This window comes from Dendropsophus ebraccatus, chromosome 13, assembly GCF_027789765.1.
Source record: "Dendropsophus ebraccatus isolate aDenEbr1 chromosome 13, aDenEbr1.pat, whole genome shotgun sequence".
Taxonomy (NCBI): Eukaryota; Metazoa; Chordata; class Amphibia; order Anura; family Hylidae; genus Dendropsophus; species Dendropsophus ebraccatus.
Genome location: NC_091466.1, coordinates 6246765 through 6390943, shown reverse-complemented (window position 1 = coordinate 6390943; position 144179 = coordinate 6246765). Strand labels below are relative to the sequence as shown.

At 49.7% G+C, this 144179-nt stretch overlaps 4 protein-coding genes across 7 annotated transcripts; 3 read left to right on the top strand and 1 right to left on the bottom strand.

The window, feature by feature from the left end:
* Positions 1–3388: 3388 nt before the first annotated feature.
* IL6R (interleukin 6 receptor) lies at positions 3389–24359 on the top strand. 2 transcript variants are annotated; one of them, XM_069951397.1, is made up of 11 exons: positions 3389–3566; positions 6297–6441; positions 8059–8292; positions 9434–9557; positions 9657–9829; positions 18768–18928; positions 20605–20743; positions 22383–22399; positions 22475–22535; positions 23440–23551; positions 23688–24359. In XM_069951397.1, the coding sequence occupies exons 3-11, from the start codon at positions 8184–8186 to the stop codon at positions 23848–23850; spliced, it is 1059 nt and encodes a 352-aa protein (XP_069807498.1). In that variant the 5' UTR covers positions 3389–3566; positions 6297–6441; positions 8059–8183; the 3' UTR covers positions 23851–24359. The 2 variants fall into 2 exon arrangements, with proteins under 2 accessions (XP_069807498.1, XP_069807497.1); XM_069951396.1 differs by lacking the exon at positions 6297–6441.
* A 7614-nt stretch (positions 24360–31973) lies between these two features.
* On the bottom strand, positions 31974–47666 carry SHE (Src homology 2 domain containing E). The gene is made up of 6 exons (XM_069950560.1): positions 46262–47666; positions 42597–42723; positions 38931–39224; positions 35447–35597; positions 35244–35363; positions 31974–32762 (listed from the first exon to the last, which is right to left on the bottom strand). The coding sequence occupies exons 1-6, from the start codon at positions 46685–46687 to the stop codon at positions 32579–32581; spliced, it is 1302 nt and encodes a 433-aa protein (XP_069806661.1). The 5' UTR covers positions 46688–47666; the 3' UTR covers positions 31974–32578.
* A 4669-nt stretch (positions 47667–52335) lies between these two features.
* On the top strand, positions 52336–108828 carry TDRD10 (tudor domain containing 10). Of its 2 annotated transcripts, none has more exons than XM_069950130.1 (18): positions 52336–52480; positions 59726–59767; positions 62676–62725; positions 62830–62900; positions 64443–64584; positions 64731–64782; positions 64863–64915; positions 69930–69984; positions 70462–70514; positions 72060–72130; positions 73588–73744; positions 74951–74990; positions 76438–76492; positions 77504–77651; positions 77718–77866; positions 77985–78139; positions 78223–78290; positions 108703–108828. In XM_069950130.1, the coding sequence occupies exons 1-18, from the start codon at positions 52444–52446 to the stop codon at positions 108721–108723; spliced, it is 1419 nt and encodes a 472-aa protein (XP_069806231.1). In that variant the 5' UTR covers positions 52336–52443; the 3' UTR covers positions 108724–108828. The 2 variants fall into 2 exon arrangements, with proteins under 2 accessions (XP_069806231.1, XP_069806230.1); XM_069950129.1 differs by lacking the exon at positions 108703–108828 and adding an exon at positions 82098–82170.
* A 5517-nt stretch (positions 108829–114345) lies between these two features.
* On the top strand, positions 114346–135007 carry CHRNB2 (cholinergic receptor nicotinic beta 2 subunit). 2 transcript variants are annotated; one of them, XM_069949463.1, is made up of 6 exons: positions 114346–114488; positions 130128–130273; positions 131926–131970; positions 132217–132326; positions 132554–133529; positions 134524–135007. In XM_069949463.1, exons 1-6 carry the CDS (start codon positions 114440–114442, stop codon positions 134692–134694), a joined length of 1497 nt encoding a protein of 498 aa, XP_069805564.1. In that variant the 5' UTR covers positions 114346–114439; the 3' UTR covers positions 134695–135007. The 2 variants fall into 2 exon arrangements, with proteins under 2 accessions (XP_069805564.1, XP_069805565.1); XM_069949464.1 differs by lacking the exon at positions 114346–114488 and adding an exon at positions 118381–118586.
* Positions 135008–144179: the final 9172 nt, after the last annotated feature.

The following is a 144179-nucleotide window of genomic DNA, read 5'->3' as shown; positions in this document are numbered from 1 at the left end:
TAGTGCCTCTCACCAGTGATGTATATACAGTGATATCACTGCTCTCTATATATACAGGTGTGTAGTACTGATCACTATACTAGTGCCCTCTCACCAGTGATGTATATACAGTGATATCACTGCTCTCTATATCCTGGTGTGTAGTACTGATCACTATACTAGTGCCCTCTCACCAGTGATGTATATACAGTGATATCACTGCTCTCTATATCCTGGTGTGTAGTACTGATCACTATACTAGTGCCCTCTCACCAGTGATGTATATACAGTGATATCACTGCTCTCTATATCCTGGTGTGTAGTACTGATCACTATACTAGTGCCCTCTCACCAGTGATGTATATACAGTGATATCACTGCTCTCTATATCCTGGTGTGTAGTACTGATCACTATACTAGTGCCCTCTCACCAGTGATGTATATACAGTGATATCACTGCTCTCTCTATATATACAGGTGTGTAGTACTGATCACTATACTAGTCACCTCTCACCAGTGATGTATATACAGTGATATCACTGCTCTCTATATCCTGGTGTGTAGTACTGATCACTATACTAGTGCCCTCTCACCAGTGATGTATATACAGTGATATCACTGCTCTCTATATCCTGGTGTGTAGTACTGATCACTACACTAGTGCCCTCTCACCAGTGATGTATATACAGTGATATCACTGCTCTCTATATATACAGGTGTGTAGTACTGATCACTATACTAGTGCCCTCTCACCAGTGATGTATATACAGTGATATCACTGCTATATCCTGGTGTGTAGTACTGATCACTATACTAGTGCCCTCTCACCAGTGATGTATATATACAGTGATTACTATACTAGTGCCCTCTCACCAGTGATGTATATACAGTGATATCACTGCTCTCTATATCCTGGTGTGTAGTACTGATCACTATACTAGTGCCCTCTCACCAGTGATGTATATACAGTGATATCACTGCTCTCTATATCCTGGTGATCTGGTGTTAGAGGGAAGTTCTTTGAGGAAGTCTCTGGCCTCTTCTCTGTCCTGTAGACGGAGTCCCTGTATATGCGGCAGTGATATCGCTGACATGCAGCAGTTATATTTCCCTCATATGCAGGATGAATAGGGTGATTGTTCTCTTCTGGGTTAACCCCTTCTTCCCCACCCAACTCTTCTGCTCTTCTACTGTTTCTACTATAATCTGACAGCTCAGCAGAAAAGTCGGGTCTGGGATGTAAGAATTGGCAGCCAGCACACCTCTCCCCTCAGACCCGACTCTTCTGCTGAGCAGAGAGAAGAGGAGGTGTGTGTGTGTGTATATGTGTGTGTATATGTATGTATGTGTATGTATGTGTGTGTGTGTGTGTGTGTGTGTGTATGTGTCTGTGTGTGTATGTGTGTCTCTCTATCTATATATATCTGTATTTGATCTTTCTGAAAGTATCTGGTAAGTTGTATGTGAGACGAGGGAAAGCGGTGTGTCACCCAGCTTTCCCATCCTCCTGCAGACCAGACTGGTTGTCATCCACCTTTCCCATCTTCCTGCAGACTGGACTGGTTGTCATCCACCTTTCCCATCTTCCTGCAGACTGGACTGGTTTTCACACAGCTTTCCCATTCTCCTGCAGACAGGGTTGGTTGTCAATCACCTTTCCCATTCTCCCGCAGACTGGGCTGGTTGTCACCCAGCTTTCCCATCCTCCCGCAGACTGGGCTGGTTGTCACCCAGCTTTCCCATCCTCCCGCAGACTGGGCTGGTTGTCACCCAGCTTTCCCATCCTCCCGCAGACTGGGCTGGTTGTCACCCAGCTTTCCCATTCTCCCGCAGACTGGGCTGGTTGTCACCCAGCTTTCACATCTTCCTGCAGACCAGACTGGTTGTCATTCACCTTTCCCATCTTCCTGCAGACTGGATTGGTTTTTACCCAGCTTTGCCATCCTCCTGCAGACAGGGTTGGTTGTCACCCAGCTTTCCCATTCTCCTGCAATCTGTCACCCAGCTTTCGCATCATCGTGCAGACTATGTCACCCACCTTTACCATCTACCTGCAGACCAGACTGGTTGTCACCCAACTTTCCCATCTTTCTGCAAACTATGTCACCCAGCTTTCCCATCCTCCTGCAGACAGGCTTGGTTGTCACCCAGCTTTCCCATTCTCCTGCAGACAGGCTTGGTTGTCTCCCAGCTTCCTTATCCTCCTGCAGACTATGTCACCCACCCTTACCATCTACCTGCAAACCGGACTGGTTCTCACATTACTTTCCTGTCCTCCTGCAGACTGTCATCCAGCTTTCCCATCTTCCTACAGTCCGGGCTGGTTGTCACCCGGCTTTCCCATCCTCCTGCAGACCAGGCTGGTTGTCACCCAGCTTTCCCATCCTTCTGCAGACCAGGTTGGTTGTCACCCGGCTTTCCCATCCTCATGCAGACCAGGCTGGTTGTCAACCAGCTTTCCTGTCCTCCTGCAGACTATGTCACCTAGCTTTCCCATCCTCCTGCAGACCAGGCTGGTTGTCACCCAGCTTTCCCATCCTCCTGCAGATTGGGCTGGTTGTCTCCCAGCTTTCCCATCCTCCTGCAGACCAGGCTGGTTGTCACCCAGCTTTCCTGTTCTTCTGCAGACCAGGCTGATTGTCACCCAGCTTTCCTGTCCTTCTGCAGACCGGGCTGGTTGTCACCCAGCTTTCCCATCCTCCTGCAGATTGGGCTGGTTGTCACCTAGCTTTCCCATCCTCCTGCAGATTGGGCTGGTTGTCTCCCAGCTTTCCTGTTCTTCTGCAGACCAGGCTGGTTGTCACCCAGCTTTCCTGTTCTTCTGCAGACCAGGCTGGTTGTCACCCAGCTTTCCCATCCTCCTGCAGACCAGGCTGGTTGTCACCCAGCTTTCCCATCCTCCTGCAGATTGGGCTGGTTGTCACCTAGCTTTCCCATCCTCCTGCAGACCAGGCTGGTTGTCACCTAGCTTTCCCATCCTCCTGCAGATTGGGCTGGTTGTCTCCCAGCTTTCCCATCCTCCTGCAGACCAGGCTGGTTGTCACCCAGCTTTCCTGTTCTTCTGCAGACCAGGCTGGTTGTCACCCAGCTTTCCTGTCCTTCTGCAGACCGGGCTGGTTGTCACCCAGCTTTCCCATCCTCCTGCAGTCCCGGCTGGTTGTCACCCAGCTTTCCTGTCCTCCTGCAGACCAGGCTGGTTGTCACCCAGCTTTCCTGTCCTCCTGCAGACCAGGTTGTCCCCCATACATTGGACTGGTGGCAGGGGTGGAGTCCTTGGCGGGGCCCCTGAGTGGTGACGTGTGGCCCCCAGTCTGTCCCCGCAGCACATTGCACAATCCCCGGAGACCTTCGCTTCAGCCAGAGACAGTTCCTCAAATATTTTCCTGCTCATTTGCTATTTATTCAGAAGAGAAGTGGGCGGACATGAGAGCGCAGAGGGCAGAGTGACAGGATGAGACATCACAGCCGCTCGAGGAGAGAGACTGCTGCCACCATGGTGCCCACCGGCTGCTGTCTCCTGCTCATCCTGCTCTCCTGCCCAGCAGCCAGCACCACCAGCAGAGCCGAGACCCTCTGCCCCAAGCCAGGTAACCCTCTCCCCTCACAGCATGCTGGGAGTTGTAGTCTTACCTCAGCTGACGCTGACGCTCTAGTAGTGGTGACGTCTTCACCGGCCCAAAGAGCTGACGCTCACCGAGGACACTGTTTGTAGGGATACTTTAGATACCTACCCCCTTTCTTAGATACCTGAGCGGGGATACATACCCCCTTTCTTAGATACCTGAGCGGTGATACATAGCCAGCTTACTGAGACCCCTGAATGGCAGCCTGGTGACGGCCAAGCAAGGGGGCGCTGTGAACAGGCAGTCCTATGTAGCACCACAAATATGATGCATTAGATTAGGCTGCAGTCCCATGTAACCCCACAGAGAGCCCCTATCTGAGTCTAGATGATGCCGTTGGTTTTCCTGCAGTCCCATGTAACCCCACAGAGAGCCCCTATCTGATTCCAGATGATGCCGTTGGCTTTATTGCAGTCCCATGTAACCCCACAGAGAGCCCCTATCTGAGTCCAGATGATGCCATTGGCTTTATTGCAGTCCCATGTAACCCCACAGAGAGCCCCTATCTGAGTCCAGATGATGCCGTTGGTTTTCCTGCAGTCCCATGTAACCCTACAGAGAGCCCCTGAGTCCAGATGATGCCGTTGGCTTTCCTGCAGTCCCATGTAACCCCACAGAGAGCCCCTATCTGAGTCCAGATGATGCCGTTGGCTTTATTGCAGTCCCATGTAACCCCACAGAGAGCCCCTATCTGAATCCAGATGATGCCGTTGGTTTTCCTGCAGTCCCATGTAACCCCACAGAGAGCCCCTATCTGAGTCCAGATGATGCCGTTGGCTTTCCTGCAGTCCCATGTAACCCCACAGAGAGCCCCTATCTGAGTCCAGATGATGCCATTGGTTTTCCTGCAGTCCCATGTAACCCCACAGAGAGCCCCTATCTGAGTCCAGATGATGCAGTTGGTTTTCCTGCAGTCCCATGTAACCCCACAGAGAGCCCCTATCTGAGTCCAGATGATGCCGTTGGCTTTATTGCAGTCCCATGTAACCCCACAGAGAGCCCCTATCTGAGTCCAGATGATGCCGTTGGTTTTCCTGCAGTCCCATGTAACCCCACAGAGAGCCCCTATCTGAGTCCAGATGATGCCGTTGGCTTTCCTGCAGTCCCATGTAACCCCACAGAGAGCCCCTATCTGAGTCCAGATGATGCCGTTGGTTTTCCTGCAGTCCCATGTAACCCCACAGAGAGCCCCTACCTGAGTCCAGATGATGCCGTTGGTTTTCCTGCAGAACCATGTAACCCCACAGAGAGCCCCTATCTGAGTCCAGATGATGCCGTTGGCTTTCCTGCAGTCCCATGTAACCCCACAGAGAGCCCCTATCTGAGTCCAGATGATGCCGTTGACTTTCCTGCAGTCCCATGTAACCCCACAGAGAGCCCCTATCTGAGTCCAGATGATGCCGTTGGCTTTCCTGCAGTCCCATGTAACCCCACAGAGATCAGATGTTTACAGGGGGAGGGTCTTCCAGTCAGTGTCAGTCCACAGTACAAAGTCCAGAGTGCGGTCAGTGGAGCAGAGGGAGTCAATGAGGCGTGTAGTATCCAGCAGCACTGCCGGGGGGCGCCCCCTCACCTGGTTATTATACTGTGCTATAGGGGCCCCCCGGTCTGTCACAGCAGAAGTTTGTGCTTCAGAGCTGCCATCCTCATTGGCCATCTTGAAGGATATGGAGAGAATTCATTGGTCACCCAGTCAGCCCTGGGGTAGCAGTGTCCACATGACAGCCCACATGCACAGCGCCTCTCCTGTCCTCAGTGTGGATGCGGTATTGCAGCCTAGTTCCAAAAGGAAATAGTGAAAATCTGAGGACGGGGGGGGGGGGGGGGGGGGGGGGGGGGCCACGTTGTGCTTTTTCTAACCCTGGATAACCCCTTAAATTGGAAAAATCTGCCCCGAATCTGGAGTGTGTGAACAAACCCTGAGCGGGCTGACAATGAGCGGTTTGCTGAGCGGACCCCGTGCTTATGAGCTGCCCCCTGATCAGGCCAGGACTGACAACCTGGCAGACCGGGCCAATGCCATGTGGGCCGCCCAGATTTGCTATTCGGTGCGCTGAGCCGTTCCATGTGTGTTCGGGTGCCGATACATCTTGTATGTAAATGGGCAGGAGATTTGCATAGCGCTCGGCGCGGTCCGGATGGCGTCCCGGCCGAGCTCAGCACCAGCTGCTGTGAGAAGAGAAGTTGTGGGGAGCAGCGAGCGCAGGAGGATTTCCTCTACACCAGAAGCCATTCCAGCCTGATGGTTGTGGTTTACAGCCCGGGGAGGGGGGAATCTTCCACTATTACTGGGCTGGCTGCCACCCAGCTTTTCTGAGACCCTGAACAAGCAGCTTTAGCTCGGACAGTGCTCTGCAGGGTCAGTATTCTCTGGTAGATAAGTGCTCCGGGCATGCTGGTGTGGTGACCTCCGGTGTGGAGGTGCGGCCGGTCACTTGCCAGATGGCAAAGCAGGTATGATGGCACACCTGCTTTTATTTTAAAGGGCCGGTTACACCTTGTTCCCATGTGGACAGTGTCCTGCTAGGTTTTTGCGGGGTCCCTTGGGTGCTTATCACGGTGGTTAGGAGTGGAATAGTGACCCACCCGGACTATTGGTACCGCCACCCACAGTATGGGGAAATGTCCCAAGGATTGTGTGTATACTGTGTTGGTGCGGGATGAAGATTTACAGAGTCTCTTTATCATAAATAGAATCTGGTTTACTCTGAAGATACTTGTGTGCAGCAGAACATACAGCTGTGCGTACACCCCTAAGCTGATGAAGGCCATGCTTGGCCGAAACGCGTCCTTGTACCATATGTTTGCTACACTACAATAAAGAAGCATAATCTACTTGGTGAGTGCCGGGCTCTTCCTAATATCTGGATATAATACGTTAGACTTGATAAGACTCTTGATAGTTTAGGTTCCAGACCTGTAGTGAGAGCATAGAGAGAGTGGTACAGTCATGCTGAATGAGTTGCGTGCTGAGAGATACTAAGAATCAAAAGATTAGAGAGGAGGATGTTGTGAGAGTCCCAACCCAAGTAGTACTGTGCTCTGCCAGGATTTCAGAGGTAGAAGTAGAAGAATACTTGAGAAAAGAGAGAATACTTGTGCCCGTGTTTTGACTCTTTGGTCTTTGCACTACCTATTGCCCTACCAGTGTCGGGGGACCTGTCCTAGTGGGTGAACAAGCCCCAGACCTTGTTACCTGGGATGAGTGGAATGCTAAGATTTCCCTGTCCACACCCATGCTGCGAGATAGAGTTCATAGGCTTTTAGCAACTTTGCTCTATCCGGATCAGTTCCTTACTTCTTTATGGATACTGTCCTGCACTGTGACTCTCCTAGTCCACGGCATGGGTTGAGATAATCTCTGAATTGTCCTCTCTAAGGAAGGGCTTAACACTGCATAGTAGTGGGTGGAGTTACTTGAGAAGAAAAGGTAAGCTGCATGTGCCTTGGTCTGCTTCTTGACTGAACACTGAGACTGGGGACCTGGCGGAGGGCCAGGGCCCAACTGGACCACTATAGAGAGTGTTCTGGCTTGTGACCTTCCTCTACAGAGTCCAACTACAAAATACCTCTACACTTCCTCTACCCATGTGACTTCCTATCTACAGCCCCTGTAAGGTGTGCTGTGAATGGGTGAAGAGTGCATATGTGAGAAGTAAAGAGAGAAATGATAGGATAGAAGAAAGTACTCTCATTGGTCTACAGATCCATGTGACATAGAAACAAACAATAACCCTTTCAATACTACAGCTGTGCAATAACTGAATACACATACTTACAATAGTGACATCTTGTGCGAAACTTGGCAACACTACTACAGCACCACTTACGCACAAAAAGTACAGGCTTTTACGAAGAGTGTAACTAACGGCAGGGCCGATTCTGGGGTTGCGGCCGCCCCGAGTGATGGCCGGCATCGCCCCCTACCCACCCCCCCCCCGCCCCAGCCAGCCGCTCACCTGTCCCACGCCGCAGCCGGCCCGCGCTCTCCGCTGTCTCCATATCCCGTCAGGTCCCGCAAGGTCACCCTGCAGCTATCACGGACCTCCAGGCTGTAGTGAGTGAGTGGGGTGATCGGGTCGTGCGGGGCGCCCCCCGCGCGACCCGATCACCCCAACGCGTCCCCCACCGACCCCGGGCACTCACCACAGCCTGGAGGTCCGTGACAGCTGCAGGGTGACGTTGCGTAACCTGACGGGATGTGGAGAGCGCGGGGGCGACGGGACAGGTGATACTTAACAAAAATGACAGCAGAGGGGACATAATGCCGCCCCCCTGCCGGACCGCAAAATCTGCCGCCTGAGGCGGAAGGCTCATTCCGCCTCATGGCAGAAGCTGGCCTGACTAACGGCAAAACCCGTGGTGGGATACCACACTGCAAATTGTAGTCTTGCAGTCCGTAGGTATAACGTTGCTGTAGATAATAATAGCGTCCTATACACGTTCTTCTCTCCAGTGGTTCCTGAGGACGCCATCTTGGCTACACTCCACTCCTGTGTAAACCTGACCTGCGTAGGGTGTGAAGGTTTGGTGACCTGGAGACGTCATAGCCCGCCGGGGACCCCGAGACACCTGGAAGTGATGGAGAGCGGCCATCTTGCGGTGGATTCTGTGACCTATGAGGACGAGGATGGTTACACCTGTTATAAGGACGAGGCCCCTGTGTGTTCTGTGGAGCTGAGGGTGAAAGGTGAGCAGCCACTGGGGGGCGCAGTCACATGTGTACACGCTACCAATCCACAGAGCCAACTCCGACTAGGGTCATGTGAGCTCCATGAAGAGTGTGTGGGGTATGTTGTGGTCTCCAGAGTGGCCCCCGTGGAGTATTAGGTGCCACCATGATGCCTTGTTATCTCCAAAGTGGCCCCCGTGGAGTATTAGGGGTCACCATGACGCCTTGTTATCTCCAGAGTGGCCCCCGTGGAGTATTAGGTGCCACCATGATGCCTTGTTATCTCCAGAGTGGCTGCCGTGGAGTATTAGGGGCCACCATGACGCCTTGTTATCTCCAGAGTGGCCCCCGTGGAGTATTAGGTGCCACCATGACGCCTTGTTATCTCCAGAGTGGCCGCCGTGGAGTATTAGGGGCCACCATGCTGCCTTGTTATCTCCAGAGTGGCCCCCGTGGAGTATTAGGGGCCACCATGACGCCTTGTTATCTCCAGAGTGGCCCCCGTGGAGTATTAGGTGCCACCATGATGCCTTGTTATCTCCAGAGTGGCCGCCGTGGAGTATTAGGGGCCACCATGACGCCTTGTTATCTCCAGAGTGGCCCCCGTGGAGTATTAGGGGCCACCATGACGCCTTGTTATCTCCAGAGTGGCCGCCGTGGAGTATTAGGGGCCACCATGCTGCCTTGTTATCTCCACAGTGGCCCCCGTGGAGTATTAGGGGCCACCATGATGCCTTGTTGTGGTCTCCAGAGTGGCCCCCGTGGAGTATTAGGTGCCACCATGACGCCTTGTTATCTCCAGAGTGGCCCCCGTGGAGTATTAGGGGCCACCATGACGCCTTGTTATCTCCAGAGTGGCCCCCGTGGAGTATTAGGTGCCACCATGACGCCTTGTTATCTCCAGAGTGGCCCCCGTGGAGTATTAGGGGCAACCATGACGCCTTGTTGTGGTCTCCAGAGTGGCCCCTGTGGAGTATTAGGGGCCACCATGACGCCTTGTTGTGGTCTCCAGAGTGGCCCCTGTGGAGTATTAGGGGCAACCATGACGCCTTGTTGTGGTCTCCAGAGTGGCCCCTGTGGAGTGTTAGGGGCCACCTTGTGGTGGGGAATACAGGGGGGCACTTACTTATTACTGAGGACGTATGTGTCATATTCCCAGATGAGCTACAAGAGAACCGGCGTCTCCTCTGCTACCACCGCCATCCCACCCATAACGTCACCTGCGAGTGGACACCGGAGAAACCGCTCCACCCATCCTCCAACGTCACCCTCATAGTGGTGCGGTAAGTGATAATGTATCGCATGACTTAGATACAGCAAATGGTATCCCACAGCTAGGCTTAGATACTTGGTGGTGATACGATGTCCTCTCGGTCCTGCAGAGAGTTGGAGCCCATGTACTACCCCTGCTCCTACATCAGCCCCCGCCGGCTCTTCACCTGCTTGTCGCTGTATAATGAAGGAGACTCCCGGAGACACATCTTCTACCTGTGTGTGAGCGGCCGCACCGGCAGCGCCCTGACTGCCAACCTGGAGGCCAGCGATAAAGAGCTGTGTATGTATGGGTGGTCACATGACCAGAGGGGGGGGGCATATATATGAGTATAAGTGGGAGGGGCCTACATAGTACTATCATCTTCATAGTACTGCCATCACCTCCTACATAATACCGCCATCACCTCCTACATAATACTGCCATCTACATAATACCGCCATCACCGCCTACATAGCACTGCCATCTTCATTATACTGCCATCTACATGATATAATGCCATCATTGCCTACATAGTACTGCCACTTACATCCTCCTCATCCTACTCATCCGCTCCTACTCATCCTACTCATCCGCTCCTACTCATCCTACTCATCTGCTCCTACTCATCCTCCTCATCTGCTCCTACTCATCCGCTCCTCTTCATCCTACTCATCTGCTCCTCCTCATCCTACTCATCCGCTCCTCCTCATCCTACTCATCTGCTCCTCCTCATCCTACTCATCCGCTCCTCCTCATCCTACTCATCCGCTCCTCTTCATCCTACTCATCCCCTCCTCCTCATCCTACTCATCCGCTCCTCCTCATCCTACTCATCCGCTCCTCTTCATCCTACTCATCCCCTCCTCCTCATCCTACTCATCCGCTCCTCCTTATCCTACTCATCCGCTCCTCCTCATCCTACTCATCCGCTCCTCTTCATCCTACTCATCCCCTCCTCCTCATCCTACTCATCCGCTCCTCCTCATCCTACTCATCCGCTCCTCCTCATCCTACTCATCCTACTCATCTGCTCCTCCTCATCCTACTCATCCGCTCCTCCTCATCCTACTCATCTGCTCCTCCTCATCCTACTCATCCGCTCCTCTTCATCCTACTCATCCCCTCCTCCTCATCCTACTCATCCGCTCCTCCTCATCCTACTCATCCGCTCCTCCTCATCCTACTCATCCTACTCATCTGCTCCTCCTCATCCTACTCATCCGCTCCTCCTCATCCTACTCATCTGCTCCTCCTCATCCTACTCATCCGCTCCTACTCACCCGCTCCTCCTCATCCGCTCCTCCTCATCCTACTCATCCGCTCCTACTCATCCGCTCCTCCTCATCCTACTCATCCGCTCCTACTCACCCGCTCCTCCTCATCCGCTCCTCCTCATCCTACTCATCCGCTCCTACTCACCCGCTCCTCCTCATCCGCTCCTACTCATCCTACTCATCCGCTCCTCCTCATCCTACTCATCCTACTCATCCGCTCCTCCTCATCCTACTCATCCGCTCCTACTCATCCGCTCCTCCTCATCCTACTCATCCGCTCCTCCTCATCCTACTCATCCGCTCCTCCTCATCCTACTCATCCGCTCCTACTCATCCGCTCCTCCTCATCCTACTCATCTGCTCCTACTCATCCGCTCCTCCTCATTCTACTCATCCGCTCCTCATCCTACTCATCCCCTCCTCCTCATCCTACTGATTCCCTCCTCCTCATCCTACTCATCCGCTCCTCCTCATCCTACTCATCCGCTCCTCCTCATCCTACTCATCCGCTCCTCCTCATCCGCTCCTCCTCATCCTACTCATCCGCTCCTCCTCATCCTACTCATCCCCTCCTCCTCATCCTACTCATCCGCTCCTACTCATCCTCTCCTCCTCATCCTACTCATCCGCTCCTCCTCATCCTACTCATCCGCTCCTCCTCATCCTACTCACCCGCTCCTCCTCATCCGCTCCTACTCATCCGCTCCTCATCATCCTACTCATCCGCTCCTCCTCATCCTACTCATCCTACTCATCCGCTCCTCCTCATCCTACTTATCCGCTCCTCCTCATCCTACTCATCCGCTCCTACTCATCCTACTCATCCGCTCCTCCTTATCCTTCTCATCCTCCTCATCCACTCCTCCTCATCCTACTCATCCGCTCCTCATCCTACTCATCGTACTCATCCGCTCCTCCTCATCCTACTCATCCGCTCCTCCTCATCCTACTCATCCGCTCCTCCTCATCCTACTCATCGTACTCATCCGCTCCTACTCATCCGCTCCTCCTCATCCTACTCCTCCGCTCCTCCTCATCCTACTCATCTCCTCCTACTCATCTGCTCCTCCTCATCCGCTCCTCCTCATCCTCCTCATCCGCTCCTCCTCATCCTACTCATCTGCTCCTCCACATCCTACTCATCCGCTCCTCCTCATCCTACTCATCCGCTCCTCCTCATCCTACTCATCTGTTCCTCCTCATCCTTCTCATCCTACTCATCCGCTCCTACTCATCCGCTCCTCCTCGTCCTACTCATCCTACTCATCGGCTCCTTCTCATCCTACTCATCAGTTCCTCCTTATCCTACTCGTCCGCTCCTCCTTATCCTACTCATCCGCTCCTCCTCATCCTACTCATCGGCTCCTCCTCATCGGCTCCTCATCCTACTCATCCGCTCCTACTCATCCTATTAATCCGCTCCTACTCATCCACTCCTTCTCATCCTCCTCATCCTACTCATCGGCTCCTCCTCATCCACTCCTACTCATCCGCTCCTCCTCATCCGCTCCTCCTCATCCTCCTCATCGGCTCCTCCTCATCCTACTCGTCCGCTCCTCCTCATCTGCTCCTACTCATCCTCCTCATCCTCTCCTCCTCATCCGCTCCTCCTCATCCACTCCTACTCATCCGCTCCTCCTCATCCTCCTCATCCGCTCCTCCTCATCCTCCTCATCGGCTCCTCCTCATCCTACTCGTCCGCTCCTCCTCATCTGCTCCTCCTCATCCTCCTCATCCGCTCCTCCTCATCCTCCTCATCCGCTCCTCCTCATCCTACTCATCCGCTCCTCCTCATCTGCTCCTCCTCATCCTCCTCATCCACTCCTCCTCATCCGCTCCTACTTATTTCAGAGCTTATCAATTGGTTTTGCAAAAATATTCTCTAAGCTGGAGGGGGGGGGGCTATAACCTTATCTGTAATCATGAGGGCGATGAATGGAAGACCACCTCCAACACTCGGGATGGACACTTCAAATATCTGGTGATGCCCTTCAGGCCATTAAACGTCCCAGTGATCCTCCAAGACTTCCTCAACAATATATTTCAGGACATGTTATACAAGAGTGTGTCCGTTTATCTTGAGGACACATTGGTTTACTCCTCCGATCTCAGTTCTCACCGTAACCACGTCCGCCAGGTGCTTGCGTGAGAGCCGCCTTTATGCCAAGTTGGAGAGACGCCTCTTTGAATGCTCCATCCTGCCATTCTTGGGTTACATCATCTCCAGACAAGCAGTCCACAGTCCTAAGCTGGTCACATTCTCTGGCGGTCTCTGAGCCACCCAGCACTTCAGCGGTTTTGCTCATTTCTACCACCGATTTATCCCACACTTCTCATCGCTGGTGGCTCCTATTGTGGCCATCACCAAAAGGAGCAGGAACACATGAAGCAGAGAGCGCCTTCTCTCAACTAACATCCGCTTTCTCTTCATCCAAAGTGCTCCATCGCCCGGAGGCAGAGAAACCATTCTATCTAGAGGTTGATGTCTCTGCGGTTGGGGCTGGGGAGGTCCTGTTCCAGAAAAACCACCAGGGCAGAGCTGTCACATGCTGATCCGAGAGGAGATAGAGTTATTGGCTAGTCGGCCTTAGCATATTGGAGACATCTATTGGAAGGGGTCCTCCACCCAGTGACAGTCTGTACTCATCACAAAAATCTTGTGTACCTGCAAACCACTCAGCGTCGGAGCCCCCGTCAGGCATGCTGCTTCCTCTTCTTTTCTCGATTTACTTTCAGTCTCCTTTTGCACCCAGCAGCCAAGAACATCATGGCGGACGCGCTGTCTACAGCGCTGGAAGCCACGGACTTCATACATCATTCCTCCAGAAGGCTTGGTCACATGGCACTGGTGAGACTGAGAGATCCCTCCACATATCTGCAGCCAAGCTCTAGATCCTGACCTGGGGTCCTGCCTCCCTTAGTGTCGTGCATTCGGGGGTACACAGATCCCTTGATCTCATCTCCATGCATTACTGGTAGCCACCTCTTCTGGCTCGAGATATAAAGGTTTTTGTGGCCGCTTGCTTGGACAGTGTCTGCAATAAGAACTACCACCAAAAACCTGTGGGTCTCCTGTAGCCACCACTCCTGTGCCGGAGATTCCTTGGTGACATATTGCCATGGACTTTGCCATGGATCTTGCCCTCTCCTTGGGCTGCTCTCTAATCTGGGTCGTGGTGGACTGATTTTCTAAATTGGCACCTTTCAGTCTTCGGCCTACCATCCCCAATCCAGCGGGCAGGTGAAACGGAGGAATGAGATTTTAGGCAATTATCTTCACCAATTTGTATCAGCCCATCAGGACGATTGGTCCCTCTGCTGCCATGGGTGGAGTTTGCTTATAACCCTCTAGCGGCTCCTTTGGGGATGCTCCCTTCCACATAGTCTATGGCCAGTACCTTCCACATCCTTTGTGCTTCCTATGACTTTGGAAGTTCCGGCCGTTCTCCGAACCTCCGAACATCAAAAGAAACAAGAAACGCACCCAAACTTCAGCCTGGAGGCAAAGTCTGGCTGTCTTCTAAGAATACTCACCTATGGGTCCCTAGTTTGAAGTTGGCCCTTCATTACTTAGGGCCCTTCACCATACGAAGACAAATCCATCCAGCTTCCTCCGAGCTCCGCTTACCTCCATCTCTGCGGATCCACAACTCACCTCAAGCATCTCATCCTTATCCGCTACTCTGGTAAAACCACTTCTCCTACCCCAGTGTCCGGCACTCACCATGTCTACAAGGTTAAAGAGATCTTGGATGTGAAATGTCCGGGAGGCCGAGTTTACTGTGTAGTAGATTGGAAAGGCTGTGGGCCAGAAGAGAGATCCTGGGAACCTGAAGAGAACATGACTGCCCTGCACGGGATCCCGACCTGCTGCAGGGGGCTCTGGCCTGTGTTGTGCCAATGTTGTGTATGGGGGCGATATACCAATGATGTGTATGGGGAGGGGGTATATACCAATGATGTGTATGTGTGGTGTGCCACCCCCGTGTTAGTATGGAGGTGGTATGGCTGGTCACTTGCTAGGTGGCGAAGTGTGACGCCAGCTCTATGGAGATGTAACCGGACCCAAGGGTGTCATGACGCCAGTGCCGGTTGGGCACACAGGTATGGTCTCACACCTGCTTTTATTTTAGAGGGCCGGTTACACCTTGTTCCCCTGTGGTCAGTGACCTGCCGGGCTGTTATGGGGTCCCTTGGGTTGTTATCACGGTGGTCCGAAGTGGAGTAATGACCCACCCAGACTATTGGCACTGCCACCCACAGTATGGAGAAATGTCCCAAGGAGTGTGTGTATACTGTGTTGGTGCGGGACGAAGAATCACAGAGTCTCTTTATCATAAATACTCTGTTTACTCTGAAGGTACTTGTGTGCAGCAGAACATACAGCTGTGCATTGACAGGATACTTTATACCTGTTAGGACACTTAACAGTTCAGGATCCAGATCTGTGATAGGAGTATAGCGAGAGGTACAGTCGTGCTGACTGGGTTGTGTCTTGAGAGGTAGAAGAATTTGAGGAGTAGAGAGGAGGATGTTGTGAGAGTCCCAACCCAAGTAGTACTGTGCTCTGCCGGGATGTTGGAGGATGAGGAAGAAATAGAAGAATACTTGTCAGAATGAACCATCTATTGCCCTACCAGTGTCGGGGGACCCATCCTAGAGGGTCACACAAGCCCCAGACCCTGTTACCTGGGATGAGCGGAATGCTGAGGTTTCCCTGCTGACACCCTCGTTGCGAGATAGAGTTCATAGGCTTCTAGCAACTTTGCTCTATCCGGATCAGTTCCTGGCTTTCTGCCTTTATGGATATTGTCCTGCACTGTGACTTCCTAGTCCATGGCGTGATGATCTCTGACTTGTCCTCTCCTGTAAGGGTTCTAACACTGCATAGTGCTGAGTAAGGTTACTTGAAGAGAAACTGTTAGGTGCGTCTTGTCTCTATGAAGTGTCATGACCCAAGACCTCATACGAAGGCTGGGGACCTGGCGGAGGGCCAGGGCCCAAAGGAACCACTGTAGGAAGCGTTCTAGCTTGCGTCCTTCCCCTACAACGTCCAATAGCGAAAGACCTCTACACTTCCTCTACCCAGGTGATTTCCTGTCTACAGCTCCCTGTAAGGTGCACTGTGAATGGGTGAAGAGTGCATGAAGAAGAAGTAAAGAGAGAGATGATAGGAGAGAAGAAGATACTCACATAGGTTCACAGATCCATGTGACATATAAGCAAACAATAACCCTTTCCATACTTCAGCTGTGCAGCAACTAAGTACACATACCTACAATAGCGACTTCTAGTGGTGAAACGTTATCACTACTACATCACCACTTACAATAAGTACAGACCTTTGCAAAGAGTGTAAACAGTAGTAACACCTGGGGGGGGTACATACCAATGATGTGTATGGGGGGTACATACCAATCATGTGTATGGGGGGGTACATACCAATCATGTGTATGGGGGGGTACATACCAATCATGTGTATGGGGGGGTACATACCAATCATGTGTATGGGGGGTACATACCAATGATGTGTATGGGGGGGTACATACCAATCATGTGTATGGGGGGGTACATACCAATCATGTGTATGGGGGGGTACATACCAATGATGTGTATGAGGGGGGCATATACCAATGATGTGTATGAGGGGGGCATATACCAATGATGTGTATGGGGGGGGCTATTTAGCAATGATGTGTATGGGGAGGTACATACCAATGATGTGTATGGGGGGGTTATATACCAAAGATGTGTATGGGGAGGTACATACCAATGATGTGTATGGGGGGTACATACCAATGATGTGTATGGGGGGGTACATACCAATGATGTGTATGGGGGGGTACATACCAATGATGTGTATGGGGGGGTACATACCAATGATGTGTATGGGGGGGTACATACCAATGATGTGTATGGGGGCATATACCAATGATGTGTATGGGGGGGGTATATAGCAATGATGTGTATGGGGGGGTACATACCAATGATGTGTATGGGGGGTACATACCAATGATGTGTATGGGGGGGTACATACCAATGATGTGTATGGGGGGTACATACCAATGATGTGTATGGAGGGGTACATACCAATGATGTGTATGGGGGGGGGGGTTATATACCAATGATGTGTATGGGGAGGTACATACCAATGATGTGAATGGGGGGTACATACCAATGATGTGTATGGGGGGTACATACCAATGATGTGTATGGGGGTACATACCAATGATGTGTATGGGGGGGTACATACCAATGATGTGTATGGGGGGGTACATACCAATGATGTGTATGGGGGGGTACATACCAATGATGTGTATGAGGGGGGTACATACCAATGATGTGTATGGGGGGGTTATATACCAATGATGTGTATGGGGGGGTATATACCAATGATGTGTATGGGGGGGTACATACCAATGATGTGTATGGGGGGGTACATACCAATGATGTGTATGGGGGGGTACATACCAATGATGTGTATGAGGGGGGTACATACCAATCATGTGTATGGGGGGGTACATACCAATGATGTGTATGAGGGGGGCATATAGCAATGATGTGTATGTGGGGGGTATATACAAATGATGTTTGGGGGGGTATATACCAATGATGTGTATGGGGGGGGTATACAGCAATGATGTGTATGGGGGGTACATACCAATGATGTGTATGGGGGGGTACATACCAATGATGTGTATGGGGGGTACATACCAATGATGTGTATGGGGGGTACATACCAATGATGTGTATGGGGGGGTACATACCAATGATGTGTATGGGGGGGTTATATACCAATGATGTGTATGGGGGGGTACATACCAATGATGTGTATGGGGGGGGGGGTATATACCAATGATGTGTATGGGGGGGTACATACCAATGATGTGTGTGGGGGGTACATACCAATGATGTGTATGGGGGGGTACATACCAATGATGTGTATGGGGGGGGGTACATACCAATGATGTGCATGGGGGGGTACATACCAATGATGTGTATGGGGGGTACATACCAATGATGTGTATGGGGGGGGGGTACATACCAATGATGTGTATGGGGGGCTACATACCAATGATGTGTATGGGGGGGCATATACCAATGATGTGTATGGGGGGGTACATACCAATGATGTGTATGGGGGGGTACATACCAATGATGTGTATGGGGGGGTACATACCAATGATGTGTATGGGGGGGTATAAAGCAATGATGTGTATGGGGGGGTACATACGAATGATGTGTATGAGGGGGGGTATATAGCAATGATGTGTGTGTGTGTGTGGGGGGGGGGGTTATATACCAATGATGTGTATGGGGGGTATATACCAATGATGTGTATGGGGGGTATATACCAATGATGTGTATGAGGGGTATATACCAATGATGTGTATGGGGGGGTATATACCAATGATGTGTATGGGGGGTATATACCAATGATGTGTATGGGGGGTATATACCAATGATGTGTATAGGGGGGTATATACCAATGATGTGTATGGGGGGGTATATACCAATGATGTGTATGGGGGGTACATACCAATGATGTGTATGGGGGGGTACATACCAATGATGTGTATGGGGGGGTATATAGCAATGATGTGTATGGGGGGGTACATACGAATGATGTGTATGATGGGGGGTATATAGCAATGATGTGTGTGTGTGTGGGGGGGGGGGGTTATATACCAATGATGTGTATGGGGGGTATATACCAATGATGTGTATGAGGGGTATATACCAATGATGTGTATGGGGGGTATATACCAGTGATGTGTATGGGGGGTATATACCAATGATGTGTATAGGGGGGTATATACCAATGATGTGTATGGGGGGGGGTATATACCAATGATGTGTATGGGGGGGTATATACCAATGATGTGTACGGGGGGGTATATACCAATGATGTGTCCCTATACTTGTGTGGCAGTTTCACCTCTGACCTCTCTTCTTGTCCCCAGTACACGTTGGCCCCCCACTCAATGTCCAGGTGACCCCAGTGCAGAAACAAACCAAGAGGCTGCAGGTGACCTGGAGGCGGCCGCAGTTCTGGGACACCATGTTCTATAAACTCGAGTACCAGGTCCAGTACCAGGTGGAGAACGCCGGGCACCCATCCAACGTGAGTCACCCCCCCCCCACACACACACACAGACACCCCCGCCACACACACACACACAGACACCCCCCCACACGCAGACACCCCCCCCACACACACACACACACACAGACACACACACACACAGACACCCCCCCACACACACACAGACACACACACAGACACCCCCACACACACAGACACCCCCTCACAGACACACACACACACAGACACCCCACACACACACACACACACAGACACACACACAGACACCCCCCCACACACACACACAGACACCCCCCCACACACACACACACAGACACCCCCCCACACACACACACAGACACCCCCCCCCCCCACACACACACACACAGACACACACACAGATACCCCCCCCCCCCCCCCCCACACACACACACACCCCACACACACACACACACACACCACCACCACCACCTGCTCAACTGGGGAAAGTGAAACCTTATTAGCAGGATCCACCCCCGCCATTACCGGAACCTGAGAAACAGCGTCAGCACATCCCTACAAGAAAACACCACCACTCACATCCAAAGCTGCACCCCATCATGTGCCCCATTCACCTCCAGAGCTGCACCCCGTCATGTGCTCTCGTTCTCTCTCTCACTCTCTTTCTCTCTCTCTCTCGCTCTCTCTCTCACCCTCCCTCGCTTGCTCTCCCTCTCTCTCTCGCTCTCTCTCTTTCTCTCTCACCCTCTCTCTCTCACCCTCTCTCTCTCACCCTCTCTCACCCTCCCTCGCCCGCTCTCCCTCTCTCGCTCTCACCCTCTCTCTCTTGCTCTCACCCTCTCTCTCTCGCTCTCACCCTCTCTCTTTCTGACCCTTTCTCTCTCACCCTCTCTCTCTCACACCCTCTCTCTCCCTCTCTCTTGCTCTCTCTCGCTCTCTCTCTCTCCCTCTCTTTCTCACTCTCTCTCACTTTCTCTCTCACACCCTCTCTCTCTCTCTCTCTCTCTCTCTCGCTCTCTCTCTTTTTCTCTCGCTCTCTCTCTCTCTCCCTCTCTCGCTCTCACCCTCTCTCTCTCTCTCTCTCTCTCTTTTTCTCTCGCTCTCTCTCACTCTCTTTCTCTCTCGCTCTCTCACCCTCTCTCTTTAGCTCTCTCTCTTTTTCTCGCTCTCTCACCCTCCCTCCCTCCCTCGCTCTCCCTCTCTCTCTCTCTCTCTCTCTCGCTCTCAGCCTCTCTCTCACCCTCTCTCTCTCACCCTCTCTCTCTCACCCTCTCTCTTGCTCTCTCTCTCACCCTCTCTCTCTCTCTCTCTCTCTCACGCTTTCTCTTTTTCTCTCTCTCACTCTCTCACCCTCTCTCTCTCGCTCTCTTTCTCTCTCTCTCTCTCTCTCTCTCTCTCTCGCTCTCCCTCTCGCTCTCTCTCTCGCTCTCTCTCACTCTCTCCCTCTCGCTCTCTCGCTCTCTCTCTCGCTCTCTCTCACTCTCTTTCTCTCTCGCTCTCCCTCGCTCTCTCTCACTCTCCCTCTCGCTCTCTCTCACTCTCTTTCTCTCTCTCTCTCACTCTCTTTCTCTCTCTCTCTCACTCTCTCACCCTCTCTCTCTCGCTCTCTTTCTCTCTCTCTCTCTCTCGCTCTCCCTCTCGCTCTCTCACTCTCTCACTCTCCCTCTCGCTCTCTCGCTCTCTCTCACTCTCTTTCTCTCTCGCTCTCTCACCAGTTGACCACCTGGGAGACGACCTTTGTCATAGACGACGCTGTGATGGGGAGGAAGCATCTCATCCGGGTGCGGGCCAGGGAAGAGTTCCACGACAATTGGGGTTCCTGGAGTGATGAGGTGGCTGGGACCCCCTGGTCAGGTGAGACCCCTGAAAGACTACAGCATCTACAGCCCCATAAACAGAGCTGAGCTCCCCCTAGTGGTGGAGGCAGGAGATGCAGCCAGAGGGAGCAGAGCTGTGGGATCCATATGGGGGGAGCAGAGCTGTGGGATCCATGTGCGGTGAGCTCCCCCTTGTGGTGGAGGCAGGAGATGCAGCTGGGGGGGAGCAGAGCTGTGGGATCCATGTGCGGTGAGCTCCCCCTAGTGGTGGAGGCAGGAGATGCAGCTGGGGGGCAGCAGAGCTGTGGGATCCATATGCGGTGAGCTCCCCCTTGTGGTGGAGGCAGCAGATGCAGCCAGAGGGAGCACAGCTGTAGGATCCATATGCGGTGAGCTCCCCCTTGTGGTGGAGGCAGGAGATGCAGCCAGGGGGGAGCAGAGCTGTGGGATCCATATGCGGTGAGCTCCCCCTTGTGGTGGAGGCAGGAGATGCAGCTGGCGGGGAGGGGGGGGGGGGAAGCAGAGCTGTGGGATCCATATGCGGTGAGCTCCCCCTTGTGGTGGAGGCAGGAGATGCAGCTGAGGGGGGGGGGGGGGGGAGCAGAGCTGTGGGATCCATATGCAGAGAGCTCCCCCTAGTGCTGGAGGCAGGAGATGCAGCCAGGGGGGAGCAGAGCTGTGGGATCCATATGTGGTGAGCTCCCCCTAGTGGTGGAGGCAGGAGATGCAGCTGGCGGGGAGGGGGGGGGGGAAGCAGAGCTGTGGGATCCATATGCAGAGAGCTCCCCCTAGTGGTGGAGGCAGGAGATGCAGCCAGGGGGGAGCAGAGCTGTGGGATCCATATGCAGAGAGCTCCCCCTAGTGGTGGAGGCAGGAGATGCAGCCAGGGGGGAGCAGAGCTGTGGGATCCATGTGCGGTGAGCTCCCCCTAGTGGTGGGGGCAGGAGATGCAGCTGGGGGGGGAGGGGAGCAGAGCTGTGGGATCCATGTGCGGTGAGCTCCCCCTAGTGGTGGGGGCAGGAGATGCAGCCAGGGGGGAGCAGAGCTGTGGGATCCATGTGCGGTGAGCTCCCCCTAGTGGTGGAGGCAGGAGATGCAGCCAGGGGGGAGCAGAGCTGTGGGATCCATGTGCGGTGAGCTCCCCCTTGTGGTGGAGGCAGGAGATGCAGCTGAGGGGGGGGGGGGGAGCAGAGCTGTGGGATCCATATGCAGAGAGCTCCCCCTAGTGGTGGAGGCAGGAGATGCAGCCAGGGGGGAGCAGAGCTGTGGGATCCATATGTGGTGAGCTCCCCCTAGTGGTGGAGGCAGGAGATGCAGCTGGCGGGGAGGGGGGGGGGGAAACAGAGCTGTGGGATCCATATGCAGAGAGCTCCCCCTAGTGGTGGAGGCAGGAGATGCAGCCAGGGGGGAGCAGAGCTGTGGGATCCATATGCAGAGAGCTCCCCCTAGTGGTGGAGGCAGGAGATGCAGCCAGGGGGGAGCAGAGCTGTGGGATCCATGTGCGGTGAGCTCCCCCTAGTGGTGGAGGCAGGAGATGCAGCCAGGGGGGAGCAGAGCTGTGGGATCCATGTGCGGTGAGCTCCCCCTAGTGGCGAGCACATGTACACAGTATTATTTATCACACACAGCGCCCCCTACAGGCACATGGAATAATCTGCACTTTTTTCTTCCCACAGACACCACAACTCCTCAGGTAAGTGTAAGATCTGCAGGAGGGAAAACTCCTGAATCCAAGAATCCTTCATTCACAGAAGACTTTACTGCGCAGGTACCCACCGAAAACCGCACCCCGAGATCTGAGGAGGAGGAGCCCAAACCGCGCGAGAGGGGTAATAATAAGAATAGAGCCAACAGACAGGAGAGTGACACTCGGGGTGCAGGATAGTGAGACTTGGGGTGCAGGACAGTCACACTCGGGTACAGGATCGTGACATTCGGGGTGCAGGATAGTGACAGGGGGTACAGGATAGTGACAGGGGGTACAGGATAGTGACACTCGGGGTACAGGATAGTGACACTCGGGGTGCAGGATAGTGACACTCGGGGTGCAGGATAGTGACATTCGGGGTGCAGGATAGTGACACTTGGGGTGCAGGATAGTGACACTTGGGGGGTACAGGATAGTGACACTGGGGGTGCAGGATAGTGACACTCGGGGTGCAGGACAGTCACACTCGGGTACAGGATAGTGACACTTGGGGTACAGGATAGTGACACTTGGGGTGCAGGATAGTGAGACTTGGGGTGCAGGATAGTGACACTCGGGGTGCAGGATAGTGACACTTGGGGTACAAGATGGTGACACTTGGGGTGCAGGATAGTGACACTTGGGGGGTACAGGATAGTGACACTGGGGGTGCAGGATAGTGACACTTGGGGGGTACAGAATAGTGACACTGGGGGTGCAGGATAGTGACACTCGGGGTACAGGATAGTGACACTCGGGGTGCAGGATAGTGACACTTGGGGTGCAGGATGGTGACACTTGGGGTACAGGATAGTGACACTCGGGGTGCAGGATGGTGACACTTCAGGTACAGGAGAGTGACACTTGGGGTGCAGGATAGTGACACTTGGGGTGCAGGATAGTGACACTTGGGGTGCAGAATAGTGACACTTGTGGAACAGGATAGTGACACTCGGGGTGCAGGATAGTGACACTTGGGGTGCAGGATAGTGACACTTGGGGTACAGGATAGTGAGACGCTGACACTTCCCCCTGTTCCTGTACAGGTGATCCCCCCCCGGTGCGCCCCCTTCCTGTCTCGGCTTGGAGGGTCTCCTGGATCGCTCCTTGTGTCAGCCTTGGTTTTGTCCTTTTATTCTTCTTCGGGATCTGGATAAGGTGAGACCCCAATAGTCTATATGGACCCCCAGATTCTTTGTTGCTTGTCATCCAGCTTTTCCAGGGGCGGATACAATCACTTCTTATAATGAGCCATTTAAAGGGCCGGCGTTCATTGTGTGGAAATGTTTTTCAGGTATTGGGAGATACAGATCCTAAAAGTAAAATGGGGTGCGGTGCGCTCTCTATTCCATTCCTCCTCCAAAACAGCGCAGGCGAATCCCTCCCCCCTCCTGAGGCCATCTTCTCTGCCGCCATCGCTGACCGTCACTGTTCCTCCACTGCCGGGTAAGGAGTGAAGAAACGCCGATGAACGGGAGACAGCCAGAGTGCTTATCAGGCTCAACTATGGCGGACTGGTGGGCCAATCAGCAGGCAGATGGCATAGACCAATCAGAAGGCAGACAGCATGGACCAATCAGAAGGCAGACAGCATGGAACAATCAGAAGGCAGACAGCATGTGGCCCCAGTTATGAGATGTGACTGGGCGCGGCGCCTGTATATATATATGTATACAGTTACAGGAAATGAGTGTGCAACCTGTAAATGATTCCCCTCACACAATGGAGTACCTTCTGCAGGCCAGAAGTCTTAGTATTATGGGTGGAGTGGCTCTTTAAGGTGATGTTGGACTCTATGGGAGACGCTTGTATTGAAGAGGACACGGGTCACATGACTGGGCAGCATCTTGAGGTCGCACTGGGAATTTCCGGGAGTTTCTGGCCGAGGTTACGGCCACTTACGCTGCTATTTCTGGACACTTTACTGTTATTGAATTTCCAGGAATAAAAAAAGAATTTATCACAATTGTCACAATTTTCACTAAAGCTACTGAGGGAAGGGGGCTTCGTGGGGTGGGAGGCCTGGGAACCCCCAAACTCTGAGAAGAGACTCTGTAATAAAGAGGCAGGGGGCCTCCTGGGGGGGGAGGCCTGGGGAACCCCCAAACTCTGAGAAGAGACTCTGTAATAAAGAGGCATGGGGCCTCCTGGGGGGGGGGGAGGCCTGGGGAACCCCCAAACTCTGAGAAGAGACTCTGTAATAAAGAGGCATGGGGGCTCCTGGGGTGGGGGTCCATGGAACCACCAAAATCTGAGGAGAGACTCTGTAATACAGGGGAAGGAAGCCTCCTGAGGTGGGGGGTCTGGGGAACCCCAAACTCTGAGGAGAGACTCCGTAATAAGGGGAAGGGGGCCTCCTGGGGTGGGGGCCTGGGGAACCCCAAACTCAGGAGAGACTCCGTAATAAGGGGAAGGGGGCCTCCTGGGGTGGGGGTCCAGGGAACCCCAAAACTCTGAGGAGAGACTCTGTAATACAGGGGGAGTGGGCCTCCTGGGGTGGGGGTCCAGGGAACCCCAAAACTCTGAGGAGAGACTCTGTAATATAGAGGCAGGTGGCCTCCTGGGGTGGGGGTCCAGGGAACCCCAAAACTCTGAGGAGAGACACTAATACAGGGGGGAGGGGTCCTCCTAGGGTGGGGGAGCCTGGGGAATCCTTTCAGGTGTCATTAATTGAACAATACATTGCAGTAAAAACAAGGGGAAGCTTTATCAAACATGGTGTAAAGTGAAGCTGGCTCAGTCGTCCCCGGCAACCAATCAGATTCCACCTGCCATTTCTCACAGACTTTTTGGAAAATGAAAGGTGGAATCTGATTGGTTGCCGGGGACGACTGAGCCAGCTTCACTTTACACCATGTTTGATAAATCTCCCCCGAGGTCCTCAGCAGCACAGAGAATTTCAGGAGATGAGTCTGAATTATTACATTTAGTCATCATAACCTGTTATCTCTACTCCCACCTGCTGGACACTCTGTGATATTACATCCACATCATAGTAACCTGATATCTCTACTCCCACCTGCTGGACACTCTGTGATATTACATCCACATCATAGTAACCTGTTATCTCTACTCCCACCTGCTGGATACCCTGTGATATTACATCCACATCATAGTAATCTGATATCTCTACTCCCACCTGCTGGACACCCTGTGATATTACATCCACATCATAGTAACCTGTTATCTCTACTCCCACCTGCTGGACACTCTGTGATATTACATCCACATCATAGTAACCTGTTATCTCTACTCCCACCTGCTGGACACTCTGTGATATTACATCCACATCATAGTAACCTGATATCTCTACTCCCACCTGCTGGACACTCTGTGATATTACATCTACATCATAGTAACCTGATATCTCTACTCCCACCTGCTGGATACCCTGTGATATTACATCTACATCATAGTAACCTGATATCTCTACTCCCACCTGCTGGACACTCCGTGATATTACATCTACATCATAGTAATCTGATATCTCTACTCCCACCTGCTGGACACTCTGTGATATTACATCTACATCATAGTAATCTGATATCTCTACTCCCACCACCTGCTGGACACCCTGTGATATTACATCCACATCATAGTAACCTGTTATCTCTACTCCCACCTACTTGACACTCTGTGATATTACATCTACATCATAGTAATCTTACATCTCTACTGCCACCTGCTGGACACCCTGTGATATTACATCCACATCATAGTAACCTGATATCTCTACTCCCACCTGCTGGACACTCCGTGATATTACATCCACATCATAGTAACCTGATATCTCTACTGCCACCTGCTGGACACTCTGTGATATTACATCCACATCATAGTAACCTGTTATCTCTACTGCCACCTGCTGGACACTCTGTGATATTACATCTACATCATAGTAACCTGTTATCTCTACTCCCACCTGCTGGACACTCTGTAATATTACATCCACATCATAGTAACCTTTTATCTCTACTCCCACCTGCTGGACACTCTGCGATATTACATCTTCATCATAGTAACCTGATATCTCTACTCCCACCTACTGGACACTCTGTGATATTACATCCACATCATAGTAACCTTTTATCTCTACTCCCACCTGCTGGACAATATCTAATATTTCATCCACATCATAGTAACCTGATATCTCTACTCCCACCTGCTGGACACTCTGTGATATTACATCCATATCATAGTAACCTGATATCTCTACTCCCACCTGCTGGACACTCTGTGATATTACATCCATATCATAGTAACCTGATATCTCTACTCCCACCTGCTGGACACTCTGTGATATTACATCTACATCATAGTAATCCTATATCTCTACCCCCACCTGCTGGACACTCTGTGATATTACATCCATATCATAGTAACCTGATATCTGTACTCCCACCTGCTGGACACTCTGTGATATTACATCCACATCATAGTAACCTGATATCTCTACTCCCCCCTGCTGGACACTCTGTGAAATTACTCTTGTGCAATAACTGTAAAATGTACAGTGATATCACTGCTCTCTATATCCTGGTGTGTAGTACTGATCACTATACTAGTGCCCTCTCACCAGTGATGTATATACAGTGATATCACTGCTCTCTATATATACAGGTGTGTAGTACTGATCAGTATACTAGTGCCCTCTCACCAGTGATGTATATACAGTGATATCACTGCTCTCTATATATACAGGTGTGTAGTACTGATCACTATACTAGTGCCCTCTCACCAGTGATGTATATACAGTGATATCACTGCTCTCTACATCCTGGTGTGTAGTACTGATCACTATACTAGTGCCCTCTCACCAGTGATGTATATACAGTGATATCACTGCTCTCTTTATACTGGTGTGTAGTACTGATCACTATACTAGTGCCCTCTCACCAGTGATGTATATACAGTGATATCACTGCTCTCTATATACTGGTGTGTAGTACTGATCACTATACTAGTGCCCTCTCACCAGTGATGTATATACAGTGATATCACTGCTCTCTATATACAGGTGTGTAGTACTGATCACTATACTAGTGCCCTCTCACCAGCGATGTATATACAGTGATATCACTGTATATCCTGGTGTGTAGTACTGATCACTATACTAGTGCCCTCTCACCAGTGATGTATATACAGTGATATCACTGCTCTCTTTATACTGGTGTGTAGTACTGATCACTATACTAGTGCCCTCTCACCAGTGATGTATATACAGTGATATCACTGCTCTCTTTATACTGGTGTGTAGTACTGATCACTATACTAGTGCCCTCTCACCAGTGATGTATATACAGTGATATCACTGCTCTCTATATATCCTGGTGTGTAGTACTGATCACTATACTAGTGCCCTCTCACCAGTGATGTATACAGTGATATCACTGCTCTCTATATCCTGATGTGTAGTACTGATCACTATCCTAGTGCCCTCTCACCAGTGATGTGTATACAGTGATATCACTGCTATATCCTGTTGTGTAGTACTGATCACTATACTAGTGCCCTCTCACCAGTGATGTATATACAGTGATATCACTACTCTCTATATCCTGGTGTGTAGTACTGATCACTATACTAGTGCCCTCTCACCAGTGATGTATATACAGTGATATCACTGCTCTCTATATCCTGTGTAGTACTGATCACTATACTAGTGCCCTCTCACCAGTGATGTATATACAGTGATATCACTGCTCTCTATATATACAGGTGTGTAGTACTGATACCTATACTAGTGCCCTCTCACCAGTGATGTATATACAGTGATATCACTGCTCTCTATATATACTGCTGTGTAGTACTGATCACTATACTAGTGCCCTCTCACCAGTGATGTATATAGTGATATCACTGCTCTATATATATAGGTGTATAGTACTGATCACTATACTAGTGCCCTCTCACCAGTGATGTATATACAGTGATATCACTGCTATATCCTGGTGTGTAGTACTGATCACTATACTAGTGCCCTCTCACCAGTGATGTATATACAGTGATATCACTGCTCTCTATATATCCTGGTGTGTAGTACTGATCACTATACTAGTGTCCTCTCACCAGTGATGTATATACAGTGATATCACTGCTCTCTATATACCGGTGTGTAATACTGATCACTATACTAGTGTCCTCTCACCAGTGATGTATATACAGTGATATCACTGCTCTCTATATCCTGGTGTGTAGTACTGATCACTATACTAGTGTCCTCTCACCAGTGATGTATATACAGTGATATCACTGCTCTCTATATCCTGGTGTGTAGTACTGATCACTATACTAGTGCCCTCTCACCAGTGATGTATATACAGTGATATCACTGCTCTCTATATATACAGGTGTGTAGTACTGATCAGTATACTAGTGCCCTCTCACCAGTGATGTATATACAGTGATATCACTGCTCTCTATATCCTGTGTAGTACTGATCACTATACTAGTGCCCTCTCACCAGTGATGTATATATACAGTGATATCACTGCTCTCTATATATACAGGTGTGTAGTACTGATCACTATACTAGTGACCTCTTACCAGTGATGTATATACAGTGATATCACTGCTCTCTATATACAGGGGTGTAGTACTGATCACTATACTAGTGCCCTCTCACCAGTGATGTATATACAGTGATATCACTGCTCTCTATATATACAGGTGTGTAGTACTGATCACTATACTAGTGACCTCTTACCAGTGATGTATATACAGTGATATCACTGCTCTCTATATACAGGTGTGTAGTACTGATCACTATACTAGTGCCCTCTCACCAGTGATGTATATACAGGGATATCACTGCTCTCTATATATACAGGTGTGTAGTACTGATCACTATACTAGTGCCCTCTCACCAGTGATTAATATACAGTGATATCACTGCTCTATATATATACAGGTGTGTAGTACTGATCACTATACTAGTGCCCTCTCACCAGTGATGTATATACAGTGATATCTCTGCTCTCTATATACAGGTGTGTAGTACTGATCACTATACTAGTGCCCTTTCACCAGTGATGTATATACAGTGATATCACTGCTCTCTATATATACAGGTGTGTAGTACTGATCACTATACTAGTGCCCTCTCACCAGTGATGTATATACAGTGATATCACTGCTCTCTATATATACCGGTGTGTAGTACTGATCACTATACTAGTGCCCTCTCACCAGTGATGTATATACAGTGATATCACTGCTCTCTATATCCTGGTGTGTAATACTGATCACTATACTAGTGCCCTCTCACCAGTGATGTATATACAGTGATATCACTGCTCTCTATATACAGGTGTGTAGTACTGATCACTATACTAGTGCCCTCTCACCAGTGATGTATATACAGTGATATCACTGCTCTCTATATCCTGGTGTGTAGTACTGATCACTATACTAGTGTCCTCTCACCAGTGATGTATATACAGCGATATCACTGCTCTCTATATATACAGGTGTGTAGTACTGATCACTATACTAGTGCCCTCTCACCAGTGATGTATATACAGTGATATCACTGCTATCTATATACTGGTGTGTAGTACTGATCACTATACTAGTGCCCTCTCACCAGTGATGTATATACAGTGATATCACTGCTCTCTATATATCCTGGTGTGTAGTACTGATCACTATACTAGTGACCTCTGACCAGTGATGTATATATACAGTGATATCACTGCTATATCCTGGTGTGTAGTACTGATCACTATACTAGTGCCCTCTCACCAGTGATGTATATACAGTGATATCACTGCTCTCTATATCCTGTGTAGTACTGATCACTATACTAGTGCCCTCTCACCAGTGATGTATATACAGTGATATCACTGCTCTCTATATATACAGGTGTGTAGTACTGATCACTATACTAGTGCCCTCTCACCAGTGATGTATATACAGTGATATCACTGCTCTCTATATATCCTGGTGTGTAGTACTGATCACTATACTAGTGCCCTCTCACCAGTGATGTATATACAGTGATATCACTGCCCTCTATATATACAGGTGTGTAATACTGATCACTATACTAGTGCCCTCTCACCAGTGATGTATATACAGTGATATCACTGCTCTCTATATACTGGTGATCTAGTGTGTAGTACTGATCACATGTAGAAGTGTTCCAGTGATTCTCTATGGCTTGCGGCTTCACCCGTGTCGGCACCCCTTTTTCTTTGCACAGTTACTATCATCAGTGAATATTCCAGCACCATTATCACCATCACTGACGTGACCTAAATTTATTTGGGTGTAAAAGAATTGTAAGAGTAAGGCCCAGAACTGCGCCAACTCCTCACAGACAGTGAATGTACAAACTCTTTATTAGCTATTAGTATACAGGTATAATACAAGCGGCTATAGTAGGCGGCGCCATCTGATGGTGACATAGGTGACTACACTCTTCATTTCTTCAACCTGTTACTTTGCTCTTGTTATGGTGTGTTAGAGAGGCACACGCTTACAGACACGTCCGTCCTCATGTCACAGTCACTATCACACACTTACAGACACGTCCGTCCTCATGTCACAGTCACTATCACACACTTACAGACACGTCCTGGTGTCACAGTCACTATCACACACTTACAGACACGTCCTCATGTCACAGTCACTATCACACACTTACAGACACGTCCTCATGTCACAGTCACTATCACACACTTACAGACAAGTCCTCATGTCACAGTCACTATCACACACTTACAGACACGTCCTGGTCACAGTCACTATCACACACTTACAGACACATCCGTCCTCATGTCACAGTCACTATCACACACTTACAGACACGTCCTCATGTCACAGTCACTATCACACACTTACAGACACGTCCTCATGTCACAGTCACTATCACACACTTACAGACACGTCCGTCCTTGTGTCACAGTCACTATCACACACTTACAGACACGTCCTCATGTCACAGTCACTATCACACACTTACAGACACGTCCTGGTGTTACAGTCACTATCACACACTTACAGACACGTCCGTCCTCATGTCACAGTCACTATCACACACTTACAGACACGTCCTCATGTCACAGTCACTATCACACACTTACAGACACGTCCTCATGTCACAGTCACTATCACACACTTACAGACACGTCCTGGTGTCACAGTCACTATCACACACTTACAGATACGTCCTGGTGTCACAGTCACTATCACACACTTACAGACACGTCCTCATGTCACAGTCACTATCACACACTTACAGACACGTCCTGGTGTTACAGTCACTATCACACACTTACAGACACGTCCTGGTGTCACAGTCACTATCACACACTTACAGACACGTCCTGGTGTCACAGTCACTATCACACACTTACAGACACGTCCTCATGTCACAGTCACTATCACACACTTACAGACACGTCCTCATGTCACAGTCACTATCACACACTTACAGACATGTCCGTCCTCATGTCACAGTCACTATCACACACTTACAGACACGTCCTCATGTCACAGTCACTATCACACACTTACAGACACGTCCTCATGTCACAGTCACTATCACACACTTACAGACACGTCCTGGTGTCGCAGTCACTATCACACACTTACAGATACGTCCTGGTGTCACAGTCACTATCACACACTTACAGACACGTCCTCATGTCACAGTCACTATCACACACTTACAGACACGTCCTGGTGTTACAGTCACTATCACACACTTACAGACACGTCCTGGTGTCACAGTCACTATCACACACTTACAGACACGTCCTCATGTCACAGTCACTATCACACACTTACAGACACGTCCTCATGTCACAGTCACTATCACACACTTACAGACACGTCCTCATGTCACAGTCACTATCACACACTTACAGACACGTCCTCATGTCACAGTCACTATCACACATACTATTCATTCCATTGCTCATCGCCAACTACTCCTCACATCCTCCCATCCTTCTCACACTTACTTTTCATGTCCCCCGAGCTTGGCTCACCTCTAATTTTGGACACGGAGATATACAATAAAGCAGATTGTGCTAAAAAAAGTAGGAAGTAGAAGTCCCAACATTATAAGGAGGCCGCTATCTGTACGTGGAAGCCAAGTGGATGAAGGAGGACAGAGTGGCCAGAGAGCGGAAGGGCAGATGGCGGGGCGGGTGGGTGGGGGGGGGTTTGGCACAGCGTTCACTGAACCCTCGGCACAGGGTATAACAGGCTCATGTGTTCAGCCCCCTTGAAGGGTAACTTCTGGCTGGAGTAGTAGTGGATCACCTCCGGGATACTGCAGAAGACGCCGCTTGTCTGGTTCAGGGTGAACTTGTTGTCTTTGGTTTGGGCTACAATAATATGCACGCATCCCTGGCTGGTCCTAGGGGGAAGTGGAGAAAAGTGATGAGAGAGATGATGAGGTGATGTAGTGTTATGGTATATGGAATATGGAGCAGGCTCTGGAGCTGAGCGTCCTCTATACATGGTGGGTGTCAGCTGTGTAATATGGTGATACCAGGGTGACAGATAGATGAGCTCCGCTCCATGATGTAGTGTTATGGCACAGGAATATGAAGCAGGCTCTGGAGCTGAGCGTCCTCCATACACGGTGACTGCCAGCTGTGTAATATGGTGATACCAGGGTGACAGATAGATGAGCTCCGCTCCATGATGTAGTGTTATGGTACAGGAATATGGAGCAGGCTCTGGAGCTGAGCGTCCTCCATACACGGTGACTGCCAGCTGTATATTATGATACCAGAGTGACAGATAGAAGAGCTCCGCTCCATGATGTAGTGTTATGGTACAGGAATATGGAGCAGGCTCTGGAGCTGAGTGTCCTCCATACACGGTGACTGCCAGCTGTGTAATATGGTGATACCAGGGTGACAGATAGATGAGCTCCGCTCCATTATGTAGTGTTATGGTATATGGAATATGGAGCAGGCTCTGGAGCTGAGTGTCCTCCATACACGGTGACTGCCAGCTGTGTAATATGGTGATACCAGGGTGACAGATAGATGAGCTCCGCTCCATGATGTAGTGTTATGGTATATGGAATATGGAGCAGGCTCTGGAGCTGAGCGTCCTCCATACACGGTGACTGCCAGCTGTGTAATATGGTGATACCAGGGTGACAGATAGATGAGCTCCGCTCCATGATGTAGTGTTATGGTACAGGAATATGGAGCAGGCTCTGGAGCTGAGTGTCCTCCATACATGGTGACTGCCAGCTGTGTAATATGTTGATACCAGGGTGACAGATAGATGAGCTCCGCTCCATTATGTAGTGTTATGGTATATAGAATATGGAGCAGGCTCTGGAGCTGAGTGTCCTCCATACACGGTGACTGCCAGCTGTGTAATATGGTGATACCAAGGTGACAGATAGATGAGCTCCGCTCCATGATGTAGTGTTATGGTATATAGAATATGGAGCAGGCTCTGGAGCTGAGTGTCCTCCATACACGGTGACTGCCAGCTGTGTAATATGGTGATACCAAGGTGACAGATAGATGAGCTCCGCTCCATGATGTAGTGTTATGGTACAGGAATATGGAGCAGGCTCTGGAGCTGAGCGTCCTCCATACATGGTGGGTGTCAGCTGAATAATATGGTGATACCAGGGTGACAGATAGATGAGCTCCGCTCCATGATGTAGTGCTATGGTATATGGAATATGGAGCAGGTTCTGGAGCTGAGCGTCCTCCATACACGGTGACTGCCAGCTGTGTAATATGGTGATACCAGGGTGACAGATAGATGAGCTCCGCTCCATGATGTAGTGTTATGGTATATAGAATATGGAGCAGGCTCTGGAGCTGAGCGCCCTCCATACATGGTGGGTGTCAGCTGTGTAATATGGTGATACCAGGGTGACAGATAGATGAGCTCCGCTCCATGAGGTAGTGTTATGGTATATAGAATATGGAGCAGGCTCTGGAGCTGAGCGTCCTCCATACATGGTGGGTGTCAGCTGTGTAATATGGTGATACCAGGGTGACAGATAGATGAGCTCCGCTCCATGAGGTAGTGTTATGGTATAGGGAATATGGAGCAGGCTCTGGAGCTGAGCGTCCTCCATACATGGTGGGTGTCAGCTGAATAATATGGTGATACCAGGGTGACAGATAGATGAGCTCCGCTCCATTATGTAGTGTTATGGTATATGGAATATGGAGCAGGCTCTGGAGCTGAGTGTCCTCTATACGCGGTGACTGCCAGCTGTGTAATATGATACCAGGGTGACAGATAGATGAGCTCCGCTCCATGATGTAGTGTTATGGTATATGGAATATGGAGCAGGCTCTGGAGCTGAGCGTCCTCCATACACGGTGGGTGTCAGCTGTGTAATATGGTGATACCAGGGTGACAGATAGATGAGCTCCGCTCCATGATGTAGTGTTATGGTATAGGGAATATGGAGCAGGCAGGGATCTGATCCAAGATGTTTTTCCCCTAGATACTTTAGTCATTAGAGGCATCTAGGTAGTTATAAAGGAAGAGCTCCGCACCTGCCATCTAATAGGAGCACAGCGGTCACCTCCAGAAAAAAGTTTCAGGAACTGCCCAGAGCAGGAGAGGTTTTCTATGGGGATTTGCTGCTGCTCTGTATAGTTTCTGACATGGACAGAGGTGGCAGCAGAGAGCACTGCAGAACACACAGCAGTTCCTGCAGGACATACAGCAGCTGATAAGTACTGGGAGATTTTTTAATAGAAGTAAATTACTATATCTATATAGCTTCCTGGCACCAGTTGATCTGAAACAAGAACATTTTCCCCGGAGTTCCCCTTTAAGATGTAAAACTCGTATAGTTTATCCTCACCACCTATAAAGCTTCACTCTCTATTCTACTTACTTGAGTGCAATGGAGTATTTGCTGTTCCCAGATTCGCTGTTACGCAGGAGGTAGCTCGCCTCTCGGCAGGACTGCAGCCGGCTCTCCGCCTCTGCCCGAGTCACGGCACCGTGATACCAACTGTGGCCATGAGAGAGGCACAATGTGTTATAAACCGTCTGCACAGGCCATAGAGAAGACCCCCAGGACCCTGCAGAGCTCACCTCTGCTTCTCCAGGGGCAGGGTAGGATCCACCTTGTCGATCTGATCGGACTGGGATTGCTTCAGGACTTTGGAGGTCCAGCTCTTCTGGCGCTGGTGCAGCCGCCCAGCCTCCTCCTTGGCAGGGATCCTCTCGCTGTTTTCAAACTGGACTAAAAAAGAAGCAGAAGGTGCGGAGTAAATGAGATCCAGGGGTAAGGATCACTACTAAGCATACAATGCCGACCACTACATCATCTATTACAGCACTAAGGGGCTGCTGACGCTATGCTGGGTAGTATTACATCTCAGACATAGATGTAGCCCTGTGGTCTGTCCTGATCTAACTGTTACTAGAGACAGATTTCCCCTAACAGCAGGTAGTGAACATCAGACTGCAGAGACGTGAGACACCTAGCTGCAGATCCATCCTGCCCACACTGCTGATCAGCATTGTTACCGCTGCACCGATACATTGCTACAAATCCTCTACTGAGTATAAACCATTCTTATCCACTGACAGAACGTGGAAATTCAGGAAATAAAAAGAAATGGTATACAACATGTGACTGAGGACCCCATCCAGTGACTGAGGACACCGTCCAGTGACTGAAGACCCCATCCAGTGAATCGGTGCCCCCTAAGGCCGTGTGACGTCACAAAGTAACAGTAGGCGGTGATGTGGACGCAGTATCCACCTATTCTGCATATAGGCCCCCATTGACTTCAGTGGAAAAATATCTGCCACAGCGCTGAACCCTCTGCGAATTATTCACAGATTTTGCCCAGTGAAATGTAATCCACAGGTAATGCCCCCGGGTGCCAGGCCATACTGATAAGCCACACTGACAGGCCATACTGATAGGACACACTGACAGGCCATACTGACAGGCCATACTGATAGGACACACTGACAGGCCATACTGACAGGCCATACTGATAGGACACACTGACAGGCCATACTGATAGGACACACTGACAGGCCATACTGACAAGCCATACTGATAAGACACACTGACAGGCCATACTGACAGGCCATACTGATAGGACACACTGACAGGCCATACTGATAGGACACACTGACAGGCCATACTGACAAGCCATACTGATAGGACACACTGACAGGCCATACTGATAGGACACACTGACAGGCCATACTGATAGGACACACTGACAGGCCATACTGATAGGACACACTGACAGGCCATACTGATAGGACACACTGACAGGCCATACTGATAAGCCACACTGACAGGCCATACTGATAGGACACACTGACAGGCCATACTGATAGGACACACTGACAGGCCATACTGACAGGCCATACTGACAGGCCATACTGATAGGACACACTGACAGGCCATACTGATAGGACACACTGACAGGCCATACTGATAGGACACACTGACAGGCCATACTTATAGGACACACTGACAGGCCATACTGACAGGCCATACTGACAGGCCATACTGACAGGCCATACTGATAGGACACACTGACAGGCCATACTGATAGGACACACTGACAGGCCATACTGATAGGACACACTGACAGGCCATACTGACAGGCCATACTGATAGGACACACTGACAGGCCATACTGATAGGACACACTGACAGGCCATACTGACAGGCCATACTGATAGGACACACTGACAGGCCATACTGATAGGACACACTGACAGGCCATACTGATAGGACACACTGACAGGTCATACTGATAGGACACACTGACAGGCCATACTGATAGGACACACTGACAGGCCATACTGATAGGACACACTGACAGGCCATACTGATAAGCCACACTGACAGGCCATACTGATAAGCCACACTGACAGGCCATACTGATTGGACACACTGACAGGCCATACTGATAGGACACACTGACAGGCCATACTGATAGGACACACTGACAGGCCATACTGATAGGACACACTGACAGGCCATACTGATAGGACACACTGACAGGCCATACTGATAGGACACACTGACAGGCCATACTGATAGGACACACTGACAGGCCATACTGATAGGACACACTGACAGGCCATACTGATAAGCCACACTGACAGGCCATACTGATAAGCCACACTGACAGGCCATACTGATAGGACACACTGACAGGCCATACTGATAGGACACACTGACAGGCCATACTGATAGGACACACTGACAGGCCATACTGATAGGACACACTGACAGGCCATACTGATAGGACACACTGACAGGCCATACTGATAGGACACACTGACAGGCCATACTGATAGGACACACTGACAGGCCATACTGATAGGACACACTGACAGGCCATACTGATAGGACACACTGACAGGCCATACTGATAGGACACACTGACAGGCCATACTGATAAGCCACACTGACAGGCCATACTGATAAGCCACACTGACAGGCCATACTGATAGGACACACTGACAGGCCATACTGATAGGACACACTGACAGGCCATACTGATAGGACACACTGACAGGCCATACTGATAGGACACACTGACAGGCCATACTGATAAGCCACACTGACAGGCCATACTGATAGGACACACTGACAGGCCATACTGATAGGAAACACTGACAGGTCATACTGATAGGACACACTGACAGGCCATACTGATAAGCCACACTGACAGGTCATACTGATAGGACACACTGACAGGCCATACTGATAAGCCACACTGACAGGCCATACTGATAGGACACACTGACAGGCCATACTGATAGGACACACTGACAGGCCATACTGATAAGCCACACTGACAGGCCATACTGATAGGACACACTGACAGGCCATACTGATAGGACACACTGACAGGCCATACTGATAGGACACACTGACAGGCCATACTGATAGGACACACTGACAGGCCATACTGATAAGCCACACTGACAGGCCATACTGATAAGCCACACTGACAGGCCATACTGACAGGCCATACTGATAGGACACACTGACAGGCCATACTGATAAGCCACACTGACAGGCCATACTGATAGGACACACTGACAGGCCAAGAGTGCCAGTCTATACTGACACACCACATGGGTGTCAGGCCATACTGAAAGGCTACATGAGGGCCTGAACATACTGACAGGCCACATGGATGACAGGCTATACTGACATGTCACATGAGTGCCAGGCCATATAGACAAGTGACAGGCCGTACTGACACACGACATGGGTGCCAGGCTATACTGAAAGGCTACATGAGTGCCAGGCCATATAGATAAGTGATAGGCCGTACTGACACACCACATGGGTGCCAGGCCATACTGAAAGGCTACACAAGAGCCAGGCCATATAGACAGGTGACAGGCCATACTGACACACCACATGGGTGCCAGGCCATACTGAAAGGCTACATGAGTGCCAGGCCATATAGACAGGTGACAGGCCGTACTGACACACCACATGAGTGCCAGGCTATATTGAAAGGTCACACGGGTGCCAAGGCATATTGATGATTTTCTAGCCCACAGAGCTTACACTCACCGGAGAGTGCTCTCACTATATGCTCCTTCTTCCACTCCCATGGCTGCTCGTATTCCTCGGCAGGACGCTCATCATTCTCCGGTCGGGTCCCGTCCACAGGCCGCGGTTTGGGCTCCTCCACACTCAGCTCAGATTCGGGGGGCTCGTATGGGGTGTCGTAAAGCTGGGGGGGTTTCCCCAGGAGCTCCAGCGATCCTTGCCTCTTCACCTCCGGCTTCACCTCATTCTGCGAGCTGAGTTCCATCAGGAGAAGCTCTGTGATCAGCTGATCCCTGGAGCCCTGCCGTCGGATCTCTGAAACACAAGGAGCTACAATGTTATATGAAGAAGCCTGCAAATTACACGTCCCAGCTGCTGCACAACCTCTTTCTGGCCATGTAGCATATCAAAAGTTATCAACACAGAAAGCTGCTCTGTGTTCAGCACCATGGACAACGCACTGCAACTCGTCAAATAGCTGTGCATTATAGGGAATGTTCCCAGTTGTAACGTTCTGTGTTTATGGTTTGAGTGTGTAATACCCCAAAGCAGCCTGAAGGTGGCGCTCATCATGTATATAGTGCCACCAGCCATTAGACAGACTGACTCTCCCTGGCAGTCTCCGCCCTTTCTCGTGCCCCAAGCTCTACGGATGGAGTCTGCATTGTCTTGGCGCCATGGCAACGTAGCCCATCCTGTTTGCCGCCACAGCATCCTTCCTCTTGGAGCTGAGCCGCTCACCATCGGAAGCCGTCCTGAGAGGCAGGAAGCGGCCGGGGGAAGTCACACCCAGGCCATAGAGTTTGGAAAATACCTTTAATGAAGGGCCTGGGACCAAAATACCCAGCGAGACGCCGCATACAGTATACTGCAGCATAATCAGTTATAATAAGGCGGTGATGACATCACAGAGGAGGGGTCATGTGTCCAGATATATATATCAGGCACCTGGGTACCATGGCGGACATGACTACCTCTCAGGTGCGAGGCTGATGTAAGAGATGTGAGGCACAGGCGCCCCAAACCTCATGTGCTGATCATGTGATGCTTAATAACAACCTGGATTATATATAATCATGTGTCATGTGACTATACGGGTGGTGGCACGGGGGGGCAGGAAAGTGGAGTTTCCTCCTGGATTAGTAGAAATGGAGCGGAGATTGGAGGATACATAGTCCCAACTCCAGGATGGGGTCATGAACTTCAACCTCAGCTTTAACTGTACACTGAGGAATGCACAGAAGTGTCAGCGATGAAGGGGTTAACAAACCCCCCCTCCCCACACACACACACACACACACACACACACAGAGGGGAGAGGAAAAGAGCGGTGATGTCACTGTAATATATCACTTATATGTGGGGAGCGGTGATGTCACTGCTGTAATATATCACTTATATGTGGGGAGCGGTGATGTCACTGTAATATATCACTTATATGTGGGGAGCGGTGATGTCACTGCTGTAATATATCACTTATATGTGGGAGGCAGTGATGTCACTGCTGTAATATATCACTTATATGTGGGGAGCGGTGATGTCACTGCTGTAATATATCACTTATATGTGGGGAGCGGTGATGTCACTGCTGCAATATATCACTTATATGTGGGAGGCAGTGATGTCACTGCTGTAATATATCACTTATATGTGGGGAGCGGTGATGTCACTGCTGTAATATATCACTTATATGTGGGGAGCGGTGATGTCACTGTAATATATCACTTATATGTGGGGAGCGGTGATGTCACTGTAATATATCACTTATATGTGGGGAGCGGTGATGACACTGTAATATATCACTTATATGTGGGGAGCGGTGATGTCACTGCTGTAATATATCACTTATATGTGGGGAGCGGTGATGTCACTGCTGTAATATATCACTTATATGTGGGGAGTGGTGATGTCACTGTAATATATCACTTATATGTGGGGAGCGGTGATGTCACTGTAATATATCACTTATATGTGGGGAGCGGTGATGTCACTGTAATATATCACTTATATGTGGGGAGCGGTGATGTCACTGTACTATATCACTTATATGTGGGGAGCGGTGATGTCACTGTAATATATCACTTATATGTGGGGAGCGGTGATGTCACTGTAATATATCACTTATATGTGGGGAGCGGTGATGTCACTGTAATATATCACTTATATGTGGGGAGTGGTGATGTCACTGTAATATATCACTTATATGTGGGGAGCGGTGATGTCACTGTAATATATCACTTATATGTGGGGAGCGGTGATGTCACTGTAATATATCACTTATATGTGGGGAGTGGTGATGTCACTGTAATATATCACTTATATGTGGGGAGCGGTGATGTCACTGCTGTAATATATCACTTATATGTGGGGAGCGGTGATGTCACTGCTGTAATATATCACTTATATGTGGGGAGTGGTGATGTCACTGTAATATATCACTTATATGTGGGGAGCGGTGATGTCACTGCTGTAAAATATCACTTATATGTGGGGAGCGGTGATGTCACTGCTGTAATATATCACTTATATGTGGGGAGCGGTGATGTCACTGTAATATATCACTTATATGTGGGGAGCGGTGATTTCACTGTAATATATCACTTATATGTGGGGAGCGGTGATGTCACTGCTGTAATATATCACTTATATGTGGGGAGCAGTGATGTCACTGCTGTAATATATCACTTGTATGTAGGGAGCGGTGATGTCACTGCTGTAATATATCACTTATATGTGGGGAGCAGTGATGTCACTGTAATATATCACTTATATGTAGGGAGCGGTGATGTCACTGTAATATATCACTTATATGTGGGGAGCGGTGATGTCACTGTAATATATCACTTATATGTGGGGAGCGGTGATGTCACTGCTGTAATATATCACTTATATGTGGGGAGCGGTGATGTCACTGCTGTAATATATCACTTATATGTGGGGAGCGGTGATGTCACTGCTGTAATATATCACTTATATGTGGGGAGCGGTGATGTCACTGTAATATATCACTTATATGTGGGGAGTGGTGATGTCACTGCTGTAATATATCACTTATATGTGGGGAGCGGTGATGTCACTGCTGTAATATATCACTTATATGTGGGGAGCGGTGATGTCACTGCTGTAATATATCACTTATATGTGGGGAGCAGTGATGTCACTGCCGTAATATATCACTTATATGTGGGGAGCGGTGATGTCACTGTAATATATCACTTATATGTGGGGAGCGGTGATGTCACTGCTGTAATATATCACTTATATGTGGGGAGCGGTGATGTCACTGTAATATATCACTTATATGTGGGGAGCGGTGATGTCACTGCTGTAATATATCACTTATATGTGGGGAGCGGTGATGTCACTGTAATATATCACTTATATGTGGGGAGCGGTGATGTCACTGTAATATATCACTTATATGTGGGGAGCGGTGATGTCACTGTAATATATCACTTATATGTGGGGAGCGGTGATGTCACTGTAATACATCACTTATATGTGGGGAGCGGTGATGTCACTGCTGTAATATATCACTTATATGTGGGGAGCGGTGATAACTGTTTTTTGCAGTAGGGGGGCTGCTTCTAGCAATGTTGGTGTCTGTATTGGGTTGACGCGATTAGCATGACATAAACGCAATGTTTTTATAGGGTCTCTAGTACATAATATGACATCATCACTCACCGGTTATCATCTGCTGGGCATCATATGGCTCCATATAGCCGTCATTTTCTCCAACCCTCTCGGCATCCCGCTGACCTTTAGTGCGCTTAGCGTCGTAGGGATCGGCGTAATCCTCTAATATAATGATCTGTATTGATGAGGAAGTAAAATATGTGATATAATAAACATGACGGATAATAAGGAAGTGATCAGTAAGAAACCATGTGTCTCATGCCTCAGTGATGTCATCACTACACACAAGGGTATAGGTATAAAGGGTATAGGTATATAGGGTATAGGTATACAGGATTAGGCCAGGTTCAGACTATGTAACTGTGCGGCTGTATTTGCGGCTGTAATTGTGTGGCGGTATTTTTGGTGGTTCATGCGTACGCTGGAAAGTAGAGGATATACGGCTGCACAGTGCACACTATGTATGAATCTACGGCCCGATCGTAAACGGACCCGTAAAAAAATTAACAAGACCATTGTTTGCGGCTGGACATGCGGCCGAGGATTGACAGACGGTCCGTACGGAGTACTTCAAAAATAGCCGCCAATGATGCCGAATGCCGATGCCTCTAATAGTTAATATATTAAATTAATAAAACACATTTTCTTTGTAATAAAGTCCCTTTCGTTGGTCAATAATTTAATTCTAACGAATCCATCATTGTGCAATTAAATATACTGTTAAAATAAATAGATATATAAATAAATGTATATTTATATATATATTTATTTTTTGACAGTATATTTAATTGCACAATGATGGATTCGTTAGAATTAAATTATTGAACAACGAAACTGAATTTATTTCATCGAAAATGTGTTTTATTAATTAAATATTAATTATTACAGGAAGCTCCATAAGCCGTTAATTCATATTGCCGGCAATAGAGCTTTCTGTACTAATCATCACTTTACTTTAATGAAAACATCAAATGTTTCTTCTAATTATGTTATCACAATAGCATTATTAGAAGAAACATTTAGAATTATATGTGCGCTCAGCTGATTGGCTGATCGGCTCAGCGCACATATAATGAGCCGGTCCGCAGTACAGTCACTTCATTGTGCTGCGGACCAGCGAAGAGGACACATCGGGGTGAGTATAGAGCTCTCCCCACCCCCTCCCCAGCACTGCACCCCTCCCAGCAAGGAAGGGGGGTCACTTAACCCCTTCCTTGCTGGGTTGGGTGCAGTCTGACATCAGTCTGGCCCCCAGGGGGTTACGGGGGATGCAATACATCCTCCCTTAACCCCTTGGGGGCCAGACTGTAAGCAGCGATCTGTAAAGATGCTGCATACTGTAAGGAGCACAACACCGCTCACAATGATGGGTGTTGTGCTCCTGTTTGTGTGTTTTTTGTGTGTTTCTCCCTTTTTGTTTTTCAGATATCAGTATCCTGGGGATTACGTCGGATTTCGTGGACTACGTCGATGACCAGCGTTTTTTTAATGTTTTTTTTTTAATAAAATGGTCAATGAGGGGTGTGGGGGTGTTTTTATTTGAATAAAAAATTTTTTTAACTTGTGTCTTGTCTTTATTTCTTTACTTTATAGACTTAGTAGTGGAAGCCGTCTAATAGACGGAATCCATTACTAAGTTGGGGCCTAGTGTTAGCCGGTATAAAATGGCTAACACTAACCCCCCATTATTACCCCAGTACCCAATGCCACCAGGGGTACTGGGAAGAGCCGGGTGCCAGTGGTCCCGGAGCGTCAAAATTGGCGCTCCTGGACCGGGCGGCAGCAGGCTGGTAAGATTTAGGCTGGGGAGGGCCTAAACCAATGGCTCTTCCCACCCTGGTGTTAGCAGGCTGCTGTCGTTTGGTTTTTAACCCGGCTGGTTATAAAAATAGGGGGGACCCTATGCGTTTTTTTTTTTATTATTTATTTAAAAAAAAAAAAACGCATAGGGTCCCCCCTATTTTTATAACCAGCCGGGTTAAAAACCAAACGACAGCAGCCTGGTAACACCAGGGTGGGAAGAGCCATTGGTTTAGGCCCTCCCCAGCCTAAATCTTACCAGCCTGCTGCTGCCCCAGTCCAGGAGCGCCAATTTTGATGCTCCGGGACCACTGGCACCCGGCTCTTCCCAGTACCCCTGGTGGCATTGGGTACTGGGGTAATAATGGGGGGTTAGTGTTAGCCATTTTATACCGGCTAACACTAGGCCCCAACTTAGTAATGGATTCCGTCTATTAGACGGCTTCCACTACTAAGTCTATAAAGTAAAGAAATAAAGACAAGACACAAGTTAAAATTTTTTTTATTCAAATAAAAACACCCCCACACCCCTCATTGACCATTTTATTAAAAAAAAACATTAAAAAAACGCTGGTCATCGACGTAGTCCACGGAATCCGACGTAATCCACAGGATACCGATATCTGAAAAACAAAAAGGGAGAAACACACAAAAAACACACAAACAGGAGCACAACACCCATCATTGTGAGCGGTGTTGTGCTCCTTACAGTATGCAGCATCTTTACAGATCGCTGCTTACAGTCTGGCCCCCAAGGGGTTAAGGGAGGATGTATTGCATCCCCCGTAACCCCCTGGGGGCCAGACTGATGTCAGACTGCACCCAACCCAGCCAGGAAGGGGTTAAGTGACCCCCCTTCCGTGCTGGGAGGGGTGCAGTGCTGGGGAGGGGGTGGGGAGAGCTCTATACTCACCCCGATGTGTCCTCTTCACTGGTCCGCAGCACAATGGAGTCACTGTACTGCGGACCGGCTAATTATATGTGCGCTCAGCCGAACAGCCAATCAGCTGAGCGCACATATAATTCTAAATGTTTCTTCTAATAATGCTATTGTGATAACATAATTAGAAGAAACATTTGATGTTTTCATTAAAGTAAAGTGATGATTAGTACAGAAAGCTCTATTGCCGGGAATATGAATTAACGGCTTATGGAGCTTCCTGTACTAATTAATATTTAATTAATAAAACACATTTTCGATTAAATAAATTCAGTTTCGTTGTTCAATAATTTAATTCTAACGAATCCATCATTGTGCAATTAAATATACTGTTAAAAAAAAAATATATATATATATATATATATATATATATATATAAATATACATTTATTTATATATCTATTTATTTTAACAGTATATTTAATTGCAAAATGATGGATTCGTTTAAATTTAATTATTGAACAACGAAAGGGACTTTATTACAACGAAAATGTGTTTTATTATTTTAATAGATTAACCATGAGAGACATCGGCATTACTGCAGAGGATCGCAAACCCCGGTAATAGCAATTCATGTAAACTGTTTCCCTGCTTTCCCAGATGCATCCAGAGGTGTTTCCATCACTTTCTTAAGATTTTATTTGTTATTTTTAGTTGAACCAGATTTCCAAGTAAATGACCGTATGTTTTCAGCCGCATGTCTATTTTTTCCCACGGCCAGAGTTTCATCCGCACATTTACAGTCGCATAAAAAATACAGCCGCACAGTTACATAGTGTGAACCTAGCCCCCAGGTATACAGGGGTATAGGTATAGAGAGTATATGAATATAAGGTACAGGTATACAGGCTATAGGTAAAAATGCAGGTGTTACTCTGAGATTAGAGAACCCTGCCATTTCTATACAGCATATATATATATATATATATATATATATATATAGTGAATGAAGTTGCATATACAGTATACTCACGGTTTCCTCCTTGCCACCTTTCTCCTGGTCTTGTCCAGGCTCCTCAGAGTCTTGGAGGTTCCTCCCGTCCTTCTCCTGCAGGCTGGGGTCCACCTTGATGAGGCGGTTGATGTAGGTGCTGTGTCCCTTGGGGGCCCGCAGGATTCCCACCTCATCCCTTGAGTTCTTGCGGCTTCTGCCCTGTAAGAAGCTCTGGATCCCCTCCCTGGAGAGGCGGCTGCCGTCTTTGGCCCCTTTGCCCTGTCCGTCGGATGAGGAGTTCTTACGGTTCTTCACAGAGGAGCTTTGGGGCCCCGGCGGGTCATTGCAGGAGTTCTTGCGGGAGGCTCCCACCTTGGGGAGGGTCCGGGCCCCCGGAAGGCCAGGTTTAGCTCTGTCGGAGACATTTTTCAGTGACAGAGGGAGATCCTTGAACCACTTTGCCATGACCAGGGAGACAAATGGTAGGAATATTCCTGCAACCACAGGGGCCACAGGGGCCCCAAGTCAAGGGCTTACACTATCCAGGTGTTCCCAGTATCCAGTGACTGATTTCGGCTGCCCAGGTCCCCACCGCTGCCAGGGTCTCCAAGGTTATTGCGTGTTCAGGGCCTGGTGGAGGGGGTCTTTGTCCCAGCCTGGTCTGTGCTGTGCGAGGCTGACCACAATGTCTCCTCGCACTGGCTATTTTGGTTGTTTTGGGGTCCAAGGGAAGGATGTGGTGGGCAGCAGACCTTCTCCTGGCAATGAAAGGGTCTCCTGGCAGTGAGAGGGTCTCCTGATGGTAAGAGGTTCCCCTGCCAGTGAGAGAGTCTCCTGTCAGTCAGAGATTCCCCTGGCAATGAGAGAGTCTCCTGTCAGTCAGAGGGTCCCCTGGCAGTGAGAGAGTCTCCTGTCAGTCAGAGGGTCCCCTGGCAGTGAGAGGGTCTCCTGTCAGTCAGAGGGTCCCCTGGCAGTGAGAGGGTCCCCTGGCAGTGAGAGGGTCTCATGTCAGTCAGAGGGTCCCCTGGCAGTGAGAGGGTCCCCTGGCAGTGAGAGGGTCTTCTGGTGGTGAGAGGGTCCCCTGGCAGTGAGAGGGTCTCCTGGTGGTGGTCTACAGACACCCTGCTTGTCTTTTCGTCTCTGGCATCACAGGGGGCTTGTCATGGAGCTCTGCAGCCTCCGCACAAACCAGGGGCAGGCGGGTGGTCCGGGACCCTCAGCTATGGGGACATGAACAATGACCGGGGGTAGAGGTCTGTGGGACGCTGGAAACAGATATGAGAGTGATTAGAAGTCACGTCAGAGAGCGCAGCCGAGAACAGTCTCTCCCAGGGGAAGGAAGTGCATTTCCTTCATGGTTCAATGGAAGGCGGTCTCTACTGCCGGAGAGGGCTACCAGTGGTCTCTCTCCATATACACCATATACAGCCCCCCCCCCCGTCACATCCTATAGGGGGCACCATATACAGCCCCCCCGTCACATCCTATAGGTGGGCACCATATACAGCCCCCCCGTCACATCCTATAGGGGGGCACCATATACAGCCCCCCGTCACATCCTATAGGGGGGCACCATATACAGCCCCCCTGTCACATCCTATAGGGGGCACCATATACAGCCCCCCCAGTCACATCCTATAGGGGGGCACCATATACAGCCCCCCTGTCACATCCTATAGGGGGCACCATATACAGCCCCCCCAGTCACATCCTATAGGGGGGCGCCATATACAGCCCCCCCAGTCACATCCTATAGGGGGGCACCATATACAGCCCCCCCAGTCACATCCTATAGGGGGGCGCCATATACAGCCCCCCTGTCATATCCTATAGGGGGCACACTATATACAAGACACTACCTGCACCCTATACAGCCCCCTGTCATATCCTATAGGGGGCACACTATATACAAGACACTGCCTGCACCCTATACAGCCCCCTGTCATATCCTATAGGGGGCACACTATATACAAGACACTGCCTGCACCCTATACAGCCCCCTGTCATATCCTATAGGGGGCACACTATATACAAGACACTACCTGCACCCTATACAGCCCCCTGTCATATCCTATAGGGGGCACACTATATACAAGACACTGCCTGCACCCTATACAGCCCCCTGTCATATCCTATAGGGGGCACACTATATACAAGACACTGCCTGCACCCTATACAGCCCCCTGTCATATCCTATAGGGGGCACACTATATACAAGACACAGTGCACCCTATACAGCCCCCTGTCATATCCTATAGGGGGCACACTATATACAAGACACAGTGCACCCTATACAGCCCCCCTGTCATATCCTATAGGGGGCACACTATATACAAGACACTGCCTGCACCCTATACAGCCCTCTGTCATATCCTATAGGGGGCACACTATGTACTATACTCTGTCCATACACCATACATACAAGCTGTCCATACACCACCCTATATCTTCTAAATAAATCCCCCCAATCTCTATACAACACCCCCATATCCTGCATACACCCCACATCCTCAGTATAATACCTACATATCCTCCATGCACACCTCTATATACTCCATACACCCAATTTGCTCTATATAACAGCCCTATATCCTCAATACACCCCATCTGCTCTATATAACAGCCCCATATCCTCAATACACCCCATCTGCTCTATATAACAGCCCCATATAGTTTATGACACCCACACATCCTCCATATAACACCTCATATCCTTTCTATACCACCCTATATCACCCCCATATACTCCATACACCACCACATCCTCCATATAACACCCCCATACAACCCACATCCCCCATACACCCCATGTGCTCTATATAACACCCCCACTTTCTCTATATTACACCCCATATCCTCTCTATACCACCCTATATCCTCCCTATAACACCCCCTATACTCCATACACCCCACATCCTCCCTATAACACCCCCTATATTCCATACACCCCATGTCCTCCCTATAACACCCCCCATACTCTATACACTCCACATCCTCTCTATAACACCCCCTATACTCCATACACCCCATTTCCTCCCTATAACACCCCCCTATACTCCATACACCCCACATCCTCCCAATAACACCCCCCTATACTCCATACACCCCACATCCTCCCTATAGCACCCCAACATCCTCCCTATAACCCCACATCCTCCCTATAACACCCCCTATACTCCATACACCCCACATCCTCCAAATAACACCCCCCTATACTCCATACACCCCACATCCTCCCTATAGCACCCCAACATCCTCCCTATAACCCCCCCATACACCCCACATCCTCCCTATAACCCCACATCCTCCCTATAACACCCCCCATACTCTATACACTCCACATCCTCTCTATAACACCCCCTATACTCCATACACCCCATGTCCTCCCTATAACACCCCCCTATACTCCATACACCCCACATCCTCCCAATAACACCCCCCTATACTCCATACACCCCACATCCTCCCTATAGCACCCCAACATCCTCCCTATAACCCCACATCCTCCCTATAACACCCCCTATACTCCATACACCCCACATCCTCCAAATAACACCCCCCTATACTCCATACACCCCACATCCTCCCTATAGCACCCCAACATCCTCCCTATAACCCCCCCATACACCCCACATCCTCCCTATAACCCCCCACATCCTCCCTATAACCCCCCCATACACCCCACATCCTCCCTATAACCCCCCACATCCTCCCTATAACACCCCCATACACCCCACATCCTCCCTATAACCCCCCACATCCTCCCTATAACACCCCCTATACTCCATACACCCCACATCCTCCCTATAACACCCCCTATACTCCATACACCCCACATCCTCCCTATAAAACCCCCACACACCCCACGTCCTCCCTATAACACCCCCATACACCCCACTTCTCCCTTTAACACCCCCACACATCCCCTAAACTCCATACACCCCAAATCCTCCCTATAAAACCCCATATCCTCCCTATATACACCCCACATCCTCCCTATAACACCCCCACACATCCCCTATACTCCATACACCCCACGCAATCCCTATAACACCCCCTATACTCCATACACCCCACATCCTTTCTATAACACCCCATTTCCTCCCTATAACACCCCCTATACTCTATACACCCCACTCCTCCCTATAACACCCCCACACATCCCCTATACTCCATACACCCCACATTCTCCTTATAACACCCCCCTATACTCCATACACCCCACATCCTCCCTATAACACCCCCTATACTCCATACACCCCGAATCCTCCCTATAACACCCCTGTACTCCATACACCCCACATCCTCCCTATAACACCCCCCACACCCCTATATTCCATACACCCCACATCCACCTTCTAACACCCCCATATCCTACCTATAACACCCTCCCTAACAGCCCCATATCCTCCCTATAATCCCCAACATCTTTACTATAACACCCCCATATCCTCACTATAACACCCCTTATACTCCCTATAGCACCCCACTTCCTCCCTATAACCCCCCATACACCTCTTTTCCTCCCTATAACCCCCCATCCTGACTATACCCCCCACATCCTCCCTAACAGCCCCATATCCTCATTATAACACCCCCATATCCTCACTATAACAACCCATTCACCCCACTTGTTCCCTATAACACCCCCATATCCTCCCTATATACTCCATACACCCCATATACAGTACACCCCACATCCTCTCTATAACACCCTCCCTATAACACCCGGATATACTCCCCATACACCCCACACCCTCCCTATACCCCCATACACCCCACATCCTCCCTATAACCCCTCCCCCCATATTCTCCCTATACACCCCACACCCTCCCTATACCCCTCCATACACCCCACACCCTCCCTATACCACCATACACCCCACACCCTCCCTATACCCCCCATACACCCCACACCCTCCCTATAACACCCCCATACACCCCACACCCTCCCTATACCCCCATACACCCCACACCCTCCCTATAACACCCCCATACACCCCACACCCTCCCTATACCCCCCATACACCCCACACCCTCCCTATAACACCCCCGTATACTCCCCATACCCCTCCATACACCCCACACCCTCCCTATAACACCCCCATATACTCCCCATACACCCCACACCCTCCCTATACCCCCACACCCTCCCTATAACACCCCCATATACTCCCCATACACCCTCCCTATACCCCCACACCCTCCCTATAACACCCCCATATACTCCCCATACACCCCACACCCTCCCTATAACACCCCCATATACTCCCCATACACCCCCCCATACACTCCACACCCTCCCTATAACACCCCCATATACTCCCCATACACCCCCCCCATACACCCCACACCCTCCCTATAACACCCCCATATACTCCCCATACACCCCACACCCTCCCTATAACACCCCCATATACTCCCCATACACCTCACACCCCCACACCCTCCCTATAACACCCCCATATACTCCCCATACACCCCACACCCTCCCTATAACACCCCCATACACCCCACACCCTCCCTATACCCCCACACCCTCCCTATAACACCCCCATATACTCCCCATACACCCCACACCCTCCCTATACCCCCCATACACCCCACACCCTCCCTATAACACCCCCATATACTCCCCATACACCCCACACCCTCCCTATAACACCCCCATATACTCCCCATACACCCCACACCCTCCCTATAACACCCCCATATACTCCCCCATACACCCCGCACCCTCCCTATAACACCCCCATATACTCCCCATACCCTCCCTATATCCCCACACCCTCCCTATAACCCCCAACATCTTCCATATAACACCCCTGTATCCTCCATATAACATCTTGCCCCATTACACCCTTTTCCTGTGCTAGATAAAGTCCATTCTTTTTAGTATGTCCCCAGAGTTTGCACTGTATATAGGCCGCCAGTAATAATACGTCCGGATTATCCGTGTGTGAACAGGGCCCTGTATCTACACAGGCCTATGCTTCAGTACGCAGCACCGGTGCGGTCACCATAGCAACCAGTTCCTTCCCTGCTTTCATGTCCCAACCCGACCATGAACTATGAACGCTGATTGGTTGCCACAAGCTGCACTGGATTGTACCCATAATTCCTCTGCCCTCACTAGAGTAGGCCTTGCCCCGCCCCCGCCGGTCATGTGACCCCGCCCTCTGGTTTCCCTTTTCCTCACGCGCAGACTCTTGGCGGGCAGAATGCGGCGGCGCGTGGAGTCCGCGGGGAGACAGCCAGGTACTTGTAGTCCTCCACACCGGAGTCTGAGACGTGTAGCGCTCCCTGCCGGTGGCAGCTATTATTTACTATGCCCGGTTGGAGGCCGTATGCGCCACACCTCCCTTCCCCGTCGTGGCATTGCAGAGCCTTGTAGTCCTCCTTGGAGTCCCCTGATATAGTGCAGAGGGCTTTGGTAGGCCCCACCTTGTCTGCTGAGCCTTGTAGTCCCCCAGGGGCAGGTGAGACAGCGCCCCCTGCTGTCTCTTTCTCATAGAAACCTTATTAACCCTTCCTGACCTGCTCCCCTAATGTCGGCTCTTATTATCATTCAGAAAATACCATCCAGCTGTGGCAGTGCCATAGGGGCGGGGCCTAGGGATTCGGTGCCCCTGACCTGCTACGCCAGGGCTGTGTGGTGTAATATGGGATGGAGACTAGTGCAGTGGGGTGTGGCTTATCAACATAGGGCTCCGCCTCTATGGCACCTGATTATAAAGTGATCAATATAAGAGCATGACTGCAAGTGTAGGAGATGTACCTGTACGTGTATATTACACCTGCACAGTATAGGAGGTGTACCTGTACGTGTATATTACACCTGCACAGTGTAGGAGGTATACCTGTACATGTATATTACACCTGCACAGTGTAGGAGGTATACCTGTACGTGTATATTACACCTGCACTGTGTAGGAGGTATACCTGTACGTGTATATTACACCTGCACAGTGTAGGAGGTATACCTGTACGTGTATATTACACCTGCACAGTATAGGAGGTGTACCTGTACGTGTATATTACACCTGCACAGTGTAGGAGGTGTACCTGTACATGTATATTACACCTGCACAGTGTAGGAGGTATACCTGTACGTGTATATTACACCTGCACAGTGTAGGAGGTATACCTGTACATGTATATTACACCTGCACAGTGTAGGAGGTATACCTGTACATGTATATTACACCTGCACAGTGTAGGAGGTATACCTGTACATGTATATTACACCTGCACAGTGTAGGAGGTATACCTGTACATGTATATTACACCTGCACAGTGTAGGAGATATACCTGTACATGTATATTACACCTGCACAGTGTAGGAGGTGTACCTGTACGTGTATATTACACCTGCACAGTGTAGGAGGTATACCTGTACGTGTATATTACACCTGCACAGTGTAGGAGGTATACCTGTACGTGTATATTACACCTGCACAGTGTAGGAGGTGTACCTGTACGTGTATATTACACCTGCACAGTGTAGGAGGTGTACCTGTACGTGTATATTACACCTGCACAGTGTAGGAGGTATACCTGTACGTGTATATTACACCTGCACAGTGTAGGAGGTATACCTGTACTTGTATATTACACCTGCACAGTGTAGGAGGTATACCTGTACTTGTATATTACACCTGCACAGTGTAGGAGGTATACCTGTACATGTATATTACACCTGCACAGTGTAGGAGGTATACCTGTACATGTATATTACACCTGCACAGTGTAGGAGATATACCTGTACATGTATATTACACCTGCACAGTGTAGGAGGTGTACCTGTACGTGTATATTACACCTGCACAGTGTAGGAGGTATACCTGTACGTGTATATTACACCTGCACAGTGTAGGAGGTATACCTGTACGTGTATATTACACCTGCACAGTGTAGGAGGTATACCTGTACGTGTATATTACACCTGCACAGTGTAGGAGGTATACCTGTACGTGTATATTACACCTGCACAGTGTAGGAGGTATACCTGTACGTGTATATTACACCTGCACAGTGTAGGAGGTATAACTATACGTGTATATTACACCTGCACAGTGTAGGAGGTATACCTGTACGTGTATATTACACCTGCACAGTGTAGGAGGTATACCTGTACATGTATATTACACCTGCACAGTGTAGGAGGTATACCTGTACGTGTATATTACACCTGCACAGTGTAGGAGGTATACCTGTACGTGTATATTACACCTGCACTGTGTAGGAGGTATACCTGTACGTGTATATTACACCTGCACAGTGTAGGAGGTATACCTGTACATGTATATTACACCTGCACTGTGTAGGAGGTATACCTGTACGTGTATATTACACCTGCACTGTGTAGGAGGTATACCTGTACATGTATATTACACCTGCACAGTATAGGAGGTATACCTGTACGTGTATATTACACCTGCACAGTATAGGAGGTATACCTGTACATGTATATTACACCTGCACAGTATAGGAGGTATACCTGTACGTGTATATTACACCTGCACAGTATAGGAGGTATACCTGTACATGTATATTACACCTGCACAGTATAGGAGGTATACCTGTACATGTATATTACACCTGCACAGTATAGGAGGTATACCTGTACGTGTATATTACACCTGCACAGTGTAGGAGGTATACCTGTACGTGTATATTACACCTGCACTGTGTAGGAGGTGTACCTGTACGTGTATATTACACCTGCACAGTGTAGGAGGTGTACCTGTACGTGTATATTACACCTGCACTGTGTAGGAGGTGTACCTGTACGTGTATATTACACCTGCACAGTGTAGGAGGTATACCTGTACGTGTATATTACACCTGCACAGTGTAGGAGGTGTACCTGTACATGTATACCTGCACAGTGTAGGAGGTATACCTGTACGTGTATATTACACCTGCACAGTGTAGGGTGAGGGTATAGTTGAGGTGAGAGAGTCCAGCAGCGTACAGGATAGGGCAGAACCTCTAATCCGTTATTAGATATCCCAGCATGTGAGCTATGTTTTATTATCTATTGTATGCATGAGCAGGTGAAGCGCACAGCTGAGCTCTTCTCTTAGGGTCTCTTCTCTATGGTCTTGTAGGAGACTGTCTCCTAGACTTTTATAGAAGTGCATCTCCTGCTGTGGGGAGAGAACACACTTAGCGGGTGCTTCTCCCTTTTGGTTGTATCAGTGTGGGTCTGAGCGCCCAGACCTCGATGTGATTCCTCAGAAACCTGAACGGGCGGAGTATGGATACCGGGATGTCTGCGAGCTACATAGAGCCCTGTCCTCTTGTTCTAGCGATTTAAAACTGTCCTGAATACTGGTTGCTGTGGATGTCTGCTTGTATATGCAGGGGTGTTAGAGCCAAATATCAGCTACAGAAACAAGTGACAATCGGTAGCACAGCTCCCTCTCACCAGTCCTGGCAATGTAACACCCCCAGGAGCAATCTCTATTGGTGTTGCTGCGCTTCAGATCCACCACGTGTCCTCGTGGAGGTGGTTTCTGTTGGAGCGTAATGCGCAGCCTCACTCTGGAATGCCGCTCTGTCGGTGGCACGAGAAGCTCTGTCGGTGGCACGAGAAGCTCTGTTGGTGGCAGGAGAAGCTCGGTCGGTGGCAGGAGAAGCTCGGTCGGTGGCAGGAGAAGCTCGGTCGGTGGCAGGAGAAGCTCGGTCGGTGGTGTGAAGCAAGCTTGGTCGGTGGCAGGAGAAGCTCTGTTAGTGCAATGTATACATAGTGGGGATAGCAGCTGTGGCTGGAGCAATGATGCACTTTTAAAAGTGCAGAGGGTGCAATGCAGGGCCCTGGTTGAAGCTATATCGACACATTGCCACTGAGGAAGGGGTAAACTTATAGACCCTGAAACCATTTGAACTTGCCCCCTGATTTTAGGGGTGTCACAGCTTCAACCAGGGCCCTGCATTACACATTCTGCAGTTTAAAGGGAACCTTTCACCCCGGCTGCCAGGGCAGAGCCTGCTCAACCCCCCCAGTGGAGCCCCATATACAGTGGTACCTTGGTTTAAGAATAACTTGGTTTAAGAGCGTTTTGGTTTAAGAGCTCACTGTTTTTCAAAATTGTGACTCGGTTTAAGAGCATTGCTTTGGTTTAAGAGCTCACTGTACTGGGTGGAAGCACGAGTGGGGGAGGGGCATGGTCTGCATAGCGGGGTCTACAGCCCTGTACTCTGACCCAGGAAGTCTCCCTCACCTTCCAAATCATAGCAGATCCACTTGAGGCTGGGGCTTACATCAGGGGACAGGACTGTGAGGAAATCTCTTCATAGCTGTAACCCCTCTCTCCCCGGACATAGAGTGCTGCTATACTGTGCCCACATCTGCCCTGCTCATTCCTTCCTGCTCCCTGCAGTCTCTGTCCGCCCTTGTGTTTCCCATCCTCTCCATTACTGTACAGTAACTTATAATATCACATATTCTGCTGTTTCTGAATATTTGTTTTATTTGTTTTACATGTTAGGCTAGGTTCACACTGCGTTTTCAGCATCCGTTTAGCGGATCCGTTTTTTTTAACGTCCAGAAAAATAGGGTCAGCAACGTTTTTTTGTCCATTTTGGTCCGTCAAAAAAAATGGATCCGTTTTTTTTAATAATGGAAGTCAATGGAAAAACGGATGCACACAAATGAATCCGTTTTTTGCAATCCGTTTTTCATGCGTTTTTTGCAAAAAACGGATGCGTTAAACGGATGCTGAAAACGCAGTGTGAACCTAGCCTTATTCAGAATAATAAATCATTAGTTTTGGGGTGTGGAACCAAGTGTATGCATTTCTATGATTTCTTATGGGAAAACTTGCTTTGGTTTAAGAGTGATTTGGATTACAAGCACTGTCCCGGAACCAATTATGCTCGTAATCCAAGGCACCACTGTACTATGATTTTATTCAGGATGATTCAGAGGACTATGTAATAGGGCTGGGCGATTAATCAAATTTATTCGATTAATTCGCCCAGAAAGTTAGAATCGATTAGATTTTTAGTGAAAATCGTAAATTCGATTTTCATAAAAAAATCATTGCGGGCGGAGCGGTAAAGGGACGGGCGGCGCGGTAAAGTGTCGGGTCCGGAGAGTGTCAGAACGGCGCTGTGAGGTGCAGGGCCGGCAGTCAGGAGAGATGTGGTACCGGCGGCTCCAGCCTCTCCACAGAGCCGCAACTGAGCTGTCCCCGCCCCTTACACGGCAGAGCCGCGCTGACCTGCGTCCGGTTCCCTTCCTGTCACACGTGCAGGTCCCCGGTCAGAGGAGGAGGCGGCACGGACTGCAGCAGAAGGAGATAGCGTCGCTACGGGTCCTGGAGCTGTACAGCGGGCAGTGACGCTATCTCCTGCTGCAGTCCGTGCCGCCTCCTCCTCTGACTGGGGACCTGCACGTGTGACAGAAAGGGAACCGGACGCAGGTCAGCGCGGCTCTGCCGTGTAAGGGGCGGGGCACATATTTGGGAAAACTACTTGTATGGGACACAGAGGGGGCTTGTCTACTACATGGGGGCACAGGTGGAGCACTGTTACACTGGGAAGCAATACAGTTGTTTCAAATGTTAATAAAATAGTATCTGATGCTGCAGGGAGAAAAATGTCCTGTTTATTTAGCAAAAAGAAAAAAAAATCGAGATTTAAATCGAGAATCGTCCAAAAAATTTTTAAAAATTCGAGATTTTAATTTTTGGCCATATCGCCCAGCCCTACTATGTAACATACACACACACTACATATATGTAACATACAGCCACACACTACATATATGTAACATACAGCCACACACTACATATATGTAACATACAGCCACACACTACATATATGTAACATACAGCCACACACTACATATATGTAACATACAGCCACACACTACATATATGTAACATACAGCCACACACTACATATATGTAACATACAGCCACACACTACATATATGTAACATACAGCCACACACTACATATATGTAACATACAGCCACACACTACATATATGTAACATACAGCCACACACTACATATATGTAACATACAGCCACACACTACATATATGTAACTAAATACACACACTACATATATGTAACATACAGCCACACACTACATATATGTAACATACAGCCACACACACTACATATATGTAACATACAGCCACACACTACATATATGTAACATACAGCCACACACTACATATATGTAACATACAGCCACACACACACTACATATATGTAACATACAGCCACACACACACTACATATATGTAACATACAGCCACACACTACATATATGTAACATACAGCCACACACTACATATATGTAACATACAGCCACACACTACATATATGTAACATACAGCCACACACTACATATATGTAACATACAGCCACACACTACATATATGTAACATACAGCCACACACTACATATATGTAACATACAGCCACACACTACATATATGTAACATACAGCCACACACTACATATATGTAACATACAGCCACACACTACATATATGTAACATACAGCCACACACTACATATATGTAACTAAATACACACACATACATATATGTAACTAAATACACACACATACATATATGTAACATACAGCCACACACTACATATATGTAACATACAGCCACACACTACATATATGTAACATACAGCCACACACTACATATATGTAACATACAGCCACACACTACATATATGTAACATACAGCCACACACTACATATATGTAACATACAGCCACACACTACATATATGTAACATACAGCCACACACTACATATATGTAACATACAGCCACACACTACATATATGTAACATACAGCCACACACTACATATATGTAACATACAGCCACACACTACATATATGTAACATACAGCCACACACTACATATATGTAACTAAATACACACACTACATATATGTAACATACAGCCACACACTACATATATGTAACATACAGCCACACACACTACATATATGTAACATACAGCCACACACACTACATATATGTAACATACAGCCACACACTACATATATGTAACATACAGCCACACACTACATATATGTAACATACAGCCACACACACACTACATATATGTAACATACAGCCACACACACACTACATATATGTAACATACAGCCACACACTACATATATGTAACATACAGCCACACACTACATATATGTAACATACAGCCACACACACTACATATATGTAACATACAGCCACACACACTACATATATGTAACATACAGCCACACACACTACATATATGTAACATACAGCCACACACACATACATATATGTAACATACAGCCACACACACACATACATATATGTAACATACAGCCACACACACACATACATATATGTAACATACAGCCACACACACAATACATATATGTAACTAAATACGCACACTACATATATGTAACTAAATACGCACATACATATATGTAACATATATTCCCTGTATCCTGTGTCTGCAGAGAGACGAAACATCATGGAAAACACCAGGACCTCCAGAAAGGGTTTGTATCTGTCTCTATATACTTATAAGCTGTGGGTGGGGGGGGTCTCCTCCTGATATCATTAGATATGGGGGGGGTCTCCTGATATCATTAGATATGGGGGGGGGTCTCCTGATATCATTAGATATGGGGGGGGGGTCTCCTGATATCATTAGATATGGGGGGGCTCCTGATATCATTAGATATGGGGGGGCTCCTGATATCATTAGATATGGGGGGGCTCCTGATATCATTAGATATGGGGGGGCTCCTGATATCATTAGATATGGGGGGGCTCCTGATATCATTAGATATGGGGGGGGGTCTCCTGATATCATTAGATATGGGGGGGGGGGTCTCCTGATATCATTAGATATGGGGGGGCTCCTGATATCATTAGATATGGGGGGGCTCCTGATATCATTAGATATGGGGGGGCTCCTGATATCATTAGATATGGGGGGGCTCCTGATATCATTAGATATGGGGGGGCTCCTGATATCATTAGATATGGGGGGGCTCCTGATATCATTAGATATGGGGGGCTCCTGATATCATTAGATATGGGGGGGGCTCCTGATATCATAAGATATGGGGGGGGGCTCCTGATATCATTAGATATGGGGGGTCTCCTGATATCATTAGATATGGGGGGGGCTCCTGATATCATTAGATATGGGGGGGGGGCTCCTGATATCATTAGATATGGTGGGGGGTCTCCTCCTTATAGCATTAGATATGGTGGGGGGTCTCCTCCTTATAGCATTAGATATGGGGGGTCTCCTCCTTATAGCATTAGATATGTGGGTGTCTCCTCCTTATAGCATTAGATATGGGGGGGTCTCCTCCTTATAGCATTAGATATGGTGGGGGTCTCCTCCTTTATAGCATTAGATATGGGGGGTCTCCTCCTTATATCTTTAGATACGGGGGGTCTCCTGATAACCATTAGATATGGGGGGTCTCTTCCGTTATAGCATTAGATATGGGGGGGTCTCCTCCTTATAGCATTAGATAGGGGGGGTCTCCTTATAGCATTAGATATGGGGGGTCTCCTCCTTATAGCATTAGATATGGGGGGTCTCCTCCTTATAGCATTAGATATGGGGGGGCTCCTGATATAATTTAGATATGGGGGGTCTCCTCCTTATATCATTAGATATGAGGGGTCTCCTGATATCATTAGATATGGGGGTCTCCTGATATCATTAGATATGGGGGGTCTCCTGATATCATTAGATATGGGGGGTCTCCTGATATCATTAGATATGGGGGGTCTGCTCCTGATATCATTAGATATGGGGGGTCTCCTGATATCATTAGATATGGGGGGGGGGCTCCTGATATCATTAGATATGGGGGGGGCTCCTGATATCATTAGATATGGGGGGGGGCTCCTGATATCATTAGATATGGGGGGGGGCTCCTGATATCATTAGATATGGGGGGGGCTCCTGATATCATTAGATATGGGGGGGGCTCCTGATATCATTAGATATGGGGGGGGGCTCCTGATATCATTAGATATGGGGGGGGGGCTCCTGATATCATTAGATATGGGGGGGGGGGCTCCTGATATCATTAGATATGGGGGGGGGCTCCTGATATCATTAGATATGGGGGGGGGGCTCCTGATATTAGATATGGGGGGGGGCTCCTGATATCATTAGATATGGGGGGGCTCCTGATATCATTAGATATGGGGGGGTCTCCTCCTTATAGCATTAGATATGGGGGGGGGGGCTCCTGATATCATTAGACATGGGGGGGGCTCCTCCTTATAGCATTAGATATGGTGGTTCTCCTACTTATAGCATTAGATAGGGGGGGGGGTTCTGACATCATTAAATATTGGGGGGGGGGGCTCCAGATATCATTAAACATGGTGGGGGGGGTCTCCTCCTTATAGCATTAGATATGGGGGGGTCTCCTTCTTATAGCATTAGATATGGGGGGGTCTCCTCCTTATAGCATTAGATATGGTGGGGGTCTCCTCCTTTATAGCATTAGATATGGGGGGTCTCCTCCTTTTATAGCATTAGATATGGGGGGTCTCCTCCTTTATAGCATTAGATATGGGGGGTCTTCCTTATATCATTAGATATGGGGGGTCTCCTTATAGCATTAGATACGGGGGGTCTCCTGATACCATTAGATATGGGGGGTCTCTTCCGTTATAGCATTAGATATGGGGGGGTCTCCTCCTTATAGCATTAGATAGGGGGGGGGTCTCCTTATAGCATTAGATATGGGGGATCTCATTATAGCATTAGATATGGGGGGTCTCCTCCTTATAGCATTAGATAGGGGTGTCTCCTTATACTATTAGATATGGGGGGTCTTCTTATAGCATTAGATATTGGGGGTCTCCTCATAGCATTAGATATGGGGGGTTTCCTCCTTATAGCATTAGATATAAGGGGTCTCCTCCTTATAGCATTAGATATAAGGGGTCTCCTCCTTATAGCATAAGATATGGGAGGTCTCCTCCTTATATCATTAGATATAGGGGGGTCTCCTCCTTATAGCATTAAATATGGGGGGGTCTCCTGATATCATTAGATATGGGGGGGGGGTCTCCTGATATCATTAGATATGGGGGGGTCTCCTGATATTAGATATGGGGGGGTCTCCTGATATCATTAGATATGGGGGGGTCTCCTGATATCATTAGATATGGGGGGGTCTCCTCCTTATAGCATTAGATATAGTCCGGGTCTCCTCCTTATAGCATTAGATATGGGTGGTCTCCTCCTTATAGCATTAGATATAAGGGGTCTCCTGATATCATTGGATATGGGGGGGTCTCCTGATATCATTAGATATGGGGGGTCTCCTCCTTATAGCATTAGATAAGGGGGGGCTCCTCCTTATAGCATTAGATCAAGAAGGTCACGTGACGGCTCTTGTCTCCCCTCTTGTCCTGCAGAGCTGGATGCTGAGATCTATGTCGGGAACCTCCCGTATGATGTGACGCAGGTTGGGCACCTCCTTAGGATTATTACATTATTTCTGTCCAGTAATATATATGGCCGTTTTACTATCATTCTGCTTTTCCTTTTTTTTTCTTTTTTGATTTGCAGGAAGAAATTTTGTTTCTCCTTAAAGAGTTTAATCCTGTACACGCAAAGAAGGTGCAGAAGGACCTGAGATGGTAAGGGGGTCTCATCCTATCCTAATGACAGACAATGCAGCCCCGCTACTCACTTACCAATGGGAGAGCTATACACATAACTGCAGACAGACTGATGGGTTATACTCACACTCGTATAGGGGAGACCCCCCTCCCATAGAGCCATACACATAACTGCAGACAGACTGATGGGTTATACTCACACTCATATAGGGGAGACCCCCCCATAGAGCCATACACATAACTGCAGACAGACTTATGGGTTATACTCACACTCATATAGGGGAGACCCCCCCCCCCCATAGAGCCATACACATATCTGCAGACAGACTGATGGGTTATACTCACACTCATATAGGGGAGACCCCCCCCATAGAGCCATACACATAACTGCAGACAGACTTATGGGTTATACTCACACTCATATAGGGGAGACCCCCCCCCCCATAGAGCCATACACATAACTGCAGACAGACTGATGGGTTATTCTCACACTCATATAGGGGAGACCCCCCCCCCCCCATAGAGCCATACACATATCTGCAGACAGACTGATGGGTTATACTCACACTCGTATAGGGGAGACCCCCCTCCCATAGAGCCATACACATAACTGCAGACAGACTGATGGGTTATACTCACACTCATATAGGGGAGACCCCCCCCATAGAGCCATACACATAACTGCAGACAGACTTATGGGTTATACTCACACTCATATAGGGGAGACCCCCCCCCATAGAGCCATACACATAACTGCAGACAGACTGATGGGTTATACTCACACTCATATAGGGGAGACCCCCCCCCATAGAGCCATACACATAACTGCAGACAGACTGATGGGTTATACTCACACTCATATAGGGGAGACCCCCCCCCATAGAGCCATACACATAACTGCAGACAGACTGATGGGTTATACTCACACTCATATAGGGGAGACCCCCCCCATAGAGCCATACACAGTGCTTCTGGGCCGCGGGAGGCACCCGGTGCTCCTGGACTCTCTCAGACCGCGCTGATGCCACTAAGTATCAGTTCAGTAATTCAGTGAGGTGGAGTCTGAGGCCTCTATCGGTATCTGACATCCTGAGCCTCTATTATTGCTGGAGCCGCAGCCTAATATTCCCACTTTCTACAGTTTCTGGATGGAAGTTGTTGTTGTGGACGTGGAATGAGCGTGTGATATTTCCAGCACAGCTTAGAAGGGATTCTGATGATTTGAGGCTTTATTTTCCGCCATTGTTATGGACATTTCCTGTGCGGCTTGTTATATCCATAGGGTGAATGTGATAAGCCGATACCAATACGCATCTGATGCCATCGACCATCTGGGCCAACCTGTGCCTCTCCTCCTATAGGAGAACTACAACTCCCATCGTGCTCTGATGGTGGAATTAAATGCAGGTTATTGCTGATTACTCTCAGAGCATGATGGGACTTTTAGTTCTTCAACATTTGTAAAGCATTGGTTAGTATAGAGTCAGCTCTGTTAGTAAGTATCTACTGTATCCGATCCAGAATATGTGGCTTACATCCGACTCCTCTTTATTTTCTCAGCTTTGCCTTTGTTCAGATGTCCACTAAGGAGGACGCCTCTCGGGCTGTGGCCAAACTCCATAAGATGGTGCTGAGGGGCCGCAATCTGGTGCTCCGCATGTTTGATTGTGATTTCTATGGGAAGAATTCCGGCCCTGCACAGGTAATGGTTCAGCATTACCCCAAATTAATATATACAGTCATGAGAGTAAGAACGTCCTCATATGTCTGATAATACAACGTCCGGGTAATAGGAGGTTCGGTCTGGGTTCACTTACATACATGTTTCATTCACTGTCACCCTTCCAGCAGCAGATGCCAGCATTGACCCCCATCGGCACAGGTGACCCCCATGACACAGGTACAGAGGAGGAGGACGGTGCATGTGATTATGGGAGAGCAATGATGTCATCATCATATTATTATATGTTAACTTTACAGACAGAAATGTTCAACAGATACGCATCACCAACCTGGCACATGGTGTCTCTAAGGTAAGATACAATGGCGTTGTGTTATGTATCCCAGTGCTTATAGGACCAGTACGTAACCACTGTGCACCGATATAACCGCCATATACTGCTCAGATACCAGTACATAACCACTGTACACACATATAACCCCCATGTAGTGCTCAGATACCAGTACGTAACCACTGTGCAGCCATATAACCACCATATAGTGCTCAGATACCAGTACGTAAACACTGTGCACCCATATAACCACCATATAGTGCTCAGATACCAGTACGTAAACACTGTGCACCCATATAACAGCCATATAGTGCTCAGATACCAGTATGTCACCACTATGCACCCATATAACCACCATATAGTGCTCAGATACCAGTATATAACCACTATGCACCAATATAACCCCCATATAGTGCTCAGATACCAGTACGTAACCACTCTGCACAATATAACCCCCATATAGTGCTCCGATACCAGTACGTAACCACTGTGCACCCATATAACCACCATATAGTGCTCAGATACCAGTACGTAACCACTGTGCACCCATATAACCACCATATAGTGCTCAGATACCAGTATGTCACCACTGTGCACCAATATAACCACCATATAGTGCTCAGATACCAGTATATAACCACTATGCACCAATATAACCCCCATATAGTGCTCAGATACCAGTACGTAACCACTCTGCACAATATAACCCCCATATAGTGCTCAGATACCAGTACGTAACCACTGTGCACCCATATAACCACCATATAGTGCTCAGATACCAGTATGTCACCACTGTGCACCCATATAACCACCATATAGTGCTCAGATACCAGTATGTCACCACTGTGCACCCATATAACCACCATATAGTTCTCAGATACCAGTATGTCACCACTGTGCACCCATATAACCACCATATAGTACTCAGATACCAGTACGTAACCACTGTGCACCAATATAACCCCCATATAGTGATCAGATACCAGTACGTAACCACTGTGCGGCCATATAGCAGCCATATTCTGCTCAGATACCAATACGTAAACACTGTGCACCCATATAACAGCCATATAGTGCTCAGATACCAGTATGTCACCACTGTGCACCCATATAACCGCCGCTCTCTATATTACTGGATGTGTAGGGGGGTTATAGATTACGCTCTCTATATTACTGGATGTGTAGGGGGGTTATAGATTCCGCTCTCTATATTACTGGATGTGTAGGGGGGTTATAGATTCCGCTCTCTATATTACTGGATGTGTAGGGGGGTTATAGATGCCGCTCTCTATATTACTGGATGTGTAAGGGGGGGGGGGGGTTATAGATGCCGCTCTCTATATTACTGGATGTGTGTGGGGGGGTATAAATTGCGCTCTCTATGTTACTGGATGTGGAGGGGGGGGTTATAGATGCCGCTCTCTATATTACTGGATGTGTAAAGGGGGGGGGGTTATAGATGCTGCTCTCTATATTACTGGATGTGTAGGGGGGTTATAGATGCCGCTCTCTATTACTGGATGTGGAGGCAGGGGGTTATAGGTGCCGCTCTCTATTACTGGATGTGTAGGGGGGTTATAGATGCCGCTCTCTATATTACTGGATGTGGAGGGGGGTTATAGATTCCGCTCTCTATTACTGTATGTGTAGGAGGGTTATAGATGCCGCTCTATATTACTGGATGTGTAAGGGGGGGGGGGATTATAGATGCCGCTCTCTATATTACTGGATGTGGAGGGGGGTTATAGATGCCGCTCTCTATATTAATGGATGTGTAGGGGGGTTATAGATGCCGCTCTCTATATTACTGGATGTGTAGGGGGGTTGCACAGATACCAGTACGTAAACACTGTGCAGCCATATAACCCCCATATAGTGCTCAGATACCAGTACATAACCACTGTGCACCAATATAACCCCCACATAGTGCTCAGATACCAGTACGTAACCACTGTGCACCCATATAACCCCCATATAGTGCTTAGATACCAGTACATAACCACTGTGCACCAATATAACCCCCATATAGTGCTCAGATACCAGAACGTAACCACTGTGCACCCATATAACCGCCATATACTGCTCAGATACCAGTACGTAACCACTGTGCACCAATATAACCACCATATAGAGCTCAGATACCAATAAGTAACCACTGTGCACCAATATAACCCCCATATAGTGCTCAGATACCAGTACCTAACCACTGTGCAGCCATATACTGTTTAGATATCAATACGTAACCACTGTGCACCCATATAACTGCAATATACTGCTCGGATACCAGTATGTAACCACTGTACACCTATATAACCACCATATAGTGCTCAGATACCAGTACGTAAACACTGTGCACCCATATTACCACCATATAGTGCTCAGATGCCAGTACGTAACCACTGTGCACCAATATAACCCCCATGTAGTGCTCAGATACCAGTACGTAACCACTGTGCACCCATATAACCCCCATATAGTTCTCAGATACCAGTACATAACCACTGTGCACCAATATAACCTCCATATAGTGCTCAGATACCAGTACGTAACCACTGTGCACCAATATAACCCCCATATAGTGCTCAGATACCAGTACCTAACCACTGTGCAGCCATATACTGTTTAGATACCAATACGTAACCACTGTGCACCCATATAACCGCAATATACTGCTCGGATACCAGTATGTAACCACTGTACACCCATATAACCACCATATAGTTCTCAGATACCAGTACATAACCACTGTGCACCAATATAACCTTCATATAGTGCTCAGATACCAGTACCTAACCTCTTTGCACCCATATAACCCCCATATAGTGCTCAGATACCAGTACCTAACCACTGTGCAGCCATATACTGTTTAGATACCAATACGTAACCACTGTGCACTCATATAACCGCAATATACTGCCCAGATACCAGTACGTAACCACTGTGCAGCCATATAACCACCATTCTCTATATTACTGGATGTGTAGGGGGGTTATAGATGCCGCTCTCTATATTACTGGATGTGTAGGGGGGGTTGTAGATTCCGCTCTCTATATTACTGGATGTGTAGGGGGGTTATAGATGCCGCTCTCTATATTACTGGATGTGGAGGGGGGTTATAGATGCCGCTCTCTATATTACTGGATGTGGAGGGGGGTTATAGATGCCGCTCTCTATATTACTGGATGTGGAGGGGGGTTATAGATGCCGCTCTCTATATTACTGGATGTGGAGGGGGGTTATAGATGCCGCTCTCTATATTACTGGATGTGTAGGGGGGTTATAGATGCCGCTCTCTATATTACTGGATGTGTAGGGGGGTTATAGATGCCGCTCTCTATATTACTGGATGTGTAGGGGGGTTATAGATTACGCTCTCTATATTACTGGATGTGGAGGGGGGTTATAGATGCCGCTCTCTATATTACTGGATGTGTAGGGGGGTTATAGATGCCGCTCTCTATATTACTGGATGTGTAGGGGGGTTATAGATTCCGCTCTCTATATTACTGGATGTGTAGGGGGGTTATAGATTCCGCTCTCTATATTACTGCATGTGTAGGGGGGTTATAGATTCCGCTCTCTATATTACTGGATGTGTAGGGGGTTATAGATGCTTCTCTCTATATTACTGGATGTGTAGGGGGGTTATAGATGCCGCTCTCTATATTACTGGATGTGGAGGGAGGGTTATAGATGCCGCTCTCTATTACTGGTTGTGGAGGGAGGGTTATAGATGCTGCTCTCTATATTACTGGATGTGGAGGGAGGGTTATAGATGCCGCTCTCTATATTACTGGATGTGTAGGGGGGGGGGTTATAGTTGCCACTCTCTATATTACTGGATGTGTAGGGGGGTTATAGATGCCACTCTCTATATTACTGGATGTGTAGGGGGGTTATAGATGCCGCTCTCTATATTACTGGATGTGTAGGGGGGTTATAGATTCCGCTCTCTATATTACTGGATGGGTAGGGGGGGGGGGGGGGGTTATAGTTGCCACTCTCTATATTACTGGATGTGTAGGGGGGTTATAGATTCCGCTCTCTATATTACTGGATGTGTAGGGGGGTTATAGATTCCGCTCTCTATATTACTGGATGTGTAGGGGGGGTTATAGATGCCGCGATGCCGCTCTCTATTACTGGTTGTGGAGGGGGGTTATAGATGCTGCTCTCTATATTACTGGATGTGGAGGGGGGTTATAGATTCCGCTCTCTACATTACTGGATGTGTAGGGGGGTTATAGATTCCGCTCTCTATATTACTGGATGTGTGTGTGTGTGTGGGGGGGTGTTATAGATTCCACTCTCTATATTACTGGATGTGTAAGGGGGGGGGGGGGTTATAGATGCCGCTCTCTATATTACTGGATGTGTAGGGGTGTTATAGATGCCGCTCTCTATATTACTGGATGTGGAGGGGGGTTATAGATGCCGCTCTCTATATTACTGGATGTGTATGGGGGGGTATAAATGGCGCTCTCTATATTACTGGATGTGTAAGGGGGGGGGGGGGGGTTATAGTTGCCACTCTTTATATTACTGGATGTGGAGGGAGGGTTATAGATGCTGCTCTCTTTATTACTGGATGTGGAGGGAGGGTTATAGATGCTGCTATCTATATTACTGGATGTGGAGGGGGGTTAGAAATGTCGCTCTTTATATTACTGGATGTGGAGGGAGGGTATAGATGCTGCTCTCTATATTACTGGATGTGTAGGGGGGGAGGCGGGTTATAGATGCCGCTCTCTATATTACTGGACGTGGAGGGAGGGTTATAGATCGCGCTCTCTATTACTGGATGTGGAGGGAGGGTTATAGATGCCGTTCTCTATGTTACTGGATGTGTAGCGGGGGGGGGGGGTGTTATAGATGCCGCTCTTTACTTTAGTTTTACACCAGCTTGAGGGCGGCATTCCTGGTGGTGTATAGTCAGGAGCCGGGATGGGGGGGGGGGACCCATCTTTGTCCCCCTCGCCACCCTGCAGAGAGTGTGCAACTTGGTTCTAGTTACATATCTTTACTTGTTTTCCAGGAGAACGTTGTGAAATATGAGCCAAGCAACCAAGAGACCCCCAGCAGCTCTCCGGGTGAGGACACCCTGCCCGTGCAATGGTTAAATGTCACCTTTTTTTTTCCTTTCAAATCAACTGGTCCGAGCAAGTGCTAGAGATTTGTAATTAACTTCTATAAAAAAAAATCTTGTGTTCCAGTACAGATCAGCTGCTGTATGTCCTGCAGGAAGTGGTGTTTTCTTTCCAGTCTGAAGAGCAGGAGAGATTTTCTTAGGAATTTGCTGCTGCTCTAGACAGTTCCTGACAAGAACAGAGGTGGCAGCAGAGAGCACTGTGCCAGACTGGAAAGAATACACCACTTCCTGCAGGACATACAGCAGCTGATAAGTACTGAAAGACTGAAGCTTTTAAAATGGAAGTAATACCTGTCATCCAATAAACACCAGTACAGAGCTTTAGTGTCCTACAAGTTCTCATTCACATACATGGAGGATAAAGATGCATTGTGATGCTCCAGAGCTGCGCTCTCTGATCTTCATTTCTCTCTTGTAGGGAAAAAAAAGAACAAGATCTACGTGGACGACCTCAGGAAAGATGTCACTGAGGTAAGTCTCCATTACTTAGCACTGCGGGGTATAACTGGGGGCTGCAGGCATAGTGAGGACCCCAGCGCACCTCCCCCAATGAGAGAACATTTCCTTCTAAATTCTCCCAACTAGCTAATGCAAGTGCAGATATGACCACAGACCGATGATCCATGCAGGTCTATAGGACACCACAGACCGATTATCCATGCAGGCCTATACGAAACCACAGACCGATGATCCATGCAGGTCTATAGGACACCACAGACCGATTATCCATGCAGGCCTATACAAAACCACAGACCGATGATCCATGCAGGTCTATAGGACCCCACAGACCGATTATCCATGCAGGCCTATACGAAACCACAGACCGATTATCCATGCATGCCTATGGGACACCACAGTCCGATTATCCATGCAGGCCTATACGAAACCACAGACCGATGATCCATGCAGGTCTATAGGACACCACAGACCGATTATCCATGCAGACCTATACGTAACCACAGACTGATGATCCATGCAGGCCTATAGGACACCAAAAACTTATGATCCATGCATGCCTATGGGATACCACAGTCCTATTATCCATGCAGGCCTATACGAAACCACAGACCGATGATCCATGCAGGCCTATAGGACACCACAGACCGATGATCCATGCATGCCTATGGGACACCACAGACCAATGATCCATGCAAGCCTATAGGACACCACAGACCAATGATCCATGCAGGCCTATAGGACACCACAGTCCGATTATCCATGCAGGCCTATACGAAACCACAGTCCGATGTTCCATGCAGACCTATAGGACACCACAGACCGATTATCCATGCAGGCCTATACGAAACCACAGACTGATGATCCATGCAGGCCTATAGGACACCAAAGACTTAGGATCCATGCAGGTCTATAGGACACCACAGAACGATGATCTATTCAGGCTAATGGGACACCACAGACCAATGATCCATGCAAGCCTATAGGACACCACAGACCGATGATCTATTCAGGCTTATGGGACACCACAGACCAATGATCCATGCAGGCCTGTGGGACACCACAGACCAATGATCCATGCAGGCCTATAGGACACCAAAGACCAATGATCCATGCAGGCCTATAGGACACCAAAGACTTAAGATCCATGCATGCCTATGGGACACCACAGACCAAAGATCCATGCAAGCCTATAGGACACCACAGACCAATGATCCATGCAGGCCTATGGGACACCACAGACTGATAATCCATGCAGGCCTATAGGACACCACAGACTGATGATCCATGCAGGCCTATGGGACACCACAGACCGATGATCCATGCAGGCCTATGGGATACCACAGACCGATGATCCATGTAGGCCTATGGGACATCACAGACCAATGATCCATGCAGGCCTATGGGACACCACAGACCGATGATCCATGCAGGTCTATGGGGCCCCACAATTATCACACAGCATTCTGCAGCACAGTCACAAGCCTGAAGTAGCTGATAACAGAAAGCAATAGCTTACATTCTGCAGGATGGCCTGTTAACGCTTTCTTCTCCTTTCAGGACAGGCTTATTATGGGGCCTGGAGAAAGGGGTCTAGTGCCGGTGTGCCAGGAACCTCAGATTGAAACAAGGTACTGCTACTATATACTAATACAGTAAAGCTGCCAGAAAACATAAGGCAATGCCATGCACAGGTCAGGAATAGCTCTCCCGATTCCTGGACACATTTCCTGACCCCCATAGGGTTCTAATGGAATTTTTCCTGAAGCACCTTATGGGAACATTCAGAATTCCGGTTGTGCCGCCTGGTGCAGCACCTAGCCCTATACATGTACCTGCTCCTGATCCCAAGATTTTGAGGGGTTGTCCAGTCCTGTCCCATCCACTTGAATGGAACAGTACTTCAGTACCTTGCACCTTTGCTGCGATCACAAGGACAAGAGCTTATAATCATTGTAGAGGCTGCAGAACTGGCACGAGTGCTGAGGACCCTTAACTGAGACCCCGCAGATCTAACATTGAGGGCCTGTCTTGAGCAGCAGACTAGTAGTTCATGGGGCCTACATAGATGATGATGCAGTATGCCAGACTGATGTCTTATAGATGAAGGCCCATTTATTCTATTTTCTCTACATCTGTATGTTCCTGAAGAGCCTGAAATGATGAGCAAGCGCTGTGTATCTGTCAGCTGATCTGTGATTTCCCAGCATCCCCGGCAGCCCGGGTTATTCACTTTATTGTGAGAGCAGCAAATAATTCCTCCCATTCTGTGATGTGATGAGTATTTGTATCTCTAGTTCCAGAAGCCTCAGCTAGGGGGAGCTGTGTACACATCCCATACAGCTAAGTGTTATATACACAGGGCTATATAGCTGTATACATATCACATACAGCACAGTGTATATACACAGGGCTATAGAGCTGTATACATATCACATACAGCACAGTGTATATACACAGGGCTCTAGAGCTGTATACATATCACATACAGCACAGTGTATATACACAGGGCTATAGAGCTGTATACATATCACATACAGCACAGTGTATATACACAGGGCTATAGAGCTGTATACAGCACAGTGTATATACACAGGGCTATATAGCTGTATACATATCACATACAGCACAGTGTATATATACAACGCTGTATACAGTACAGTGTATATACACAGGGCTCTAGAGCTGTATACATATCACATACAGCACAGTGTATATACACAGGGCTATAGAGCTGTATACATATCACATACAGCACAGTGTATATACACAGGGCTATAGAGCTGTATACATATCACATACAGCACAGTGTATATACACAGGGCTATAGAGCTGTATACAGCACAGTGTATATACACAAGGCTGTATACAGTACAGTGTATATACCCAGGGCTATAGAGCTGTATACAGCACAGTGTATATACACAGGGCTATAGAGCTGTATACAGTACAGTGTGTATATATACAGGGCTATAGCTGTGTATCCCGGCAGTACACACTGCATAGTGGGTCACATATACATGGATTTATATAGAGCCACAATCTCTCATGTCACTGTATTTAGTCTCTAATTTCCTTTTTCTGTAAGATTTGGAGGTGTAGAGGTGGTTACATCTGATGCCATCCGGGTAGGCAGTCCCTGTAATGGAACCATGTATAAAGGGTCTCATCTCAACCAAGCATCCGGGACCAGCAGTCCGAAAGGGTCCAAGAGAGCAGATGGTCCTCCCTCTCCATCCGAGCAGGTGACCCCCTACCCTCCACCGGAACAGGTGACCCCCTACCCTCCACCTGAACAGGTGACCCCCTACCCTCCACCTGAACAGGTGACCCCCTACCCTCCACCTGAACAGGTGACCCCCTACCCTCCACCTGAACAGGTGACCCCCTACCCTCCACCCGCGCAGGTGACCTCCACCCGAACAGCTGACCTCCTCCCCTCCACCCGTGCAGGGGACCTCCTCCCCTCCACCTGTGAAGGTGACGTCCTACCCCTCCACCTGTGAAGGTGACCTTCTGCCCTCCACCCGTGAAGGTGACCTCCTACCCCTGCAGGTGACCACCTCCCCCTACCCCTCCACCCCTGCAGGTTACCCCCTACTCCACCCATGCAGGTGACCACCTCAGCTCCACCTGTGTAGGTGACCTCCTACCCCTCCACCCGTGCAGGTGACCCCCTCCCTCTACCCGTGCAGGTGACCTCCTCCCCTCTACCCGTGCAGGTGACCTCCTCCTCCTCCCCTCTACCCGTGCAGGTGACCTCCTCCCCTCTACCCGTGCAGGTGACCTCCTCCTCCTCCCCTCTACCCGTGCAGGTGACCTCCTCCCCTCTACCCGTGCAGGTGACCTCCTCCCCTCTACCCGTGCAGGTGACCTCCTCCTCCCCTCTACCCGTGCAGGTGACCTCCTCCTCCTCCCCTCTACCCGTGCAGGTGACCTCCTCCTCCTCCCCTCTACCCGTGCAGGTGACCTCCTCCTCCTCCCCTCTACCCGTGCAGGTGACCTCCTCCTCCTCCTCCCCTCTACCCGTGCAGGTGACCTCCTCCTCCTCCTCCCCTCTACCCGTGCAGGTGACCTCCTCCTCCCCTCCACCCGTGCAGGTGACCTCCTCCCCCTCCCTCCACCCGTGCAGGTGACCTCCTCGACCTCCTCCCCCTCCCTCCACCCGTGCAGGTGACCTCCTCCCCCTCCCTCCACCCGTGCAGGTGACCTCCTCCCCCTCCCTCCACCCGTGCAGGTGACCTCCTACCCCTCCCTCCACCCGTGCAGGTGACCTCCTACCCCTCCCTCCATCCGTGCAGGTCACCTCCTACCCCTCCCTCCACCTGTGCAGGTCACCTCCTACCCCTCCCTCCACCTGTGCAGGTCACCTCCTACCCCCACCTTTCCTTCTGGTACATATAGTGCATTGTGTTTGGGTGACAGGCCTGTGACATAGTCTGTTGTTTCAGGTCCCAGGACACACACTGACCTTTGAGAATAGTCATACAGGTAGGTGTGTGACCACTATGGCTGGATGAAAAGTGAGATGGTCCCTGGGTGCTGAGACAGAGGCTTATGACTGGATGTGGCATGACGGATGGGTATTGTATCCCACCCCATGTCAGTGACCCTCATATAAGCAGACATTGCCCCTTGGACATCAGCACTCAGTGACTTCTTGAAGGGTAAAATAAACCAATAAAGGGGTTATTCAGCATTAGAAAAACCTGGCCTCTTACTTCCAGAGACAGCACCGCTCTTGTCTCCAGGTGAGGTGGGGATTACAATTAAAAGGGTACTCCAGCAAAAAAAAAAAAAATACAAATGTTTTATTTCAAATCAGCTGGTGTCCGAAAGATTTGTAATTTACTTCTATATAAAAATCTCCAGTCTTCCAGTACTTATTAGCTGCTGTATGTCCTGCAGGAAGTGGTGTATGTTCTCCAGTCTGAGACTGTCCAGAGCAGGAGAGGTTTTCTATGGGGATTTGCTCTGGACAGTTCCTGACATGGACAGAGGTGGCAGCAGAGAGCACTGTGTCTGACTGGAAAGAATACACCACTTCCTGCAGGACATACAGCAGCTGATAAGTAATCGAAGACCAGATTTATTTATTTTTTTAAAGAGTTTATTTAACATTTTGCACTTACAAGAAAGCAAAACACATGTTGGTGAATTGGAAAGAAATGGCAGTAGTACACAGTACAGAAGCAGCTCCATCTGAGCACACAGGACAGTAGTGTCACCGAGAAACAGGGTAAATTATGACTACCTAAAGGTGGTCACCGGTAGCAAACAAGTATCCATCCACCAACAAGAAGAACAAACAAGACATAGAAACCAAAAACATGCACCCGACACATTCATACTTCCATACATACCGGGCACCCTCCCCCCTTCGACACACCTCCTAAAACCACCAACATACGGACGGTCTCTACACAGGAGTCGCCTCTGACAACAACCAGTGGATCCAGATCTTTTTACATTTTTGGGGGCATTTCCTGCTTTCATATAGCGCTTGGTATAGCAGAACGTATTTGTTAACAAACTGTATCCAATGGGCAAGGGATGGTGTGTCTGGGCTTTTCCATGCCATAATAACAATCTTGCGGGCACAGAACAAAAGAAAACTAATGAATATACTATAGTAACGGTTCGGAGTTACGTCATTAAAGACCAAATATTTTTAATAAAATAAATTACAAATCTCTGGCACTTTCTGACACCAGTTGATTTGAAAGATTTTTTTTTTTTTTTTTTTTTTTTTTGCTGAAGTTCCCCTTTAAGCTCCATTCACTTCAATGGAACTAAGTTGCAAAACTTGCACCTAAACTGGAGACAAGAGCGGTGCTGTCTCTGGCAGAAAGTGGCCATGTTTTTCTAATGCCGGACAACCACTTAACTGGGGATCTGCCTGTTCTGTCCATTAGGATGATGATTATTATTATTATAGGACAAGAACAAGTGACAAGTGTCAGGAACCCGCTCCTGATCCCTATGGAAATGAGGTGCGTCTGCCCTGCTTACTGGGTGTGGTGGTGGGAGTCACTTTTATTACTGCCTAGGCTGGGTTCACACTGCGTCTAGTTTATTTTATGACCAAAAAGGAATAAAAAAGATGCATTTGTGTGTGTCCGTTTTGCCATTGATTTCCTTTATAAAAAACAAGGATCAAAATGCATCAGGTTTTTTGTTTTTTTTAGCATACACCAAATGTGCTTGATCAGTTTTGGTGCTTTTTTGACCCCTTCTTTTTATAATGGAAGTCAATGGAAAAGCTGATCAACACGGATACACACAAATGCACCTTTTTTTTCCAATAAAACAGATAGTAAAAATGCAGTGTGGACCCAGCCGCACTGCTGGGTGTGGGTGTGGGTGTGTGTGTGTGTGGGGGGGGGGGGGGGGGGGGGGGGTTTACTTACATCTCTGCTGCCTTAATGGAGGAAATTTGCCTTTTAACCTATTGATTTCCAATGTCCCAGGCATTGCTTGATCCTAGAGCAGCTGGAGACAACCAATCCATTACCTCCTGTCAGTGTTGTGTAAGGGTACTATTACACCAAGCAATTTTCCGATGACTAACGATAAACGATCTAAACGACCGCTAAGGCAAACGACCCAAAATCGTTCGCCCAAGTACACGAAACGATCGTTATTTATGATCGTTCTTGCGGTCGTTTAGTCGTCGCTATTGCGTTTGTTTCAGCTGTGAATTCTTATTACACCGAACGATGAGCGAACGATCAAACGATAAAAATAGGTCTGGATCCTATTAAACGATCAACGATTTCTCGTTGGTCGTTTAATCGTTGCCTGCTATTACCCAAAATGATTATCGTTCAAATCCGAACGATTTAACGATTTTTCGAACGATAATCGTTCCGTGTAATACCACCCTTAGTGTGCTTACTATGATGTGTCCTCCGGATGGCAGCGCTGTCAGTCTGGACACTGTATTACAGGTTCTTGTGCTTTGCTTGTTGTCTGATCATATTCCCCATTGTTGGGAGCTGTAGCGGACCTTTCCTGGCCGAGATGCTGAAGGGATGTTTCGGTGACCTGGGTTGGCTCGGAGACCTGGTGAATACAAGCAAGGAGCTGAGTCTGCTGGTGACCAGAACCTATCCCAATACTGACTACTTCTGGGCTGTGCCCATCACACAGGTAGGCGATGAGATCACTGACCACCTGGTATTGTATAGTTTGCTGTAATGTTTCCTCTCCATACAGGAAATCTATGTGACTTTATCCAACCTCTGCTTGAGCCTGGTGCAGGCCAAACCAGGGCTGCCATGTCTGATGAAGGACAACATGCAGAGAGTGGGGCGATGCATGGCACCGTGCGTTCTGATGGAGGAGGAGGAGGGGACGTGGAGCAGGTTGGTATTTTTCTGGGTTTTGGATATTTTTGCACACCATGTAGCCATGTTGTCTTTGGTTTTGCCCAATATCCTGGCCTGACCCCTTATATGATTCCACTCTTTGCTGCCCGCACAGGTGTTGGGTGGCCAGTGTGGCTGCGGAACTTGCAGTTGTCTTCTTTCTGGATTACGGTGTGACGAATGTCATCCCTATCAACACTCTTAAAGCACTGGATGATGACCAGCACTGGGGCGTCCCTCCAATGGCTCAGCCTTTTCTTTTGCTAGAAGGTTATAAAATTAGTCTATATGTAAAAAGAGACTTGATTGAAGTGCTGACATCTGTCTAACTTATTCCCTATTGTCTTCTGTAGGGCCAGACACTGATGGCTTGATGGGAACGGTCTTAAAGGGGCGAATCTGTGGCATTTGCTCTGGGCAGGTGACTATGTGCACGACTATGGTGAAAACCTGTGCAGGCCACAGAATATGTTTGGCCAACAGCTATCTCTCCTGATCCATATATATATACACTTACCGGCCACTTTATTAGGTACACCATGCTAGTAACGGGTTGGACCCCCTTTTGCCTTCAGAACTGCCCCAATTCTTGGTGGCATAGATACAACAAGGTGCTGGAAGCTTCCTCAGAGATTTTGGTCCATATTGACATGATGGCATCACACAGTTGCCGCAGATTTGTCGGCTGCACATCCATGACGCCAATCTCCCGTTCCACCACATCCCAAAGATGTTCTATTGGATTGAGATCTGGTGACTGTGGAGGCCATTGGAGTACAGTGACCTCATTGTCATGTTCAAGAAACCAGTCTGAGATGATTCTAGCTTTATGACATGGCGCATTATCCTGCTGAAAGTCGCCATCAGATGTTGGGTCCATTGTGGTCATAAAGGGATGGACATGGTCAGCAACAATACTCAGGTAGGCTGTGGCGTTGCAACGATGCTCAATTGGTACCAAGGGGCCCAAAGAGTGCCAAGAAAATATTCCCCACACCATGACACCACCACCACCAGCCTGAACCGTTGATACAAGGCAGGATGGATCCATGCTTTCATGTTGTTGACGCCAAATTCTGACCCTACCATCCGAATGTCGCAGCAGAAATCGAGACTCATCAGACCAGGCAACGTTTTTCCAATCTTTCTACTGTCCAATTTCGATGAGCTTGTGCAAATTGTAGCCTCAGTTTCCTGTTCTTAGCTGAGCGGAGTGGCACCCGGTGTGGTCTTCTGCTGCTGTAGCCCATCTGCCTCAAAGTTGGCCGTACTGTGCGTTCAGAGATGCTCTTCTGCCTACCTTGGTTGTAACGGTTGGCTATTTGAGTCACTGTTGCCTTTCTATCAGCTGGAACCAGTCTGCCCATTCTCCTCTGACCTCTGGCATCAATAAGGTATTTCCGCCCACAGAACGGCCGCTCACTGGATGTTTTTTCTTTTTCGGACCATTCTCTGTAAACCCTAGAGATGGTTGTGCATGAAAATCCCAGTAGATCAGCAGTTTCTGAAATACTCAGACCAGCCCTTCTGGCACCAACAACCATGCCACGTTCAAAGGCACTCAAATCACCTTTCTTTCCCATACTGATGCTCGGTTTGAACTGGAGGAGATTGTCTTGACCATGTCTACATGCCTAAATGCACTGAGTTGCCGCCATGGGATTGGCTGATTAGAAATTAAGTGGTAACGTGCAGTTGGACAGGTGTACCTAATAAAGTGGCCGGTGAGTGTGTGTGTATATATATATATATATATATATATATATATATATACACACACACACACAAAAAAAAAACAGAAGGTGCAACAGCAACCGACAGGTGCAGGGGCTTACCGTATACACTCCTCCCAGCGCACACACAGTAAACACCTGCTCTGTAGATATAAAAAAGTGAGGATCTTAGCAAGCTGTTTGATCAAACAGAGTGTACCATGTCGCCACGTTAAGGGGTCCTCGAGACATGGTCCCTACTCCAGCATTTTCACACTAGCAATGGCCTCTCCTGGGCTGAATAAGCTTACAACTGGGCAGATAGGAGCCAAATGATCTCTTTTTATAGCACCCTTGGGACATGGGTGGAGTGCAAGCCAACCACACCCCTCACAGGCCACAAGCAGGTAACCACACCCCCACAAGCCACAAGCAACGTGCAACCTGCAGTGTGAACAGTCATAGATGTGCTGCCATTTTTTTCTGTTGAATGTGTGTGTGTGTGTGTGGGGGGGCTACCTCCTGTTGGCCTGCACTCCACCCATGTCCCAAGGGTGCTATAAAAAGAGATCATTTGGCTCCTATCTGCCCAGTTGTAGGCTTATTCAGCCCAGGAGAGGGCATTTCTAGTGTGAAAATGCTGGAGTAGGGACCATGTCTCGAGGACCCCTTACCGTGGCGACATGGTACACTCTGTTTGATCGACTAGTTTGCTAAGATCCTCACTTTTTATTATCTACAGAGCAGGTGTTTACTGTGTGTACACTGGGAGGAGTATATACAATGAGCCCCTGCACCTGTCGGTTGCTGTTGCACCTTCTGTTTTTTTGTCTGTACTTAAGCCACAAGCAGCGTGCAACCTGCAGTGTGAACATATATGTGTGTGTGTGTGTGTGTGTGTGTGTATAGAGAGATATATATATATACATATACAGCGGTGCCTTGTATAACCCTGATAACACAGCAGCTGGATATGTGATATATAAGTTACCGTACAGTATAGCAGAATGTGATGTATAATGTATAGTAACTGTATAACCCTGATAACACAGCAGCTGGATATGTGATATATAAGATACTGTACAGTATAGTAATCAGCATGTGGTGTGTAATGTATAGTAACTGTATAACCCTGATAACACTGCAGCTGGATATGTGATATATAAGTTACTGTACAGTATAGCAGCATGTGGTGTATAATGTATAGTAACTGTATAACCCTGATAACACAGCAGCTGGATATGTGATATATAAGTTACTGTACAGTATAGCAGCATGTGATGTATAATGTATAGTAACTGTATAACCCTGATAACACAGCAGCTGGATATGTGATATATAAGTTACCGTACAGTATAGCAATCAGCATGTGGTGTATAATGTATAGTAACTGTATAACCCTGATAACACAGCAGCTGGATATGTGATATATAAGTTACCGTACAGTATAGCAATCAGCATGTGGTGTATAATGTATAGTAACTGTATAACCCTGATAACACAGCAGCTGGATATGTGATATATAAGTTACTGTACAGTATAGCAGCATGTGGTATATAATGTATAGTAACTGTATAACCCTGATAACACAGCAGCAGTTTGTAGATACAGGATGGAACTGCAGATCCCCATAATGCAGTAACATAGTACAACAGGCTAGACTAGAGAAGCAGGGCTGCTGTCAGAGTGCTGTGTGGTCACATGACAGCAATGGGGAAGGGGTGTGTGTTCAGCATGGACCAATCAGAATGTGAGAATCACAGAGCTGTGCAGGTGGACAGTGACAGAAACTTTCCTATACAGCAGTGTAAGTGCAGGCACATTATAGCAGGAATGGAGAGGATGGGAAACACAAGGGCTGACAGAGACTGCAGGGAGCATGAAGGAATGAGCAGGGCAGATGTGGGCACATAGAGGGGTTACAGCTATGAAGAGATTACCTCCACAGTCCTGTCCCCTGATGTAAGCCCCAGCCTGAAGTGGATCTGCTATGATTTGGAAGGTGAGGGAGACTTCCTGGGTCAGAGTACAGGGCTGTAGACCCCGCTATACAGACCATGCCCCTCCTCCACTCCCCCTCCCACCCAGCACAGGGAGCTCTTACACCAAAGCAATGCTCTTACACCAAACAATTTTAAGTTACACTTAAACTGAGGTACCACTGTATATAGATATTTAAATGTATGCTGCCCTGTCCTCTCCGGACCCCACTGGTAACGTCTCCCAAGAGGATATAATCCCTGATTCCCCCCATCAGTGGCTTCGGAGGTGCCCATACATATTGGTCCTGTCCATTTTGATCGACTCTTTTGACAATGTGTAAGGATAACTTTATATGTCCTGAAGAAAACTGTAGTATTGTCCCCCCCCACCCCGTACCCCCAGTGAGGAAGACCTGGCGCATCTCTCGGATTTACCTTGTAGGTTGTTGTAAGAGCAGATGGCTGAATTTACATTGGAAGTCTTATGTTTCCGCCATGGTCCGGCACTTACCTCTGTCTGTATTTATCCGACAGCAACACATCCTGAAGTTCTGTCCCTTTCCTAAGGATGAGTGAACCTGAGCCCCCGGATCCCTCGTTCCTGGACCTTGTTTTTTGCTTTCTATATCACCTATAGTAACCGTGTGCTATCACTATCAGTTTCTTTTCAGGAAGACGGATAAGTCTTAGGTTGAGAAATAACTTCTTTGGTTGTTTGGTTGATATTTGTATTTTCCCGATCGGTTCATGTAATAAATAGACTTGTCGGTGCTGCCAGCGTCTTCTCTCCTACATTGCTGACGGGTCAGAGGAAAACATTGGTGGGGGATTCCCATTGCCTTGTGAGGTGAGCCGCCTTTATATTACAGCGGGTATCCAATAGTACATGAGCTGCCCAGCTAGAGCAGGGCCCAGGGCAGTGATAGAGCTCCCTGAATGGATCTGACCCATAGGAGTGTCAGAGGTACAGAGACACATACCTGACCACCTGACCCAAAGAGCACTTGACTGCTTCCATACCACCTTATTGGGGTATGCTTGGCCACCTCCTGACCACATTCCCAAGATTCATGGTTTCCTTGGTTAGGGACCCCTTCAATGTCTTTATGATACATCTTATATTTAGGAATTCTTGTAGAATTCTGTGTACGAGCTGAGATCCGGGAGGCATGACGCTGTATTCAGCAGCCCCGCAGATCATACGAGAGATCAGATCATTGTAGTGTAAATCCTGAGAGGATCGCTGGCTGGAGCTTGGATTCTGCTTGGGGGGGTGGATACGTGACATCTTCTTAAGACGACAGTTCAGGGAATATCCTCACTCGCTGCATTTAGAGATGAGTCATTCAGCAAAGGTTACTATGTGAGCAAAGACAAAGATTATTTGCCTTATTTCTTATAAGCTTTGTTTCCTTGGGTAAGTTTGGCCCACAGTCTGACAGAGTACATGTGCTATATACTATCCTGTCACTGAGACTACAGTACATGTGCTATATACTATCCTGTCACTGAGACTACAGTACATGTGCTATATACCATCCTGTCACTGAGAGTACAGTACATGTGCTATATACTATCCTGTCACTGAGACTACAGTACATGTGCTATATACTATCCTGTCACTGAGACTACAGTACATGTGATATATACTATTCTGTCACTGAGACTACAGTACATGTGCTATATACTATCCTGTCACTGAGACTACAGTACATGTGCTATATACTATCCTGTCACTGAGACTACAGTACATGTGCTATATACTATCCTGTCACTGAGACTACAGTACATGTGCTATATACTATCCTGTCACTGAGACTACAGTACATGTGCTGTATACTATCCTGTCACTGAGACTACAGTACATGTGCTATATACTATCCTGTCACTGAGACTACAGTACAGTACATATGCTATATACTATCCTGTCACTGAGACTACAGTACATGTGCTATATACCATCCTGTCACTGAGACTACAGTACATGTGCTTTATACCATCCTGTCACTGAGACTACAGTCCATGTGCTATATACCATCCTGTCACTGAGACTACAGTCCATGTGCTATATACCATCCTGTCACTGAGACTACAGTACATGTGCTATATACCATCCTGTCACTGAGACTACAGTACATGTGCTATATACCATCCTGTCACTGAGACACTACATGTGCTATATACCATCCTGTCACTGAGACTACAGTCCATGTGCTATATACCATCCTGTCACTGAGACTACAGTACATGTGCTATATACCATCCTGTCACTGAGACTACAGTACATGTGCTATATACCATCCTGTCACTGAGACACTACATGTGCTATATACCATCCTGTCACTGAGACTACAGTCCATGTGCTATATACCATCCTGTCACTGAGACTACAGTACATGTGCTATATACCATCCTGTCACTGAGACTACAGTACATGTGCTATATACCATCCTGTCACTGAGACACTACATGTGCTATATACTATACTGTCACTGAGACTACAGTCCATGTGCTATATACCATCCTGTCACTGAGAGTACAGTACATGTGCTATATACTATCCTGTCACTGAGACTACAGTACATGTGCTATATACTATCCTGTCACTGAGACTACAGTACATGTGCTATATACTATCCTGTCACTGAGACTACAGTACATGTGCTATATACTATCCTGTCACTGAGACTACAGTACATGTGCTATATACTATCCTGTCACTGAGACTACAGTACATGTGCTATATACTATCCTGTCACTGAGACTACAGTACATGTGCTATATACTATCCTGTCACTGAGACTACAGTACATGTGCTATATACTATCCTGTCACTGAGACTACAGTACATGTGCTGTATACTATCCTGTCACTGAGACTACAGTACATGTGCTATATACTATCCTGTCACTGAGACTACAGTACAGTACATATGCTATATACTATCCTGTCACTGAGACTACAGTACATGTGCTATATACCATCCTGTCACTGAGACTACAGTACATGTGCTATATACTATCCTGTCACTGAGACTACAGTACATGTGCTATATACTATCCTGTCACTGAGACTACAGTACATGTGCTATATACTATCCTGTCACTGAGACTACAGTACATGTGCTGTATACTATCCTGTCACTGAGACTACAGTACATGTGCTGTATACTATCCTGTCACTGAGACTACAGTACATGTGCTGTATACTATCCTGTCACTGAGAATACAGTACATGTGCTGTATACTATCCTGTCACTGAGACTACAGTACATGTGCTGTATACTATCCTGTCACTGAGACTACAGTACATGTGCTGTATACTATCCTGTCACTGAGGACTACAGTACATGTGCTGTATACTATCCTGTCACTGAGACTACAGTACATGTGCTGTATACTATCCTGTCACTGAGACTACAGTACATGTGCTGTATACTATCCTGTCACTGAGACTACAGTACATGTGCTGTATACTATCCTGTCACTGAGACTACAGTACATGTGCTGTATACTATCCTGTCACTGAGACTACAGTACATGTGCTGTATACTATCCTGTCACTGAGACTACAGTACATGTGCTGTATACTATCCTGTCACTGAGACTACAGTACATGTGCTGTATACTATCCTGTCACTGAGACTACAGTACATGTGCTGTATACTATCCTGTCACTGAGACTACAGTACATGTGCTGTATACTATCCTGTCACTGAGACTACAGTACATGTGCTGTATACTATCCTGTCACTGAGACTACAGTACATGTGCTGTATACTATCCTGTCACTGAGACTACAGTACATGTGCTGTATACTATCCTGTCACTGAGACTACAGTACATGTGCTGTATACTATCCTGTCACTGAGACTACAGTACATGTGCTGTATACTATCCTGTCACTGAGACTACAGTACATGTGCTGTATACTATCCTGTCACTGAGACTACAGTACATGTGCTGTATACTATCCTGTCACTGAGACTACAGTACATGTGCTGTATACTATCCTGTCACTGAGACTACAGTACATGTGCTGTATACTATCCTGTCACTGAGACTACAGTACATGTGCTGTATACTATCCTGTCACTGAGACTACAGTACATGTGCTGTATACTATCCTGTCACTGAGACTACAGTACATGTGCTGTATACTATCCTGTCACTGAGACTACAGTACATGTGCTGTATACTATCCTGTCACTGAGACTACAGTACATGTGCTGTATACTATCCTGTCACTGAGACTACAGTACATGTGCTGTATACCATCCTGTCACTGAGACTACAGTACATGTGCTATATACCATCCTGTCACTGAGACACTACATGTGCTATATACTATACTGTCACTGAGACTACAGTCCATGTGCTATATACCATCCTGTCACTGAGAGTACAGTACATGTGCTATATACTATCCTGTCACTGAGACTACAGTACATGTGCTATATACTATCCTGTCACTGAGACTACAGTACATGTGCTATATACTATCCTGTCACTGAGACTACAGTACATGTGCTGTATACTATCCTGTCACTGAGACTACAGTACATGTGCTGTATACTATCCTGTCACTGAGACTACAGTACATGTGCTGTATACTATCCTGTCACTGAGACTACAGTACATGTGCTGTATACTATCCTGTCACTGAGACTACAGTACATGTGCTGTATACTATCCTGTCACTGAGACTACAGTACATGTGCTGTATACTATCCTGTCACTGAGACTACAGTACATGTGCTGTATACTATCCTGTCACTGAGACTACAGTACATGTGCTGTATACTATCCTGTCACTGAGACTACAGTACATGTGCTGTATACTATCCTGTCACTGAGACTACAGTACATGTGCTGTATACTATCCTGTCACTGAGACTACAGTACATGTGCTGTATACTATCCTGTCACTGAGACTACAGTACATGTGCTGTATACTATCCTGTCACTGAGACTACAGTACATGTGCTGTATACTATCCTGTCACTGAGACTACAGTACATGTGCTGTATACTATCCTGTCACTGAGACTACAGTACATGTGCTGTATACTATCCTGTCACTGAGACTACAGTACATGTGCTGTATACTATCCTGTCACTGAGACTACAGTACATGTGCTGTATACTATCCTGTCACTGAGACTACAGTACATGTGCTGTATACTATCCTGTCACTGAGACTACAGTACATGTGCTGTATACTATCCTGTCACTGAGACTACAGTACATGTGCTGTATACTATCCTGTCACTGAGACTACAGTACATGTGCTGTATACTATCCTGTCACTGAGACTACAGTACATGTGCTGTATACTATCCTGTCACTGAGACTACAGTACATGTGCTGTATACTATCCTGTCACTGAGACTACAGTACATGTGCTGTATACTATCCTGTCACTGAGACTACAGTACATGTGCTGTATACTATCCTGTCACTGAGACTACAGTACATGTGCTGTATACTATCCTGTCACTGAGACTACAGTACATGTGCTGTATACTATCCTGTCACTGAGACTACAGTACATGTGCTGTATACTATCCTGTCACTGAGACTACAGTACATGTGCTGTATACTATCCTGTCACTGAGACTACAGTACATGTGCTGTATACTATCCTGTCACTGAGACTACAGTACATGTGCTGTATACTATCCTGTCACTGAGACTACAGTACATGTGCTGTATACTATCCTGTCACTGAGACTACAGTACATGTGCTGTATACTATCCTGTCACTGAGACTACAGTACATGTGCTGTATACTATCCTGTCACTGAGACTACAGTACATGTGCTGTATACTATCCTGTCACTGAGACTACAGTACATGTGCTGTATACTATCCTGTCACTGAGACTACAGTACATGTGCTGTATACTATCCTGTCACTGAGACTACAGTACATGTGCTGTATACTATCCTGTCACTGAGACTACAGTACATGTGCTGTATACTATCCTGTCACTGAGACTACAGTACATGTGCTGTATACTATCCTGTCACTGAGACTACAGTACATGTGCTGTATACTATCCTGTCACTGAGACTACAGTACATGTGCTGTATACTATCCTGTCACTGAGACTACAGTACATGTGCTGTATACTATCCTGTCACTGAGACTACAGTACATGTGCTGTATACTATCCTGTCACTGAGACTACAGTACATGTGCTGTATACTATCCTGTCACTGAGACTACAGTACATGTGCTGTATACCATCCTGTCACTGAGACTACAGTACATGTGCTGTATACCATCCTGTCACTGAGACTACAGTACATGTGCTGTATACCATCCTGTCACTGAGACTACAGTACATGTGCTATATACCATCCTGTCACTGAGACTACAGTACATGTGCTGTATACCATCCTGTCACTGAGACTACAGTACATGTGCTATATACCATCCTGTCACTGAGACTACAGTACATGTGCTATATACCATCCTGTCACTGAGACTACAGTCCATGTGCTATGTATCATCCTGTTGGGAGTTGTAGTTTTGCAACAGCTGGAAGGCCACAGGTTAAGGAATATTAAGTGGTTCAGAACTACAACTCCCTTCATTCCCTGATGGCTTTCTGCTTTTAATACCACTCGGGGATCACTGCCTTAAAGAGTTAAAAAGGTAAGTGCTGATCCACATTGCACAGTACCAAAGAAGAAGATGAGGTACGACAAGTTAGAAGACCGTGTCACTCACCCGAGCACCTGGGGGCACCGTATGTTACTCTCATTACCATGCACCAAGAAGGGGTTGTTGGAAATTAGTTCAGCTTTGTATGAATGAATGTAACGGAAAAGACCATGTCTTTCCTTGATCCAACAGTATCAGCAGTCTGGAATGTGAATTGCGTTTGACAGATTCTCTTTAAGCCCCTACAAATGGTCCGGACAGACGTGTGTATGGATGTGGACAAGCAAACAGCTTATCTGAGGATCAGATGGTCCTCTACTGGTGGCCGAGAGCCACCACATTGTGTGGACCCATCGCACGTAACCACTGCTCCCAGCAGACCATCCATCACCCACAGCTTTAGGGTCCTATTAGACAAAGATTTTTGTTAAACTTAAAATCGTTCACTGTATTACATAGAACGATAGGCATTCGTTACAATCGTTACTACAATCGTTTACTCCACCTGATTGCAGCAAATGAAGGAATGATGTGGGATTACACTAAACAACCAATCTGGAATTACAGCGAACAATTAACTGATTTTGGTCTCAGGACCAAATGAACGATTTCTCGGCCGTTTGATAGTTGCCCGCATTCACACAAAACGATTATCATTTAAATTTGATTGATATAAGATAATCATCCCATGTAATAGGGCCCTTAGGTTACACCCTGCATGTTTCTTCTGGTATGCTTCCCACTATGAACGTTAGGCCTCTGACCCCAGAGCGCAGCATAAAAGCAAGTGATCGGTTTTCTGAGGATCCGTCATAATGTGAATTAACATTAGATGAAAAAATCTAGTGACCTGGTCTGGTCCTTGGTACAAGACTAGCCAGGCCAGGATGTCCCTGCCAGCCTTGTCTTCTCATGTAATGGTGTGGAGACTGTACAGAGAATGGTGCTTTCAAAAAACAACCTCCAGAAAACGTTGATTCTGTAGATCTAAACATCGCCAAAGGGTATCAAGAGGAAAATGTCGGAAATCACTTTGATGAACAAAGCCAGAAAACTGCAGCCGAATACAACACTGGTGTGTGCCCGACTTATATGTCTGAACCGACCAGTTCCTCATCCATTTTTATCTAAAGGGAACAGAAACATGGCCGGTCAGATGGATCCAGATCTCTGTGGAGAAACATGGCCGGTCAGATGGATCCACATCTCTGTGGAGAAACATGGCCGGTCAGATGGATCCACATCTCTGTGGAGAAACATGGCCGGTCAGATGGATCCACATCTCTGTGGAGAAACATGGCCGGTCAGATGGATCCACATCTCTGTGAAGAAACATGGCCGGTCAGATGGATCCACATCTCTGTGGAGAAACATGGCCGGTCAGATGGATACAGATCTATCTGGAGAAACATGGTCAGATAGATCCAGATCTCTGGAGAAATCGGGCAGGTTAGATGGATCCAGATCTCTGTGGAGAAACATGGCCGGTCAGATGGATCCACATCTCTGTGGAGAAACATGGCCGGTCAGATGGATCCACATCTCTGTGGAGAAACATGGCCGGTCAGATGGATCCACATCTCTGTGGAGAAACATGGCCGGTCAGATGGATCCACATCTCTGTGGAGAAACATGGCCGGTCAGATGGATCAACATCTCTGTGGAGAAACATGGCCGGTCAGATGGATACAGATCTATCTGGAGAAACATGGTCAGATAGATCCAGATCTCTGGAGAAATCGGGCAGGTTAGATGGATCCAGATCTCTGTGGAGAAACATGGCCGGTCAGATGGATCCAGGTCTCTGTGGAGAAACATGGCCGGTTAGATGGATCCACGTCTCTGTGGAGAAACATGGCCGGTCAGATGGATCTAGATCTATCTGGAGAAACATGGTCAGATAGATCCAAATCTCTCTGGAGAAATGGGGTAGGTTAGATGGATCCAGATCTCTCTGGAGAAACATGGTCAGATAGATCCAGATCTCTGTGGAGAAACATGGTGGGTCAGTTGGATCCAGATCTCTGGAGAAATGTGGTGGGTCAAATGGGTCCAGATTAGAGATGAGCGAACCTGGAGCATTGTCGAGTCGATCCGAACTTTCGGCACTTGATTAGCCGTGGCTGCTGAACTTGGATAAAGCCCTAAGGCTATCTGGAAACATGGATATAGTCATTGGCTGTATCCATGTTTTCCAGACAACCTTAGAGCTTTATCCAAGTTCAGCAGCCCCCGCTAATCAAATACAGAATGTTCGGATCGACTCAAACCCGGTTTGCTCATCTCTAGTCCAGATCTCTGCAGAGAAACATGGTAAGTCAGATGGATCCAGATCTCTGTGGGGGAAACATGGCCAGTCAGATGGATCTAGATCTCTGTGGGGAAACATGGCTGGTCAGATGGATCTAGATCTCTGTGGGGAAACATAGCTGGTCAGATGGATCCAAATCTATGGAGAAATGTGGCGGATCAAATGGATCCAGCTCTTTGGAAAAACATGGCTGGGCAGATCCAAATTCGTTGACATTTGGACTGAAAGGCTTGGTAAACCATTGTGGCCAAGTTCCTCCTTCCATGACAGCTGTTTCCTTTGTGGTGAAAGGAGACTGTCAATATGACAATGTACCATCCACCAGGGCAGGGGGGACTGGGACTGAAAATCAGCCCTGACATTTCCAAGCACACAGGCCCACTCGCCGCGCAGTGAAAAGTTATGAAAGGATGTTGTGAGTGCAGCGCGGCTACATGTCTTATCATCACGGCCATGACTGGAATTACAGATAACAACACAGTAAATGGGGTCAGAAGCTTCTGTCTGTACTATGTCGCGGTGCTGCAGTTACAGGTTGTTACCACTACACAGTGTACAGAGACAGACTGCTTCCGGCCTCGGTCAATGTGTTGAGTTTAACACCACCACCACCACATACCTACTAATACAACCGCATACTGACTAATACCATCACATATACTGACTAATACCACCACATACTGACTAATGTCACCGCATAATGACTAATACCACCACATGCTGACTAATGTCGCCACTGCTACTGAATAAAATCTACTTTAAAAAGACCAATATCGCCTCATACAGTTATATAGAGGTAGACCCAGTTCCACACAGGTTCTGTACTCCATATACATTACAGTGCAGTTACATCAGGTGACTCACAGGAGACGTCTTCTCTGATCGGAGTTCTTCCCTTTTCATTTTCTTCTCCATTTGTCGTGGGCCATTATGAGAACTTCTCCGAGCCACGAATCCACAGAATCTGCCAGACAGACATATTAGGCTCCTCACTCTGGCACCATACTCATCTCTACAAACTGCACATCTGTATTGGCCCCTTTGCACCCTCATTTAGTGGGTAGTCTGACTCTGTGTGACCCCCTTATAGTATATGCCCCCCTCTATGTAGCCCTATTATCTACTCGCCCCCCCCCCCGTGTAGTCCCCATTATAGATGGCCCCTGTGTTTTTCCACTTATAGATGCCCCCCTTTGTTATCTCCCTTATTGATGGTCCCCCCTGTGTTGTCCCCCTTATAGATGGCCACATATGTTGTCCCCTTATAGATGCCTCCCATGTTGTCCCCTTATGCATACCCCCCTTAGAAGGCCGCCTGTGTTGTCCCACTTATAAATGCCCCCCCCCCCCCTTATAGGCCCCGCTTCCCCTATGTTGTCCCCTTATAGATGGCCCCCTCTCCCCCTATGTTGCCCCCCTTATAAATGGCCCCCTCTCCCCCTATGTTGTCCCCCCTTATAGATGGCCCCCTCTCCCCTATGTTCTCCCCCCCCCCATATAGATGGCCCCCTCTCTCCCCCCTCCCCTTTATAGATGGCCCCCTCTCTCCCCCCCCCCCTTTATAGATGGTCCCCTCTTCCTCCCCCCCTTTAGATGGCCCCCTCTCCCCCCTCTTATAGATGGCTCCCTCTTATAAATGGCCCCTTCTCCCCCCCCCTTATAGATGGCCCCCTCTCCCCCCCCTATACATGTCCCCTTCTCTCTCCCCCCTTATACATGTCCCCTTCTCTTCCCCCTTATACATGGCCCCTTCTCCCCCCCCCCCCCCTTATACATGGACCCCCTCTCTCCCCCCTTAATAGATGGCCCCTCTCTTCCCCCCTTTATAGATGGCCCCCTCTTCCCCCCCTTATACATGGTCCCCTCTTCCCCCCCCCCCTTTTATAAATGTTCCCCTCCTTTATAGATGGTGCCCCCCGCGCAAAGCAAATAAAAAAAAAAAAAACAACTTACCTAACATCACGCTCCTCCCTCCTCCTGGTCGGGCCCTGTATGATGCAGGGACGCCGGGGTTGTGGCGTCCTATCCCCGGGCAGCGCGTGCATCATAGAGCTCCCTGGGACTTCCGGCACAGGAGCGTCTCCACTGTTACGCACAGGGAGCTCTATGATGCGCGCACTGCCGGGGGATAGGAAGCCATAACCCTGGCAGCCGCGCATCATACAGGGATTAGACGGAGCGCTGTGGGCCGGTCACGTCTTCCTCCTGGCCCGGTGACTCCTTTTCCCTACGGTAGGGGAAAGGAGGAGCACGGGACCGGCCCACAGCGCTCCGTCTGGTCCCTGTATGATGCGCGGCTGCCAGGGTTGTGGCATCCTATCCCCCGGCAGTGTGCGCATCATAGAGCTCCCTGTGCATTTGCCAGAAGTGCCCTATGGCCAGTCCGGCCCTGCACCAGGGTCATTTAGTTATGGATTGGCTCCAGGGACATGATGTGGTTTTCTCGCTCTCGAGTTCATAAATCTTAATCCTATAGACATCTCTGCGATTAGGTAGAACCCCGAGGACCTCCATCTGTCCATGTGGGCTCTATCATGAATTCTCGTCAGCCCCTATCAAACATTCCATAAAATGCGATTAACCATAAAGTATGCCATCATATTTGTCATCTAAGTCATTGCTGATAGGAGTGAAGTATATGGGAGCCTTGTTAGCATGACATGAAAAGCCTTGGCAGCCCCTCCAGTCATCGTTCACAGGTGGCAGGTCTATAAATTGGACTGCTAACTGAGCGTCGACAGGGGTAATCGACGGGTTATAAATCCTCCTGATGGTCCGCTTTCATCCTGTACAGATCGCCTGATGTCCGCAGCCACTTATAGGCTGATTAGTGGAGGCAGAAGAGGACGTTACTTCTTCTAATTGACTCTGAGAATCCTGCATCGGACCCGCCGCCCGGGAATGAATTATGGTGGAAGTGAAAGCAATAAGTGGCTCTGGTTTATTGTGGGTAATTGGAATGGTTGGAGGTGAAATGATTTATCCCAGAGATGTGGCTGTAATATCTAGATGTATATAAGCACACTGAAGGGGTGGGCTGCATCCTCAGTGATGTCATCACACCTCTATAGTCACTAGATAGGCTGTATTCTCAGTGATGTCACTGATCTCTAGTGATGGATAGGCTGTATTCTCAGTGATGTCACTGATCTCTAGTGATGGATAGGTTGTATTCTCAGTGATGTCACCGCTGATCTCTAGTGATGGATAGGCTGTATTCTCAGTGATGTCACTGATCTCTAGTGATGGATAGGCTGTATTCTCAGTGATGTCACTGCTGATCCCTATTGATGGATAGGCTGTATTCTCAGTGAATCTCTAGTGGATGGATGTATATGTACAGGTGCTCCTGTGACCGTCCTGTGACCGTGGAGGAGGACATTACTTATTTATGTAGCAGGCAGTGCAGGTTGTTTTTCTTGGAGAGTCGTCCCCCTTATTGTCGTCTGAAGCTTCTGTAGTGGAACATGATGGGATCCATCCTGAGGGGGTGGAAATGCAGAATATTCATTGACCTCTACACTTCAAATTGTCACATAAGGGGATACTAAAAAAAAAAAAAAAAGTAAAAGTTGCACCATAAAATTCTGCCCAGGCTGCCTGCAGACAATGCTCAACACAGTGTGGGACCCTTTATTATACTGGGAGCCCCATTAAAAAAAGGGACCCCTGACCCATGTATAACATTGTGTTCATGGTGGTCAGGGGTCACCCAGGAGGCAGCAACATATAATGAATAGGAGTTATATACTTCATGGAGGTAGAAGAGGGAGGCGCACTGTGACCTTCAGCCTCCCAGCAAGGTGACTGGTGTGAGGACGGCAGGATGAGTGCAAGAGGATTGAGGTCAGTCTGCTGCCATCACAGGAGCTGTCACTCACCTCCAGCCGAGCACAGACCCAGGGGACAACGAAGAGGAGGAGGCGCTAAGGTGAAGAGCAAGGTCAAGGTCCTGCATCCTGAGGGGGGCGCCGGTGCTCCAACAAGACTAGAAGTGGTACTGTGCATTGTATATATATACTGAGGATTACACCCAGCATACAGGTCAGGAGAAGTGGTACTGTGCACTGTATATATATATATATATATATATATATATATATATATATATATATATACTGAGGATTACACCCAGCATACAGGACAGGAGAAGTGGTACTGTGCACTGTATATGTGTGTATATATATATATATATATATATATATATATATATATATATATATACTGAGGATTACACTCAGCATACAGGACAGAAGTGGTACTGTGCACTGTATGTATATATATATATATATATATATATATATATATATACACACACTAACCGGCCACTTTATTAGGTACACCTGTCCAACTGCACGTTACCACTTAATTTCTAATCAGCCAATCACATGGCGGCAACTCAGTGCATTTAGGCATGTAGACATGGTCAAGACAATCTCCTGCAGTTCAAACCGAGCATCAGTATGGGGAAGAAAGGTGATTTGAGGCCTTTGAACGTGGCATGGTTGTTGGTGCCAGAAGGGCTGGTCTGAGTATTTCAGAAACTGCTGATCTACTGGGATTTTCACGCACAACCATCTCTAGGGTTTACAGAGAATGGTCCGAAAAAGAAAAAACATCCAGTGAGCGGCAGTTCTGTGGGCGGAAATGCCTTGTTGATGCCAGAGGTCAGAGGAGAATGGGCAGACTGGTTCCAGCTAAAAGAAAGGCAACAGTGACTCAAATAGCCAACCGTTACACCCAAGGTAGGCAGAAGAGCGTCTCTGAACGCACAGTACGGCCAACTTTGAGGCAGATGGGCTACAGCAGCAGAAGACCACACCGGGTGCCACTCCGCTCAGCTAAGAACAGGAAACTGAGGCTACAATTTGCACAAGCTCATCGAAATTGGACAGTAGAAGATTGGAAAAACGTTGCCTGGTCTGATGAGTCTCGATTTCTGCTGCGACATTCGGACGGTAGGGTCAGAATTTGGCGTCAACAACATGAAAGCATGGATCCATCCTGCCTTGTATCAACGGTTCAGGCTGGTGGTGGTGGTGTCATGGTGTGGGGAATATTTTCTTGGCACTCTTTGGGCCCCTTGGTACCAATTGAGCATGGTTGCAACGCCACAGCCTACCTGAGTATTGTTGCTGACCATGTCCATCCCTTTATGACCACAATGGACCCAACATCTGATGGCTACTTTCAGCAGGATAATGCGCCATGTCATAAAGCTAGAATCATCTCAGACTGGTTTCTTGAACATGACAATGAGGTCACTGTACTCCAATGGCCTCCACAGTCACCAGATCTCAATCCAATAGAGCATCTTTGGGATGTGGTGGAACGGGAGATTGGCATCATGGATGTGCAGCCGACAAATCTGCGGCAACTGTGTGATGTCATCATGTCAATATGGACCAAATCTCTGAGGAAGCTTCCAGCACCTTGTTGTATCTATGCCACCAAGAATTGAGGCAGTTCTGAAGGCAAAAGGGGGTCCAACCCGTTACTAGCATGGTGTACCTAATAAAGTGGCCGCTGAGTGTATATATATATATATATTACACCCAGCATACAGGACAGGAGAAGTGGTACTGTGCACTGTGTGTATGTGTGTATATATATATATATATATATATATATATATATATATATAATATATATAGTGGTGCCTTGGATTACGAGCATAATTCGTTCCGGGACGGTGCTTGTAATCCAAATCCACTCTTAAACCAAAGCAAATTTTCCCATAAGAAATCACAGAAATGCAGACAATTGGTTCCACACCCCAAAAATAATGATTTATTATTCTGAATAACATGTAAAACAGATGAAACAAACATTCAGAAACAGCAGAATATGTGATATCATAAGTTACTGTACAGTAATGGAGAGGATGGGAAACACAAGGGCGGAGAGAGACTGCAGGAAGGAATAAGCAGGGCAGATGTGGGCACAGTATAGCAGCGCTCTCTGTCTGGGGTGAGAGGGGTTACAGCTATGGAGAGAATACCTCCACAGTCCTGTCCCCTGATGTAAGCCCCAGCCTGAAGTGGATCTGCTATGATTTAGAAGGTGAGGAAGACCTTCTGGGTCTGAGTACAGGCTGTAGACCTCGCTATGCAGACCATGCCCCTCCTCCATGCGCGCTCCCACAGTACAGGGAGCTCTTAAACCAAAGCAATGCTCTTAAACCAAGTCATAATTTTGAAAAACTGTGAGCTCTTATATCAAAGCGCTCTTAAACCAAGGTTACTCTTAAACCAAGGTATCACTGTGTGTGTATATATATATATATATATATATATATATATATATATTTACACTGAGGATTACACGCAGCATACAGGACAGAAGAAGTGGTACTGTGCACTGTGTAATATATACTGAGGATTACACCCAGCACACAGGAAAGGAGAAGTGGTACTGTGCACTGTGTGTATATATATATATATATATATATATATATATATATATACTGAGAATTACACCCAGCATAAAGGACAAGAGAAGTAGTACTGTGCACTGTGTATATATATATATATATATATATATATATATATATATATATATATACTGAGAATTACACCCAGCATAAAGGACAAGAGAAGTAGTACTGTGCAACGTCTGTAAAGGAAATCAATGATGGGACATTTTGTCCAGAATGTCTGTAATGGGAGGTGGACAGGTCACGCTTGTACACCTTCTTATTTATAAGCCATATATTAGGTGTAGTCAGGCAGTGGACGGCACATTGGAGCAGATGACTAGCAGTGGACTAATGACCTTTGACCCATGTAATCAATGTCTTCCTATTGGATAGAGCACAGGCCATACAGGACTCAATAGTCCTTGCATAATACACTGGTCTCATGTGGGGGACCATCTTACCCGCTGGACCAGCACCACCTTCTAGTTGACCTTGTGATGTAACAGATGTCGCCCCCTGTGATGTAATTTAAAGGAACATTCCTGCTGAATGCACACACATGAATAACAGGATTTCTCGCCTGTGACATCAGCCAGATAAATATTTAATCCCCTTATAATAAATTTACACAATCAATACATTGGATGAGGCGCGGGCCGACTAATCCCAGGGTGACGTTTGTTAAGCCGACTGTAGGATTAAGAAATCGATAGGGTTCTGTGTTCCAGGATTATCTCTCCTGAACACTGAAGGTTCTAGATATTTCCCACTGTATATATTATGTTCCTTAGGGTCTATATACTGGACCTTAGAAGGAAATAAAATCTGTGACCTGATTGGTTGTTAGGGGAGGCCCAGAATCTTCAGAAGGGCTTCATTCAGAAGTCCTCCTCTCCTGCCACCGTTGGGTGGTTCTTTGTCCAAAAGAAGTATGGTTTTAATAAGGGTCTCAATGAGGTGACAGTCAAGAACCCATATACGTCCCATATCTTCTCAAAGCTGGATCTCAGGGGAGCCTACGACTTGATCAGGATTCTTGAGGGTGAGGAATGGACCACCTTCAACACCAGAGATCGGTACTTCAAATACTACTACTGTACTTCTACTGTACATCTGTGTCATTGTGTACCTGGGTGACATACTGATCTTCTCCCATGATCTGCAGACCCATATGGGTCATGTACGTCAAATGCTGCATTGCTCAAGAGCCAATCGCCTATGTTAGGGATGGTCCGAACCGAGTTCGGTTCAGGTTCGTACGATCCTGAACCCTCATTAACTATTCCCGCTGTCTGCCCGCTCCGTGGAGCCGGCGGATCCAGCGGGAGGACCGCCTGGAAAACTGGGATACAGCCATAGCCATAGGCTGTATCCCAGTTTTCCAGGCGTTCCTCCCGCTGGATCCGCCTGCTCCACGGAACGGGCAGACAGCGGGAATCTGCTGCCGAGCGTTCGGGTTCATACGAACCCGAACCTCGGCAGGTTCGGACCATCCCTAGCCTATATGCCACTTTGGAGAAGTGCGTGTTCCATCAGTCCAGCCTTCCATTCCTTGACTGTGGTCTGCAGTTGGAAGCTGTCTGCAGTGCTTCAGTGACCACGGCCCGCTGAGCCATACAATGGTTCCTGGGGTTCGCCAACTATTACAGGCAGTTAGTTCCCCACTTTTCCACCTTGGTCGCATCAATGGTGGCCCTTACCAAGAAGGGTGCCAATCCCAAGCAGTGGCCGGTCGAGGCTGAGCAAGCTTTCTCGGAGTTAACCCCTTAAGGACCGGGCCTGAAATGGCCTTAAGGACCGGAGCAAATTTTATGAATATGACCTGTGTCACTTTATTCATTAATAACTTCGGGATGCTTTTACCTATCCGGCTGATTCTGAGATTGTTTTCTCGTGACATATTGTACTTCACATTTCTTGTAAATTGGAGTCGATACTTATAACGAATCTTTATGAAAAAAAACAAAATAACGTGAAAAATTGTGAAAAAATGCATTTTTCCAACATTAAAACTTTTCTGCTTATACAGAAAATGGTTATACCACATAAATTATATATAAAATAGCATTAGCAACATGTCTACTTTATGTTGGTGGCATTTATTAAACTATATTTAATTTTTTTAGACAATAGAAAGCGTAAAACATAAGCAGCAAATTTTCAGTAAAATTTCAAAATCAGATATTTTTAGGGACCTGTTCAGGTTAAAGTGTATTTGAGGGGACAGTATGTTAGAAAGCCCCACAAAGCACTCCATTTCAGAAACTGCACCCCCAAAACTCTGCAAAAGCACGTCCAGAAAGTTTTTTAACCCTTTAGGGGAGTCACAGAAATAAAAGCTAAGTGTGTAAGAAATTTGAAAATTTTAATTTTCTGTGCAGAGATTTTATTGTAATCCAATATTTTTCATAATTATAAACCTATTACGAGAGAAATTCACCCCAATATTGATTGCCCCGTTTCTGCAGTTTATAGAAATACCCCATATGTGGCCCTATTGCGCTATTTGACGCAACCACAAGCCTCAGATATAAGAGAGCGCCTAGTGAATTTCAATGACTCCGTTATATTTGGTCATTTCTGACTGAACGACTTCAGGTTGGCAGAGGCTCTGGGGTGCCAAAACCTAAAAAACACCCCTAAAGGGACACCATTTAAAAAACTACACCCCTCAAGGAATGTAACAAGGGGTGCGGTGAGCATCTGGACCCCACAGGTGCTTCACAGATTTTCCGAACAATATGGCGTGAAAAAAGACAAAAGTATTTTTTACACTAAAAAGTTGTTCTAGCCTTCAATTTTTCATTTTCACAAAGGGATAAAAGGAAAAAAAAAACACAAAACATGTAGCGCAGTTTCTCCCGAGTACGGAAATACCCCACATGTGAACATAAAGTGCCAAGCGGGCGCAGGACGAGCCTCCAAAGGGAAGGAGCGCCAATTGGTTTTTGGAAGCTGGATTTCACTGGAATGGATTTCAAGGGCCACGTCGCATTTACAGAGCCCTCGTGCTGCCAAAACACTGGAAACCCCACACAAGTGACCCCATTCTGGAAACTACACCTCTTAAGGAATCTAACAAGGGGTGCCGTAAGCATATGGACCCCACTGGTGACGGGCACAAATGTGAAAAAATGTGATGTGAAAGTGAAAATTTTTAATTTTTTACTTTCACGGCACAAATGTGCCCGTCATCAAGGGGTCCATATCCTCATTGCACCCCTTGTCAGATTCCTTGCACGGTGTAGTTTCCAGAATGGGGTCACTTGTGGGGGGTTTCCAGTGTTTTGGCAGCACGAGGGCTCTGTAAATGCGACATGGCGTTCATCATCCATTCTGGCCAAATCCAACCTTCAAAATCCAAATGGCGCTCCTTACCTTCGGAGGCTTGCCCTGCACCCACATGGCGCTTTATGTCCACATGTGGGGTATTTACGGAGTCAGGGGGAATTGCTCTACACATTTTGTGTTTTTTTTTCTCTTTTAGCCCCTTGTGAAAATGATAAATTCAAGGCTAGACCAACATTATAGTGTAAAAAATGTAATATTTCATTTTCACGCCACATTGTTCCACATTTGTGCCTGTCACCAGCGGGGTCCATATGCTCACTACACCCCTTGTTACATTCCTTGAGGGGTGTAGTTTCCATAATGGGGTCACTTGTGAGGGGTTTCAACTGTCTTGGCAACACAGAGGCCTTTTAAATGCAACATGGCCCCTCGAAATCCAATCCAGCCTCAAAAAAACAAATGGCGCTCCTTCCCTTTGGAGGCTTACCCTGCACCCGCATGGCGCTTTATGTCCACATGTGGGTTATTTCCGTACTCAGAGGAAATTGCTCTACACATTTTGTTTTTTTTTAATCTTTTATCCTCTTGTGAAAATGAAAAAATCAAGACAAGATCAATGATTTAGAGTAAAAAATTTAAAAAAATTACATTAAATGTTGGTCTAGCCTTGATTTTTTTCCATTTCCACAAGGGGTTAAAAAAGAAAATAAACGCAAAGCGTGTAGGGTGATTTCCCCTGAGTACGAAAATACCCCACATGTGGACATAATGTGCCATATGGGCACAGGGCAAGCCACCAAAGGGACAGAGCGCCATTTAGTGGCTGAAATGGAGGATCGAGGCCATGTCGCAATTACAAAGCTCCTGTGCTGCCAGAACAGTAGAACCCCCCCACAAGTTACCCCATTCTGGAAATTACACCCCATAAGGAATCTAACAAGGGGTGCAGTGAGCATATGGACCCCACTGGTAAAAATACCATTTTTTTTCATTTTCACGTCCCAAATGTGGCCGTCACCAGGGGGCCATATACCCGCTGCCCCCCTTGTTAGATTCCTTATGGGGTGTAGTTTCCAGAATGGGGTCACTTGTCGGGGGTTTCTACTGTCCTAGACGCACAGAAGCTTTGTAATTGCATCATGGCATCCTCTAATGGGAATGGCAGCCATACCTATTTAGCCGGGGAAAAGGGACACTTCTAATTTATTTGGGGGTATTAGGCCAATTATTAGTTTATAAGGTTGAAAATGACAGGTGTCCATCAAATTCAACCTGTGTTGATCCAGAGGAAGGCAAAAAACCCTCGTAAGGCAGACGACAGTAGCCTCATCACTTGGAAAAAATTCCTTCCCGACTCCATAATGGCGATCAGAATAATCCCTGGATCAACGTGACCCCTGGAATAGGAATAAGGGACAGAATTTAGATAATGTAGAACTCCGATGACGTGTGGTGCGCCTTGAAGCAATCCAGTATGCAGAGGCCGGGGTGATCAGGACAGGTGTCACACTGGTAAATGGTGTCCTTCCTGATCCCCCTGTTACGCCACACTCTGCACTTCTTCTGGGGTCTCCCGTTCTCTTGTGTGCAGGACGTCACCTGGAAAATGTTGCCCTGGTGCGATACGGGGTCCTTCATATCCAGAAGCGCTGGGTCCGCTCCATGGCTGCTAAATATTAGGGCTGGTATTACTGCTTCTGATATTTTCGGATCGTGCCGCAAGCTACAGTAGCTCGGGCAGCGAGGGACCAGAAGAGGGGGTGCTGGTATAAAAGTTATCCCCGTACAGGTGGTGACCTTTATCCAGCAGTGGGAAGATCAGTTCCCGGACGATTTTCCCACTAACTCGGAGGATGGGGGGGCATCTGGGGGCTGCATTCAGGTGTCCCTTCCTTCATATAATCTAAGGGTACGTGCACACTGCGGAATGGCGAAGGATAACCCTTTGTGCATTCCGCAGCTGGCACCCACCGGCGGACTGATGCAGGCACGCGTCTCCGTCCGTGTCATAGACTCCATTCTATGCACGGGCAGATTCCGCTCTCCGTCCAATGTGTTCATTCTTTGGATGGACAATGGAATCCGCCCATGCATAGGATGGAGTCTATGACATGTGCGGAGACACGCGCCCGCATCAGTCCGCCGGCGGGTGCCAGCTGCGGAATACACAAAGGGTTATCCTTCGCCATTCCGCAGTGTGCACGTACCCTAAATCTGTAGGTGTACCCTGAGGTACTCTCACAGAGTTTGTAGAATTTCACGCCATATCGTCATCTCTTATTGTAACGGTACTGGCGTTACCCCCAGACACGTCACTGGATGATGAGGATGAGGATGAATGGAGGAAAGAAGGATCCCCCCCCCATTCATCCTCACTGGCTGTTTCGGTGTCGGAGGCAATAATAGCGTATGCGTCCGACACCGAAAACACCCTGGGGGCTATCTTTATATAGGGATTGGTATATGGGGTATGTAGTGGTGTAGTGTAAAACTTTATTCAGTGTAGTGTTTTTTACATTTTTTTTAACATTCAGTATAAAAAAAAAACCTACGCCAAAAATGGTGTTGCTGATAAATGCCGCACTTATCAGCAGACCGTGGCAGTAGGATATAGAAAAAAACACCCTATGGTGTTGCTGATTAGCAGCGCACTTACATGCGATGCAGATCAACACTCAGCGGCGTGACGGTGCGGAAAATACAAAAAAAAAATAAAAAAATAATAAAAAAAACATTTACTACATCCTGAACATCCCTATAGCTGCTGATAAGTGTATTACACTTTTCAGCCGCTAGAGGGCAGCAGAGCGCCGAAAAAAAGTCGAGGACATCCTAGGGGCCAACGGAAAAGGCCGAAGACACAAACGGAAGAAGATGACGTCACGGAACCTGGAAGACACCGATCGGGACCCCGGGATACGGTGAGTATGGCCAAATACCTGCTCTGGACCCCTCAGCTACCTAGCTGAGGTGTCCAGAGCAGGTATTTATTACTTTTGGGGACTTTGATCGCCATGATCAGCCGGCCGGCCGGTCACGGCGGTCGGGACGTGGCATTGTGGCCACCATTACTTTTAACAGTAATGGCGGTCGGTGCCATCCTCGGACAGCACCGGACGACATTATTTTCCGGGTCACCGATGGCCCGGAAAGGTTCCGATCACCGCTATTGGCTGATCTGAACTGATCAGCCAATAGCAGCGATCGTCAGCATGGGGGGGGGGGGGTAACAACCCCACATGCCGACAGGGAGAGATGGCCTGCAGAGATTTCTGCAGGCCATCTCTCCCGATCGCATGCGGCCGGTCCGAGGCGCCCTCTTAAAGGACCCGCGTACCGGTACGTCATGGGTCCTTAAGTGACAGTGATCCATGACGTACCGGTACGTCATGGGTCCTTAAGAGGTTAACCCCTTAGTGACCGCCGATACGGCTTTTTACGGCGGTCACTAAGGGTCCTTGTTCTGCTGCCATCAGCTTTTTACGGCGATGGCAGAGAATAAGGCTGCGGGGCCGGGACGGCCCCCACCCCATCCTCCCAGCTACCGGAGTTAGATGAGGGGTTGGGGCAATGTGTGGGGTCCGTCCCGGCCCCCCCCCCCCCTTACCGACGATCGCCGCTATTAACGTTATACGTGAATCCACGGCGGGGGGAGATGAAATAAGTGTCCCCCAGACCTTAGATCAGGGCGATCACTAACCCCCCTCCCCCGGCGGCCATCATTTCCAAGATGGCCGACGCCATCCCTGCGAACAAACGATGTTTGTTCGCAGGGATGGAAAAGTTTAAATGAATGAAAGCCCCATGCTCTCCGCCACCGGAGGTAGCGGAGAGCATGGGGCAGTCATCGGGGACCCCCCTGTGGTGTCCCGGTACAAGCGATCAGCGGTATATACTATATACCGCTGATCGCTTGTACCATGTGCCGCCGGCACTTTTTATCCCCTGTCACCATGAATGATTGGTGACAGGCAGCCCCGCTTCTGCCATGAGGCGGAATGAGCCTTCCGCCTCAGGCGGCAGATTTTGAGGTCCGGCAGGGGGCGGCATTATGTCCCCCCTGCTGTCATTTTTGTTAAGTATCACTTAACAAAAATGACAGCGGCCGCTCACCTGTCCCGTCGCCCGCGCTCTCCACATCCCGTCAGGTCCCGCGATGTCACCCTGCAGCTGTCACGGACCTCCAGGCTGTGGTGAGTGCCCGGGGTCGGTGGGGGACGCGCTGGGGTGATCGGGTCGCGCGGGACCGCCCCGCGCGACCCGATCACCCCACTCACTCACCACAGCCTGGAGGTCCGTGACAGCTGCAGGGTGACATCGCGGGACCTGACGGGATTTGGAGACAGCAGAGAGCGCGGGCCGGCTGCGGCGTGGGACAGGTGAGTGGATGGCTGCGGCGACGGGGGGGAGGGGGGGAGTGCCGGCCATCACACGGGGCGGCAGAAACCTCAGAATCGACCCTGGTGACAGGGGATAAAAAGTGATGTCCCCCCACCCCCCAAGTCGCCCCCCACCCCCCCTGTCACCCCCCTTCCCCATATACGTTACCTGATCCTGGAGCTCCTTCCTCCTCGACGTCCTGGCTGGTTATGAAGTGCGCATGCGCTCCACGACCAGCCAACTCTGGAAAATTTAAAGTGACAGAGACCAATTTGATCTCTGTCACTGAACTATGATTACTGTGATAGAAAATATCACAGTAATCATAGTAATACAGTGAAAATGAATGTATAAAGTACAAAAAGTGACAAACATACAAAAAAAATAAAACACACACTTTTTATTATAGTAATAATTGCAGTTTACTCCCAAATTACCCCTAACCCTACCCCAGATTACCCGTAACCACCGCACGTTGCCCATAACCACCACACGTTGCCCGTAACCACTGCACATTGCCCGTAACCACCCCAAATTGCCAGTGACCCCCTCCACATTGCCCGTAACCACCCCAAATTACATGTACCCACCCCAGATTACCTATAAGCACTTCAGTTTATCAGTAATAATCCCAGATTGTCTGTAACCCTTCCAGGTTGCACATAACCCCCCCAGGTTTCCCGTAATCACGCCAGATTACATGTAACCCCCAGATTGCATGTAACCACCGCACGTTGCCTCTGACCACGCCACGATGCCTCTGACCACCGCACCTTGCCTGACCACCGCACCTTGCCTCTGACCACCGCACCTTGCCTCTGACCACCGCACCTTGCCTCTGACCACGCCATGATGCCTCTGACCACCGCACCTTGCCTCTGACCACCGCACCTTGCCTCTGACCACCGCACCTTGCCTCTGACCACCCCAAATTGCCAATGACCCCCTCCAGATTGCGGTGCCCATGCCAGATTACAGGTATCCACCCCAGATTGCCTATAAGAACTTCAGTTTATCCGTAACCACCCCACGTTGCCCGTAACCACCCCAGATTGTCTGTAAGCACTGCAGGTTGCCCGTAACCACCCCACATTGCCCGTATCCACCCCAGATTGTCTGTAAACACTGCAGGTTGCCCGTAACCACCCCACGTTGCCCGTAACCACCCCACGTTGCCCGTAACCACCCCACGTTGCCTGTAACCACCGCACGTCGCCTCTGACCACCTCACGTCGCCTCTGACCACGCCACGTCGCCTCTGACCACGCCACGTCGCCTCTGACCACCGCAGGTTGCCTCTGATCTCCGCAGGTTTCCTCCGACCACCGCAGGTTGCCTCTGACCACCGCAGGTTGCCTCTGACCACCCCAAATTGCCAATGACCCCCTCCAGATTGCGGTAACCATGCCAGATTACAGGTACCCACCCGAGATTACCTATAAGCACTTCAGTTTATCCGTAACCACCCCACGTTGCCCGTAACCACCCCACGTTGCCCGTAACCACCCCAGATTGCCTGTAAGCACTGCAGGTTTCCCGTAACCACCCCACGTTGCCCGTAACCACCCCACGTTGCCCGTAACCACCCCAGATTGTCTGTAAGCACTGCAGGTTGTCCGTAACCACCCCACGTTGCCTGTAACCACCCCAGGTTGGAAAAATTATTTGAAAAATTCAAGTTTTTCATTTTTACTGGCCAATTTTGAATACTTTCCTCTAATACCTGTGGGGTCAAAATGGTCACCACACCCCAAGATGAATTCTTTGAGGGGTGTACTTTCCAAAATGGGGTGACTTTTGGGGGGAATCTATTCTGCTGACACTACAGGGGCGCTGCAAACGCACCTGGCGCTCAGAAACTTCTTCAGAAAAATCTGCACTGAAAATGCTAATTGGCGCTCCCTTCCTTCTGAGCCTGGCTGTGTGCCCATGCAGTGGTTTATGCCCACATATGGGGTACTGTTCTACTCAGGAGAACCTGCGTTACATATATTGGGGTGACATTTCTCTCCTGTTCCTCGTGAAATTGAGAAATTTCAAACTAAACCAACATATTGTTGGAAAAATTTGAGTTTTTCATTTTTACTGTCTAATTTTGAATACTTTCCTCTAACACCTGTGGGGTCAAAATGCTCACCACACCCCAAAATGAATTCTCTGAGGGGTGTACTTTCCAAAATGGAGTGACTTATTGGGAGATTTTACTCTGCTGACACTACAGGGGCTCTGCAAACGGACCTGGCGCTCAGAAACTTCTTCAGCAAAATCTGCATTGAAAAAGCTAATTGGCGCTCCCTTCCTTCTGAGCCCTCCTGTGTGCCCATACAGTGGTTTACACCCACATATAGGGTACCATTGTACTCAGGAGAGCCTGCGTTACAAATTTTGGGGTACTTTTTTTCTCTTGTTCCTCGTGAAATTGAGAAATTTCAAACTAAACGAACATATTATTGGAAGAATTAGAGTTTTTCATTTTTACTGTCTTCTTTTGAATACTTTCCTGTAATACCTGTGGGGTCAAAATGGTCACCACACACCAAGATGAATTCTTTGAGAGGTGCACTTTCCAAAATGGGGTGACTAATGGGGGGTTTTCTCTCTGCTGACACTACAGGGGCACTGCAAACGCAACTGGCGCTCAGAAACTACTTCAGCAAAATCTGCATTGGAAAAGCTAATTGGCGCTTCTTTCCTTCTGAGCCCCCCTGTGTGCCCATACAGTGGTTTACACCCACATATGGGGTACTGTTGTACTCAAGAGAACCTGCGTTAAAAATTTTGGGGTGCTTTTTCTCTCATGTTCCTTTTTGAAAATGAGAAACTTTAATCTAAACATATATATTATTGGAAAATTTTAATTTTCCATTTTTTTACTGCCTAATTGTGAATACTTTCCTCCAGCCCCTGTAGGGTTAAAATGTTCATTATACCCCTAGATTAATTCTTTAAGGTGTGTAGTTTCCAAAATGGGGTCACTTATGGGGGTTTTCAGGATACCAGACTTCTAAATCCATTTAAAAAAAAGAACTGGTCCCTAAAAAAATCAGTTTTGGAAACTTTCACGAAAATGTGATAATTTGCTGATAAATTTCTAAGCCCCGTAACGCCCTAAAAAAGTAAAATATGTTTACCAAATTATGCCAGAATAAAGAAGACATATTGGTAATGTGACTTAGTAACTAATTTATGTGCTACGACTTTCTTTTTTTAGAAGCAGAGAATTTCAAAGTTCATAAAATGCAATTTTTTTTAATTTTTCATGATATTTTGATGTTTTTCACAAAAAACACACAAAGCAGTGACCAAATTTTGCCACTAATATAAAGTGCCATATGTGACGAAAAAACAATCTCAGAATCGCTAGCATACGTTAAAGCATCACTGAGCTATAAGAGCATAAAGTGAGACAGGTCAGATTTTGAAAAATTAGCCTGGTCATTAAGGCCCAAACTAGCTGCAGCACGAAGGGGTTAAAGAGTCACTGTCGTTAAAATTTTTTTTGCAGAAATCAATAGTCCAGGCGATTTTAAGAAACTTTGTAATTGGGTTTATTAGGCAAATATGCCATTATCTGCATGTAAAAAGCCTTTTCCCAGTTCCCCCCTCCTTTCCTTTCTGTCATCCACTCCTCAGAATCAGGAAATCGCGACTGTTTTCCTCAGTCGGATCTGTCTGGTCTATGAAGAGGGGAGGGGGAAGGAGCGAGATTAGCGGGCAGCTGAGAGCCAAGAACAAAGGATTGCTCAGTGGGGGAGCTATTCAGAGCCCTAATTAGAGGTCAGAGAGGTCAGTGGTGACTGTCAGAAGAGACAGCCTGCGATTTGAATGTAAATTAACTCTTTGTTGTCCTGTTTTGCTGCTTTTACTTTCTCTCTCCATAGGAAAACCATGAAGACGGGGGGAGAGCTTCAAACTGCTTATTCATGATAAAAATTCATTTTTCAGCTAATAAACCCAATCACAAAGTTTATTAAAATCGCCTGGACTATTGATTTCTGCAATAAAAATTTTAACGACCTTGACACTTTTAAGTACACCTTTGCTTCAGCTCCTGTTTTGTATCCCTCAGACCATTCTCCTTGGAAGTTGATGCCTTTTCGGTGGGATCTAGGCCGTCCTTACCCAGTCGTCCGTACCCAGGCCGTCCTACCTCCAGTCGTCCTGCAACTTAATCCCAGGCAGGCCAGGTGGTCCCTCATCTTCTCCCCGTTCAACATTGTTATTTACTTTCAACCAGCGGAGAAGAATGTGAAAGCCGACGCCGTCTCTCTCGAGCCTCTGATGTTCACGGTCAGGAGGACGCACCTCGCCATATCACTCATCTAGAACGTCTGATACCAGTAGCTCTTCAGAATCTCCCTACTGGCAAGAGCTATGTGCGTCCTGCACTCAGAAGAAGAATTCTAAAATGGGGTCATTCCCCTTGATTGCTGGACATCCACGAGTCCATAAGACCAGGCAATTGATTTCTCAGCATTATTGGTGGCCTAGTCTTTTTCTAAAGACATCAAGGACTTTGTAGCCTTCTGATCCATCTGTGCAAAAATCAAAGCCTCTTGCCAGAGGCCAGCCGGTCTACTTCAGCCTGTGCCCATTCCAGATCGTCCTTGGGCAGATTAGTGTTATTGGAGGTGTGATATGTATAATAGAGGAGGTTGGTATATAATGTAGGGTTATTGGAGGTGTGATATGTATAATAGAGGAGGTTGGTATATAATGTAGTGTTATTGGAGGTGTGATATGTATAATAGAGGAGGTTGGTATATAATATAGTGTTATTGGAGGTGTGATATGTATAATAGAGGAGGTTGGTATATAATGTAATGTTATTGGAGGTGTGATATTTATAAAAGAGGAGGTTGGTATATAATGTAGTGTTATTGGAGGTGTAATATGTATAATAGGGGAGGTTAGTATATAATGTAGTGTTATTAGAGGTGTGATATGTATAATAGAGGAGGTTGGTATATAATGTAGTGTTATTGGAGGTGTAATATGTATAATAGAGGAGGTTGGTATATAATGTAATGTTATTGGAGGTGTGATATGTATAATAGAGGAGGTTGGTATATCCTGTAGTGTTATTGGAGGTGTGATATGTATAATAGAGGAGGTTGGTATATAATGTAATGTTATTGGAGGTGTGATATTTATAAAAGAGGAGGTTGGTATATAATGTAGTGTTATTGGAGGTGTAATATGTATAATAGGGGAGGTTAGTATATAATGTAGTGTTATTGGAGGTGTAATATGTATAATAGGGGAGGTTGGTATATAATATAGTGTTATTGGAGGTGTGATATGTATAATAGAGGAGGTTGGTTTATCCTGTAGTGTTATTGGAGGTGTGATATGTATAATAGAGGAGGTTGGTATATAATATAGTGTTATTGGAGGTGTGATATGTATAATAGAGGAGGTTGGTATATCCTGTAGTGTTATTAGAGGTGTGATATGTATAATAGGGGAGGTTGGTATATCCTGTAGTGTTATTGGAGGTGTGATATGTATAATAGGGGAGGTTGGTATATCCTGTAGTGTTATTAGAGGTGTGATATGTATAATAGGGGAGGTTGGTATATCCTGTAGTGTTATTAGAGGTGTGATATGTATAATAGGGGAGGTTGGTATATAATGTATTGTTATTGAAGATGTGATATGTGTTATAGACGTGTGATATGTCTTCCCTCTACCCATGCTGTGTGTCCTCTATGTCGTCCTCGGCTCTGCTGCATGCAGGGGTTGGCCAGGGCACAGCTAATAATCACTATAGGATATGAAGTCGCCGTCTGTCTGCGTTTTATAAGATCTCATTCCGCCAGCGTCGTCCTTGCCAATTACAATAAAGCTTTGAAATGATTTTCAGGAAGCAGAGAACCGAAAACCTATTTATGTTCTCATTAGGCTGCGGTTGTGCAGCTCAGATCTTCTAATTCCGTTCTATTATAAGACAGTCGCCCAGATAAGAGGAACGGCAGAAAACCAATTTGGATTTGTCAGGACGCAATGGACGTCGCTTCCTCTGTAGTGCGGGGGTGGGGAGCTCCGCGCTGAGATCAAGTGATTACCGATACCGGGGGCTGATGGATGGCCATCGCCTCTACGCACCCAGACCATGCAGGACAATTATACTGCCTATTGATCAGTGCGTCTGACAACTCAGCTACACCGTGCAGCAGAGGTGATTTGTCAGGACAGCAGACACCTCATTAGCTGCTTCACTACTGCGATACTAACCCGTATATACATATGTAATATATATACATCCAGGGTCATGTATCCCCACTGAGATACAGCCCTTATATCCATATTATATATATTCAGGGTCATGTATCACCCACTGAGATACAACCCTTTTATCCATAGTATATAAGGGTATACAGTATATACAGGTGGGCAGTGTATAGCCCGGTATACAGTATATACCGCTGGGTGCGCAGTGTATTGCCCATTGTACCGTATATACCGCTGGGTGGCCAGTGTATAGCCCGCTGTACCGTATATACCGCTGGGTGGGCAGTATATAGCCCGCTGTACCGTATATACCGCTGGGTGGGCAGTGTATAGCCCGCTGTACCATATATACCGCTGGGTGCGCAGTGTATAGCCCGCTGTACCGTATATACCGTTGGGTGGGCAGTGTATAGCCCGGTATACAGTATATACCGCTGGGTGGGCAGTGTATAGCCAGGTATACAGTATATATAGCTGGGTGGGCAGTGTATAGCCCGGTATACAGTATATACCGCTGGGTGTGCAGTGTATAGCCTGGTATACAGTATATACAGCTTGGTGCGCAGTGTATAGCCCGCTGTACCATATATACCACTGGGTGCGCAGTGTATAGCCCGCTGTACTGTATATACCGCATAATGGGCAGTATATAGCCCGCTGCACCATATATACCGATGGGTGCACAGTGTATAGCCCGCTGCACCATATATACCGATGGGTGCACAGTGTATAGCCCGCTGTACCGTATATACCACTGGGTGCGCAGTGTATAGCCCGCTGTACCGTATATACCACTGGGTGCGCAGTGTATAGCCCGCTGTACCGTATATACCACTGGGTGGGCAGTGTATAGCCCGCTGTACCGTATATACCGCTGGGTGCGCAGTGTATAGCCCGCTGTGCCGTATATACCGCTGGGTGCGCAGTGTATAGCCCGCTGTGCCGTATATGCCGCTGGGTGCGCAGTGTATGGCCCGCTGTACCGTATATACCGCTGGGTGCGCAGTGTATAGCCCGCTGTATTGTATATACCGCTGGGTGGGCAGTATATAGCCCGCTGTGCCGTATATACCACTGGGTGGGCAGTATATAGCCCGCTGTGCCGTATATACCGCTGGGTGCGCAGTGTATAGCCCGCTGTATTGTATATACCGCTGGGTGCGCAGTGTATAGCCCGCTGTGCCGTATATACCACTGGGTGGGCAGTGTATAGCCCGCTGTACCGTATATACCGCTGGGTGGGCAGTGTATATACCACTGGGTGGGCAGTATATAGCCCGCTGTGCCGTATATACTGCTGGGTGCGCAGTGTATAGCCCGCTGTATTGTATATACCGCTGGGTGCGCAGTGTATAGCCCGCTGTGCCGTATATACCGCTGGGTGCGCAGTGTATAGCCCGCTGTACCGTATATACCACTGGGTGCGCAGTGTATAGCCCGCTGTACCGTATATACCGCTGGGTGCGCAGTGTATGGCCCGCTGTACCGTATATACCGCTGGGTGCGCAGTGTATAGCCCGCTGTACCGTATATACCGCTGGGTGCGCAGTGTATGGCCCGCTGTACCGTATATACCGCTGGGTGGGCAGTTTATAGCCCGCTGTACCGTATATACCGCTGGGTGCGCAGTGTATAGCCCGCTGTACCGTATATACCGCTGGGTGCGCAGTGTATAGCCCGCTGTACCGTATATACCGCTGGGTGCGCAGTGTATAGCCCGCTGTACCGTATATACCGCTGGGTGGGCAGTATATAGCCCGCTGTACCGTATATACTGCTGGGTGCGAAGTGTATAGCCCGCTGTACCGTATATACTGCTGGGTGCGCAGTGTATAGCCCGCTGTACCGTATATACCGCTGGGTGGGCAGTATATAGCCCGCTGTACCGTATATACCGCTGGGTGCGCAGTGTATAGCCCGCTGTACCGTATATACCGCTGGGTGCGCAGTGTATAGCCCGCTGTGCCGTATATACCGCTTGGTGCGCAGTGTATAGCCCGCTGTGCCGTATATACCACTGGGTGGGCAGTGTATAGCCCGCTGTACCGTATATACCGCTGGGTGGGCAGTGTATATACCACTGGGTGGGCAGTATATAGCCCGCTGTGCCGTATATACCGCTGGGTGCGCAGTGTATAGCCCGCTGTATTGTATATACCGCTGGGTGCGCAGTGTATAGCCCGCTGTGCCGTATATACCGCTGGGTGCGCAGTGTATAGCCCGCTGTACCGTATATACCACTGGGTGCGCAGTGTATAGCCCGCTGTACCGTATATACCGCTGGGTGCGCAGTGTATGGCCCGCTGTACCGTATATACCACTGGGTGCGCAGTGTATAGCCCGCTGTACCGTATATACCGCTGGGTGCGCAGTGTATGGCCCGCTGTACCGTATATACCGCTGGGTGGGCAGTTTATAGCCCGCTGTACCGTATATACCGCTGGGTGCGCAGTGTATAGCCCGCTGTACCGTATATACCGCTGGGTGCGCAGTGTATAGCCCGCTGTACCGTATATACCGCTGGGTGGGCAGTATATAGCCCGCTGTACCGTATATACTGCTGGGTGCGAAGTGTATAGCCCGCTGTACCGTATATACTGCTGGGTGCGCAGTGTATAGCCCGCTGTACCGTATATACCGCTGGGTGGGCAGTGTATAGCCCGCTGTACCGTATATACCGCTGGGTGCGCAGTGTATAGCCCGCTGTACCGTATATACTGCTGGGTGCGCAGTGTATAGCCCGCTGTACCGTATATACCGCTGGGTGCGCAGTGTATAGCCCGCTGTACCGTATATACCGCTGGGTGCGCAGTATATAGCCCGCTGTGCCGTATATACCGCTGGGTGCGCAGTGTATAGCCCGCTGTACCGTATATACCGCTGGGTGCGAAGTGTATAGCCCGCTGTACCGTATATACCGCTGGGTGGGCAGTGTATAGCCCGCTGTACCGTATATACCGCTGGGTGCGCAGTGTATAGCCCGCTGTACCGTATATACCGCTGGGTGCGCAGTGTATAGCCCGCTGTACCGTATATACCGCTGGGTGCGCAGTGTATGGCCCGCTGTACCGTATATACCGCTGGGTGCGCAGTGTATAGCCCGCTGTATTGTATATACCGCTGGGTGGGCAGTATATAGCCCGCTGTGCAGTATATACCGCTGGGTGCGCAGTGTATAGCCCGGTATACAGTATATACCGCTGGGTGGGCAGTATATACCGCTTGGTGGGCAGTATATAGCCCGCTGTGCAGTATATACCGCTTGGTGGGCAGTGTATAGCCCGCTGTACCGTATATACCGCTGGGTGCGCAGTGTATAGCCCGCTGTACCGTATATACTGCTGGGTGCGCAGTGTATAGCCCGCTGTACCGTATATACCGCTGGGTGCGCAGTGTATAGCCCACTGTACCGTATATACTGCTGGGTGCGCAGTGTGCATGCTCCCGCCGCGGCCTCCCTCCTCCTCCCCCCGGATTCTGCGCACTGGCTCCGGGCAGCGGACGGGATGATCCCCGGGCAGGCTGCGGACTAGTCCCGGCTAGGAGAGCTCAGGGCCGGGGACACATGCAGGATGACGGCTCCGCTCCTCCTCGTCCTGCACCTGATCGGCCTCATCACCGGTGAGTACCGGAGCCTGACCCGGCGGGCCCCCGAGCATCATACACCGCAACCGGGGGCCCCGAGCATCACACACTGCAACCGGGGGCCCCGAGCATCACACACTGCAACCGGGGCCCCGAGCATCACACACTGCAACCGGGCCCCCCGAGCATCACACACTGCAACCGGGCCCCCCGAGCATCACACACTGCAACCGGGCCCCCCGAGCATCACACACTGCAACCGGGGCCCCGAGCATCACACACCGCAACCGGGGGCCCCGAGCATCACACACTGCAACCGGGGCCCCGAGCATCACACACTGCAACCGGGCCCCCCGAGCATCACACACTGCAACCGGGGCCCCGAGCATCACACACCGCAACCGGGGCCCCGAGCATCACACACCGCAACCGGGCCCCCCGAGCATCACACACCGCAACCGGGCCCCCCGAGCATCACACACCGCAACCGGGCCCCCCGAGCATCACACACTGCAACCGGGCCCCCCGAGCATCACACACCGCAACCGGGGGCCCCGAGCATCACACACCGCAACCGGGGCCCCGAGCATCACACACCGCAACCGGGGGCCCCGAGCATCACACACCGCAACCGGGCCCCCCGAGCATCACACACCGCAACCGGGGGCCCCGAGCATCACACACCGCAACCGGGGCCCCGAGCATCACACACTGCAACCGGGCCCCCCGAGCATCACACACCGCAACCGGGGGCCCCGAGCATCACACACCGCAACCGGGGCCCCGAGCATCACACACCGCAACCGGGGGCCCCGAGCATCACACACTGCAACCGGGGGCCCCGAGCATCATACACCGCAACCGGGGGCCCCGAGCATCACACACCGCAACCGGGGCCCCGAGCATCACACTCCATAACTGCAATGTGTACGTTGTGTATATCCCCTGTCCTGTGTGTGTGTGTGTACGTTGTGTATATCCCCTGTCCTCTGTGTGTACGTTGTGTATATCCCCTGTCCTGTGTGTGTACGTTGTGTATATCCTCTGTCCTGTGTGTGTACGTTGTGTATATCCCCTGTCCTGTGTGTGTATGTTGTGTATATCCTCTGTCCTGTGTGTGTACGTTGTGTATATCCTCTGTCCTGTGTGTGTACGTTGTGTATATCCCCTGTCCTGTGTGTGTACGTTGTGTATATCCTCTGTCCTGTGTGTGTACGTTGTGTATATCCCCTGTCCTGTGTGTGTATGTTGTGTATATCCTCTGTCCTGTGTGTGTACGTTGTGTATATCCTCTGTCCTGTGTGTGTACGTTGTGTATATCCCCTGTCCTGTGTGTGTACGTTGTGTATATCCCCTGTCCTGTGTGTGTGTGTGTACATTGTGTATATCCCCTGTCCTGCGTGTGTGTGTACGTTGTGTATATCCCCTGTCCTGTATGTATACGTTGTGTATATCCCCTGTCCTGTGTGTGTGTACGTTGTGTATATCCCCTGTCCTGTGTGTGTGTATGTTGTGTATATCCCCTGTCCTGTGTGTACTTTGTGCATATCCCGTCCTGTGTGTGTGTGTACGTTGTGTATATCCCCTGTCCTGTGTGTGTACGTTGTGTATATCCCCTGTCCTGTGTGTGTACGTTGTGTATATCCTCTGTCCTGTGTGTGTACGTTGTGTATATCCCCTGTCCTGTGTGTGTATGTTGTGTATATCCTCTGTCCTGTGTGTGTACGTTGTGTATATCCTCTGTCCTGTGTGTGTACGTTGTGTATATCCCCTGTCCTGTGTGTGTACGTTGTGTATATCCCCTGTCCTGTGTGTGTGTGTGTACATTGTGTATATCCCCTGTCCTGCGTGTGTGTGTACGTTGTGTATATCCCCTGTCCTGTATGTATACGTTGTGTATATCCCCTGTCCTGTGTGTGTGTACGTTGTGTATATCCCCTGTCCTGTGTGTGTGTATGTTGTGTATATCCCCTGTCCTGTGTGTACTTTGTGCATATCCCGTCCTGTGTGTGTGTGTACGTTGTGTATATCCCCTGTCCTGTGTGTGTACGTTGTGTATATCCCCTGTCCTGTGTGTGTACGTTGTGTATATCCTCTGTCCTGTGTGTGTACGTTGTGTATATCCCCTGTCCTGTGTGTGTATGTTGTGTATATCCTCTGTCCTGTGTGTGTACGTTGTGTATATCCTCTGTCCTGTGTGTGTACGTTGTGTATATCCCCTGTCCTGTGTGTGTACGTTGTGTATATCCCCTGTCCTGTGTGTGTGTGTGTACATTGTGTATATCCCCTGTCCTGCGTGTGTGTGTACGTTGTGTATATCCCCTGTCCTGTATGTATACGTTGTGTATATCCCCTGTCCTGTGTGTGTGTACGTTGTGTATATCCCCTGTCCTGTGTGTGTGTACGTTGTGTATATCCCCTGTCCTGTGTGTGTACGTTGTGTATATCCCCTGTCCTGTGTGTGTGTACGTTGTGTATATCCCCTGTCCTGTGTGTGTGTACGTTGTGTATATCCCCTGTCCTGTGTGTGTACGTTGTGTATATCCCCTGTCCTGTGTGTACGTTGTGTATATCCCCTGTCCTGTGTGTGTACGTTGTGTATATCCCCTGTCCTGTGTGTGTACGTTGTGTATATCCCCTGTCCTCTGTGTGTACGTTGTGTATATCCCCTGTCCTCTGTGTGTACGTTGTGTATATCCTCTGTCCTGTGTGTGTACGTTGTGTATATCCTCTGTCCTGTGTGTGTATGTTGTGTATATCCCCTGTCCTCTGTGTGTACGTTGTGTATATCCTCTGTCCTGTGTGTGTGTACGTTGTGTATATCCCCGGTCCTGTGTGTACGTTGTGTATAGCCCCTGTCCTGTGTGTGTGTGTACGTTGTGTATATCCCCTGTCCTGTGTGTGTACGTTGTGTATATCCTCTGTCCTGTGTGTGTATGTTGTGTATATCCCCGGTCCTGTGTGTACGTTGTGTATATCCCCGGTCCTGTGTGTACGTTGTGTATATCCCCGGTCCTGTGTGTACGTTGTGTATATCCCCGGTCCTGTGTGTACGTTGTGTATATCCCCGGTCCTGTGTGTACATTGTGTATATCCCCGGTCCTGTGTGTACATTGTGTATATCCCCTGTCCTGTGTGTACGTTGTGTATATCCTCTGTCCTGTGTGTGTGTGTACGTTGTGTATATCCTCTGTCCTGTGTGTGTACGTTGTGTATATCCCCGGTCCTGTGTGTACATTGTGTATATCCCCGGTCCTGTGTGTACGTTGTGTATATCCTCTGTCCTGTGTGTGTGTGTACGTTGTGTATATCCTCTGTCCTGTGTGTGTACGTTGTGTATATCCCCGGTCCTGTGTGTACATTGTGTATATCCCCGGTCCTGTGTGTACGTTGTGTATATCCCCTGTCCTGTGTGTGTACGTTGTGTATATCCTCTCTCCTGTGTGTGTACGTTGTGTATATCCCCTGTCCTCTGTGTGTACGTTGTGTATATCCCCTGTCCTGTGTGTACGTTGTGTATATCCTCTGTCCTGTGTGTGTATGTTGTGTATATCCCCTGTCCTGTGTGTACGTTGTGTATATCCTCTGTGATCTGTGCAGATCTTCTAGGTAGGTTTAGCGCCACCACAGGAGAGATGAGGAATTGCACAGATCCCATAGAGGTGACTGGACTGCCTGTGTAGTGGATGGACGTGTTGGGTCCTCCAGAGGGAGACGCTCTTTGCACTGGACGCGGTCAGATTCTGTAGTCGCCGTCACAGCTGCTCAGCTCAGTCTTGCAGAAGAGGAAGAAGGAAGTGTGTATAATTTATAGGCTGCACGTATCATGTGCATTATCTGCGTGTGCGATACTCAGGTGGTGGCGTGTCACTGAGTCATGTGACCGGGGGGGGGGGGCTCAGCATGGGGGTCTGATCATCATATGCAGAGGAGATCCCAGGGGACCTGTGTGTCTGTATCACCAATCTGCACAGCTCCAATCTGATCATCCACAGGAGCAATGTGCGATACACTCTACTTACCTGTGGTATCTAATCCTATTGTGCCTGGTTGCAGTATCTAATCCTATCATATGCCGTCCTGCAAAGTGAGCTGCAACATCTATTCATTTGATGGGCGAAACTATCTGCAAAGGTGTGGTATCTAATCCTATGTGTGATACAGTGTGCCGAGCTGCGGTATCTCATCTTATGGTGTACGAGACTATCTGCTAAGCTGTGGTATCTAATCCTATGTGTGATACAGTGTGCCGAGCTGCAGTATCTCATCTTATGGTGTACGAGACTTATCTGCTAAGCTGTGGTATCTAATCCTATGTGTGATACAGTGTGCCGAGCTGCAGTATCTCATCTTATGGTGTACGAGACTATCTGCTAAGCTGTGGTATCTAATCCTATGTGTGATACAGTGTGCCGAGCTGCAGTATCTCATCTTATGGTGTACGAGACTATCTGCTAAGCTGTGGTATCTAATCCTATGTGTGATACAGTGTGCCGAGCTGCAGTATGTCATCTTATGGTGTACGAGACTTATCTGCTAAGCTGTGGTATCTAATCCTATGTGTGATACAGTGTGCCGAGCTGCAGTATCTCATCTTATGGTGTACGAGACTATCTGCTAAGCTGTGGTATCTAATCCTATGTGTGATACAGTGTGCCGAGCTGCAGTATGTCATCTTATGGTGTACGAGACTATCTGCTAAGCTGTGGTATCTAATCTTATGGTGTACGAGACTATCTGCTAAGCTGTGGTATCTAATCCTATGTGTGATACAGTGTGCTGTTATGTTTGTTACTGCCTGATGAGCTGTGTATCTAATCCTGACATATGCAATACTGATTTCTGAGGTATGTATCTAGTGCTCTGAGCTGTGTATCTAATCTGGTCTTTTGCGATACTGATGGCTTCCTGTATCAAAGCCATTTGTAGTAAGTGGCCTGGCCACACGTCCCCTCGCCTCCTTGGTAGATATGTATGGTGCCCACTGCTCTGCCAAGTATATAGATTGGCATCTTGTTACTGGCGGCAAACCCACGGATAACAGTGAACAGCCTAAACACAGTGTGAACCGCCCCTGTGGTAAGGACGGGTAACGCAGGGCCGACGGATGGACGGGTAACGCAGGGCCGACGGATGGACGGGTAACGCAGGGCCGACGGATGGACGGGTAACGCAGGGCCGACGGATGGACGGGTAACGCAGGGCCGACGGATGGACAACCAATGTAGGGACGATGCGGTGAGGGAAATAATTACTTGATTCCTTGCTGGTTTTATAAGGTTGTCCGCAGACAAGGCCATGGGCAGGCTATCATTTTAAGGGTAGGTTAATTTTAATATGGAAAAAATATCAAAAATCCAGGAAATCCCATATTTTGCATAGAGAAATAAGTATTTGATCCCCTACCAACCATTGAGAGTTCTGGCTCCTTCAGACCAGTTAGACGCTCCTAATCCTCTCGTCACCTGCATTACAGACCTCCTGTATAAGACTCCTGTCCACAGACTCAATCATTCCGACGCTAAGAATGTCCAAGACGAGATGCTAGATCCACACAAGGCTGGAATGGGCTACAAAACCATCAGTAAGACGCAGGGTGAGAAGGCGACAACTGTTAGTGTAATCGTAAGAAAATGGAAGAAATACAAAGTGACTGTCAATCAACATTGATCTGGGGTTCTATGCGAAATCTCCTGGATGATGGGGAAGGTGAGAGATCAGCCGAAAACTACATGGAGGGTCACCAAGAAAACCATTGGTAACCCATTACGCTATGATGGATTATAATCCTGCAGTCCCCCTGCTCATGAAGGCGCATGTGCCGGCCCGTCTGAAGTTGCCACTGAACACCTGGGTGCTTGTGAGAGGGATTGGAGAAGGTGCTGGGGTCAGATGAGACCAAAAATTGGCATTAGCTCAACTTGCCGTGTTTGGAGGAAGAGCAATGCGGCCTCTGACCCCAGGAACACGGTCCCCACTGTCGGCCATGGAGGGAAACATGATGTTTGGGGGAGGGGGGGTCTCTGCTAAGGGCACAGGACTACTTGACCCCATCAATGGGACAGTGGTTAGAGCCATGCACCATCAAACCCTGAGTGACAACCTCCTTCCCTCTGCCAGGACGTTAGAATTGGGTCGTGGGTGGGTCTTCCAGCACGTCAGTGACCCAGAACATACAGCCAGGCCTGGCCCTACTAGGTACGGCCTAGTGTTGAGTTCTTCAGGACATGGTGGGTGGAGAATAGCTGGAGAGGAGAGCCTGCTTTATATCTCTGCCTTATTAAGGGACAACATAGGGCCCATGGATGGACAACATAGGGCCCATGGATGGACAACATAGGGCCCATGGATGGACAACATAGGGCCCATGGATGGACAACATAGGGCCCATGGATGGACAACATAGGGCCCATGGATGGACAACATAGGGCCCATGGATGGACAACATAGGGCCCATGGATGGACAACATAGAGCCCATGGATGGACGGCATAGGGCCCATGGATGGACGGCATGGGGCCCATGGATGGACGGCATGGGGCCCATGGATGGACGGCATGGGGCCCATGGATGGACGGCATGGGGCCCATGGATGGACGGCATGGGGCCCATGGATGGACGGCATGGGGCCCATGGATGGACGGCATGGGGCCCATGGATGGACGGCATGGGGCCCATGGATGGACGGCATGGGGAAGATAGATGGGTGGATAACGTAGGGCCAATAGATAACATAGGGCGGACAAAGCATTGAATAACTTAGCCGATGAATGGACACACAGTTGTGCCTGACATTAGGAGTATAATTTGTTCCGGGACGCTGCTTGTAATCCAAATCCACTCTTATACCAAACCAAATTTTCCCATAAGAAATCACTGATCTGCAGACAAATGGTTCCACACCCCAAAAATAATGATTTATTATTCTGAATAAACATGTAAAACAGATGAAACAAACATTCAGAAACAGCAAAATCTGTGATATATAAGTTACTGTACAGTATAGCAATCAGCATGTGGTGTATAATGTATAGTAACTGTATAACCCTGATAACACAGCAGCTGGTTATGTGATACATAAGTTACTGTACAGTATAGCAGCATGTGGTGTATAATGTATAGTAACTGTATAACCCTGATAACACAGCAGCTGGATATGTGATATATAAGTTACTGTACAGTATAGCAGCATGTGGTGTATAATGTATAGTAACTGTATAACCCTGATAACACAGCAGCTGGATATGTGATATATAAGTTACTGTACAGTATAGCAATCAGCATGTGGTATATAATGTATAGTAACTGTATAACCCTGATAACACTGCAGCTGGATATGTGATATATAAGTTACTGTACAGTATAGCAATCAGCATGTGGTGTATAATGTATAGTAACTGTATAACCCTGATAACAGCAGCAGCTGGATATGTGATATATAAGTTACTGTACAGTATAGCAGCATGTGGTATATAATGTATAGTAACTGTATAACCCTGATAACACAGCAGCTGGATATGTGATATGTTACTGTACAGTATAGCAGCATGTGGTGTATAATGTATAGTAACTGTATAACCCTGATAACACAGCAGCTGGACATGTGATATGTTACTGTACAGTATAGCAGCATGTGGTGTATAATGTATAGTAACTGTATAACCCTGATAACACAGCAGCAGCTGGATATGTGATATATAAGTTACTGTACAGTATAGCAATCAGTATGTGGTGTATAATGTATAGTAACTGTATAACCCTGATAACACAGCAGCAGCAGTTTGTAGATACAGGATAAAGCTGCAGATCCCCATAATGCAGTAGTGTAGTACAACAGGCTAGAATAGAGAAGCAGGGCTGCTGTCAGAGTGCTGTGTGGTCACATGACAGCAATGGGGAAGGGAGGTGTGTTCAGCATGCACCAACCAACCAAGCAGTGTGTGTATAGCTGAGTGTGAGTGCAGGCACATTATAGCAGGAATAGAGAGGATGGGAAACACAAGGGCTGACAGAGACTGCAGGGAGCATGGAGGAATGAGCAGGCAGATGTGGGCACATACATGCAGCACTCACTGTCCGGGGAGAGAGGGGTTACAGCTATGGAGAGATTACCTCCACAGTCCTGTCCCCTGATGTAAGCCCCAGCCTGAAGTGGATCTGCTGTGATTTGAAAGGTGAGGGAGACTTCCTGGGTCAGAGTACAGTGCTGTAGACCCCGCTATACAGACCATACCCCTCCCCCACTCCCCCTCCCACCCAGTACAGGAAGCTCTTACACCAAAGCAATGCTCTTACACCAAGTCACAATTTGGAAAAACTGTGAGCTCTTAAACCAAAACGCTCTTAATCCAAGTCACTCTTATACCAAGGTACCACTCATAGAGCCAAAAGATGATGGATAACGCGGGGCCGATGGATGGACGTAGAACGCGGGTCCGATAGATGGACGTAGAACGCGGGGCCGATGGATGGACGTAGAACGCGGGGCCGATGGATGGACGTAGAACGCGGGGCCGATGGATGGACGTAGAACGCGGGGCCGATGGATGGACGTAGAACGCGGGGCCGATGGATGGACGTAGAACGCGGGGCTGCCATTTTGTTATGAATGTAATGTATGTTCTGCCCCCTGTGGACGCAGTTGTTATGGCGGCAGTACTTCAGGCTCCCAGCTCTTCTCTGGTCCCGACCTGCTGGATGTGCTGCAAGGAGACCGGTGTATAGGAGATGGCTGTGCGGTATATAGAGGCTTATGTGCAGCAGGAGAGCTGCGTACATTATTGTGTGTGATCTAGATGCTTCACATAGGAAAGTTGTATCATTCTGGGACTTATAGTTCTCTCCTGTTCTTCCCCCTGGTATGTGGTGATAGATATCAGAGGTCACTGCAGCATGGGGGACTACAAGTCTCAGAATATCAAGGTTGTAGAGATGTGTTTGTCTCCCATGGAATAGGAAAAAATAGCTGGCGAAATAAAAGCAAAAACAGATCCTAAAACAACCGTATCCTCAGGGACCCTGCTATTGATGGTGGGACTGGCTGCGCGCTGGAGGGGGGGCAGCGATCTACTATCGATGATGGGACTGGCTGCGCTCTGAAGGGGTGGGGGGTGATCTGCCATTGATGGTGGGACTGGCTGCACTCTAGGTGGGGGGGGGGGCGATCTGCCATCGATGGTGGGGGGGGCGATATGCTATCGATGGTGGGACTGGCTGCACTCTAGGTGGGGGGTGCGATCTGCCATCGATGGTGGGATTGGCTGCACTCTGGAGGGTGATCTGCCATCGATGGTGGGACTGGCTGCGCTTTGGAGGGGGGGCAGCAATCTACTACTGATGGTGGGACTGGCTGCGCTCTGGAAAGGGGGGGGGGGCGATCTGCTGTCGATGGTGGGACTGTCTGCACTCTAGGTGGGGGGGCGATCTGACATTGATGGTGGGACTGGCTGCACTCTGGAGGGGTCGGGGGTGATCTGGTGGGACTGACTGCACTCTGGAGGGGGTGATCTGCTATCGATGGTGGGACTGGCTGTGCTTTGGAGGGGGGGCAGCAATCTACTATTGATGGTGGGACTGGCTGCGCTCTGGAGAGAGGGGGCGATCTGCTATCGATGGTGGGACTGGCTGCGTTATGGAGGGGGGGAAGCGATCTATTATGGATGATGGGACTGGCTGTGCTCTGGAGGGGTGGCGATCTGCTATGGATGATGGGACTGGCTGCACTCTAGGTGGGGGGGGGGGGCGATCTGTCATCGGTGGGGGGGCGATCTGCCATCGATGGTGGGATTGGCCTCCACTCTGGAATGGTGAGGGGTGATCTGCTATCGATGGTGGGACTGGCTGCACTCTAGAGGGGTGGGGGGTGATCTGCTATCGATAATGGGACTGGCTGCGCTCTGGAGGGGGGGGGGCAGCGATCTACTTTTGATGGTGGGACTGGCTGCGCTCTGGGGGGGGGGGGCGATCTGCTATGGATGGTGGGACTGGCTGTGCTCTGGAGGTGGGGCAGCAATCTACTATCAATGGTGGGACTGGCTGCGCTCTGGAGGGGTGGTGATCTATGGATGGTGGGACTGGCTGTGCTCTGGAGGGCTGGTGGGTGATCTGGTGGGACTGGCTGCGCTCTGGAGGGGTGGGGGGTGATCTGCCATCGATGGTGAAGGGGGGCGATATGCTATCGATGGTGGGACTGGCTGCGCTCTAGGTGGGGGGTGCGATCTGCCATCGATGGTGGGACTGGCTGCGCTTTGGAGGGGGGGCAGCAATCTACTACTGATGGTGGGACTGGCTGCGCTCTGGAAAGGGGGGGGCGATCTGCTGTCGATGGTGGGACTGTCTGCACTCTAGGTGGGGGGGCGATCTGACATTGATGGTGGGACTTAGGGCTGGGCGGTATACCGTGAAAATACCGATACCGTCTCTGGCGTCGGTAAACCGACCTCAACTGCGCCAGGACGGTATTTGCGGTATTTCAGTGCTGCACATGTGTCATAGGACTCCCCGTCCCGCCATGCCTGACAGAGCGCCCCCCAACGGCCCCTGCCCGCTCGTCCCTCAGTGCGCCCTGCACCAGCGTATCTCTCCCCCACCCTACCCGCCGGACAGGCGCTGACCCGCTCCACATACCCGGGAGTGAGTGGCCGGGGGTACATAAACTGTATCTCCTCCTCCCCCTGCCACCCCGCTCAGCATCGGTACGCTTGTGGCCCCGTCGGACGTTCATACAGGCAGATCCCGGTCTCTGGAGGAGGAGACCGCAGCATCATGTGATGGCGTCCCTGCTGGTGCTGGAGCTGAATAGCGGGATCTAGGGCCGCAGTGCAGATCCCCGATCCCGCTATTCAGCTCCAGCACCAGCAGGGACGCCATCACATGATGCTGCGGTCTCCTCCTCCAGAGACCGGGATCTGCCTGTATGAACGTCCGACGGGGCCACAAGCGTACCGATGCTGAGCGGGGTGGCAGGGGGAGGAGGAGATACAGTTTATGTCCCCCCCTCTTCTGCCCAGATCCCCCAGCTGCTCCCCCCCCCCCACTTCTGCCCAGACTCTCCCCCCCCCCCCAGCTGCTTCCCCCCACTTCTGCCCACATCCCTACCAGCTGCTTCCCCCCCCACTTCTGCCCACATCCCCACCAGCTGCTTCCCCCCCACTTCTGCCCAGATCCCTACCAGCTGCTTCCCCCCCCACTTCTGCCCACATCCCCACCAGCTGCTTCCCCCCACTTCTGCCCACATCCCCACCAGCTGCTTCCCCCCCACTTCTGCCCAGATCCCTACCAGCTGCTTCCCCCCCCACTTCTGCCCACATCCCCACCAGCTGCTTCCCCCCCACCTCTGCCCAGATCCCCACCAGCTGCTTCCCCCCCCACTTCTGCCCACATCCCCACCAGCTGCTTCCCCCCCCACTTCTGCCCACATCCCCACCAGCTGCTTCCCCCCCACTTCTGCCCACATCCCCACCAGCTGCTTCCCCCCCACTTCTGCCCACATCCCCACCAGCTGCTTCCCCCCGACTTCTGCCCAGATCTCCCCCTCCCACTTCTGCCCAGATCCCCCCCAGCTGCTTCCCCCCCCTCCACTTCTGCCCAGATCACCACCAGCTGCTCCCCCCCCCCCCTTCTGCCCACATCCCCCCCAGCTGCTTCCCCCCCACTTCTGCTCCCCCCCCCCACTTCTGCCCAGATCTCCCCCTCCCACTTCTGCCTAGATCCTCCCCCCTCCCCAGATACCCCCAACTATCTCTTGTAGTCCTATAATACACATGAATGTTCAGCTTAGCTGAGTGTGCATGTGTTATTAATGGAAAATCTGCATAGCTGTATACCTGTATATACATATCTTGTAGTGTGTGTGCATAAATACATAAATAATACTGCCACTACAGGACTTGTATATTTGAGTATACAGCTATCTATACACTACAGGATGTGTATATACAGGTATACAGCCATGTACATACTACAGGACGTGTATATACAGGTATACAGCTACGTTCATACTACAGGACGTGTATATACAGGTATACAGCTATGTACACACTATCGGATGTACATATACTGGTATAGGGCTATGTACACAGTACAGGACATGTATACAGCTATGTAGCTGTATACCTGTATATACACGTCCTGTAGTGGCTGTATACCTGTATATACACGTCCTGTAGTGTGTACATAGCTGTATACCTGTATATACAGATACTGTACTGTGTACAAAGCTGTATACCTGTGTATACATATTCTGTAGTGGTTGTATATCTGTATATACACGTCCAGGTCTCTGCTGAGACCCCTAATAATGACAAATAATGATAAGGACAATAGCCTATATGGCTATTTTTATACTCTTATTAAAACAAAATATCACAGGGTTTTCACGGTCAAGTGGGTGTGGCTTGTAAAAGGGGTGTGGCTTACATAAGGGGTGTGTCATAATTATCGCTCAGTTATCGTTACCGCGGCTACATGTACGATTAACCGCGATAATGATTTAGGCCAATATCGCCCAGCCCTAGTGGGACTGGCTGCACTCTGGAGGGGTTGGGGGTGATCTGGTGGGACTGACTGCACTCTGGAGGGGGTGATCTGCTATCGATGGTGGGACTGGCTGTGCTTTGGAGGGGGGGCAGCAATCTACTATTGATGGTGGGACTGGCTGCGCTCTGGAGAGAGGGGGCGATCTGCTATCGATGGTGGGACTGGCTGCACTCTGGAGGGGGGGTGATCTGCTATCGATGGTGGGACTGGCTGCACTCTGGAGGGGGGGTGATCTGCTATCGATGGTGGGACTGGCTGCACTCTGGGGGTGGGGGGGCAATCTGCTATCGATGGTGGGACTGGCTGCGTTCTGGAGGGGGGGAAGCGATCTATTATGGATGGTGGGACTGGCTGTGCTCTGGAGGGGTGGGGGGTGATCTGCCATCTATGGTGGGATTGGCTGCGCTCTGGAGGGGTGGGGGTGATCTGCCATCTATGGTGGGATTGGCTGTGCTCTGGAGGGGCGGGGGCGATCTGCTATCGATGGTGGGACTGGCTGCGTTCTGGAGGGGGGAAGCGATCTATTATGGATGGTGGGACTGGCTGTGCTCTGGAGGGGTGGGGGGTGATCTGCCATCTATGGTGGGATTGGCTGCGCTCTGGAGGGGTGGGGGTGATCTGCCATCTATGGTGGGATTGGCTGTGCTCTGGAGGGGCGGGGGCGATCTGCTATCGATGGTGGGACTGGCTGGGCTCTGGAGGGGTGGGGGGTGATCTGATATCGATGGTGGGACTGGATGCTTTCTGGAGGGGGGGCAGCAATCTACTATCAATGGTGGGATTGGCTGTGCTCTGGAGGGGTGGGGGGTGATCTGCTGTCGATGGTAGGACTGGCTGCGCTCTGGAGGGGGGATCTGCTATTGATGGTGGGACTGGCTGCGCTCTGGAGGGGGTGATCTGCTATTGATGGTGGGACTGGCTGCACTCTGGGGGAGGGGGCGGATCTGCTATCGATGGTGGGACTGGCTGCGCTCTGGAGGGGGGTGGTCTGCTATTGATGGTGGGACTGGCTGCACTCTGGAAGGGGTGATCTGCTATCCATGGTGGGACTGGCTGCGCTCTGGAGTGGGGGTGGTCTGCTATTGATGGTGGGACTGGCTGCGCTCTGGAGGGGGGGTGGTCTGCTATTGATGGTGGGACTGGATGCACTCTGGAGGGGGTGATCTGCTATCCATGGTGGGACTGGCTGCGCTCTGGAGGGGGTGATCTGCTATCCATAGTGGGACTGGCTGCACTCTGGAGGGGGTGGTCTGCTATCGATGGTGGGACTGGCTGCGCTCTCAAGCGGGGGTGGTCTGCTATCGATGGTGGGACTGGCTGCACTCTGGGGGGGGAGATCTGCTATCGATGGTGGGACTGGCTGCACTCTGGGGGGGGAGGCGAATCTGCTATTGATGGTGGGACTGGCTGCGCTTTGGAGGGGGGGTGGTCTGCTATGGATGGTGGGACTGGCTGCGCTCTGGAGGGGGTGGTCTGCTATTGATGGTGGGACTGGCTGCGCTCTGGAGGGGGTGGTCTGCTATTGATGGTGGGACTGGCTGCACTCTGGAGGGGGGGTGATCTGCTATCGATGGTGGGACTGGCTGCACTCTGGGGGTGGGGGGGCAATCTGCTATCGATGGTGGGACTGGCTGCACTCTGGGGGTGGGGGGGGCAATCTGCTATCGATGGTGGGACTGGCTGCGTTCTGGAGGGGGGGAAGCGATCTATTATGGATGGTGGGACTGGCTGCGCTCTGGAGGGGGGGTGATCTGCTATGGATGGTGGGACTGGCTGTGCTCTGGAGGGGGTGGTCTGCTATTGATGGTGGGACTGGCTGCGCTCTGGAGGGGGTGGTCTGCTATTGATGGTGGGACTGGCTGCACTCTGGAGGGGGGGTGATCTGCTATCAATGGTGGGACTGGCTGCACTCTGGAGGGGGGGTGATCTGCTATCGATGGTGGGACTGGCTGCACCCTGGGGGGGGGTCTGCTATCGATGGTGGGACTGGCTGCACTCTGGGGGGGGGTGGTCTGCTATCGATGGTGGGACTGGCTGCGCTCTGGAGGGGGTGATCTGCTATTGATGGTGGGACTGGCTGCACTCTGGGGGGGGGTGGTCTGCTATCGATGGTGGGACTGGCTGCACTCTGGGGGGGGTGGTCTGCTATGGATGGTGGGACTGGCTGCACTCTGGGAGGGGTGGTCTGCTATCGATGGTGGGACTGGCTGCACTCTGGAGGGGGTGGTCTGCTATCGATGGTGGGACTGGCTGCACTCTGGGAGGGGTGATCTGCTATGGATGGTGGGACTGGCTGCACTCTGGGAGGGGTGATCTGCTATGGATGGTGGGACTGGCTGCACTCTGGGAGGGGTGGTCTGCTATCGATGGTGGGACTGGCTGCACTCTGGAGGGGGGGGTGATCTGCTATCGATGGTGGGACTGGCTGCACTCTGGAGGGGGTGGTCTGCTATCGATGGTGGGACTGGCTGCACTCTGGAGGGGGGGTGATCTGCTATCGATGGTGGGACTGGCTGCACTCTGGAGGGGGTGGTCTGCTATCGATGGTGGGACTGGCTGCACTCTGGGGGGGGTCTGCTATCGATGGTGGGACTGTATCTACTGGACTGTGACCTTATCTGCTGGACTGTGTATCTAAGTGTCTTAGCTGTGATACGTCTGTCAGACATATTGATGCCAGGCGTCCGCTGCGTCCGTGTAGTGCTTTTCGGTGGCGGCAGGCTGGCACAGTCTGACTCTGGGCGGCTGCCACCATCATGTGACAATCCCCGGTGACCGTGACACCATTAAGCGGCTTCTTGTGTCACAGTGTGAAGCTGTAAAGAGGACTCTGCACCGCTCACCCGGAAAGTGTGAAGCCGCGACCTTCACGGAGATCCGAGCAGCGAGGATGAGAGGCACAGACAGAGGTGGGGGGGAGACCTACATGCTGATCGCCACTGATCGCCACCATCCCCTCCTCACATGTCATGTAACTTTGCTTTCCATAGTCCTCAAGGGCCATGCTGCTGTTTTATGGTCCCCGCTCTTAGGGTTATGTCATCTGTCGCTCAGGAGTCTGGGAAAGCTGAGCAGGGGTCGGAGTGACTCTCATCCAGGTTCTGTATTTGTTCTTTATCCTGATGTTTTTGTCTTCCAGGAAGCCTGAGCACGGACACCGAGGAGCGCCTGGTGGAATTCCTCCTAGATCCATCCCGATACAACAAGCTGATCCGACCGGCAACCAACGGCTCCGAACAGGTCACCGTCCAGCTGATGGTATCCCTGGCCCAACTTATCAGTGTGGTGAGTGACAGAGTGATCAGTGATGTCACCGCTGATCTCTAGTGATGGATAGGCTGCATTCTCAGTGATGTCACCGCTGATCTCTAGTGATGGATAGGCTGTATTCTCAATGATGTCACCGCTGATCTCTAGTGATGGATAGGCTGTATTCTCAGTGATGTCACTGCTGATCTCTAGTGATGGATAGGCTGTATTCTCAATGATGTCACTGCTGATCTCTAGTGATGGATAGGCTGTATTCTCAGTGATGTCACCGCTGATCTCTAGTGATGGATAGGCTGTATTCTCAGTGATGTCACTGATCTCTAGTGATGGATAGGCTGTATACTCAGTGATGTCACTGATCTCTAGTGATGGATAGGCTGTATTCTCAGTGATGTCACTGCTGATCTCTAGTGATGGATAGGCTGTATTCTCAGTGATGTCACTGCTGATCTCTAGTGATGGATAGGCTGTATTCTCAGTGATGTCACTGCTGATCTCTAGTGATGGATAGGCTGTATTCTCAGTGATGTCACCGCTGATCTCTAGTGATGGATAGGCTGTATTCTCAGTGATGTCACTGATCTCTAGTGATGGATAGGCTGTATTCTCAGTGATGTCACTGCTGATCTCTAGTGATGGATAGGCTGTATTCTCAGTGATGTCACTGATCTCTAGTGATGGATAGGCTGTATTCTCAGTGATGTCACTGCTGATCTCTAGTGATGGATAGGCTGTATTCTCAGTGATGTCACTGCTGATCTCTAGTGATGGATAGGCTCTATTCTCAGTGATGTCACTGCTGATCTCTAGTGATGGATAGGCTCTATTCTCAGTGATGTCACCGCTGATCTCTAGTGATGGATAGGCTGTATTCTCAGTGATGTCACCGCTGATCTCTAGTGATGGATAGGCTGTATTCTCAGTGATGTCACTGCTGATCTCTAGTGATGGATAGGCTGTATTCTCAGTGATGTCACTGATCTCTAGTGATGGATAGGCTGTATTCTCAGTGATGTCACCGCTGATCTCTAGTGATGGATAGGCTGTATTCTCAGTGATGTCACTGATCTCTAGTGATGGATAGGCTGTATTCTCAGTGATGTCACTGATCTCTAGTGATGGATAGGCTGTATTCTCAGTGATGTCACTGATCTCTAGTGATGGATAGGCTGTATTCTCAGTGATGTCACCGCTGATCTCTAGTGATGGATAGGCTGTATTCTCAGTGATGTCACCGCTGATCTCTAGTGATGGATAGGCTGTATTCTCAGTGATGTCACCGCTGATCTCTAGTGATGGATAGGCTGTATTCTCAGTGATGTCACTGATCTCTAGTGATGGATAGGCTGTATTCTCAGTGATGTCACTGCTGATCTCTAGTGATGGATAGGCTGTATTCTCAGTGATGTCACCGCTGATCTCTAGTGATGGATAGGCTGTATTCTCAGTGATGTCACCGCTGATCTCTAGTGATGGATAGGCTGTATTCTCAGTGATGTGACCGCTGATCTCTAGTGATGGATAGGCTGTATTCTCAGTGATGTCACCACTGATCTCTAGTGATGGATAGGCTGTATTCTCAGTGATGTCACCGCTGATCTCTAGTGATGGATAGGCTGTATTCTCAGTGATGTCACATAATAACTCGAATTTTCTTCTCCTTCCAGCATGAACGGGAACAGATAATGACCACGAATGTTTGGCTTACTCAGGTAAGTGACTTGTTTCTCCGCAGGTTGTTGCTCCAGCTATACATCCTATCATGTTATATATGGGGTATATAGTCCTCTCTTTATATGATCGTCCTCTCAGCTCTGATGGTTGTGTCATATATCCCTGGCTCTTACACTAGAAAATGACATCCAGGATGTACCAGAAGATTCCAGACTGCAGCACGATTGTCCTTCTGTTCTGGATATTCTAGTCCAGGGTTTATAGATTCCTCTGCTCTGTCCTAGGAATGGGAGGACTACAGGCTGACCTGGAACCCGGCCGAGTTTGATAATATGAAGAAAGTGCGACTACCCTCCAAACATATCTGGCTGCCAGATGTCGTCCTTTACAACAAGTGAGTGAGGGCGCCCCCTGCAGGATGGTGGTGGGAGGTGTATAACTGAGCTGCAGATGTTATAGGATGTGAGTAGTGCACCCCCTGGTGGCCGCCGGCAGGGTTTACCTAAAGTGAATGTGGTGACCCTATAGTTGATGATGTCAGGGGGTCCTGGGACTGTGGGGTAGGGGAGGGTGGGGTTTGGTTCTGTCCCGTGGACTAACAGTGCCCCCTTGTGTTTCCAGCGCGGACGGGATGTATGAGGTTTCCTTCTACTCAAACGCGGTGGTCTCCTACGACGGCAGCATTTTCTGGCTTCCTCCCGCCATCTATAAGAGCGCCTGTAAGATCGAGGTCAAGCACTTCCCCTTCGACCAGCAGAACTGCACCATGAAGTTCCGATCGTGGACGTACGACCGGACGGAGCTGGACCTGGTGCTGAAGAGCGACGTGGCCAGCCTGGACGACTTCACCCCCAGCGGGGAGTGGGACATCATCGCCCTGCCGGGGAGGAGGAACGAGAACCCCGAGGACTCCACCTACGTGGACATCACCTACGACTTCATCATCCGCCGCAAGCCCCTCTTCTACACCATCAACCTGATCATCCCCTGCATCCTCATCACCTCCCTGGCCATCCTGGTCTTCTACCTGCCCTCCGACTGTGGCGAGAAGATGACGCTCTGCATCTCCGTGCTGCTGGCGCTCACCGTCTTCCTGCTGCTCATCTCCAAGATTGTGCCTCCCACCTCCCTCGACGTCCCGCTCGTCGGCAAATACCTGATGTTCACCATGGTCCTTGTGACCTTCTCCATTGTCACCAGTGTCTGTGTCCTCAATGTCCATCACCGCTCCCCCACCACACACACCATGCCGCCCTGGGTGAAGGTGGTCTTCCTGGACAAGCTGCCCACCCTGCTCTTCATGAAGCAGCCGAGGCAGAACTGCGCCCGACAACGCTTACGCCAGCAGAGGCAGAGCCAGGAGAGGGCGACGGGGAGCTTCTTCCTGCGAGACAGCGCCAAATCCTGCACCTGCTATGTCAACCAAGCCACAGTGAAAAAATATGGCGCAGGGCAGCTGCCCGAATTACCGGAGGGGGTGAACGGATTCCGGGACAGACAAGGGAAGGTGCGGCAGTGTCTGTGCGGTCTGGAGGAGGCCGTGGACGGAGTGCGCTTCATTGCCGATCACATGAAGAGCGAGGACGACGATCAGAGCGTGAGTGTAAACCCTGATACCCCCCCCTCTATATCATGTATGAGAGGTAGTCACAGCCCCGCCCCCCTGGATGACATCACTGATATAATGACATGAGACTAGACATGAGATCCACACACCTTATACTACAGGAACAGCTATTCATCTATTACTGCTGACACCAGCCTGTATATCATGTGTATAGAGAGGTAGTCACAGCCCCGCCCCCTGTATATCATGTGTATAGAGAGGTAGTCACAGCTCCGCCCCCTGTATATCATGTGTATAGAGAGGTAGTCACAGCCCCGCCCCCTGTATATCATGTGTATAGAGAAGTAGTCACAGCCCCGCCCCCTGTATATGTGTATAGAGAGGTAGTCACAGCCCCGCCCCTTGTGTATCATGTGTATAGAGAGGTAGTCACAGCTCCGCCCCCTGTATATCCTGTGTATATAGAGGTAGTCACAGCCCCCTCCCCTCTATATCATGTGTATAGAGAGGTAGTCACAGCCCCTCCCCCTGTATATCCTGTGTATAGGGAGGTTGTTACAGCCCCGCCCCCTGTATATCATGTGTATAGAGGTAGTCACAGCCCCGCCCCCTACATATGTGTATAGAGAGCTAGTCCCCGCCCCCTGTATATCATGTGTATAGAGAGGTAGTTACCGCCCCGCCCCCTGTATATCATGTGTATAGAGGTAGTCACCGCCCTGCCCCCTGTATATCATGTGTATAGAGGTAGTCACAGCCCCGCCCCCTGTATATCATGTGTATACAGAGGTAGTCACAGCCCTGCCCCCTGTATATCATGTGTATAGAGGTAGTCACAGCCCCGCCCCCTGTATATCATGTGTATACAGAGGTAGTCACAGCCCCGCCTCCTGTATATCATTTGTATAGGGAGGTAGTCACAGCCCCGCCCCTGTATATCATGTGTATAGAGAGGTAGTCACAGCCCTGCCCCCTGGATGACACCACTGATATGATGGGATTATATTGCTGTGTTCTCTTACAGGTGAGTGAGGACTGGAAGTACGTGGCGATGGTGATCGATCGGCTCTTCCTCTGGATCTTCGTCTTTGTCTGTGTCTTCGGGACAATTGGCATGTTCCTCCAGCCGCTCTTCCAGAACTACACATCAAACACGTTATTACAGCTGAACCACGCAGCACCCGCCTCCAAGTAAACTTGTAGGAAGGCGCATGCACCGTGCTGCAACCTGAACATGGAAATGACTTTTATTTATTAGGAAAACAGAACCAGACTGATGCTCTTCCAGCCAAACCACATGGGACGCTCGTGTCCTCCGGGCAGGGGGCCGGGCGTCTCCCCCATCACCACCGATTCTAGGATTTCTGCCAAGAATGGACCCTTCACGAACTGAAGCTTCAAGATGGCGCAAAGATCCCAGCACAACCCCAAAAAGTCTCCGGGGGAAGGGGTCGTGTGTGGCCATGAAATCACTTCTTATTCCGAGCAATAAAACACAAGAGGGAAAAGCTGGAGCCAATGCCGCTCAATGTGTACCGCCTCGTGGTGGGGCCCATAGAGCTGCACTCCGACCTGTGTTCCCCTCCGAGCTGGAGAGCTGCAGGTCAGGGGCCACTGTACGACCTCCCGTGATGGGGCCCACCGACCTGTGACCCCTCTGAGCTGGAGAACCGCAGGTCAGGGGCCACTGTACGACCTTGTGTTGTGATGGGGCTCATAGAGCTGCCCTCCGACCTGTGACCCCTCCGAGCTGGAGAGCCGCAGGTCAGGGGCCACTGTACAACCTCGTGTCATGGGGCCCATAGAGCTGCCCTCAGACTTGTGACCCCTCCTAGCTGGAGAGCCGCATGTCAGGGGCCACTGTACGACCTCCCGTGATGGGGCCCACCGACCTGTGACCCCTCCGAGCTGGAGATCTGCAGGTCAGGGGCCACTGTACGACCTCCCGTGATGGGGCCCACCGACCTGTGACCCCTCTGAGCTGGAGAACCACAGGTCAGGGGCCACTGTACGACCTCGTGTTGTGATGGGGCTCATAGAGCTGCCCTCTGAGCTGGAGAGCCGTAGGTCAGGGGCCACTATACGACCTCGTGTCATGGGGCCCATAGAGCTGCCCTCCGAGCTGGAGAGCCGCAGGTCAGGGGCCACTATACAACCTTGTGTCATGGGGCCCATAGAGCTGCCCTCCGAACTGGAGAGCCACAGGTCAGGGGCCACTGTACGACCTCGACTCATGGGGCCCTCTGACCTGTGACCCTGCAGAGCTGGAGAGCCGCAAGTCAGGGGCCACTGTATGACCTCGCGTGATGCGGCCCATAGAGCTGCCCTCCGACCTGTGACCAATCAGAGCTGGAGAGCTGCAGGTCAGGCGCCACTGTACAGCCTTGTATAATGGGGACCATTGACCTGTGACCCCTCAGAGCTGGAGAGCTGCAGGTCAGGGGCCACTGTACAGCCTTGTATAATGGGGACCACTGACCTGTGACCCTGCAGAGCCGCAGGTCACTGTACTGTCTCGTGATGGGACCCGATCTGTGACCCCTCAGAGCTGTTGCAGGCTGCGGCCGTCGTCCCATCTGGTTGTCATCCACTGTTGGTAGCCGCCTAACTGGGCAGAAGTTACGGCTCATCATCCGTGAATGGAAACATCCTTAAAGGCAGAGGTTGCGTTGTTGGCAACATAATCCTGAGATGTTTAAGCCCCTCCCCCTAAACATTTAAACCCCACCCCCTGTAACAGTCCCGCCTCCCTCAGTAGTTGTTTCTGCAGTGAATCAGTCTGGACTGCGCTGATACACTGTAACAAACATCAGCATTGCCTCCACCAGTCTTCTGCCTATGACGATGCTTCCATTCACTGCCAGCAACCAGAGATTTACCTGTGCTTCTGTGCCAGGGTCCTGTGTAGTAGTGATCACTTCCTGTAGGATTGTGCCCCCCCCCCCATTAGTCAGAGCCGCAGCACCCCCCACCCGTCTGGATCCAGTAGTTCTGCACCGTCCAGGGTGACCCGGCTCTCACCCGCTTCCTGTGACCCCAGGACTGATGGCTACGCCCGCGACTCGCCATTATTCTGTAACGGGGCCCCTCCCCCCACATGTGACCTCAGGGGTCGGGCGAGCGCTCTTCACTGCAGGTTCTCTCATAAAAGGAACAATTGTTTGTATCAAACGTCTCAGCAAAACTTTATTGGTGCACAGAGGAACGGGGATTCTGGGAAACCGCAGGACACTTAAAGGGGTTCTCCAGTGCTACAAAAACATGGCCACTTTCTTTCAGAGACAGCACGACTCTTGTCTCCAGCTCAGGTGCGTTTTGCAATTAAGCTCCATTCACTTGAATGGAACTGAGCAGCAAAACCTGCACAAGCTGGAGATAAGAGCAGTGCTGTCTCTGGAAGAAGGTGGCCATGTTTTCGCAGCGCTGGAGAACCCCTTTAAAGATGCTGCTCGGGGAGCAGAGGATGGCGCTGACCTCTTGTTCACCCTCAGGAAGTGAGTGCCATCCCCTCCTTCCCCTTTAAGGGGTTGTCCAGAAATAAGTAAAACAGCTACTTCCTTCCAGAAACAGCACCAACAGCTGCTGTATGTCCTGCAGGAAGTGGTGTATTCTCTCCAGTCTGCTCTGCTGCCACCTCTGTCCATGTCAGGAACTGTCCAAAGCAGCAGCAAATCCCCATAGAAAACCTCTCCTGCTCTGGACAGTTCCTGACATGGACAAAGGTGGCAGCAAAGAGCACTGTGTCAGACTGGAAAGAATACACCACTTCCTGCAGGACATACAGCAGCTGATGAGTACTGGAAGACGGGCTCCAGTTTATTTGAAAGTAAACTTTTTTTGGGTAAACTACCCCTTTGAAGTTTTAATACTCCACATGGCCTGAGGAGAAGTGTAGAAGACTGCACTTACAGGATTCAGAGCTGAACTCCACCTGCATTCTAAGCAGGATCAGGGACTTCTCCTATAGGAAATGTACTCTCTCCCCTGCAGCCATCTAGGAACTCAGGACCTGTCCCACCCCGAGCTGCCTGACTGTGTGCAGTAAATAGCAGAATAGTGAGTGCAGCTCTGAAGGTTCTGATAGAGCTCCAGATCCTGTGTAGCCAGGATTCATAGAGCGCCTCCTAGTGATGCATAGATCTGTGTCTGATGGGTTTATTTAAAGGAGTACTCCAGGCACCCCCTGTAAAATCTAAACTCCTCACACACTGGGGGATGGTTACTGGCCTCCTCTTCCTCGCTGCCCCCTGCACTCTTCTCTGTTGCTGCTGATTACAGCTCCAGCTTCCTGTGTGGACCAGTGTCTGTGTGCTGCATATTCCTACAGTCCCCACAATGCTTTGCTCCCCTGGCCCGCCTCTGTATACCTCCCACCTCCTCCTCCCACCCACAAACATGGCCACAGCCCCGCCCCCATCCCTAGCTCCTCTATTCCCCGCCTCCCTCCAGCTATTCCCCTCCCACTGCCCAGCTTAGTCCCCTACACAAGCAGTAATGGGAAATACTGAAAACCCCGCCCCCTTATTGGGTGAATAAAAACTGCAGCCACCGTTGTCTACTATTAATATGGCATGATGCTGAGGGTTGTGGTTGTGCAACCTGGAGATACACAGCTTAAAAAATTACTACCAGCATCTTGTCCAAGAGACGATGATGAAGTAGTAGTTCTGGAAGCTGTGCAACTCCAGCTTACACACATACAACCCCCACCATCATGCCATGCTGATACTTGATGATGGTGGTTGTGCTTATGCAGGCTATAGATATTAGATAGGAGAGAGATAGATATTATATATAATAGATATATGGACTATGTGTTATAGCTGAATCTGGTTGCCGAGGTCTCCTCTTCTGGAGAAGAATCCTGTAGCATCAGACACCAGTGATCTCCTAGCAGGCATCTGGCATTGAAAGGGTGCCAAATGCCTCCTATTAGATCTGTGACATCTGATGCTGCAGGCAGCTGCCAGTCTTCTCAAGAACGACTGAGAAGCAGAGGAGCCCGACAGATAATATAGTATGTATTGTAAAACTGGGCGGGCAGAGGAGGTGTTGAGGGGCGGGCAGAGGAGGAGGAGTAGGGCGGGCAGAGGAGGAGTAGGGCGGGCAGAGGAGGAGTAGGGCGGGCAGAGGAGTGGGGCGGGCAGAGGAGTAGGGCGGGCAGAGGAGTGGGGCGGGCAGAGGATGTGTTGAGGGGCGGGAAGAGGATGTGTTGAGGGGCGGGAAGAGGATGTGTTGAGGGGCGGGCAGAGGAGGAGAGGGGTGGGCAGAGGATGTGTTGAGGGGCGGGCAGAGGAGGAGTGGGGGCGGGCAGAGGATGTGTTGAGGGGCGGTCAGAGGATGTGTTGAGGGGCGGTCAGAGGATGTGTTGAGGGGCGGGCAGAGGAGGAGTGGGGCGGGCAGAGGAGGAGTGGGGCAGGCAGAGGAGGAGTGGGGCAGGCAGAGGAGGAGTGGGGCAGGCAGAGGAGGAGTGGGGCGGTCAGAGGATGTGTTGAGGGGCGGGCAGAGGAGGAGTGGGGCGGGCAGAGGTTGTGTTGAGGGGCGGGCAGAGGAGGAGTGGGGCGGGCAGAGGATGTGTTGAGGGGCGGGCAGAGGAGAAGTGGGGCGGGCAGAGGATGTGTTGAGGGGCAGGCAGAGGAGGAGTGGGGCGAGCAGAGGATGTGTTGAGGGGCGGGCAGAGGATGTGTTGAGGGGCGGGCAGAGGAGGAGTGGGGTGGGCAGAGGAGGAGAGGGGTGGGCAGAGGATGTGTTGAGGGGCGGGCAGAGGAGGAGTGGGGCGGGCAGAGGAGGAGTGGGGTGGGCAGAGGATGTGTTGAGGGGCGGGCAGAGGAGAAGTGGGGCGGGCAGAGGAGAAGTGGGGCGATCAGAGGATGTGTTAAGGGGCGGGTAGAGGAGGAGTGGGGCGGGCAGAGGAGGAGTGGGGCGGGCAGAGGATGTGTTGAGGGGCAGAGGAGGAGTGGGGTGGGCAGAGGAGGAGTGGGGCGGGCAGAGGAGGAGTGGGGCGGGCAGAGGAGGAGTGGGGCGGGCAGAGGATGTGTTGAGGGGCGGGCAGAGGATGTGTTGAGGGGCGGGCAGAGGATGTGTTGAGGGGCGGGCAGAGGATGTGTTGAGGGGCGGGCAGAGGATGTGTTGAGGGGCGGGCAGAGGAGGAGTGGGGCAAGCAGAGGAGGAGTGGGGCGGGCGGGCAGAGGAGGAGTGGGGCGGGCAGAGGAGGAGTGGGGCGGGCAGAGGAGGAGTGGGGCGGGCAAAGGAGGAGTGGGGCGGGCAGAGGAGGAATGGGGCGGGCAGAGGAGGAGTGGGGCGGGCAGAGGAGGAGTGGGGCGGGCAGAGGAGGAGTGGGGGCGGGCAGAGGAGGAGTGGGGCGGGCAGAGGAGTAGGGCGGGCAGAGGAGTGGGGCGGGCAGAGGAGAAGTGGGGCGGGCAGAGGATGTGTTGAGGGGCGGGCAGAGGATGTGTTGAGGGGCGGGCAGAGGAGGAGTGGGGCGGGCAGAGGATGTGTTGAGGGGCGGGCAGAGAAGGAGTGGGGCGGGCAAAGGAGGAGTGGGGCGGGCAGAGGAGGAGTGGGGCGGGCAGAGGAGGAGTGGGGCGGTCAGAGGATGTGTTGAGGGGCGGTCAGAGGATGTGTTGAGGGGCGGTCAGAGGATGTGTTGAGGGGCGGTCAGAGTATGTGTTGAGGGGCGGTCAGAGTATGTGTTGAGGGGCGGTCAGAGTATGTGTTGAGGGGCGGTCAGAGGATGTGTTGAGGGGCGGTCAGAGGATGTGTTGAGGGGCGGTCAGAGGATGTGTTGAGGGGCGGTCAGAGGATGTGTTGAGGGGCGGTCAGAGGATGTGTTGAGGGGCGGTCAGAGGATGTGTTGAGGGGCGGTCAGAGGAGGAGTGGGGCGGGCAGAGGAGGAGTAGGGCGGGCAGAGGAGGAGTGGGGCGGGCAGAGGATGTGTTGAGGGGCGGGCAGAGGAGAAGTGGGGCGATCAGAGGATGTGTTGTGGGGCGGGCAGAGGAGGAGTGGGGCGGGCAGAGGATGTGTTGAGGGGCAGAAAAGGAGTGGGGCGGGCAGAGGATGTGTTGAGGGGTGGGCAGAGGATGTGTTGAGGGGCGGGCAGAGGAGGAGTGGGGCGGGCAGAGGAGGAGTGGGGCAGGCAGAGGAGGAGTGGGGCGGGCAGAGGATGTGTTGAGGGGCGGGCAGAGGAGAAGTGGGGCGATCAGAGGATGTGTTAAGGGGCGGGCAGAGGATGTGTTGAGGGGCAGAGGATGTGTTGAGGGGCAGAGGAGGAGTGGAGCGGGCAGAGGATGTGTTGAGGGGCAGAGGAGGAGTGGGGCAGGCAGAGGATGTGTTGAGGGGTGGGCAGAGGAGGAGTGGGGCGGGCAGAGGATGTGTTGAGGGGTGGGCAGAGGAGGAGTGGGGCGGGCAGAGGAGGAGTGGGGCGGGCAGAGGAGGAGTGGGGCGGGCAGAGGAGGAGTGGGGCGGGCAGAGGAGGAGTGGGGCGGGCAAAGGAGGAGTGGGGCGGGCAGAGGAGGAGTGGGGCGGGCAGAGGAGGAGTGGGGCGGGCAGAGGAGGAGTAGGGCGGGCAGAGGAGGAGTAGGGCGGGCAGAGGAGTGGGGCGGGCAGAGGATGTGTTGAGGGGCGGGCAGAGGATGTGTTGAGGGGCGGGCAGAGGAGAAGTGGGGCGGGCAGAGGATGTGTTGATGGGCGGGCAGAGGAGGAGTGGGGCGGGCAGAGGATGTGTTGAGGGGCGGGCAGAGGATGTGTTGAGGGGCGGGCAGAGGAGGAGTGGGGCGGGCAAAGGAGGAGTGGGGCGGGCAAAGGAGGAGTGGGGCGGGCAGAGGAGGAGTAGGGCGGGCAGAGTATGTGTTGAGGGGCGGGCAGAGGATGTGTTGAGGGGCAGGCAGAGGAGGAGTGGGGCGGGCAGAGGATGTGTTGAGGGGCGGGCAGAGGATGTGTTGAGGGGCAGGCAGAGGAGGAGTGGGGCAGGCAGAGGATGTGTTGAGGGGCGGGCAGAGGATGTGTTGAGGGGCGGGCAGAGGAGGAGTGGGGCGGGCAGAGGATGTGTTGAGGGGCGGGCAGAGGATGTGTTGAGGGGCAGAGGAGGAGTGGGGCGGGCAGAGGATGAGTGAGGCGGCCAGAGGATGTGTTGAGGGGCGGTCAGAGGATGTGTTGAGGGGCGGTCAGAGGATGTGTTGAGGGGCGGGCAGAGGATGTGTTGAGGGGCGGGCAGAGGATGTGTTGAGGGGCGGGCAGAGGATGTGTTGAGGGGCGGGCAGAGGATGTGTTGAGGGGCGGGCAGAGGAGGAGTGGGGCGGGCAGAGGAGGAGTGGGGCGGGCAGAGGAGTAGTGGGGCGGGCAGAGAATGTGTTGAGGGGCGGGCAGAGGAGAAGTGGGGCGATCAGAGGATGTGTTGAGGGGCGGGCAGAGGAGGAGTGGGGCGGGCAGAGGATGTGTTGAGGGGCGGGCAGAGGAGAAGTGGGGCGGGCAGAGGATGTGTTGAGGGGCGGGCAGAGGAGGAGTGGGGTGGGCAGAGGATGTGTTGAGGGGCAGAGGAGGAGAGGGGTGGGCAGAGGATGTGTTGAGGGGCGGGCAGAGGAGGAGAGGGGTGGGCAGAGGACGTGTTGAGGGGCGGGCAGAGGAGGAGTGGGGCGGGCAGAGGATGTGTTGAGGGGCGGGCAGAGGAGGAGTGGGGCGGGCAGAGGATGTGTTGAGGGGCGGGCAGAGGATGTGTTGAGGGGCGGGCAGAGGATGTGTTGAGGGGCGGGCAGAGGAGGAGTGGGGCGGGCAAAGGAGGAGTGGGGCGGGCAAAGGAGGAGTGGGGCGGGCAGAGGAGGAGTGGGGCGGGCAGAGGAGGAGTGGGGCGGGCAGAGGAGGAGTGGGGCGGGCAGAGGAGGAGTAGGGTGGGCAGAGGAGTGGGGCGGGCAGAGGATGTGTTGAGGGGCGGGCAGAGGATGTGTTGAGGGGCGGGCAGAGGATGTGTTGAGGGGCGGGCAGAGGATGTGTTGAGGGGCGGGCAGAGGAGGAGTGGGGCGGGCAGAGGATGTGTTGAGGGGCGGGCAGAGGATGTGTTGAGGGGGGGGCAGAGGAGGAGTGGGGCGGGCAAAGGAGGAGTGGGGCGGGCAGAGGAGGAGTGGGGCGGGCAGAGGAGGAGTGGGGCGGGCAGAGGAGGAGTGGGGCGGGCAGAGGAGGAGTGGGGCGGGCAGAGGAGGAGTGGGGCGGGCAGAGGAGGAGTAGGGTGGGCAGAGGAGGAGTAGGGCGGGCAGAGGATGTGTTGAGGGGCGGGCAGAGGATGTGTTGAGGGGCGGGCAGAGGAGAAGTGGGGCGGGCAGAGGATGTGTTGAGGGGCAGGCAGAGGATGAGTGGGGCGGGCAGAGGATGTGTTGAGGGGCGGGCAGAGGATGTGTTGAGGGGCGGTCAGAGGATGTGTTGAGGGGCGGGCAGAGGATGTGTTGAGGGGCGGGCAGAGGATGTGTTGAGGGGCGGGCAGAGGATGTGTTGAGGGGCGGGCAGAGGATGTGTTGAGGGGCGGGCAGAGGATGTGTTGAGGGGCGGGCAGAGGAGGAGTGGGGCGGGCAGAGGAGGAGTGGGGCGGGCAGAGGAGTAGTGGGGCGGGCAGAGGATGTGTTGAGGGGCGGGCAGAGGAGAAGTGGGGCGATCAGAGGATGTGTTGAGGGGCGGGCAGAGGAGGAGTGGGGCGGGCAGAGGATGTGTTGAGGGGCGGGCAGAGGAGAAGTGGGGCGGGCAGAGGATGTGTTGAGGGGCGGGCAGAGGAGAAGTGGGGCGGGCAGAGGATGTGTTGAGGGGCGGGCAGAGGAGGAGTGGGGTGGGCAGAGGATGTGTTGAGGGGCAGAGGAGGAGAGGGGTGGGCAGAGGATGTGTTGAGGGGCGGGCAGAGGAGGAGAGGGGTGGGCAGAGGATGTGTTGAGGGGCGGGCAGAGGAGGAGTGGGGTGGGCAGAGGATGTGTTGAGGGGCGGTCAGAGGATGTGTTGAGGGGCGGTCAGAGGATGTGTTGAGGGGCGGGCAGAGGATGTGTTGAGGGGCGGGCAGAGGATGTGTTGAGGGGCGGGCAGAGGAGGAGTGGGGCGGGCAGAGGATGTGTTGAGGAGCGGGCAGGAGGAGTGGGGCGGGCAGAGGATGTGTTGAGGAGCGGGCAGGAGGAGTGGGGCGGGCAGAGGATGTGTTGAGGAGCGGGCAGGAGGAGTGGGGCGGGCAGAGGATGTGTTGAGGAGCGGGCAGGAGGAGTGGGGCGGGCAGAGGATGTGTTGAGGAGCGGGCAGAAGGAGTGGGGCGGGCAGAGGATGTGTTGAGGAGCGGGCAGGAGGAGTGGGGCGGGCAGAGGATGTGTTGAGGAGCGGGCAGAAGGAGTGGGGCGGGCAGAGGATGTGTTGAGGAGCGGGTTTTCCTGTGACAGAGAGGAAATACATCACTTCTCAATATGGCAGCTGTGGAACAGCAATGAGACGTGATGTGTTTCCTTCTTCCTGAACTACAGAACTTCCTGTGGGACTTTGATTCTTTGGAAAATCGGGTAACATTACAGCTGCCCCACTGAGGGTAAATGGCAAGGTTATAGAAGGTTCCTTTGTAAGTGCAGTGTTCAATGATGTCATTTGCCCGGAGTACCCCTTTAAAGACTTATCATGAACTGGTGCAATGTTGGACTTAAAGGGGAACCCTTCACCATGAGAATGCTCCGG

Coding starts and splice junctions, on each gene's coding strand:
- IL6R (XM_069951396.1), top strand. CDS start 3,431: ATGAGACATCACAGCCGCTCGAGGAGAGAGACTGCTGCCACCATGGTG. Junction 9,558..9,656: donor GTCACCCTCATAGTGGTGCG/GTAAGTGATAAT, acceptor TCGGTCCTGCAG/AGAGTTGGAGCCCATGTACT. Junction 18,929..20,604: donor ACGCCGGGCACCCATCCAAC/GTGAGTCACCCC, acceptor CTCTCTCACCAG/TTGACCACCTGGGAGACGAC.
- SHE (XM_069950560.1), bottom strand. CDS start 46,687: ATGGCAAAGTGGTTCAAGGATCTCCCTCTGTCACTGAAAAATGTCTCC. Junction 35,598..38,930: donor TATAGTGAGAGCACTCTCCG/GTGAGTGTAAGC, acceptor CTTCTTTTTTAG/TCCAGTTTGAAAACAGCGAG. Junction 35,364..35,446: donor CTGCCCCTGGAGAAGCAGAG/GTGAGCTCTGCA, acceptor TCATGGCCACAG/TTGGTATCACGGTGCCGTGA.
- TDRD10 (XM_069950129.1), top strand. CDS start 52,444: ATGCGGCGGCGCGTGGAGTCCGCGGGGAGACAGCCAG. Junction 59,768..62,675: donor CACCAGGACCTCCAGAAAGG/GTTTGTATCTGT, acceptor CTTGTCCTGCAG/AGCTGGATGCTGAGATCTAT. Junction 64,783..64,862: donor AGGTGACCCCCATGACACAG/GTACAGAGGAGG, acceptor TTAACTTTACAG/ACAGAAATGTTCAACAGATA.
- CHRNB2 (XM_069949463.1), top strand. CDS start 114,440: ATGACGGCTCCGCTCCTCCTCGTCCTGCACCTGATCGGCCTCATCACC. Junction 132,327..132,553: donor GATGTCGTCCTTTACAACAA/GTGAGTGAGGGC, acceptor TTGTGTTTCCAG/CGCGGACGGGATGTATGAGG. Junction 133,530..134,523: donor GCGAGGACGACGATCAGAGC/GTGAGTGTAAAC, acceptor GTTCTCTTACAG/GTGAGTGAGGACTGGAAGTA.